Below are 121,896 nucleotides of genomic sequence, written 5' to 3'. Positions count from 1 at the left end.
TTAGAAGGCTGCCACGGATGAGGGTGCTGGACCACAGCTGCTGGATGTGCAGAGCCGGCGATACTGCAAAACCTCATCCCTTATCACTCCTTTTGTGTTGCCTCTTCGATCTGTCCACATGCTTTCTCCTGCCACCCCTTTTTTTGCAACGTACTCCCCCAGAAACCCCATTTCTCCTGCCCAGCTCCCTTGGAAATCCTGCCCTTGGACCGTTCCCTTGGAAATGGAAATGCCGTAACCCTCCTTTGACCCAGAAGCAGATGGGACAGGTGAGTGTTCCTGCATCTCCTGGCATCACTGGTGGGCAAGAGCCTGAGCTGTGCCTTTCCTTCAGCTGCCTCTGAGAACAAACCTCATGGGACAAGGACCATCCCCATGGGAGGTGTCCAGGTGCAGCCTCTGCCACTTCATCAAAGACCCAACCATGCCTGGACCCCCAGGATTCAGATGGGAGCTGTGGTTTGGGGATGCTACAGCAAAGCACAAGGACAGCCAGGCCAATTTACTGCCCTGGCACCGGCAGGATGCCCAGACAAAAAATGTTAGAAGGAATAGACTATCAAAGGGTCTGGGGCACAGTCCCCCTCAGATAGGGGTTCTGGGGTTGGTAGCTGGGGCTAAAAGCTGGGCTAGACCCACCATGGTTCTTGGGGGCCTCTGGGACATCCCACAGCCTGGACAGCCATGGCAGAGCTGCTCGAACTCTTCCAGGGTGAGTTGTTTAGGGAGACTTATAATTCAGACTGCTTTTCTCTGTGGAAGTAACTTTTAAAGAAAAAATATCCTGGAACTAAGCTAGAAGGGAAGGGAATCAAAATTATGATTATTCTGGCTTCAAACCTGGGGAAGTCACACTGGAAAAAGCAGCACCCGCTACTGATGGCTGAATCAGCCCTGATTTATACAAAGCATTCAAAAAATCCCAGGAGAAGGGTTGTACGGGTGCATGAGGAGGACCAAGAGATGCAGCAGGTATCAGAGGATGCTGACATTGAGCACAGGATCTACATTCTAGATGACGAGACGCATCCTCAGCTCCTTCTTGAAGAGGGGCCGAGATTTTAAAATTGTGATTTTTAAGCCACCTGATACGCCTGACTCTGCTGCCTTCCATGTGTTTTCAGTAATGACTTCTCATACTTTGAGCTAAGGTCACGGAAAGTCTTCTCCCTGTTCGTGAGCAGGCAGAAAGATGCCCTCAGCACTATACTGAGCTGGGCACCCACTTGTGCCCAGGTTTCTGGCTAAAGCAGAGTTGTGTCCCCAGCTTGATCTCTGTGTAATTAGAAAGCTGTAGACTTTCTGCCTGACATTTTAATGGGAGTGTTTGCTGGTGCATGCTTGTAAAGCGGGAATCGTGTCTTATCTCAGCTGGTTAGCGGAGTTAATAAAAGCCTAGGACATTTTGCGTTCTTTGCTGGCCTGGATGTACTTTATGGCTCAACCTTGCTCCCACCTCCACCTCCTGCCCTGGTCAGCCCCTGCTCTTCCAGCTGAAATCCTGCTTTTGCAGATAGCCAGGTGCCTGCAGGTGCTGAGCAAGCCCCAGCCCAGCAGCAGCATGCCATCCCGCTCTGCTCCCAGCACACCGGGCTCTCACTTCTGCCTTCCCCACTCTTCTCCAGGCCACACCTAAATCCAGCTGATGCTTCATGCCCCCCTGCTTCCTAATTTTCCAGGGACTTCCTGTCTCTGGGCACTGGCAGTCCATCCTGTGCCACCCATCAGCCCATTTTGGGTGGTAGTAGGGGCACTCTGCCAAACGCAGTGCCAGGACAAGTCATGGCATATTTGATATGACGGCAGCCATGTGGTGCCACGGGAGAGGCTGGGCTGAGCCGCTCAGAGAGCCAGCCCGGCTCCAGCACGTGCCTCGGGAAGGGCGTGTGACCAACGAAATCCTGCAGCCATGCTTCCCAAAAATAGCCTGCCGGCCCCCACCAATCAGGAGCCGGAGGGACCTCATTGCATGAGCTGCTGTCTGGGGCATCATCCCCTCTCAGATGATTCAGGTTCCTGTGACGCTGCAGGCTCCAGGTGCCAATTAACACTTACTAATATGGCATCTTTTAAACGGCACCGTGACCTCTCTTCTCTCCTTACCTCCAGCCTGTGCTGGCCCCTGCGAGGCCGGGGAGACTGGTGAGGCCTGTGGAGCCCCACAGCAGCCAGGCATTAGCAGGTCCCCGTACCCCAGCACATCTCTGGGGCAATGCTTCACCCCAGCTGCTCCCGCAGGGCTCCTCTGCTGAGCCAGACCAACCTGACCGGCCAGGCAGGAGCAGGGTTTCGCGCTCCGGGCGTTTCACCATGGCTCGGGTGTTGCCACCGCAGAGGGAAGCGGCACCGGGAGGGTGTCGAAAGGCACCTGCTGCCCCCTCAAACCTCACGGACCCGAGATCACAGATGGCTTGTGGAAGTGCAAAGATTCGCCTTCCTCCACCTCCTCTGACTCAGTCCAGGTCAGGTCCTGCACGCTCTCCCCGGGGCGCAGAAGCTCGTTCTCCACCTGCCTGGCTGCAAAACAAGGGGAAAATAAGGATACGCCCGAGTCACGGGGTGCCCAGCCCTGACCATGGGTCTGCAGGGACAGACACAGGGTGAAGGGGAGGCTGGTGCATGCCCTGCCTGCTCCCCAGCTTTGATTTGCTTCCGAAAAAGATCATCTATTAGTTGCTTTTGGAGTATGAACCCAGAGAGAAATTTCTGGGGGACACTGCTGAAAAAAGGCAGAGTAATTTGATATTAAACCGCTGGTGCTTCATGCCGAGGGGCTGTGGGCCCCCCTCGCTCCCGGGGCTGGGCATAGCAGAGGCCCCCCCGGCCCACCTGTCACCCTGGGTCCCTGAGCACGGAGAGACCCTCGGGCAGTGACGGGAGGTGACACGAGGTGACAAGGGGCACAGCGGGCCTGGCTGTGCCTCTGTGTCCTGCGGGCAGGTGCAGCGGGGGCCCCCACCGCCACACGGGCACTGTCAGCGCCGGGCCACCGTCCCGGGCCCGCGGTGCCACCATCCCCGGGGGCGCGGTGCCACCACCGGGGGCGACCAGCCCCTCCGTTTCCAGGGAGTCGTTTGACGCTAGGGAGGTACAAGACATCCCGGGGCTGCGGGGGGGCGACCCGTCGGCCCCCCCACCCCGGGACAAGCCCGCCCTGGCCCCGCCGGGCTACCCATCCGCTGCCCCGGCGCGCCGAGAGCCGTGCAGCCGCCGGCCCTCGCACTCCGCAGGCGCGGCCGGGCCGGGCCGCCCCGCCGGGGCGCGGGGGGGGCGGGACGGCGGCGGCGGCCCGTGGGGCGACACAGCGCCGGGGCGGGCGGCGGAGGCGGCAGCGCTAGGACCGCGGCGGCCGCCGGGCTCGCCGGCAGACGGACAGACGGACGGGCGCGCACGCAGCGCCGCGCAGGGAGGCGGCGGGGCATGGGGAAGCGCGGCCGGCCGCGGAGGGAGCCGCGGGGCGCGGGGGCGGCCGGCGGGGCCCGGTGCCCCCTCGGGGACATCTGCAACACGAGCCCCGCGGCGGGCATGGACACCTTCCTCTACAACGTGCAGGTGCTGCTGGAGGCCGCCAGCTACCTGGAGCGGATCGAGAAGGAGAATAAAAGTAAGTGCGGGCTTGTGGCCGTGGCCGTGCATGTGCGTGACCGGCGGGGGTGTGAAGAGGCAAAAAAAAATAATAACCCAAACTTTTGGCTGGCTGCAGGGGCCGGGGGCACAGTGACAAAGGGCGCCGGGGCCGGCCTCCTCACCCTCGGCGGAGGCACGCGTGGGACCCCCCCTCCCTCCCCGCCGCGTCCGGGGATGTCGGGCCCGCAGGGAAAGTTTGGGATGGAGCGCGGAGCGGGACGGCGCGGGGAGGTGTGCATCGCCGTTTCTCGGGGAGGGCGGGCTCGGCGGGGCAGGGGGCACGGAGAGGGGCTGGAGCCGGTGGCGGAGCCGGAGCGGCGGGGGAGGAGGCGGTGACACGTCCCCGCTCCCCCCGCCGGGGCATGGGTAGAGTCACGTAGGCAAGCGGCAGCGCTCGCCAGGTAGTCGGCGGAGAGGGCAGGGCAAGGCACGCCAGGGCAGGGCAGGGGGAGCGCCCGGTGCGGGGTGGCGGCCAGCCGTGCCGCCGGCCTCCTGCTCCGCGGGCGCGGAGGGTGCGCGTAGCCCGCGCCTTTCCCCTGCGGAGCGGTCTCCCTACCGGGGCGCGGACCGCGAGAGACTGCGGCACCGTAGGGAACAAACACGTTGGGAACAAAGGGGCCGCCTTGTCCCCCGCGGCGCTGCGCGCCTGCGGAGCCCCACGCGCGGAGCGGACACCCGCGGCGCTGCGCCCGCCGGCGCCCCGCCCCCGCAGCCGCATGGTTCGCACATGGAGGCAGCCCGCCGCGCTCATTGGCGGAGGCCCCCCGCGGGGCGGGGCCGCGCCTGCCGCTCCGCCAATGCGCGGCGGCGGGGTCCCCCGTGTGACGTCACGCGTTGCCGAGCGGGGCGCGGAGCGCAGCGGCGGCGGGGGGGGGGCGCCGGGCCGGGCCGGCGGAGGGGGGGCGAGCCCGGGGGCTCCGGGTGCTGCCGTTCCCTCGGGGGGTGTCACATGCGAACGTCGCCGGGATCCCCGGGCTCCGCTCCCCCACCGGCGCTTTGCCCTTGTTTTCCTCGGCCTTCTCTGTTACAGTCTTTATTTTGATTTATTTTTAATTTCTTTTTTATTTCATTTTCTTCTCTTTTATTTTTCCTCTTTCCTCCCCAGTTTTCTTTTTTTCCCCTTTTTCCCTGCTCTTCATGGAGCGCGTGCTGCGTTTTCTTTTTCGTTTAACTTTACAAAGAGATGAGCGAGTCCCTCACCGCGCGTCTCCATCGCACCGTCGCCCTCTCCTCGCCGCTCAGCCCCTATGGCAGCTATAGGTCCCATGCAGGTGACGGTATAGGGTGCCCTGTTCTGCGGGAACAGCTGCGTGCTCGCAGGCTTCCAGGGAAAGGGTTGCTGCTGCGGAGAAGCTGCTCTTCCGCTAAAGCCGTGGTGGTGCCGGGCTGGAAGTCCTCTGCTCGCCCGGAACAAATCCAAGCTGCTTCTCTGTTTTGGAAAGTTGAATTAGTATTGGGGTGTGTGGCTTTTTTTTTCTTTCTCACGCGCTAATTGTTGTTTCGTAATGAATCTGCAAAGCCGGGCGTCCGAGGAGCTCAGCAGCACCGCAGCCAGCGGCTGCAAGCGGGAAAATGACAGGAGTTGCCAGCAAAAATTGATTTTGCATGTGAAAGCAGCAGCATCGCTGCTTTGGAAATCAAGTGTAAGATCGCTGGTTTGTGGTTTGTTTTTTGTTTGGTTATTTTTTTTTTTCTCTTTGAGAATGCTCTTGTCTTAAAGCAGAACTGTGAAAATCATGTTTTTTTTCCGGGGGGGAGGGGGGGAGCGGGGGCGACTGAATTTTTGTTGCCGTTGAGGTGGATAGTATCTGATCTTTTATGCACTCCATTTAAAAACGCATCATTTCCCTGTTTGGAATGGGAAAATGAGCAGGACAGCAGGTTACAGGATTTTTTATTGCTAGATTTTGAAAAGAGGTGTTTGCATCTAAACAACTCCATTCCTGAACACTTGTTTTCACTGAAGCTTTCACTAACAATCATCATGGTCGTAGTACTGAAAATCCTCACTTTTATTAGGCAATTCTGCAAAACCTTTCAATATTTTAATTTGCAATCAGGACGTTTTAGGTTGAAAAGTCCCATTTAACCAAAGGCTTAAGTATCGAACGTGCTGTTCAGAACGTGACCGTCATAAACCAGGCAGCTTTTGCGTGTTGCTCTCAAACAAAGAAAAATGCTGCTGGGATCGGGAAACAATCTCTGAGCATCATGGGCCCTATTTAAACTAAGGAATAGCTGCAGAAGCAGGAGGGTTGTATCCTAATGTGTATATAGGCTTACTGAGAAGAGATTTGCATGCGGAGCTCAGGTTATTGCACCAAGAGGACGCTGTGCCCTTTCGTCTGCCAGTGCAGGAGGGATGGCTCAGGGCACCCTGTGCTGGCGGCCTGGCAGAGACGTTGGTAATGGCTGGTCACTCCTCGTTACAGCCTCTGACCTGGCAATTAGCAGTAACAGAAGAGACCAGCTCAAAAAAGTTTGGTGGTGGAGGCTGCGGCCAGACTCGGTGGCAGGCAGACTCGGTGTTCACCTGCTTCCTGCAGGATGCCCAGGTCATTTGACCGCGGTGTTACTCAGGGCTCTAACGTGTTATTTTGGTGTTACCCCCACCAGGAAGGTGGCTGAGTCACAGCCCTGTTGTGCTCGGTGCTGTGCACGTAGGGGAATGACAGTGCCCTGCCCCACGGAAACACAGTCTTAAAAAAACAGTAGATGTTTGTCTCCTCCTGGCCAGGATGGGTGAGAGGGATGGGGCTGGTTGAAGCCCGGGGATGCTGGCTGGGATTAGCATCACAGCTGTGTGGAAGCTGAAGGGCTTCAGGAGCCAAAGGTGGGAATTTAAGGAAGGGCTATTATGGCTAGATGAGCTCAAGGGGTTTTCTTAGTAGTTTTATGCAATTTCTGATAAACCACACTCAGTGTCTGCATTTGTTCTTCCAAGCCTTTGGTGGCTGTACCACGTTATTCATGTTTTTAAAACACTGTCCCAAGCAAGAGTGGATGCTATTTGGTGGAGGAGCCCCCTGAGAGGCAGAGACAGCCCTGTCTCTTATGGATCCAAACTCTTGGATATCCCACAGTGTGCGTGTCACACCTTCTGGTGGTAGAGGAGCAGCTACGAGGCCCTTTTCAGACCCCAAAACACACCAGTTTCCCAGAGCTGCCTGCAGGTCAGTGGCGTGAGGTGGACGGTGGAGCCTTTCATGTCTAGGGTAGCACTTTCAGTTAAGGCAGTAGTTTTTTAGCTGCTAGTGCCTGGTGAGAAGTAAGGAGATTATTTTTTTACATTTATAGGTCCCACAGCCATTATTGTGGTCATGGGTAATAGCAGAGGGTCCACAGGTTGGCTGGATAGTGTGGAAATAGAACCACAGGGCTGAGAGCCACTGAGCAGGGTAGGCTGTACCGTCAGGGCTATGGCAGTGGGACGCTCCACTTCAGCAGTGCCCTGATTTCAGCACCTCTGCCCAGCAGTGAAACCACCCTTTTAGAATTCACTCACCTTTAAAAAAAATTGAAAGAAAAACGATCAGTATTACAGTACGGTGACTGGAGAGGCTAGAATCCTGTTATCAGGCTGCTTGGGTAAACTGGAGTATTATAACTACTGAAATATAACTGAATTATTTTTCCAGTTGAGTCTCTGGAAATGAGTAGCAGTGCTGCCTGCCTGCTTGCTGCAGTTCTCATGGTGAGACCATAAAACCCAAACCAAACACACCTTGCTAACTGACATGTACAGGTTTCCAAATGACCTGTTTCTAGAAATTTGAGCGTGGTATCTAAGGAATAGAAACGTCACATGAAAAAATTACAGTGGCTGTTTTCGGAAATGGAAGTTGTGCTGAGGGCAGCTCTGTTGGTGTATCTGTAACCTCTGCAAATGCCACTTCATGAATAGGCATGGCTGGAAATCTGTAACAGCTGAAATGCTGGAGTTTGGAAGATGTTGTTAGAGGGACCTGGAGTAAACTCAGCTGAGGTTTAGTATGTGCCAAGCATCCCCTTTGTGTGTGTGTGGACTCACCTTTTTGCCAGTAGGAGTTGCGTAAACACGTGATGAATTATTTGGATATGACTTGTCTGTAATAGACATGGTATGCAATATATACTGATCTCACTGCAGATACAGACCTACGTGCCCTGTCCTCTTCTAAAAGCATGAAGGCAAGCAAGCCACTGTAACAGTGGTGTCCTTATTCACAAGTCTAGTACAGGTGTGGACGCATGGGACACTAGACTTTGACTCCTCAGAGAAGACAGCTAGATCTTCTTCAAGTGCTGGCTATGTTTATTTGCCTTCTGACCAGGAGTAACAAATGGATGACCTTAGATTTGCCCTTTGCTCCTGAATAAGCCTCTCTGAAGGAGAGGAAAACTAAGCCTTGAGAGTCAGTCAACGGTATCTTCATCATGTGGCTCCTTCCATTGTTTATGCGCTGTTCTGGTCTTTTTTTTGACAAGCCAAAGTAGAGAAGTATCACAAATCTGTAATTAGCAGAGGGCGGGAGACAAGAAGACTGCCTTCAGTCTGTGTGCAGAGCTCCCATTGAATCCATGAGAGCTGAACACGTGGCTCAAGGTCAGTATAGATGGTCTAGGATCTTATGTGATATATGGAGCAGCACAGGGCTCCTTTATTTGTGTATTTTTCATCCAGCTCACAATAAATCCCTTTCATTCCTCCTGGTTCGTGACCTGGCCACAGTGATTCATATGTTAGCCACTTCCAGGTTGGGTTATTTTGACTCATGGTGTTGGGACCTCAGTATAAAATTCGGAAGGAAGCCACAGCAGGAGAAATGATAGGATAGAGGTAAAACCATGGGATGGCCAGAAGCGCTGCTGGGAACTGATTGCATCCCTTGTCAGCAGAGCATCCTGAGAGCTGGTGGAGAAGCACCTTCTGCTGTGGTCTGGAGAATCCTACCTTCTTCTTGTTTAGCTGAAGGACTCTGTCCTGTATATGGTGTATTTTTTTCTCATGGGAGGTCCTCTTACTTAATTTTGCAGCTGGGTCAGGCAAGTGACTTGACCAAAGTCACGGAATAAGTCGCTGACTCAGAATCAACTGAGGCGCAGCACGGGTCGGAAAACAGAGCAACGCATCTCCCAGAGGAAAGGAGCGAGTAGCCCAAAGAGCCGGTGCACCTGTGGCTTTCGTCTTACAATCGATTGCCAGAGCTTGGGCTTTGAATCAGAGCGAGATATACCGCACACGCTTTATTCCTGTTCAAACTCTTGAGTATCCAGGTGGTTTGGCTCTGAGAAATGTCTGTCCTCACCAGTGGGTGGGTTCTAGGCACGAGTGGGAGTGCTGAAAGGGATTATCTGATGCCTCGCGAAAGAACGAGGCTTCTGAATGAGAAATGAGGCCACGTCCTATAGGCGTTATAGGTCACTTACTGAAGGTATTGCAAGCATTGGAAGGGTGTTGAGTAGGTGGGACTTGAGATGTTCTCCAGCCCACTGCTACAGGTCCTCCAGTGCTGAGTTGTTACAGTCATAAGTACAAGAATGGAGACCTGGTTGTTACAGTGTGTGCTGGTACGTGGGATATTGTCTGTATGTGTGCCAGAGATGTTGTTCCCCTGGCTAGAAAAACAGCAATTTTTCTGTCCCCAGCAATTTTGGGAATCAGTGAATCTCTTTACTGCTTCGAGAGCAGCAGAAAATGGTTCCTACTGGGGATCTCTGTTCGTGCCTTGGTTGCGAGGGTGTTAGGTTTCAAGGCTTTGAAAGCAATATAAAGAATTTGCAGGGTTTGTGTGAAGGTGAGCAGAGGAAGCTCTTGCAACTATTGCTGTCTTTGTGTTCCTCCCAGAGACTGCAAAGAGTTGGGGATAGGAGGATTTAAGAAAAATCCAAAGAAGGGATGGAAAACTAGGCAGTTTAGCCAAAGGGGTTGCCCTTACCGAAAATAACTTCCACGTTGCAGAGCATTGTGTTATTTCTGAGCCTTGCGTTCAAAGCAGAGGGTTGGGTATCTTGATTCGTGAGCTGTGTTCCTGTTCCACCTCTGTCTTAGGGTGTGTCTCCATGTGAGCAATTATGCTGCTTGCACCTCAGTTTCCCTTCCTGCAGAGTGGAAAGAAAAGAGCTAAAGTCATTGCAGGTTTGAAAAGCTTAAAACGTTACTTTCTGGAAAGCTCCTAGAAGATTTCCCTGATGGAAGATGCTAGTCTAATGCAAGTGATGGCGGTGTTGGTAAAAAACAGACCACATCTGTTCTACTTGATTAAAATAGTACAGCAGCAGTGTTTCAGATGTAAATATTAATTGATTTCTGCACTGCAGATTTCTTCTTGGATATTTAAATTGTTGCTAAGGAGGAGGGAAAGGCTATCAGGGAGATTAACAAATCCATTATTAAGGCTGGAAATGGAGGGCTGCCGAACTGCCATTTAATAAAATGTAAAAAGCCCCTTTCTAAAGGGCGAAGCAACAGAACACACAATGAAAGTGAATCACAGCTGCCAGAAGGGATGCCAAGCAGCAAGCACTTATAATCAGAAAACTGTACTTACAGATCATTTGGAGCCACTAAATTAAATGATCTCGTTCTCCCCTAAAATTCTCTTCCCTTAACCCCTCCCCAGCGTTGCTCGACCACATTTAAAATGTGACTTTGGAGGGGTTTTTGGTCAGCGGTTGAGTAGCATCGGACCTCTTAGTGCCATTCGCTTCGCACCCACTTTTGTTTTGTCACATACAACTCTGGCGTTTTGCAGGCTGACTCGCCCACGTGAGCACTTGGGATGGCAACTGAAAGATTTTGCTGTGGCTCTGAGGTTGGCTTGCCTGCATCTTCGGGCCTCCTTCTTTGGGAAGATGTCCCTTAGTTTATTCTCAAATTTGTCTTTGTTTCACACAAAATTTTTTTTTTTTCTAATTGTATATTGTTTACCTCAGAAACAAAGACTTGGAAGCTGAGCTGATGTGTAAATGGAAGAGCTGATCTTACATCATTTCACACGGAACTGATCCTGGCATCACTTCATTCCGGTGCTGATTTAATTCACCATGTCTATCAGTGTCCCCCTCCTTCATACTCTCTTATTTCATGTCTTGAACTTCACCTTCAGGAGGATGACACTCTGATATGCTTCTAAACTACCCCTTCGTTTACAGCTGTAGCTTTCCCTATTTAATCCCTAGAGTGGCACCAGATATCTCCGAATATGCCATCGGAAAAGCGAGTGGCAGTGGATGCTGACAAGAAGCTGTCTTGCAGTGATTTGGGGGCTTCATCGTAGGTTTTGTGTTTAGTACTGCTAATCCTGAGAGGCAAATGGCTCCCTGGTTTTGGAAGCAGCTTAGAGGAAGCAGAGTTAGAGCCCAGAAATGCTCTTGTGTTAACCCTGCTGCTATGGAGCTGTATGTGCACCTGTGTCCTTTTCCCTTTGTGAGTAATCCAAGATCGTACAAGTACTCTGAGACTGCTCAAATCCGAAACTTTCCATGTGCTTTTAACAATCTGCTCTATTGGCAGTTCCCACTGTATAAAGAAGAGGTGGAGAGAAAGAGAAAACTTCCTCCCGAGTTCTCCCTCAGACAAAAGCCGATCTTTACAAGTGCTGTGGTCTGGCTCAGTGTAGGTACATAAATGGAGGCTGTCCTGCCCGAGCGAGGGCTGGGGCTTGCCTTGCTGCAGTGCAGAACGAGGGAGGTACGTCCCTGAAGGTGTCCCAGCTTCCTTTACTCAACTGTCCCATCTTAAGAGAAACAAAACAAATCAACCCTTTGAGATTCAGAGATGAAAAGGGCTAAGAACTGAATAGTGGTATTATTTTTACCTCCATCAGCTGCAAGCCTGCAGTTTTCTGAGGAAACCTCAGAAATGGTGAATCAGCGATATGTGTTTAAAGAAAAGTTAACTACCCTGAATCTGCTTTTTTTCAGGCCTTCTCAAGTTGACTGCTGCTAACTCTTGCAACTTGGTCATGAGTCTCCTGATACTTTGTTCTCTGCTTAAAGCTCTTACTACTAGACACAAGCCATTAATTGAGAATCTCAGCTTTTCTGTTTTGTTTTTTTTTTTTTTAAAGGACTTTTCCAGCTCCTATTCTGATGGATAAACGCTTGCAAATATAACCAGTCACAGCCTGAAGGTTCAGACCCATGAAACATAACCCCGATTAGAACTACAAAGCAATCCTTGGAGGGTTGCTAAGTCAGTATCAGTTTGAGATTCAGATTTTTACTTTGGATGTTCTTATTCTGATTTTGAATGTTCTCCGATTGTTCCCTTTATGAGCGTAGAACAAATATTTTAGAGACTGGTATCATACGATTAAATGCTAACCGTTTTTTAAGCTCCATTCCAGCAAATGTTAAAGTACTTGGCAAAATTCAGTCACAGAAATCATTGTGAGCGTTTGTGCCTGTATGAAAATCAGGATGTAGATACATTATCAAGATGCTGAGAAGAGTGGAGATCGGACTGCAAGGTGTAGGTGTGACAGTATTTATTAAAATGTTGAGATGGTCACTGTCGTTGCCTGTTTATGTGCTGCTTCAAATGTACAAAATGGTACATAGTGAGATTGGTCTCTGACATCTGTTGTCTATGATCTCAAAGGGCTGTGTTCTCGTTTAAAAAATGAGTCTTGCATGTCTGGCTCCCAGAAACACTGTATCAATCACTCCAGGTGTGACTTCCCAGAGCCTGGCACCTTGTCTTTAGTTGCATCTCCACAGGTGAGATGTGAAAAGCTCCCACCCTGCAGCTGCAAGCTTTTTCTTTTGTAGCCTCTCTGCTTTATTCTTGCCACAGTCCTGGCACTTGCACATGCGGGAAGCCTTGGTGTTTGCAAGGAGAGGGATGAAGTGGCTGCAGGTCCCTCCCGTCCCTGGTGTGCTGGTGGAGTGCGGAGCTCTGGCCTGCAGGCCACTGTGGTGTGGCAGTGGCTGCCCCACCGGCGGAGCAAAGCCGTGCCTGCTCGTCGCCCCACCGTGTGCAGCCGGGTGTGTGGACTGCGAGCTCTGCCGGGTGCGGGCCGCTGGTGCACCGGGGCTGTGAGCTGCCAGGGAAGACGGGGCAAACCGCCGCCTCGGGGCCTGGGTGGGCGCGCAGCCGTCACCTCAGGGCCTGGTTCGGCACACAGCGATCTACTCAGAGCCTGAGCGAGCACGGAGCCATCACCTCAGGCGTGAGGGCGCGCAGCCGTTGCCCTCCCTCCGCGGGGGCCGGAGGGCGCTGCCAGCCCCGGCCGAGGAGAGGGGAGCTGCGTGGGGCCTGGGCATGACCCCAGACCGCCACCGTCCCACAGTGCTCGGCGGCGGGCAGGGAACTACATTTCCCAGGTAGCACCGCGGCGGCGCCCCGCCCGCTCCCGTGAGCGCTGGGCAGAGGTAAACAAAGTGGAGCGAGGCGGCGGGGGAGGGCGGTGCGCGGGGCGGGGCGGCTGAGGGGCCGGGGCGGTCCGGTCCGGTCCGGGCGGGGGGTGAGCCCGGGCGGGGGTCGGATCCTGACAGGGCCCCAAGTGGGGGTAAATCCGGGCCGGGGCCGGCGGGGAGGGGGCTGCGAGCCGGGCCGGAGCGGGGCTCGCGGGTGGCGGCAGCGCTCGGCCGGGCGGTAGGGACGGCTCTGGGTCGGGAATAGTTCTCGCCTCGTTGCCTCCCCCGGAGGGAGGATCCCGGTCCCGGTCCTTCTTCCGGCATTTCCTCGCGTGTTCCCTTGCCACCTCCGCGCGCCCACCCCTCGCCCTGCCAGGAGAGGCCCCCCCCCCCCCCGGCCCGGGACGAGAGGGCTGTCGGTGTGAGGAGGGGAGGCCCGGGGACTGGGGAGAGACGGCGATCCCTCGCTCCTCCCCCCCGCAGCCGCCCCCGTTTCCAGCGGGGGAGCTGGGAGCGTGGGGGCGGAGGGGGGCCCGGGACTGCGGAGTCCCCCGGCTGCCGGCCTGGGGGCCATGGAGCAGGTCCAGATGATCAACATCCAGCGGCTGCTGGAGGCGGCCGAGTATCTGGAGCGAAGGGAGAGAGGTAATGGGGGGAGGAGGGGTGCTGGGATAACAGCTCTCTGTGGGGGGGACGGGTTTGGGGACAGAAATCCCCGCGGAGGGGCGAGAGCAGCCCTGGCAAAGGGGATCAGAGCGGGTGTTTGCTGGTGGCAAGTCATGGAGCAGTGAGGGGCTGGATGAGGGACAGGGCTCACAGGTCCTTCTGGAGGCGGCAGAGGTGGAAGGTTTGTGCAGAGAGGGGGAGATTGAAGTGAATGCGATTTCTGGAAGGAAAAGGGAATGGGTGTGAAAGTTTCCCACCGGGCAGGAAGGATGGTGGTGGGTGGCTCTGGCTTTGCAGAAACCTCGATGGCACAGTGAAATACGCCTGGTTTGCCTGGTTTGGATAGCTTGGACAGGAGGAGAGAGACCAAGTGCTCTCTGGGCTGTCACGTTTTCTTTTGATGTTTTCAGGTGTTTGAGTGGTGTTGTCCTTCCTCCAAGGTTGGCAGAGCCTTTACACTTCCTTTCCTCTCTTTTCTCCACCTCCCAGTCCACTTCCCCCTGAATGCATCATCAGTAATTTCCCTGAGCTGTTGTGGTTAAGGGCCTCCCCAGCTAGGCTGACGGGTTAGTGGCGAGGCCTGCCTGCTGACTATTTTTTTTATCCCTTTTTTTTTTAATGACCCTTTTTTTTTAATGCCCTGGCTGTTGATTCTCATGCAGAGTGCGAACATGGCTATGCCTCAACCTTCCCCTCAGTTCCAAGTCCTGGACTGCAAGACCCAAAGCCCACACGGAGGCTGAGCCGGGCAAGGAAACACAGCGGCAGTGGCAGCAATGCAAGTATTGCCAACAGGTACGATGCGGGCAGGAGAGCGTGGGGTGCAGGGCTGGCTGGGAGGATGAAGCTGGAGAGGAAAGCTGGAGGCAGAGGAGAGAAATTTACCCTGTGGGGAAAAGGGGAAGAGTCTGAGCACAGGGGGTTTTTTAGCTGGGACGCACAAGTACAGCATCCCCTCTGGATCCGTAGTGCTGAGAGCAGAGGGGACACAGGGGAGCTGTATCTGAAGTGGCACTGCCAGCTGACTCTGTGCCAAGGCTCAGATGCTGCAGAGGGAAGGGGAATAGGGAGATCTGTTCATAGGGTTCAGGGAGGAGGTAAGCAATAGCTGTTCCCATTATATACAGCTGATGTCTTTCCAACCCAGAAGTCACTGCTTTTAAGGGATAGCGTGTGTGCAGCCTGAGTGCTTTGGGATTGTAATGACAGGCATGATTTGAAGCAAGGAAATGATGTTTTGAAATGGATCCCCTACAACAAATGGGAGAGAGGGAGATGACTGGCTGCTACGTACAACGTGTTAAAAATTCAGTTCAGGAAAACAAAGCTGTCTTTCACTCTGCCTTTCAGGGCAGTGGGATTTCCCAGATTTCTGATTGCTTGGTAATCGTAGAACTCCATGTTTTTGACACTTCTCTTATCAATGCCATATTTCTTATTTTCTTAAATCTAGAAGAGACTACAGGATTAAGCCTATTGTGTGATGCTGTGGTAGGATCTGCCTCTCTCCTCTCGTTCCTGTTCTTTTTGTTTTCTTTTGCTCCTTTCTGTAGAATTGTTCAGACCTTGTTGAGACCTTTTGGGATAGAGAAGCTTTAGAAGCATAAAGTATAATTTCGAAAAGGCAATTGCAAGCTTGCTTTTACTGCAGTAAGGCCTGTGCAATCCATAAAATGGTGGCAGGTGGCTCAGGTGATTAAAGCTTTCTTAAGGCCATTGGGAAGGACCTGTAAAGGCCTAGAGGAAAGGTGCCTTTGCTTGCAGTGATTCTGCTTCGGCAGCATTTGATAATAAAGGTTGTTTGAAGTGATGTTAGGACACCTTGCTGTGGGGAAGTTTTCTTCATCAGGATCAGCATATCCTGAGCTCTTTGTATGCTGCACGTTGATATTTGCTTCCCTCCTTCATTCAGCCTCTCCCAATTTCAGGGTACTTGTAGCCCTTTACTGTTTCCCATGAACCAAATCCCAGTGACATCGTGTTGGGAAATGATGGCAAACGCTGAATTGAGGTCTCTGTTTTTCCCCTCTAGGTTTCTCATGTACTATTTTTCCATCCCACACCTCTTTCTCTCAAAGGCCTTTGTCATGGCAACCTGCCCTTCTCCAGAGGAGGGCTGGAAGCACATCCCCCTCAGGAGCTTCTTAGCACCGAATCCAGCAGCCTGTAGGCTAGAGAGGGATGCAGAGTGCTCCCCGTCCCTGGGGCCTGGGTGCTCAGCGTGCCCTGCCAGCACAGAGCCCCCGGGCACAGCTCTCCTGAGCACCTTTCTGTGCTGAGACCAGCCTGCTGGGCTGTTTAGCATGACAGGCTGAATATATTGGTGTGAGGGAAAAGGCAACAAAGAAGCAGAAAAGGTACTTTCTAGTCTTATTTAAAACCTTCGTTATACCAGGAATACTGGGGCCAAATGGAATCTTTAGACCCAGAGTGTTACCCAGTGTCTTGCCTCCCATGCTTGTTTCAGCCTCAGGGAGTGACCAGCATTCAGATCTGCTCCAGGCCGGACCAGAGCAGGTCTTTTGGGGAGCTCAGACCTCACACACACAGTTGGAAATGGAAGTTTCTTTTAGCACAAGTCGTAGCAGCTTGCACTTGCTGTGGGAGATGGCAGGCCTTCCAGATGGCTGCAGCGCCGGGAAGTGACAACTGTGAAGTTCAGGGTGCCTCCAAATTCGCTGCAGTGTGTTTGTGTGACGCTGAGTGTATCATCAGCCTTGTTGAAGAAACGGTCTGTATTATCCCTTCCTGTCAAAATCAAAGGGGTAATTTTCAGTAAGTTCTGTCAAGTGCAGTTTAAATGGACTTTGAATTAAACATCAAGCCCTTGATGAGGGGCAAAACTCACATTTCATGTGTGAACAAGAGATTTTCTTAGATTGCCTTTGTCTCAAAACGTTTAATTAGTGTAGAGAAATTATGCATTTAGATCTCATGCAGATCTTGTCATTTAAAAATCTCCTGTAAAAATGTCTCCCAAGCAACCTTGGCAAAGCACAGTTGTTTTCTTTTTTTCCCTTTATTTATCCACTTCTAGAAACTGACATGTGTGCATTGTTGGTGGTCTTTATCAAACCAAATAATCCATGATTGTGTGGCGCAGGGTATTTACAGAGCCTAGGTGCTCTTTAATTCATAGTTTAAGTACAAGTATTTTCCTTCAGTGTTTACAGCCCAGGCATGATGGCTATTTCTTCCCAACATGCTCTGTGCTGTCATGGCACAAACACCCAGAAAGTTCTGAGGAACAGGCAGCCCAGCTCGGGATGACAAAGGTGGAGCAAGTCTTATTCTTGCAGAACTACGATGGTCTCCCAGTCCCAACAAAATAATTATTTTCTACTCCAAACAGAGGTGTGCAGATAAGAGGGGAAACATTGCTTCATTACTTCTAATTTACATGATGCATTTTTAAAGCAGGATGTTTTGGCTCAGATTCTTTCTTCCTTTGTTTTTGTCAGTTGTGCAGATTGATGCAGAGGAGTTCCCCTCTGCAGTCCTTGGGACATTATCTATATGCATCTGTAGCATTTTGCATGGGTGTTTTAAAAGACCTAGTGTTGCATGCAGTGAGTTAAAACCTAACTATGTTTAAAAATATGCAGTCTTTCTTTATTTGGGATATTCAAGTACTGAAAATTACCCACCTGCAAAAATATGTGGAGAATCATAGTCTTTGTGACCTGGAGATCATAATAAACAAGGGAAATTTTTTTAAAAAAAAAAATCCCACTTAACACATAGCTAAAAGTAAAACACTAAGCGAATCAATTAGCCAGCTTGTATTAAATTATAATTTAATTTTACCTCTTTTTTTAGATTTGCTGTTGATAAAAGTATCTTCTGGTTTTTGGACTGGGATGAAAAATTAGCAGAGAATTATTGTAACACACAGTATCATTACTTAATGTTTGTTCCTTCTGGAGAGGGTTCTGGGACAGAAGCTGTGTTCTAAACTAGGGAAGTGAAGTAGTCCATGCTGGAAGTAGAGTTCTGTAGGTACGTTAACTTGCATTCGATGTTACTGGAAACTGCTCTTACGGACCCTCCGCGTGCAGTTCTAAGTAGACCCAGTTATTTGAAAGGTTCATTATAGCTAGTTAGGATTAAACTGGTTTGATATTTATACATTTTGGAAAATAATTGAGAAGACTTTTTAATCAATTTAAATTGTTGTGTCAGCAGGAAATAAAATAAACAGCAGGGATGCTAAATGATTTTTTCCCCCATAATACAATCAGTTTAATGAAGTTAAGATTTATAACAGAATCTGAAATTACGTTACAATATTAGATTGTCATTTGTGTTTTGCTTGGTGGTTTTTTTTAGACTCTCAGGCATGTAGAAAAGCCTGGGTTTTTTTTGTCTGGCCCTGGGGAAATGCCAAGCACCCTCCCAGCGGTGCTAGGAACGCTCAGCTCTCCAGGGAGGCCTGTGTTGTTAAGGGCACTCAAAGAATCTATTACTCAGTTCCATGGGGGAGGGTTTGATCTCTGTCCCGTTTCTTTTTCCTTTTATTTTCCTCTCTTCCCATTATCCTCCCTTGTGTCTGAGCCTGCTTCCCAAGGGCCCTTCAGGCATCTACAGTCCAGTTGCAGGTTGCCTGCAGAGCTTGGAATCAGCAGCTGTAATGGGTATGGTAAGGCATTTTGGACATGGTGTCTTGAAAATCTGGGCGTCTGTGTTTCTTTGCCCTTCTGGCTATTCTAGTGATGCAGCTCCTCGTTTTCTCTGTTGTTCTGCTCTCCTCTGCCCCATTTGAAACATTTTTTTCCACACTTCTAAATCCCATCGCTTGGTTTTGCGCTGAATCTTCTCTGTAGCCCTCCACTCTCATAACCGTTAAGCTGTTTTTTGAGGGCAGAGGTGGAGGCTTGCACTGTTGAAACCCTCCGGTACTCTTGGCTTTAAGCCTAATTTGCTTGCAGTGTCCCTGAGCAAGGACTGGGGGGAGAGGTAGGTGAGCATTAGATGCCTGGTGTGCCTCAGGTGGTGGCTTCGTGTGCCACAGGTTCACAAACACAGGCACAGAAGCTGAAAGGATGTGGTGTGCGTAGCTGCTAGTCAGCCTTGGCTGTCGGGTGTGCGAGAAAGCCTGACTTACCAGCACAGCAGTGCTGTGCAGCTGTACCTCGCTGTGCAGGGGAGGAGTAGGGGGGTTGGTGAACACTTGCTTAAGCACAGTTTTAAATATATTATATCTTTTCTGTCAGAGGAGGTTCACTGCCCCTCCCAGCCCCCCATCCCCATTGTGTGGATGACTTGAGTACCTGGCAATTTTCAGTTCGTCCTACAGCCTCTGCAGCTGGGACAGTGCTGTACTTCTGACTTTAGTGGGGAAGAGGAGGTGCAGGGGGCAGAGTGATTTGTCTATCTTGTGTAAGAAATTCCTGAAAGAGCAGATCACTGTCAGCATGTGTTGGTCTACTTTTCTACACAAAGCCCCTACCTCTTTCTTCACTTCCTGGAGAGCTGGTCTCTGAGGCTTTTTGTTGACAGCTTTGCTGCTTCCTAGCCTCTATCTGTTGTTATTTGTTTCTGGATGATGCTTTGTTTATTTGCTTGAGGGCTTTTTATTTTTTTAGCCACTTGCAGTTGCACTGGATCACACCTTACTCCACAGCTAGTGGGACTTGAGTTTTGACTCGCTGTGTGTAGGTGGGTTAGAATCTGGCCCTTGTGTAATATGCTGGAGATAGAGACTGCTTTCTGTCTCAAGCCTTGTAGTGCCAGGGAGCTCTATTCATGGCTCAGGACTTGGCTTTGCTTCATAGAGTACAAATCCACATGCGTAAAACAGAATGCATGAGATTTGCTGTGCCGTGTTTTGATTTATGCCACACTTTAATAATGTACAAACAGTGTGATTACTATCTGGAATCTTCATGCTGCTGTTGAAATTCTGTCTAGAAATAGTTGGAGATGGGATCTTGCCTTCTAGTAGAGAGAATACATGAATATGCTAGTTAATTTTTCAAGAAAGGAAAGCTGGACAAGGCTGAGCTGTTAAGAATTGCGTCTTTGTTAGAGATGTTGAGAGAGACTGGCCAGCAGTATTGACTATATAGTTAGGTGTGAGCATGACTTCTTTTTGAGAAAGCATAACAACAGTTTAAGTGTTCAACTGGGAAAATGGATTGCTGGTCCATGCGTGAGAGGTGGAATCATCCCTTGTTGAAATCCCATGATCTTCAGTTCTGTAGGCTTGTCCCGGAGTACAGTTGATCAGAGCAGGTTGGCCAGTAGGGCTGTACTCAAATAGCTCCGTTCAGCCTCAGCACATCCCATCTGTCCATGTGGTGTAATTGCCCCAATGCAATCGGCAAGAGTAGGCAAGCAAGTCACAGTGATGCTGGAGATCCTGAACCTGCTGGCACTGAGTTGTGCCTTTCCTTGTCTCTGCTGACCTATATCAGAAGCTGAGATCCTGCCAACGATTTGGGCAAAAAAATTTAAAAATACCCCGCGTAGGTGAGATTTTGTACGCTGTGTCTTTTCAGTGGTGTTTGGCTTTGCAGTACAACTGACAGGTGACCAGGCAGAATACAGAACGTGAGGGTAAACCCAGAAAATGGCATGAGAAGCATAAAGCCCACTCCGTAGCGAGGTATGAGGCCTCCAGAAGTGCTAGGGCTGATGTAGCTGTTTCCATGGGGGAACCCATTGTGGTTCCCTTTATCGCCCTGTTTATTTTATAGCCCTCCAAGTGGGAAGATCCTGCAAAGCTGCAGTTCGTGCTTTTCTTTTTGTATTAGTAATACAGCCACACGTAGGATATGAATGTGGCAGGGAGTCTATGCAGAAACCCATGATTCTGGGCTGAATTTATGCTTTCATACCTTCAGTAGGTGTAAAATTTAATTTGTAGTTTCTGTCTGAGTTGTGCAAAGAGGCCCTTGTGCAAACTAGAAGCAGGCCCAGTTGTTGATGTTATCTGCAGCTTAGCTATAATTCACTGCTGCAGCATCTGCCTGCGGCGAGTTGTTGCTCTCTGTGGCTGAAGGCTCGTGATCCCTTTGTCCTCCCAGATTTGGGGGCAGCCTCTGCGGGAGCGTGGTGTTTTGCAGCAGTGGGACTGTTGGTCAGGGCTCATGCTGCTCATGTTGCAGCAGCGCTCTGCCCAGGTAGAGCTGTGCTGCAACTGACGTGGGCTGATGTGCATCACTGATGGCAGTGGTGGCGCAGTGACAAGGAACTTCAGGTTTTAGTGCTTAGAGTCTTTTGACTCAGGGTGGTTAGCCCCAGCTCCTAGAGAGATTTGGTGCCCTGGGATGGCAGGGAAGATGTTTGCGCTAAAAATTGGTCATCTGCTCCTGGAATTCCCTTGTTTTCCCTTCCCGTTGTATTCAGTGTACAGTTAATTCCCTGGTTTAGGTAGTGTTCCTTGTTTGTCAGGTGTTTTGTTTTTTTTCCTCTCTCACCACATTTGTACCCTTTTTCTGTCTTCACTGTGTAACGCCTCATCCACAACACATGCAGGGATTTGTCCTTCATGCTTTTTTTTTAACCTGACCTGATCCTTTGCTTGACAGTGAGCTGGTTGTCACCTGTAGCATTGTTTCCATCTGCTCCCCTGTTTGTAGGTAAGACTGGCTTTTTCCTTTCTCACTCCTGGTTGAGCTTTCAAATCCATTTCTCTTTCTGACGCAAACAGACCAGTCCCTGTCATGCTGCTGAGGTAATTGTCTTGCTTGTTGGAGTTCCTGCTGTTGATCATCTCCTGATCCCTCCTGACAAACTTCTGCCCAAATTCAAAGACTGGCTTCTGTTTGCTCTCCTCTTGAGAGTGTTGGCTCCAACTCCCTACCCCTTTTGAACCAACAAAGATGGGATTTGTTTTTGTTGACTATTTTGGGCTCTCTTGATCAAAGGCTGTGGGTCTCTGGGGCTGTGCACTTGGCTGGCCTTTGCCTGGATCTCTTCTCTATGAGACACTGCCTTGTTGATCAGCTCAGAGGGAATAGACCTGCTTTTTCCATCCTGCTGGATATGTTCCCATGTCTCATTTCTGTGCTCCCTGCTCTACTTCCGTTCTCTAATATGAAGGTGATTTCACTTCAGTTCTGCTACTTCATGAATCCAGTTTGAAGTAGCCTAGATGATTTCCAACATTATTTTAATTACTTGTTTATACTTTGCTGCTTGCTTTATGACCAGCGGGCATGTGGACTGAGAGCAATTCTTTTGCCTCAGTTTTGATTAAAGTTCCTCTGCACGAATAAGTTGGTTATTTTCTGAACACTTCTCGTTTATCTCCCTCCATCTTTTACACCATCAAGAAGGGAGAAGTTATGGGAAGGGACAGATGACATTGGGATTGCTGTTGAGACTGTTACTGCAGTTGTCATTGCCCGGGTGCCTGGGCAGCCATAAAGCAATGTATAGATATGGTAAGGTAACATGGCGCCAGTTCTGATTTGCCTTTAACAGGCTACAAACTGCAGCAGTTCATGAACTGCTTCACAAGTAGCTTGGCCATCTGGGAGCAGTGGGAGGTAGCCACCTCACTGCCTTCGTGTTAGTTGCTGCTGCTTGTGAGCCAGAACTGTAAGAACAGAAGAAATCAGAGCTCTCTGTTTTTCTGAACCTTCCTTTTTCATGGATCTCCCAGATGCTAGATGAGTATGTCCCTGTTGACAGAATATAACTCCAGACATCAGGACACCTGGGTTCTCTTCTTGATACTGTTACAGCCTGTGTAAATCTTTGTGCCTCAGTTTCCCTAATACAGTGTGTAGCTAACAGTGCTTTTAATGTATTTTCAAGTATATTTGCCTCCCTCCATCTCTAGGCACAGTATTGCAGCAATATAGTTGTAACACGAGAGAGAACTAAAAAGTCTAAATAGAAGTGAAGAAAGTCTGGCCTGGCCCGCAGCCATACAAATGCCATCAGTTTCTTTTCAAACAAAGTGTGTTTCAGTCAGGTGGTGTTCCTTCAGAAAGCCTCATTTTCCCCAGTGCATCTGAAGGCAGTTTCTTTAGGTCAGAAGATGCGTGTTGCAGAGAAGTACATGTTTGCCAAACAGGCTGCTGCTCTGCAGATGACATTGCTAAGGCTATTTCTGGATATGGCCATCTTCTTCGAAAGGGTAATGTTATGTGTGGGAAGAAGCATGGTATAGGGCAAAGGGCTGGCATGCTGGGCCCTTGGATCATTTCCTGAGTCTGCTGCTGAAAGGCTGCAAGATCTGAGCACGTCAGATGACCTACATGGGTCCTACCATCTGTACATTACATGGTTCTCACCATCTGTACGTTGGGGTAATGCATACACTTTTCTAATCCTGTTTTCAGGAAGCAGCATCGGTGTTTTGGAGCTTGTGGCTGTTTGAAAGAAAATGAGACTTAGGATCTAAGTTTTCTAGGTAGATTTGAAAATTGCCTCCTGTGCCTTTATTCTCTTTCTGTGAATCACTGCAGTCTCTCTGCTGTGCAAGTAGCAGCAACTATGATATTGTTTCTGGTGTCGCCTTAGAAGAGACTGAGTCCCTGACCATGCAATGAGACTCAGGGAGCCTACTGGAAGGCAGCAGGGCAGGGACCGCCTGGAGCCTTCTGCAGTGTCAGCCTTACGCTGCTCTGTAATGCACACGAATATTCAACAGAGAAAATTTTGCTAGTGGAGATATTAAGGTGTTAGCAAGGGATGGATGAAGTTGTGCCTTGTTTTACTGAAATAATTAATGAATGATCTGTTTATGATGACTGTGTAGGGACATTGTCCTTCCCAAGTAGCACTTGGGTGAGACCTGGGGGACAGCACCCACCTGACATTAGCGTGAGGAAGCGTCTGCATTTTGCTGTTCTCATTCTGTGCCATGCTCTTCTGTGTTCATGGGGGAGCTTGGAGGTGCCGTGGTGAACCAGGTCCTGACAAACATGGTTTTGTCAATGTATTAAAAAAAAAAAAAAAGGGCAAGAATCTGTCTACAAGAAGCTCAAACTCCCTTGCATCATGGATCATAGACAGGAATCTTGCCTTGCTAAAGGCAAAGAATATACCTTTCCCTGACCTGTGAGGATCTGCCTGAATTTGGCCAAGTTCTAAATCATTACAGAAGACGTTGACTGCTGCATGTCCAAAAGAGGTGGGCTAGAGTTTCTCTACAGAAATGGCTAAGATACCTTCCAAAATGAACATACATAAGCCTCTGTGTCTGATCTGTGTGCATTAGCACTTTCTGATGTGGGTAACTGTGGGCTGGGAAGGGCAGGAGGTGGTTTCTGTAGGACTTTTGCTCACTTGTCACGGGAGTTAGAAGGCAGACGAATGGAGCAGTGAATTGGAGAACTCGCTTCACTCCTGGCCTCTGTCAGCAGCCCTGTGTACATTCAGCAAGTCCCTTTCAGCCTGGCTTGTCACAGGAGACTCCCAAATAGTGTATTCCTCATGTGATTTTTTTTTTCCAAGGTATGAGCCTGGAATCTGAGCTGTGGAAGTGCCGACGATGCACAGCTGCAAGGGGCACCAGCAGGAGTTGTGCTTTGAACATGTAAAGTGGCCCAGAACACCAGGCCCTTGAGAGTCTTCATAGAGGCACCCAGAGGGACAAGAAGCTGCAACTCCAATTTCCCTGTTTCTTAGCTTCCGATTTGGAAAGCGAAGATGCTGGACAGTAAACGTGCTTGTGAACTGCCTAGCCGCTGCTCTTGGTGCGCCTGTAAGGAAACCACTGCCTCTGTATTCAGAGCGGGGCTTGGCTTGAGGCCATGCGTTGAACAATGAGGAGAAAACAAAATATTGAATAGCTGCTTGTTCAGCAAACCCAGTTCCTCTTGGCCATGCAGGGCCCTGTGTGAGGGAGTATATGAGATGGGGCAGTTTGCCCCTAGCAGCTGGGGCTAGGACCAGCCTCTGCACGTAAGGTCTCAGGTGGTACAGGAGAAGGCCCATACCAGCACTGACTCCCAGCCTGTACAGTGGGGAGGGAAGCCAGCTGAGGGCTTCTTTGCTGGCCCCAGATTGCAGCAGTGAATGCAAAACAACATTCTTGCTGTTGTGTGGTCTGGCTTGGAAAACCCTTCCTCTGCAGAGTGCCACCTTGTGCTGCTTTACGAGATTTTGCTCTGGTTTGGGGGAGCCCAGTTCTGGGACTGGGAGAGACCCATGGTGCTCAGCAAGGAGGAGCTCTCTTCCTGCCCTTTCCTCCCTTGTGCTGGAAAAGCAGAACACGTGCCAACAGAACAGCGTGCTTTGTTTGGGGCTGCGGCTGCAGTTCCTTCCCCACCTGAGGGTTGTGCCTGATGTGTCTGTCAGGCGACTTTTATTGGTTAAACTAATATTATTTTACTCTTGGCTTCCATTTTACATTTGTCTCTGGCACCTCATACAGTGGTGTCTGAGAGTAGGGTTGGCTCACTTGGCAGCCAGTGGGCAAGACATGAGGACTGGTTTAGGTTTGGCTTGTTGGTGGGTGTTGTTTTTTTCCACTCTGCCACCTACAGCTTACAATAATTATGTCATTTTTTGCCTTTGACCCAAGAATTGGGTGATACAAATGTCCTTGTTAGATATCTCTCTGGGATGCCAGAGAACAGCAACCCACTGATGCAGGCCTTATCCTGGAATTTGGGGAACCCAAGTTAAGTACGCTTCTCTGCCACAGGCTTCTTGTGTGACGTTGGGAAAACCATTTGGAGTTTCTGTGTGTTGATGTTGTCCCTCCAGCATAAAAAGTATTAGGGAAGAGTTAATTTCCAGAGTGTTGCAAACAAAAATAATGATTATGAGGAGCAGATACCAAACTGAGAGGGGCTGTATAAATACTGTAGGTGGCTTTGAAGACGTTTACTTCTTCAAGGGATGTGTGCAGTGTGACTGAGTGTTGCAGGAGGCTTTCAGGGTACTCTGTAGAAACGCAAGGGTAGGTGATGTTCTGCCGTTGTGAACCACACAAAGGAGCTCTCTTCCCCTCACTGAGCTGAAAACAGACTGTGGGGCCATTTCTCCTTTTCCAAAGATGAATAAACACGAACAGATGCCAGCACGGCTGCATCGTCTTCTCTGTTGGAGACAGAGAATGTGAACTTTGGAAAGGGTCTGGCTTGATCCTGGGAAAACAGCTTTGATCATTGCCTTGGGAGGAATCTGATACCATGTCCATCTAAGAGCGACAGAAAAACTAGCCAGAGTTTGGGGCCAGGTTAATCTGGTGCATCTCCACTGACGTCAGTGAGAAGGTGAAGCAGTCTGTTCTGCCACTTCAGCTCCTCATGGAGAAGCATTCGTTCTGGACCTCGAGGCCAGACAGTGCAGGGGAATCATGGGATAGTAATGACTAAGATAACTTCTGTCTCTAGTGTTACTTGGAAGGAAATGTTGTGTTAGATTTGCTGATGCAAGGCTGATGTGAGGCTTTTGTTGGACTTGAGGTTGGTACTTGCAAAGGGTATAAGGATGGCAGCAGGACTTCTGCTCCAGCTATACCGTCTCCTGTTCAGCTGCATCCCGCTCCTCACTGTAGGACCTCTTGGCAGTGTTGAATACCATAAGCTTCTGTGTTTCCGAGGCTCCTGTGCAGCCTTTCAAGAGCCAGGCTCCTGGTCCTTCCAGAACTGAGGTGGTTTCACAGCTGCCTTGAAAACTCAACTCTTGAGCATCTCCATCTGGGCACAAAGATTTGACTCTTGCCCAGCCGTTGTTTGTCTTACCATTGGGTGGAAAGCGTCACACGCTGCTACTGCTGGAGCTTCTCCCTTGGCTTCCCAGACTATGGCTTGTGCAATTGGTTTCATAGACTACTTGAAACCCTGGCAAAACACTGAGGTTCTTCAGCCAGTAAGTTTCTGTTTTGTGGACACAGGTGGATTTAAAATTGAAAAAAGCTATTGATCACCCTTCCTTTTCGTTTGTTTTGTTTTGTCGTTTGGCTGTTTCCAATAGGAGTCATTTCCGAGGAAGAACTTGCATAAAAAAGACAGCAGTGATGTAGTTCACTGGTTCCAGAAGGGTGGTTGATCTTGGCTTGGGGAATGGAACAAGGCATTTCCTGCAGGGGAATTTGGTGGGCAAGTGAATGTGTGTCAACAGAGCCAGAAGGTGGGGGAGGTTCGTAAAATGAAGAAGAATGAGATTGTGTGTGGTGCGATGATGCGTAAGCAGCAGAGGTGGCTGAACCTGAGTGAAGTAAGAGAGAAAGTGGTTGGCCTGGTCTGTGGATGGATGTTCTTGCTGTTTTTCTAAACATGATTCAGGTAGCTGTGCCTTAGTTTGCACAACCTGATGGAATATTTCTTTCCTGATTAATCTCTTGCTAAAGCAGAGTGGAATGAGTCAATTTGGAAGAGAAGCACTGGCTCCATGTTGACACTAAGGACATTTATTGGAAGAGGTGATTTCTAGTTCCCCTGCTTACTTTATCTGGCAGTACTTAGAGCCAGCAACATCTCCTGAGCCACCAGTATCTGTCATGATGGACATGGAGCTCTTGAAGTCCTGGGCTCCTCTGGAGCCAGGAGCTGGTGCCAGATACAGACAGGAGGGTGACCAGGAACAAGGAGATGACAGGGCCGTTGGGTCTAAATGCCATCGGTGTACTGCATAGGACAAGGACTCTCGATGGCTGTGTTTTCCTAATAGAAAATAGTTACTTCACTAAGAAGTCACACCAAAACTCAGATATGCTGCAAATACATTCATTGGGCTATTTATCAATATTAAATGCGTAAACCAGAAAGGTCAGCTGTGTTTAATGTCATGTGGGTAGCTTTGTGATTTTAATTACAGTAAAAAACCCAATGACAAATGAATTCAGTGCTCTTTAGAGCTCATTCCTCCCTGACACAGTTTGTTTTGTTGGCTTACCTGAGCTGAGGGGAAGTTTGGCTGCCTCTACCATGGTAGGAGAGATTTTATTAAAATTAAAAAAAAAAAAAAAGGAAAGTGATAAATTATTTACAAAGTCTCATTCACTGAGGGAATTCAGTGTAGCTTAATGTTTGAGCAACACCTTGTTAGAGTGTTGGACAGCAAAGTTGCAGGCAGAATCACAGTAACTGGTGCAAAAAAAGGTTGTTGCATGTGACCTTAAATTAGAGTAAGTGACAATTGCTGCTTCTCTGTTTCTTCCTATTTTGTATGTGCCTTCAGATATCTGGGGTAAAGAGGGATAAACTTCAGTTGCTCCTCTTTCAGCTTTTTGTTGTGTAAAATCATGATGAGGGCTGCTCTGCGGTTTTTGTTGTTGTTTTTGTTAAGCTTCTAAAACTCTTGATCTTTTCGCAAGCTATTTTCAAAATGTAGTCAGCAGGATCCTCCTCCTTATATAATATTCCTTCAGTTTTTAGGGGTAGTTATCCATTTGGCTGTTTTAAATTTATTGTTAAAGAACTGACTGCTATAGGAACCTCATTTTTAAATGAGAGCCCTGCAGACAGTTTGTGCTCCAAATTGCTACTTTTAAATTGCAGCTGAGGTTCTGAGCGGTGCTGATCAACATGCTTGGGCTTTTGTTTTCCTCTCTGAACATGTCCGTACCCTCATGGCTGTGGTTTCAGCTTTGCAGGTGGGGGAAAGGTCCTGCTTGCCCTGTCTGCTTGACAGTGGAGATCGGAGTTCCTCTGGTTTGTGGTCCATGCTCAACACAGCGTCCCTATTTCACTAAGTGACAGAGGCTGTCACTGACTATCAAAAGCAGCAAAGCAACCTCGCACTGAACGCACCAATTCCTTGCTGCTGTAAACACGGAGTGTTACAAGTAACCCTGAAACGTTCCTTGAGTGCTGCCAGTTTACAGCTGTGGTGTTCACCCTGCACCCCTCAAAATGCTGGTGACAGCCTACAGGGATGGAGCTTTGATTTCAGTCTGGTGATGCTCTCCAGCTTCTCAGTTGATGATAAGACCAGCTCAGTTAAAGAGGTCCAGTTACATTTGTTTCTGTACCTATTGAAAAGTTTTGGTTTGTTTTTTTTTCTGAATGTAGTATCAATGGAGGTTCCTGTACTTTTTTCCACTTCACTGGCAGGGCTGTCCTTGTTTAAATCTAAATCAATCTTAGTAACATGTGCAGCCCAAAGATGAAGGGAGAAAAGTAATCTCTTGATCAGGAGCTACAGAAAATGAAATGCATTATGAACAGAAGAGAGAAAGGAGTTTTTTTCTGTATCCATTGTCCAGGCAAAGGGAAACTGGCACAGAAAATAAGAGTTAGTGAATGGTGGTAGTGGAGAGTGGTGCTGTTTTTTTTTTTTTCTAAATTTAGATGAAAGGAAAAATTAAAACTTTTCTAAATGTCCCCAGTAAGACTAAGCAAAGCATAGGCAGGTAAGAGAAGTAACGTTCCCATAGGATTCATTCAGCATTGCTGAGATTCTTTCCTTTGCATTCAGCTCCACTGGGAAAGTGTTGGGAGGGCTGGGGTTTGTTTGTTGTTTTTTTTTTCCTTTGCCACTGGTATGGTTAAAAGTCACAGCATAAATTTCCTGACTTGGTGAAAAGCCTGTGACCCCTCTCAGTTGTCTTGTTCATCAGAAGGCAGATAGGTAATAAAGAGTCTCCTGTGTGAGAGGAGTAGGGAGAACCTGCTGTTTTAATTTTGTTCACAGCAGTGGGCCAAACTTTGTTCTCTCAGTGCTGGCCTTGATAATTGGCTCGATATAATATAGAAATTCAAGCCATTGCATATCTCTGGCTTTATAACTGCTAATGTCATAGCCAAGAAGAGTGCTAAGTCTCCTGCAGGAGCATACAGTAAATAAGAACAATAAGCATGTTCCAAAGAACATACGGACAGTGGTTTTAAAGGGCCTCAGATCAGCCTTGGTGAGTTAATTTGCATCGAAGTTGCCTGGACAAATGCATTTTGCTGGTTTAGACTCCATGGGGGACGTGGGTTTGACTCGGGAGATTTTCTGGACTAAGTATTATTTTCATGTCTCTGATTCCTGGCAACCAGACTTAAGGGATCCTCTCTTTTTGGGAGGGAAGGATTTGCTTTGGGAGTTTCCTCCATTTCAGGCGTTTGGCTATAGTGTGCCTTGCCTTTAGGATACCCCATATCCTGCTGCACAGGTACCTTGCACAGACATACGGTAAAGTTTTGTTTTCCCTCCAGACACCCGCAGCTCTCGGCCATGGCTAGCTAAGACTCATTTACCTTGTTTTTCACAGACATCTGCCGTTTATTCGTCATCTTCAATGAGGTTCTAACACCTGTTAGGCGCTCCTCCTCCCTCTTTTGGAGAAGCATTTAATTATGACAGGGTTTCCCTTGGAGCACATCCTCCATTCAGTTCCCTAATTGTAGAATTCTCTGTGGGATTCTCCAGATGGGGGATAGAGGATAATCTTCTCAGAGCTCCGGAAGAAATGTGATGCCAAATTACAGAAAATAGATCCTTTTTATTAAGCTCTTGGGCTCTTTTTTCTCTTATTTTAAGGTGACCTTCTGTTAAAGCGAAATGTTGGATAAACGACTATGTTTTTTAAATAATCCTTAACAGCCTTACCTGGGTTACTAATAACATCGTTAGAGTAGAAATCCTGAAAGGATTTAAGCTTTTTTGGCCACTCGTGCTGTCATCAACAGAGACGAGGAGAACGAACTTGCCTGTTTCCCTTTTGTTTCTAGCTGGTCTCATTTTCATGCTGCAAGCTCTAAATTGGGGAGTGTTGGCAGCGTGCTTGGCGTGGCAGGCAGGTATAAAGACAAAGCCCCCTCCTTTGTCAAGTGGTCACAGTGCCACTTCGTGGGTCACTTGCTTCGCTGCAAGCTAGTGTTGTGGTGGTGCTGTTTCAACCCCTGAGGGGTTTCCAGGCATCCTAAAAGTGCTACTCGGTGCTGCTGATGTTTGCAAGTGTGGCAGTACTGGCCATCCCATTTTCTGCGCAGATGCTGCCCATATCTGAAGTTCTACTGAATTTGCTAAACCTAGCATGTGACTGCTGAAGGGCTCCAAGGGTTGTCCTTACAGAGCCAATTCTGCTGGAAGGTTCCTGTGTATTTGATGTGCACAAAGTTGTACTCCATGAGCTCTTGTGTTAGCAGATGATACTGATGTTTTTACAGGGTGGATGGAGAAACTGAAGCACAAAGAAGCATAACTGCATCCCCGTACTGAGTTGGTGGCAGAGCCAGAAGTAGTCTGGAAACGGCTGACTCTGGTCCTCTGTTCTAATCGTTGCCTCTTTTTGGGATTTTGTGTGTAAATAAATCCCTAGGGAACGTTTTTTGTAGCACCAGTGAGAGTACCAGCTTTGCACGTAGTGGGTAAATACGGACTTAGGAGGGGAGGAATCTCTTGTCGGCAGGGAGGCTGAAGTTATAGCTGTAGATTTTAATGTATGTAGTTAGTTGGCTTTAAACTGCAGTATGCTGCTGGGGATGTGTACAGCTTGCAGTGATTGAACTTCAGTGCTGAGAGGTTAAAGGTGGCTAATCCAAATTTTTGTTTATCTTCCAGGTCTACGCACAACGAACTAGAAAAGAACCGGTAAGTAGCTAATGAGCTGAATTCTAAGAAATGCAGCCCTGGTGAGTGTAATGTGCTTTAACCTTACACGTGCAGGTGCCGTTTGATCAGCTTAGACAGCTGTGAATGACCACACTGCATCGTGTAGTTTTAAAAGTCAGGGGGGAAGGCACGAAAAGATCTGAAAAAGAAGCCTTGGTTTTGGCTGGGTTGTTTTTTTTTTTCCCCTCTCTCTGAAAAGGCAAGAAGTGACCCAGTTTTGTGACTAATCTGTATGCAGAGTAAATACTGTTCTTCTCCTGACACAGTGAAATCTGATTGGGGCACTTTCCATACATGAGGTTGCTACGGGATCAGGTTTCTGGGGTCCTGGCTGATATGTGTTACCATGAACCGAAGGGTAGACCCTGTGCTCTCCCTCCCGCCCCTCCACTGGGCTGCGATAATCTCTGCGGCGCAGAAGAAAATATCATTGTCCAGAGGCTCAGAGGTCTGCCTACCAGCGCTCCTGTGGAGGTTCTCTCTTCTAACCTGTTTTAGGATTGTGGCTGTTTATCCTCGAATCTGAAGTTTTAGCAAGCCTTGCAGTTTTGTTACTTGGCCAGCTCTCCTATATGACTCAACCCTTTTGTAACAGGAGTTAAAGTAAGATAAATACCATTGAGACAAGGGGAGTCAGTTCACACACAGATCAGATTATTGCCTTCCATTCAGGATGCTATAGTTAAGATTGTGTCAGGGTTTCCATTATAAACTTATCTTGGCTCTTCTGTGGGATTTTAGGAGGGCTGAGGGGGGCTGTCTGTGTTTTTTGTGGTTGCTGGAACAAAGGCAGAGCTCTGGCCAGCTGCTCCTATGAGGAAACCTCCAGGGTGGGAAGGCTGAGTCTAAATAGGTTGATTGCCTCCTCTTCCCTCTTAGCTGTCATCGTTTAACAAGGGATTGGAGCACTATGAGGATGACCAAAGATACACAGAGGCTTTGAGCCAAGTGTGTATTTCCATTCAGACAAGATCTTCCCATGCAGCTTCAAGGAAATAGGAGCAGAGTACTTTGTGCATCATGTTGCCCTTGGTTTCCCCACATCTGTCTCCCCCAGCAGCAGCAGTGCTGGGAAGCAGCTTGGCCTTTGCATGGTGTGGGTGTGTTCTTCCAGGCTATGCTTCTGTTTCCTGATAGCTTTGAGGGTTCACAGAGTTGTCCTGGTGCTGCCTTTCTGGGGTGATGCAGATAGGGTTTTTATTTGCATATTTCTCTTCTGTCCTTCCCGAGTCTCAGCCTTTCCAGTCCCAGGTTGAGCTGTGTTGAGAACTGTTGGCTCTTGGGTTTTCCAGTGCTCTCTGCAGTTTATTTGCCAGTGAGGGAAAGAAAATGCAGTGCTTGAGTCTGACCCGGAACACAGGGTGCTTTTTTCTCCATGACAACAGTAAACCGTCACTAATTTTCAATGTGCTTATTTGCATACCTAATTGTTACTGCAAACACTGCTTGCCCTCAGTACAGCATTAGAGCAGAGCTATCTCCATCTTTCCCTGTACCAACCTGGTCCTGTCACATTGGCCAAGTCTGTGTGGATCTGTGGCCATCTTTTTATGCCCTCAGGCTTGTGGGGCAGGCAGTGAAGCTTCCAACTCTCTATAGGTGAAATCTTAGCAGCTAGCATTACATACCTATTGTCCAGCTAAGGACTGGCAAGTATTGATGGATTTAGGATATGCCTGATACCAACTAGCTGTGTGAGTTGAGGAAGTTTCTGCCTTGATTCCCTGTCTTTAACTGAGGACAGTAGTAGTACTACATGGAGGGGGGATATCATGGGGATTGACTACTGCTCAGCACCTTATGTATGTTACTAGTGAGAGGAGTACTACTACCTGTGCTTCCCCTTATGCCGCCTTTTTCTGAATGTTGACAAGCTGTTTGCTTGATACAGAATTCATCTTTTCATTCCCAGTTGGTGTAATATCATCTTTTCCTCTTCTTCTGTCTCTGTTACGTTCCCTAGTCTTCAGCCTGGAACAGGTGGGGACTCTGTCAGCCTTCTCAGCAAGGTCTTTGCTCCAGGACTTCCCATTCCCAAGGCATTGTATTCTAGATCAGTATTTCAGACATGGTTTTAAAACCCCTTGGTTTTCATCTTTCTGGGAAGGCCACACATGATCACATTGGATGGTCAGTACAGGCAAACTCCTGTATCTGAGATCTTTGGTCAGGAGTCTGCTGCTTCTGGTTTGGGATTGTCTGTCTCTGAATGCAGATACTATGGCCTGGTCAGCTGTGCGCATCTGCGAACCGAGATGGACCCTGTAGTGGTTACGCTGGGTTTGCAGTGTTTGTTACCAATGATTTGGACAGCGAGTTTCATCCTGGAAGCATTTATTTTCTAAGTCCACAGCAGTGTTTTCTGAGTGAAGGGGATTGCTTCCCTGTTAGATTTTCATCATGTTTAATTTGCTGTGTCGTTAAGTTTGTCAGTGTCTCCAGACTTAAATGTTGCAAAGATAAAAGCCCTGATAGTAATGGCTTTGTGGCTGGCAGGTGCTCATTTTCCCTATTATTTGAGATTATTTCTTTTGAATCTCACTGTTATCTCCATTATTGACACACACTATAATTTTCAAAATTGTCCACTATTAGGTCTCTGACTCTGTTTTTTCCCTTCTTATCTGTGAACAGCAGTCTTCTTACGTTCAGTTAAATTTTGTTTAAACCCATTCAACAATTAAACAGTTTCTTTCGAGCAGAGAATAGCAGAAAACCAAAATGCTCTCCTTCTTATTTTTGAATATGCGATTTGACTTGGACTTAATATTGCAGAGCTGATGATGCTTCAATGTATCAGGATTAAGAATCTTGTACCCCTTTGATGTTGAAAAGTAACTGAAAATATATTCAAAAAATTAAAGCGATGTTTTAAACTTCACTTCTTTTCTTAGTCTTGAAATATTTCATGAACGCTCCAGTGGTTCTGCTAAGGAGCTGTTTGATTTGGTAACAGATATTGACTGTAATATTTAAGTGACTTCTTTCTGCTTTGATTTGTTGGGTGTCTCTTTTTTATCTGAAAAGATTACAGTGACATTTATATAAGGGGCTTTGTTTGATTTATAAAAGATTAAAGTTAATTTATAGTTATTATCTGTCATTAATCCTCATGTTGGAAAATTGTTTGTGTTTTTTGTTTAATGGGTATGTGTTTCAGTTTCTCTGCCCAGGATGAGTCATAGTTTGCATTTAAACAAGAAACAAGTATTCTGCCTTTCATCTGCTGCTAGGCATAGCTAAAACATGCCTACCAAAATATGGATTCGTAAGCAACACCCCATCATTTTCTAAGAGAAAACATGATAAAGCAAGTGACTTAAAGAGGAACTTAGGTAGTGTAATATTTTGTCAAAAAAGGATAATAAATAAAATTCAGGCGTAAGTTAAACGGTGTGTATTATACAGATAGCAGAGTTAACCGCGCTTTGTGAACATTTCAGACGCACACCAGTTTTGGAAGGATGTGGTCAGTGTGGTATTAAGAGAACGTACACGGCACCGAGATGGCTTTCCTGCTGCTCTGTGAAGTGGCAGTTCTGGTAGACCAACATGGTGGTGGTGTCTGTCAGAAAAGTTATGTCTCTTGCTAGAATTAAGAAAGATGTTTATAAAGGTTTTGATCAGATTTTTTTTTTTTAAATATGCGTTTTTCTGCATATCCTAGACTGATCTATTTGGTTTTGGTGATAGTCACATTGTGATACAGCAGAAGAAAGGAAAACAAAGCTGAATAATTGGGTAAAGAATGAGTTATTAGAGCAGATTTTTTTTTTATGGTAATAATAATTTAGTTTAAACAAAAGATAGATCCAAGGAGGCAAAGAGACCTTGGGAGAATCACTGAAATTAGAATTTTCTGAAGATCTCACAGAATTTGTGGCCCTGCAAAAATTCCTCATTTAAAAGGAAAAAGGACAAAATCTAAAGGAGACAAAACTCCTTCTAAACCAAGTTACTAAAGAGTTGTGTTTAGTGTAAAGGCACAGAGCGAAGCGGTGTAAGATCCTTTCTCTCTGGTATCTTTTGAGATGAAACAAAGTGAAGAAGATAAACACATAGCAATGGCAGAGTATTATGGTTTTTAGCCTTTCTGACTGTTACCAAGATCCCCCTTCTGTCTTCTGTGATTCCCCACCCATCCTCTCTTGAATGTGAGAGACGGTTTATTGCAGAGTGTTTCTCCAAAACGATTTCTCACACAGAGCTGATTGTTGTGCTGAGTTGCATATTTGAGGTAGCAGATGAGATAAAGGAAAAACCCTACTGAACGTTTAGGAGAAAACCGTGACCTGGGTCAGCTTGCACTGAAACGTGGGCCCTTCTGAGGCTCCCCAGCAATTGCGCAGTTCGATTCTGTGTCGCTAGAACATGGGCTTGACTGTGTCTGTTAGCAAAATGCAAGAGAAGGAGGGGAAGGCATTTAACATAGGGCATTTAAATAGTTCTGGTATTAAATAGTGCAGACATGCTGTCTAGGCTGGGAAAGATAGAGGGAAGGGAGATGAAAGTATAGTGAATCTTTGCTGCTCTGAATAGACATGGATGATTGCGCTTTTGTAGTGCGATATATACTTGCCAAGGCAATCTGATCAGTGTTTGTCTTGATCCAACTAATCAATGTGGTGTTGAGTTCAGTGCTATTTGTCAGGAGAGCTGGAACAAGAAACTAATCTGGTAAATTTCATTTGTTTTCTAGAGTGGGCTTTGTTTTCGTGTTAACTTCATGTAGCAAACATTGAAAGTTCATATTGTTTTCCTCATTAATAAAACTTGGAACCTGTGATGTTCCCTGCAGCAGTCAAATCATGGCTAATACAGCTGAACACGCATCTTTCTTTGACACATCCAAAGGTCAGAGCACGCACTGATCCAACTTGCTCCTTGTGGGAACTGTAGCTAAACCCTCCTGTCTCTGTGGCCGGTATGGAACAAGAGCTGGAGGTAGCTAGCTGTCTTCGGCTCTGTTGCTTGGATGACAGACGCCTCTGTTTTCTGCTGGGACTAACAATTTTCAGCAGAGCTGAAGCATATTCCTCTAGTTTAGGAGATCTGGATAACTATTACACTGCTGTGCCTGTTGTTGCTTAGCCTGGAGAAAGTGAAATTTGTGGAGTAAGGCTGTTGGAGGGGTGTTCTTTCTGGATACACTTTGGCTCAGTCGTTTAGTGTCAGTCTGCCTTTTGCTATTTTATGGTTATTTCTTTGCATTGCTCTGGGAACTCACTAGTCAGATGCTGTAAAACTGGGATCCTGTCTCTTTGGCTGACCACCACACTTGATCATGCGAAGTGCTTCCTTGTGCAGAAGCAGCGTTTCCATTTGCTTACAGTTGAAAGTCTGCGGAGGCTTTGTTTCACGTTGGCTGGGCAGCAGAACATTTTGAACTCTGAGTAAAGCTGCTGAAAAGGGACAGTTAGTCTCCATGCCAAAATTTGAAGGAAACAAAATGATCCTCATTTTGTTGGAAGTCTTTCACTACTGCTCATATTGGAATTTCTAGTTTTATATTTTATTCAGTGATGCAGTGAAGAACGAATGCAGGCCTGCCTTCTTTTCTGCTCCCAGATCTCTGCACCTTCCCTACAAATCCAATAGCAGTTGGAGAAGGAAGAGGAAAGGAAAAGAACAATACTATTTTGGACAAACTGTTACAAAGAAAAATGTTTTTGTTTCAACAGCGTTGCACAATAAAATAACTGTTGTAGGCCAGTTTTCAGAAACAAGTATTTATCACAAACCCCTTCTCAACTAAGATGTTTTTTAGGGATACTTTATGATGTATTTTCCTCCCATAGTGTAGAAAGAAGTGTGGGTGCAATCTGCTTGGCCTTGCCGTAACGGACTGATGCTGAGAATCCTTTCATCGTCTTGCCTCCCAGAAGGGAGACTTTAGAGGAAACTCCCATCTTGGAAAGAAACATGCTCTGCAGTCAGGTCTTGCCACTTACTGACTGAGTTCTTGCATTCAGTGTCCTGTACTTAAGGTTTCCAGAGCAGTGAATAGAAGAGGTATCAAATGGCGCAGTTACTGGTTATCTGCTGCTTTCAGGGAGCCAGAAGGGGGTCTGGTAGCTGCCGTGGATGTGCAATGAAAGCAGTCCTATGTATTTAGATGGTATCTGATTTGGAGTGCCTTGTTGCCAGCTTTGCTTCTTGAACGTTTTCCCAAATTCGCATCTTTGAATTCGTGCTTGAGTGTGTTGCTGCAGTTTTCTTTCAGGCTGACCCCTCTACAGGTACGTATGTTTATACCTGTCCTGAAAAAAATAAAGACCGAGCAAATCCCCTCTGTAATCAGTGAGCTTGGACCCGAGAAGAATCTAGCCCCAGCTAAGAAATCAAGCATTCAGCTTTCCTGGCTCAGTTTTCAACTGTGTCAGGGCCCAGAACTTGCCGTATCTCTCCCAAATGCATCTCTGGAGACTTTGCAGGCTATTTTTTGGTCTTTTTTTTTTTTTTTTTTTAATTCCTGAGGTGCTATTTGTTGAAGTGCTGAAAGCCAGAAATCCTGATGCAACAACTTTTCTTGTTCAAGTCACTAACATGGCTCGTGGGCCAGAAAGCATTACTAGCTAAAAGCCACTTGGGGAGTTGCTGCCTTAGAGATGAGGTAATAGGGATATATTTTTTGAGACAGATTACCTGTTAACTACAAGTTTCAGGACTTTGTACTCTTGGGGCAGAAGCTGGAGTTGCGTGTGCTGATCTGTATCTGGTACATGTGTTGAGAGTGCTATAGCAAGGGTAACAGGCGTTAGTAGCCTCGTCTGGGAAATGAAAACAAAGGGCTTCATCTCTCAGTTGCTGTGGTTGTTGCCTGGCTGCAAATGGTGCTGGTCACCCCCAGCAGTTTGCATAACTGTGGGCAAATAGACCAGGCAGGTTTCCTCCCCAACAGTGCTCGTGACAACCATAAAACAATTAAATGGGCAATGTGCTACCAAGGGTCAGGAATTCTCGTCCCACGATACCATAGGATAATGTGGACAGGGCAAAGTCAGGACCACAGCAGAACAGAGCAGTGGATGGTGTTGTCTACTTGCCTCCTTTTTTATGAGCCTTGGGAGTTTGAATTTGTGTAGAAATACAGATCTTCTCTGCCTAGTGCTCTTTGTATTTGGTCTTTGGTAAAACCTTACAGTGCCTTTGCAGAATTGAAGTATCTCCTTTTTCAGAGGTGGCACTTGAGTCTGTCAGATGCAGGCTGAATCTCATATAAAGGTTTTGGATTTGTCTGAGTCTGGAGGAATGCAGAGAAATTCCTGGATCTCAGAGCAATAGGATGAGTCTGGTCTTCTGCTGAACGTTCCATTAAAATATTAAGGTCTGTCTTTTGAAGGTATCCTTTATGTGTACACTGCTTCCTGAGCATCACTTCCCATTAACTATGTAATAAGATTTTCTGTCCCTCTTGCCTGTTAATTATTTACCTTTGAGAGTATGTTCATAAAGCAACATGATTTATTTAGGAAAAAATATAAAGCTTCTGCAAAGAATGGATGCTTTTTGCTCTGATTTTTTTACCCAGGGGTTTAACTAGAGTACCTTAAGACTCAAGGTCATAGAAAGGTTTGGATTGGAAGGGACCTTTAAAGATCATCTAGTTCAACACCCGATGAAGAAGACATTGCCATGAATGAGAGATTTTGCAAATGAGCACGTTCAGCTCGCAAGAAGATGAGGCAGGAAGGGGGATGTAGCTGTTGCATAGGGTTCTTGTAACTGCCTGTACAAGGGTTTCTGCCCAGGAGGGGCTGAGGGAAAGAAGGAGACGTAACAGAATTTGATACAGAAAAGTTTACACACTGGAACCTCCGGTGGAAACAGGATGTGAGTTTGAAATGCAGTGTTACTTTCATAGAAATAGACTCGGTGAATGGTATCAGTGGGTTCACGCATGGTCCAGGCTGATAACGGTTCATGTGATAAGGGTGTGGTTTTTATCATGGTAGGTCGTAAACAGCTGCACAAAACTCAGTCATGGTTGTGAAGTCAAGTGCAGCCTGCTGTCTCCGAGTTGACTGGTTGGTGAGCTGGGGTGGAATGTCTAAAAACATCTGAATCATTTAGAAGCACAGCTCTTACTGACTCTCAAATGAATACGTGCTCCTTCACTTGAGCACTCATTGCTCCTCCTACTTGTCTCTACAGCGCCATACTTGTGCGTAGTTGTTTGGAGAGCTGTGCCAAGGGTTCCTGCACCAAGCGGCTCACTGTCCAGGACAGTGAATAATGCAACAATGAAAGGAGGGCATTTGATAAACGCCTTTGTCTTCATGTGAATAAACGAGTATATTTGTTTGTAGAGAAAGGGCAAGGACTCTTCTACGAGTGTGAAAGCTGGGAAAGCCACATGTCCATCAGAGGGGATGCGTGGAAAGGAAAAGGAAGTTGATGCAAAACTTGATTTTGATGCTTATTTGTTTATGGGTATATCTCCCTGTGAGCAGCCCAGGAGAGAAAAGGCATAGAACAGGAAGGTTCAGAGGTGAGATCAGCCCTGAGGAACTTACTGTGCCTGTCCCAGGCCTTGAAGAAGAGACTGGTCAGCCAAGAGTGTCTCAGGACCCAAGAACAGTTGGCTGCTAGCATTTCCATCTGCTACCACAGTGCGTTCATCTGCTCCTTCCAGTCAGAGCTAAACTGTGCAGCAGTGATTGTTCTGACTCTCCCAGACCTTGAGGAAGTTCTAGGTGATGTGTCTGCCACCTTTTCCTCCCAGGAGGAACCTTCCAATGTTACTTAAAGACACAACATGTTGAACACTTGGGGTAATTCACTATAATTTCACATGACCAAAGTCCAGCCCTTAGATAGGAAGTGTTCTGCTCCTTCTGGAAATTCAGTGAAATTCTTCACGAGTTATTCTGAAAGGGGGAGCAGTGTAACAGGTTTATTCTACACATCAGAGGTTAAAAAGAGGTTGCTTTGTGTCTCGCATGTCTTTCATTCCCACTTATTTGGACTTGTTCCCTGGAGTGGGTTGAGTTGTGGGTTGCCCAGTCAGAGTTTGCCCAGCTGTATGGGAATCTTCCACACAGCTCGGAAAATACCATTCATTAGCTGCACTTTGGTAGAGTCAAGAGGCTGAACGTGGGGCGAGTACTCACATTTCCACAGATGCGCACAGTTACGTGCAAGCACACACAAAGAGCTTGCAGTTACAATCTACGTGCCCCTCTCTTTTTAACAGGGGAAGACAGCCCCAGCTGTGTACACAGCCTCGTGTATCTCTTTGATCTGTGTTTGTTTCCAGTGTTTCTCATAGACTGGATCCTGGCGTTCCTCAGAGCTGACTGCTCTTTTCCATGTTTGCAGCTGCATAACTGCATACAGAGAAGCTTGCTGGGATGACTGGGGTGTAACTGGTTTCAGCAGCTTGGGGTGGGTGTTCCTCTTCCCTGCAGCCCCTCCTGTTGTTTGCTTTGCTCCTGTTCTTTCCTTGCCAACCCTCAGGGCAGGGGATTATCTCATTGTTACTGGAAACTGTGCCTTGCAGATGCGTGAGGATCCTCCCTTTTACTTTGCCTACCTGCTCCCCTGCACGTGGCATTACTGCTACACGGGAGCAAATCCAAATCACCGGGGATATAGCTCAGAGGCAAAATTCCCCTTTGCTTTCCAGCACACTGCCCCTGCAGCTGGCTTGGATCCTGTGCCTAAAATAAGGCAAGAAAGGGCACTCTTCAGACTTACGTGGCATTTTATGAAGCTGTCAGAGATGGGCCGAGAGAGGCCCGTAGCGCTCATTTGGTCTGTCCCCTCGCCCCAAGGCAGGATAAGCTCCATCTAAACCTTCCCTGACAGTTGCCAATCTAGCATGGCCTTAAAAGCCTTTGACTGCAGGATTGCCCAGGGAGGCAGTGCGCCCTATTACCCTGATTAACTGTTGTTACCTCTAGAAAGTTTTCCCTAATGTCTAACTAGGATAAAATTATTTCAGTGTTGTTCTAGGGGAGAAAAAAAGCCGTCCAAAGTTGAGCGTCTCCGTGCGTGCGCAGGGGAGAGTTCCAAACGCTGAATATAGTCACCAGCTTTCCTAGCAAGAATCGCTCTGTTAGACCCTAGAAGTATGCCGAGGGACTCCAGCTGAGATAAGGAAATAGAGGGGGGAAAAAATATTCATCTTCCTTTTTCCCGATGCACACGCTTGCCTCTTCACCTACCCAGAAAAGCAACTTTGATGCCAAAAGAAGTGGGAAACCGGATGGGAATACTTTGTCTCCGGCGGATATTCTACGTAATATGACCCTCTTAGGAAATGCTCAGAGCCTGTTCTCTCTGGTGTGACCTCTTTTAAACTTTTCTTGGCTTGGAAAAGCAGCTTACAGGCATGATGTTCACTGGAAAAAGCGCATACGGAGATGCATTTCAGTGAAGGGATTGCAAAGGGGGAGGAGAAGAGAAATCTTATATATGGGGTCATATCATCTGGGAAAATATGCAAAGGCCCTCTGGAGTCATGAGTGTCTCTTGGAGTTTCTTTGAGTTGTGGTGTTTGCTTTTTTCCTTAGTGATCTCTGAGAAAAATACATGTGGTAAGGAAAGAGCGTAGTGGGAAAGGGGTTATGCTATGGATTGGGCACGCTGTAAATGGTTAGCAGTAGTCAGAGTGGAAAGCTGTTGTACAGAAGTAGTTGACTCCTGTAAGCCATCTGAGCTGGCTCTCAGGTCTGCACAGACAGTGCTGCCTCGCACTTCCCCTCAGCCATTCAGGGAAAGCAAACTGCATGAGTTTCTTAAAGTTGGGGTTTTTTTCTTCTTTTTAAATGATCATTTGTTAAAACTGTACTGTTATTCAAAGTAAAAAAAAAAACTACGATCTTGCCAGCTCTTGTAATCTCCACTGCAATTCTGTTGATATTCTGTGATTTTCAAATCCTAGTACCTGGAGTTAAGTGTTTCTGTCGCCCACATAAAACCAACGTATGAGCCAGTATAACCTATGTATTTGAAAAACAGAAAGGAGAGGCAACATCCTACGTAGGTGTTTGTTTGCTTTTTTAAATTATGTGTCTGAGCTACTCTGGTGTGTTGGGTTTTTTTTTAATGAGGCCTAAGTCATAATCTTTTGGACCCATGAGATTAACAGTAGGACATCAGAAACAAAATGTTTTAAAGAAATAAAATGTTTTATGACTGCTTGATTGCAAAGTCAACAATACAACCTTCATGTTGTCCTGATTCCGACTAAACTCCTTTGAACTTCGCTGAAATTCCATCTTGGGAATTTCTCAGGACAGAGGTTAAGAGGAGAACTCAGATAGTTTTTGTTGCATATGTGGGGGGAAGCAGTGAGGGGTGATTGATCCATTTTGAGAAATGTGGCCATCTTGTACTCTGGTCATTATTAACTAGCAGAGAAAGCTGAATGAATTCGCATCCCTAAGCATCCTGCTCTCCAGGCGCTTCACATACCAGTGTCATTGCTGAGCTACGTGAGCACCTGAAAACCAGGAGTGGATTTAGCTGTGCAGTACTCCATGAAGGAATTGGGGTTAGCTCCATTTTGTGGATGAGCAGTGGATGCTTCCGTTCCTCCAGGGATTTACCTGAGGTCATGCAAGCTGTCGTCAGGACAGGTCTCCTGACTCTCACTTAAAGGTCTCATGTGCTGCAGAACCCTTTCCTGCTTGCGGTGAGAGCTGAAATGTCGGCTCCATTTGGTAGCCGCTTCGTCCTTCCTGAAAGCACATGCAAGCTCTGCAAGCTCCTGGCCAGCACGGCACTAGGAAAGTCAAGAAATCTGTACTTCTCCTTTGCCATTTGGCTCTCATGATGAAGAAACCCACCGCAGCCTCTCCCCAGGTGAATGGTTTGTGGTGAAAGTGATCTTTCTTTGTTGTTTTTCTTGGTTTTTTTTTAATTATTATTATTTTTAACACCAGTGGCTTTTGAAACCAACAAGGAGTGATCCCAGGATGAGACACTGCATAGAAAATAGCTGACCATGAAGCAGTAATTTATCTGGCCTAAAGTCATGAGGCCTTGTGAGGGACATAAGCACTACAAAATAACAGGGAAGGAGGAGAGTGATTGTGATTATAATGCAATGCCACTGCAGGTGTTTCTGTAGGCTTGTGTGGTTATTGGGTTATTTTCTTAATATTTTCCTGATAGTTGAGCAAATGGACACCAATTTCCACCAAACCAGAGGACTAGGTGTTCCAGCTCCTCTCTCTTTTTTTTTTATATTTTTTTTTTTCCAAAATAAACCATGAACCTTTCAGTGTCTGGTTTGTTTCCAGGTGGTATCCTAACCCTTTCCCTGCTGGGAGAATACAGAGCAAGCAAGCATAAGGCAACTAATCTTCCCAACTACAGCTGTTCTTGGTTTGGGAGAATTAGAATTGTAGCCCTTTGTGGCATTGCTGACCCAGGCAGAAGTCATAATGATCTTCTCCAGCTGGTCAAGAGTTCACTAGGTAGAATGTCCTGGGCTTATTATAGTGACTTTTTGAGCCCTGTTGGAAGCACTAGGAGTTTTGTAGTCAAGCAATTTTCATGTCTTATGGATGCATTTTGTCTTGCTTACTGCCCAAGAAAATGGTTTCCAAGTGGCTAGCTTCATGCTTTTTCCCTGTTTGAGGTTTGAGCAGTTTTACATTTCTTGGCCTTCACACATGCCCAGAGGAGAGAAAGAAAATGCAAGGAAGGTATCAAGGGTGGTTAAAGGGAAAAGGCAACACAGGAGGTTTGTTTTGTTGTTGTTCTTTTCCCCTGAAGTTTACATTGTTTTAATTTTATAGATGATAAACCCTGCTCCTCTTTGGAAGAACTGTAGTGACAATGAGGTTGTATTAGCACATCACATCAGTTAAGCAGAAGCAAGATGTGTTTTCATACTCTGTGATACCTCCTTTCAAAAACTGTTTTCTTTCCTGGTACCTCTGTATGTATGTATGAGATCAGGACGTGACTCATCTGTTGTTGTAGTGCTAGGAGCTGTGCTTCCCTGTTCACATTGCCCAGCTGAGTAACATATATAGTTAACTTGAGTTAAAACTGTTTGTCACGTAACGTTAGCTAACTCCCAGACTTTTGAAATACAGTATTACTGTTCTTTGTGTGAAAAAATCCATATCCAATAAGAAAAATAGTGCTAGGATCTCAAGTTCTCCTTCCTAGTGGTTTTTTCCAAGCATACATCTGATAGTGACCTTGGCTGGTAATTCCTCTTTCCTGGGAAGTCTGAGGTTAAATTTAAAATAATTTTACAAGGTGAAATTACATGCACTGCTTCCTCTGTTCCAGATGCATGCCCTCTATACCTGAAAGGTACAGTAGATACTTGATGACTCCTTAAATATTTCTGACAGTGTGAAGAGGTATTAAATGAAGAGCACATGCTTTCCTTCTGGCATAAAAGATTTTGTGTAAACAGGTATTCCAAATGGTCACATTCTTAGAATATTTTTTCATTAGGAATTATTATTTTCTTCCATGAAGTGAGGAAACTGGAATATAGCTTCAGAAAAGAAATGTATGGAGTGGAAAAACTCTGTCCTATCTTAATGAACAGTATAAATACCTTTTAGTAGCACTAGCTTATCTGTGTAATTTAAAAAATTATGTTAATAACAAAAATAACTTCTAGTACCAGATCAGAATGTATTCTTGATATCAGCATATTCATTATTTTGAAAACAAGAAATTTTTTTTTCCCAAATAACAAGTTGGTGGCATCCTTTACTCTTTCACTGATGGACAAATGTCCGTCTTATAAAGCAAGTGCTTTGTTCTTTCTAGTTAGTGGTATTACTAGTTTTTAGCCTGACTATCTTTAGTAGGCACTGAAGTCCAGTGTCTCTTTCAGTCACATTATGAAGAAAAGAGGTTCTGATTTGAGGTACTGTCTATGCCTTTACTGCTATGACACCCTGTGGGCCCTGGGTAGCTTTTCTGCTGTAGCCAAGAGAGCAGTCCAGGGCCGCTCTCTGGCTGCCTGGTGGGAAGCTGCCTAGTATCTCAGGTTATTCCAGTCTCAGTGCTGGCAGGTGGCCTTCAAGGGTCTCTGCAAATCCATGCTAATTAATCTGTTTTCTAGTGTGCACCATCTTTGATTTCTCCTTGAGAGGCTGCAAGGGCTCAATGGCAGTAGATCTGAACTGGAGAGCTCTTCCCGTTGCCTGGCAGTTTTAGAGGCAGTTCAGGATTATGGGGTGAGAGCATCCCCGCTTCTCAGAGTCTGACTGCAGAAACCTTGCATGAGCCTGAAACACCTCCTCATTTCTTTTTAAAGGCATGATGCTTAGCCAGGAAACCTCTGAACAGAATAATCAAGAATAGCTGGCGAGTTTGGAAAATCTTGGCTATCTTTGCCGGTGACCTAATTCTAGCAGTAAAGCTGAAAATCCGTAGGTCGCAGCAAAGCAGGTTACTGCCTCCTCTTCAGCGAGCAGGTTTCTGATGAATGGTGCAGCTGCTTTGCAGGCATGTTGGTGGTGTGGAGGAGGACACCGCGCTGGTTGGAGCAGCATCGCCAGGCTTTGCGGCTGTGAGCACACTGTGTGTCCCTAGAAGGATGATTATAATGGTATTAGTGAGAACGAGAGCACAGGACACCATTGGCTATTAAAAGAGCAGGTCTATTTCTAACCACCTTTTAACAAAGATGGAGTTTTTATTAGACTAGGCTAGTCAGGGCTTTATAATTAACCGTCCTGGGTTGCACGTTGATGTTTATGGCTGGCTTTGCATGTTCCCTGGTAGCCAAATGCAGGATTGTAGCTGTTTCTTACTGCTGTATCTACTGCAAGACTGCAATACCTGCCTGGTCGGCAGCCAGCATGATTGAAAAGTGGGTGCTGAATGATATTGTGCAAGAGGCACCTAGATGTGACTGCACCGGCGGCAAGCAGGCTATGTTTTTAGGTCAAAAGGTGAATGCGATGTAGAGCGTTTATGGCCTGCTGTGGTTATAGGGTTTAGCATACTGTTGTAAGCACAGCTTATCCTGAAAGGGGTTTAGCTGGTAGCATCATGTATTGTGCTACAGTAAAGTTCAGTTAATTATATTCACCAGGGATTAGAATACTGTATGGCTAATGGTCAAGATCAATAATAGTAGATCCTCAATATGTAACTTTAGGGAGAGATTAACTTTGATAAATAATAATAATAATAGACACTGCTCCAGAGCGTCTGTTCCTATCTGACATCTCTTAACAGTCCAAATTGCTTTCAAAGAAAGGCAGAAAGCCATAGAGGACCTGGGAGGTGGGAAGAGAAACTGATGAACAGGCACTGAGAGCTTGGTGCTGGATCTGGATGAAAATGAAGGGGCGAGAGAAAATGCCAGGCATTGATTGACTCCATTCCTCTGCTGGGCTGCTGGCCACCTATCCTGCTCTCATCACCTTTTCATTGTGAAGCACAGGCTGTTATATTTGATCTTTCTCTACTGAGTTGAAGTAGTCTGTCTCATTGGTGCCTCTGAAGATCAAAGGGGTTAGGAAAGGATGAGCAGTCATGTTACTGAACAGCTGTGAGTTCAGTCTGGAGGAGGCATCTTCCAAAATGGGATCATTTTTATTACTGTGAGCATCAGTATTGAAGGTTTTTTGCCATTCCTTTAAGCATCCTAGTTTTGGAAGTCATAGGATTACAGTTGGTCTCTCTTTTTTTTTATTATTTTAGTCATTTAGATGAAGCTTCTATATTCTAGCCCTCTAGTTCAAAGAGAAAAACTTCAAGATATGCAACAAATAGGATCCAAAGGCCCAGAAGTTATTGTGTGAATAAAAGTAGCCCCAAATATATCTCTTCAGCTTCAGAATCAGAATCATCATGTTGCTTTAGTCTAATTGTTTGGGATCTGCTTGATTTAGGATTACTGAGTGCAGTCACAGGATCCTGTTCAGAGATCAGTGCATTTGGCAAGTGTTCTTGCACCAAAGAGTTTCCAATCCAGTAGACTATTGGAGAAGAGGACAGAAACAAAAACCTAGGCAGGCTGAGGGATGATGGTTAGTGATAGCAGAGCAGAACAAACAGTCCAGCGTTTGCAGTGCTGGTCAGAGAACGGAGTGAAAAGGAAGGTAATAGGGACTCCGTGTGAGACGAGAGCAATCATACTCCCTCGGAGGTGAGAGTAGGACCCTGAGTCTTCCGGAAGTCTCCTTTTCACAGCCTTGTCTGCAATGCTGTGGCCTTGAATTCTGGAAGTGGGAGCTCTCTCACATGTCCACATAGCTCAAGGTGTTTGTAGGCCAACCCCTGCACCCACTGAAAAATGTGATTTACACTTAATGTCTGCACAGTGTGGACAGACTGATCAGCCTTTGGGAGAAACAGCTAAGAGTCTCTTATCCCTCCATATTGCAGCCCAGGAGATACTTGTCCTGCAGGAAAGCTACATGTTTCAGCCAGATCTTCCATATCCAAGGGATTGGAGACTGCCTGATTTCCCCTCCATCTGTCCCTCTTCCCCTTTTTTTGATTTTGGAAAGCCTTGAAGTAATTCATTTGCCTTCAGAATTGTGACAAAATTAGGAAAGCCCTCTCAATAATATTTGGTTTTATACCTTGAAGGATCTCAGGAAAGGGAGAGACCTTGACAGTTGTGACACATGGAGAGAGGTGAGGAGAGCAAGTCTCCCTCCAGACTGCAGTAGTAGGCTAGAAAGACCCATGCTGGAACTGATCGGTGGTGGCAACAGACCACTTTGCACGAGGTTTGTTGGTCTTGCAGCCTCTGTGAGCCAAGAGCCTGAAGCTATTCCAAAGTCGAAATCAGTGATGAGTCTTCCCATCTAGAAGAGTTGGGAGTAGAGGTTATTTCTGTGAGCCTCTGGGCTGCACTTGGCCGTATGCTGGTTCTGTGGTGGAAGACTGTGCCGGGCTCAGGTGGGATAGTCCAGGCAGGGTTTGTAGGACACCCTCTTTCAAGGTTTACAATGTGTATTTTAAGTTAAAATCCTTGCTTTATGCCTACTTTAAGGCTTGTAGCTTCTATTCTAGATGTGGGGAAGAGTTTGTGTGCTACAAAACTGGCCATTTTTTCCAAATATCTCAGTTGTTAGATAAGATGCTTCCTTTCCCAGTGGACCTTGTCTTGGTTTTGTGGCTGAGGTGGCCTTTGAACAAAATGCTGCTGTTACGGAGCGCATCAATCCATTGCTGTTTGTATTTCATTGCCACTTATGGGCTTGAGTCAGGATGCTGCTTTCCTGAGCACTGGACCACCAGTTATCTCCCTGGTATGCAGCTTGTCAGCAGGCAGAGGTGTGTTGATTTGTGTGACTTTGAAAAGCTTAATTGCCTGTATTTTTGGGGTTTTTTTATTTGTTTGATTTTTTTGTTTATTACTATTATTGTTATTGCTATTGTTTAACCATGGGTCTCTTCATTTGTGGCTTGTTTTTTGTCCGCCTTTGATTTGAGAATGCAGTTGAGTGTATGTTGATCTTTAACTTTTGCACACAGACCTGATATGGTTAACATCAGGCTGGAAATGTTGTCCATAGAACTTTTTTGTTCCTTTAAATTCTTATTTATAATACTTTGTCAAATCTCTTTATTGTCGGTCCTAAACCTTCATTTCTTTGTTCCTTTTAAATGATAGAAAGGCTTTAAAAAAATGTAAAGGTCGAAAAGCTTTTTTTCCCCAATTACTTTTTCATGGTAGATTTTATTAGCGTTTGCAATACAAATACTCCTGCATGCCAGGGAGCCATCCGTAGAAATTGACTGGAAACAAAAGAGACGAATGAACAAGTATCTCCTTCAACTGGGAGCAAATACAGGAAAATAAATAATCGTGAGAAGAGACCTGATTTAAAATCAGAAAGCGAGGCTTGTTTTGAATGATTTTACAGCTCAGGGGGAGAATATTAACTTTGAACCGCGCGTTTCTGAGCCCGATTTCCTTCTAAAGCACGTGTCCCGCCTCTGGTGTCCTGTGGAATCGGGGTGAGCGGGTGCGAGTGTGTTTATCGCGGCTGGCCGGACGCCACCGCGGCATTCTCGCGCGTGGCCGGGGGTTCGCAGCGATTGCATAACGCTCTGCAGCAGAGCGAGTGCCGGCTGCCTCCCGTGCCGCGTCCGGGCGCTGGGAAAAACCTTCTCTTCCTTGGCTGGAGACAAACGCACAGTAAAGAAGGGGGGAGATCCATCGCAGAGTATGGGCTGGGGGTTAGAGACAAGAGCAAGGAGAGAAACTTGGAGTCATACGATGGCGGTTAGAGATAAGCACGCCTCTGACCTGTGCATTGCTTTTAGAAGGAAACCATATTTTTCCCCGTTTTTCCTGCCCTGTGGTTTTTGCATGTGTTTCTCATTACTTTTTATCTCAAAATCGTTCTCGTCCAATGAATTATTGATGTGGGGTCACTTGCATTTCTCCAGGAATTGTTTTCTTTAACCGGTGATCCCTCCTGAATTTTTTAAGCAATCTATTAGCTCTGAAATCCAAACAAAGTTGGTGGTTTCTAATTTCAGGGTTAAATTAGACTTGGCTTTGAAAAGCTGTAGAGGGAAGAGGAAGAAGGCAGAGGAGAAGGATGGTAATGTCCTTTTCCAAGTTAGGATCTTCCTTCTGCTGGTTCTTTTGGTGGTTCTTGTTTGGTTTGGTTCTGGGTTTTTAATATCTCTGGGAGATCAAGTGTCTGATTTAGCCTCAGTGGGACTTGGGCATATTCCGAATGTTAAGCACATGCTTAAATCTACTGTTGAATTCAAGCCCTGTAGACCTGCAGGCACAGTACAAAAATATCTGGGAAATGTTTTTCTTTTCCCTCAGATGCTCCCTACTTTCAACATACAAAAATCATAATTCAGCATTTTGAAACGCTGCTGAAGGCGAGTTGGTCATTTCCTGCTGGGAGGGAGGCTTGATCTTTTGAAGATGGGAAAAGTGTGTGTGTATGTGTGTGTGTGTGTTGCAGATGTTCAGGCCTTGATTCGGCAAAGTCGGTCAGCAGTGTCTGACCAGGGGACAGTGTTGAATCTGGTAAACCTGCTGCTTCGGAGCTGAATGTGCACGTGTGTTCAACTGACTCCTCAGCAGAGAAAGTTTCTTCTCTCAGTTTCCATTGTTTCTGCCCATGGTGGAAGCTGAAAAAAAAACAACCAAAAACAACCCACAAACCCAAAACCTGTCCTAGCAAAGAAGCTACAACCTCTCCAGGGATGTTTACGTTCAGGGATGGCTCCTCCACAGCCATGCCTGCAGCCATTGCTGCAAGGTTTGCAGGAAGATGATGGACCCGAGCAGGGTGGGGGTCACCCGCTCAGCAGGGCTGCACAGAGCTTTGGCTGAGCCCACCAGGGCCTGGAGGGGGAGGCTGCTGGTGCCCTTCCAGGCCTGGGCTGGCCCTTGCAGGAGGCTCCTCAGACATTGAAGATAGGTAGGTTTCTAGCCCCTGAGTAGCCCCTTGGTGACCAGCAGATACAAGGTTTGGAGCTGCTACCACAGGTCCCTCAGCTCTGTGGGGATGTCTCAGTCAGGGAAGAGGCTGGTGGCTTTATGCCCAGCTTGCTGTGGTGCAGAGTGGTGGGGTAGGTCGATTCCTACCCAGCCACCTCAAAAACATCCTCAGAGGAGTGGAGAAAAGAAATGGGGATTTTTTTTTTTTTTTTCACCCACACCTTTTTCTACACTGCAGTTCTGATCCAGGCAGATGGGAACCCAGCTTCTGCAGTGGGATTTGGGTGCGTGCGGTACAGTGAGACAGCTGAAGCTATGAGCAAAAAGCACGCATAAATAAAGGCATCCTCCCCGTGCTTTATATAATCAGAGCGGATGATGTCATTGGGAGCCTGAGAGGAGAGCAGGCTGTGAAATTACAGCCCTCTGCAGCCAGGCAGAGCCAAGTGCAAGGAGGGGCTGCGTGGAGCAAGGGCCAGCCGCCTCTCTGAGAGAGGCTCAGGACAGAGGGCCTGGGGGCTCAGGCTTGGAGGGGAACTGGAGGGGTTGAAGTAGATAATCCAAATACATCAGAAGCTTGGAGGGGAACTGGAGGGGTTGAAGTAGATAATCCAAATGCATCAGAAGCTGTCGCGCAGGCACAAAGTGAAAAGAGGGGGAACAGCACAGTGCCGAGCAGGCAGCAATGGGGCTGCTGTTTTAGGGGCAAGGACCTCCTTCTTGCACATGCAGCCACCTACAGCTTGTTGTGGATCAGCTGGCAGGGCTATGGGACTGCTGGGCTTGCTTGTTCCTCTTCTGCTTCAGCCTCCTGACCCATCTGTTTAAGGGCTAACATACTTTTTCCCACAGCAGCTCCTGGCAGAGAAGAGAGGGCATCCTTGCTCTGCTTGCTCTCCACATCCCAGAGGAACTTGCTTCTGAGCTCTTCCTGGCACTACACAGGGGAGGAAGCAGAAGCAGCAGAGGGGCTCTGTCCTAGCTGGAGTTGCCAGGTGGAACAGGATAAAAGGTTGTCCTCAGCTCTTTGGGACAGAGAAGTGCATATTACGCTCTGGTTTACCAAAGCCTCTCGGGTGCTTTGCTCCTTTTCTGGCCACCGTGATGCCCTACATGGGAATCTCGAAGAGGGGTTTTACCCCTCAGGCTGAGCAGGAGGGGAACAGTAGGCTGGTCTCTTGGGAAAGAGACCCCCTGCCTTCCAAATCCTCCATGGGTTCTGTCTTCAGAACATCCAGCACCTACCGTGTGCTCAGGATGCTGCTGTGAGAGCCTGATTTTTTTTCTAAGGCCACTTAGGCAGAAGAAAGGGCTCCAGCTTCTCCCATCTGCCCTGCAGCTAGTGTGCAAAGGCTTCCTCCTCAGCTGAAACTGGAATTCTCCTTCTGTCATCCTCTGTCTTCCCCAAGATCAAGGCAGCGAGAGGCAGCAGCCCTTCGCGCCAAGCCCGAGTTGTTTCTCTGTTATATAACAATATGGGCATTTAGACTTGTTTTTCCAGATATTGGCAGATGCGTCAAATATTGGCATAATTCAGTGGTTTACATGGAAAGCCGTCTGGCTCTGTCTGGAGCCTGCACAATGCTGGTATTTTCATTGAATACAAGAGCCTGCAGCGTTGTCAAAGCCACGTTGCAACAGAGTCCAGGTAAACAAGGGGAAAAGACAGTTGTATCATGGCCTGGCTTGTGGGATTTTAGCTGCCCAGGTACAGCTCCAGGACTTGGTAAGAAAGATTAATAGGTTTGTCATTGCTTTCACTCTGAAATGGTCTTTTAGCAAAGTTTGCTGTGATGCTTTTGCACTCTAGAGTCTTATTTCTGGGTTTTACTGAAGCCACTCATCAGTGTGTCAGACCTGCCCATGTGCTCTGTGGTTTAAGAACCATGGTCCGCTCCAGGGCTGTTGTAAGTTGAGGGAGGTCAGGGGCTGTGACCGGGTTAGACTTTAAAAGTAAAAAGGCAAGATATTAAATGCCGTGGAGGAGAAAGAGCAGGGGAGGCTGTTGGATCTGATCTCTCCGAAGGAAAGCAGTGCGCTCACGTGCCAGGACAGTTTGCAGGTTTGGTTGCTTTTCTCTGTCCTGGCTGCACTGGGACGGGGAGCTCCCGAGTGGCTCCGCCAGCATCATCCCCAGCAGCAGGAGGTGACTGCTGGGGCTGAAGGGCCTGGCTATCCCTGGACTGCACCAGCCTGCGCAGTGAGGCTGGCCCGCTGCTGTATGCCAGTGTAAAGCCCTCTGCATTTCCCTTGGTTAGGCTGTGGTTGGAGATACCAATGCACTTACGTTTGCAGTGGCGTCAAAACTCGGTGTGGCTCAGCCCCGAGTGCAAAACAAGGGGAAGATCCAACAGCAGCACAAAAGTGGTGGCTTTGGTCAAACCTCTTCCAAACCTGCCTCATCTCAGCCAACGCCACCTGCCCCTGCAGCGTGCTCATCGCCCGAGCTGTGCTGTGTGCTGTCAGCTCCTGCTCACACCCTCTGTTGCAGGCAGGTGTCCCCTCCCGATGCCTGGTGTGCTAGCAAAGGCTGTCACCCTTGCTGCAGGCCACAACCTTTGGTGGCCAGGAAGAAGAGTCACTGGCAGGAGTGGCCTCTCTGAAAACCATCTGATGCAGCACCTTCCTCGGTTCCTGGTAAAACCTCCAGTGCCAAGACTCAGCCCAAAGCTCAGGCTGTAGATGCATTGTCTGTTTCTCTCTGCGTTCAGGAGTGGGCTGTGATACATTTGACACGGGTTAAATGTTGATTCCTCAAACGTTTTTTTTTTTCTGTTGCACAAATAATTCAGTTTTCATCATAGGCTGGGAGCTACTCTTGCCCAACAGGGCAGAGGGGAAGTCTGTGGTCCCTACCTGTAGCTGGTGCTCTGTAGCAAGTCCCCTGTTAGGTGGAACTGGTCCTGCTCCTCAGTCCCCACATCTATGCACGCATCTTTAGCTCTGCTCAAGCTGCCTTTTCACTTGGGCTGATCCTGTAAGTGAAGTGTATGACTGGCACTTGTACTTGTGCTGTGAAGAGACACGTGCTGCAACTTGATGACTGTGTTCTGGCAGCTCTGACTCGGTGACTTGCCTTTGTGACCGTTAAGGAAATCTGTGGCGTAGCCAAAAGTGGATTCAGAACCTAGAATGTCTTTAACCACAAGATCCTCCTCCTTTCTCTAGCTGCAAGAAGTCAGTATCCAGTTTCCTGTGGGATGACATGAACTACAGTGCCAGTGTGAACCAGCAATGCTTTTTCATTGCTGGCCCTACAGGTCATCAGGAGACATTGGGCAAATACCTGTAGTGGGAGCATACAGCTTCTGTTGATCAAGCTCTGTGTTGAAAATGGGCTTCCAGGTAGAAAAAGAATCCCCCTGTGTCAGCCATATGGGTTTAATGTCGGTGGGGCTTGCCCCAGAGCAAGCTGAGAAGTAAAAGATGAGATTGATGTGATTGCTATTTTTTTCAGTTTGATTTTTAGATTATGATTTCCCATTCCTCACCCCTTCAGTTGTTAATATTTAATGAAAAAGACGTGTTCTTCAAGGCCCTTGTTGGTCATACGCAGCCCAGTGGCTGTTCTTGAGACAGGATGATGGACCCTTTGTAAAGAGATTTATAATAGAAACAGTGAGGAGCTCACAGCTACAGCACCGCTAGTGAACACTCCCCTGCGCTGACAGTTCATCAGCAAAACCCCTGACCCTTCCACCCTTAATCATCCTTGCTTGTCACTGACATAATTGCCTGATTACAGACTTCTCTCCCCCACTGCTTTCAACTGGGTGCAATAGTGAATTTGAAAAACAAATGGAAATGAACTGTCCATGCTCTTTTTTTTTTTTCTTCTTCTTCCCCTACATTGAGATGGATCAGGCTAAGATTCAGTTTCTTTGTGCGTGAGCAGGGACTGGGACAGGCTTTCAGGACTTTTTTGCACCAGTCTTTCTTGCATGTGAATGATGGAGCTGATGTCATTGTTTTATTGATTGGGATGACAAGTTTGGACATAAATCATTAATGTCTGGGAAAGAGAGAGGGAGAGGAAAAAGGCAACCCACACTTGATAGTTTTCCATAAATCTGCTGTTCGTTCCTGCATATGTGGTACAGAAGGGGAGACAGCGGGAACAGTTTTCCCATGTAGCCTGCGCATGGCATGCTTTGCCACTGCTGCCTGAACCATTTTCCCCAAAACATGTTTCCATATTCTGCAGAAAATGGCTCGTATCATCAGCGACACTGTCGTGCTTGAGCCTGTCTTTGTAGACATGAGACAAGGTCAGAAGACTGCCCAGGGGAAGGTCTTGGGTTCTCTTGTTCCCACAGACCTTGCACTCCCGGCAGCTTTTCAGACCTGGGTCCAGGAAGAGTAAGAGTGCAGTTCTTGGGAACTACCATCCTCTTTAGCTGCCAGCAGGGATTGTTTGGATGGTTTGGGCTGACCATTTTTCTCATTGATCTTCTTAATTTTGTGCAAAAAGGTGGTGTTTAGATCAGTTCATAGCAAACGTCTCCGAGCCAGCAAAGCACAAGTGTGCAGGGGGTAGCAGTCATTCAAAACTGCTTTTGCAAAAGTTCCTCTCAGCAAACAGACAGCAAATAGCTGAGAAAGAGAGAGGGAGGAAACCCATTCGCCTGTGTGCCTTGCCCCTACACAAAGTTCATCCAGATGAGTCAGATTATCAGTTCAGACAGCAAGAAAATAAACAGTGTTTGTCAGAGGTTAGCAATAATGCAGGTATTGGTGAGCAGCTGATGTTTGCAGTGTAAATAATGTCGTGGCAGTCTGTCCTGGTACCTGTGGGGAACTTTGTGATGTGTGGAAAGAGGGAAACATGAAAACTGCCTCACAGGAGAGAAGTAGAGAAGGAAATTCTGTTTCTTTTCTGAAAGCATAGCTCTGATCCTTCTCTTCTCCCTTTGCAGCCGAGCTCACCTCCGCCTGTGTCTAGAGCGCTTAAAAGTTCTGATACCGCTAGGACCAGACTGCACCAGGCACACAACGCTTGGGCTGCTCAACAAAGCCAAAGCACATATCAAGGTAAGAGCTGCTTTTCCCAGCTGCCTTCAGGCTGGGAAGCACAATTCAATTGCTCTGTCTTGCTGCCTAGAGGTAACTCTGTTGAAGGAGACTAACACCTTTGAAAGAAAAAAAAAAAAATGTCGAGCAAGCCTTGCCCCCTTGGTTAATCATTTATCATTGCTACAAGCCACATTGTTAGAAGAGTCCATAATGAACTCCGTTAACTACGGAAATGATTGATTTGGAGAGCTGGGGCCTTGTTCTGTATTGTGATCATTTGTTGACAGCTGCATCTCTTTAAAGAAAAACATACCTACTGTTGAGTGACTGCATTTTGATGGGAAGTGCAGCTTTTTTTGATGTGCTCGTGCATTAGCACAAAGCACAAGAGTGTGAGACAGGGTTGGCTCGCTGGGGTTCCGTGTGCGAACCTGCCAGCTAGCCCAGTGCTCTTCTAGATTCGCTTTTGGTAAAGCGAAGCATGGAAAGAAAATGCAGCATTGTCAGTATCTGGAAGAGGCTGAAATGCGATGTTGCAGGTCAGGAGGGAGGATGGGTGGTGAAGGAGAAAAAGCGCTGCCGAAGGGACAGTTAGCCTGACATGACTCCTCCTTATGCAATGCGCTTGTCGTAGGAAACAAAGAACAGTGCCCTGGTAGACTTCCCAGCTGTGATCAAAGAAATCTGTAGTAGGTTATGTAAATCACTTGCTGAATAGAAAACTGTTTCTGAGAAATCCTACTAAACCATGTGGCAAGGAACACAGAACTCCCAGGGCACGTTTTCATGTTACAGTCGATCATAACAAACCCTGAATTGGTTTGGTTAAGGGAATTGAGGCCCCTTCGTGGACAGATTTGGTAACGCAAGTGGCTGGATCGATGTGGAATGACCCACAAACTGCCACAGTTCAGATTGTTTCCCCGGAGAGGCTGTGTCCTCAGAGACTTATTATACTAATGTGTATGATTTATCAGGACTTGAGAGGTGGAAAAGATGCGAGGATATGGTATTTTTCTTGGAGACTGCAAAGCGGCTTGGTTCAGGGCTCTTTTGCAGCTTAAATCCTTCTGGGATGTGGGAAGGTCTAAGCAAAGCAGGTGGCTGGGCAGTGGAGGTGGGAGGGAAGGAGAAAAGTATGAAACTAATTATTGAGTTGTATTTGATCATGTCAGAAACTTGAAGAGGCTGAGAGAAGGAGCCAACACCAGCTTGAGAACCTGGAACGAGAACAAAGATTCCTAAAGAGAAGACTGGAACAACTACAGGGTCCTCAGGAGATAGAGCGAATACGAATGGACAGCATTGGATCTACCATTTCCTCGGATCGCTCGGACTCGGAGCGAGGTGGGTGTCACTGAACTAGCACTGAATCCTCAGGATTCTGCGAAGCAAGGGCATGAGATTGATCCATTTCTTGTCTCCCAGCTAACCTCATCTCATGGCCTTTGGTATTTAGGCTACTGATCTTGCTCACACACATGCACAGGCACACATATATATACATGAAGAGTTTAGTTAGAACTCATGCAAAATACTAAGTCTGGAAGAAGTGTTATTGTTGACTTGAGCTGATTTCTGTGGCATTTAGTGTGACCTGTTTCTCTAAAAAGCTCTCTAAACTGCCGAAGCATTAGTTGGGAAAAATAATGTGATCACAAGATGGCAGCTAAATACCTGACGGTAAAGTTGAGATATCCGTTGTGCTCTTTGGTCTACTGAATCTCTTGGCAAGACAAAGAGGAAAATCTAAGAAGATATTAGTGCGACTGGAACGAATGTTTCAAAGCAGCATCCAGCTTCTCGTTCTATATTTGAGCCACAGTATAACAAAGGTGCCATGGTATAACCAAGCAAACTGCCTCTTAAAATTCCTGGAGTCATTCTACACTCCTCCCTCTTTTTTTTTTTTTTTTTTTTTTTTTTTTTTAACTGAGCTTCCCACAGAGTTCATCTCCTCAGTTAAAACTGGATAGAGATTATGTGAATAGCTGACTGAATTCAGATAATTTTCATAAACTTTTAAGTATCTCTGCTGTGGAGAGATATGTAGGCACAGTTCATAGATTCATAGATTTCTAGGTTGGAAAAGACCTTAGAGATCATCGAGTCCAACCATCCCTAATCCCCATTAAACCATATCCTCAAGTAGATCATCCACCCTATTCTTAAACACATCCAGGGATGGGGACTCAACCACCTCCCTGGGCAGCCTATTCCAGTGGCTGACAACCCTTTCAGAGAAGAAATACTTCCTAACATCCAACCTGAATCTCCCCTGACTAAGCTTATGCCCGTTTCCCCTTGTTCTATCACCCATCACTAATGTAAAGAGCCCTTCCCCCACCTCCCCACCATCTTTTCTCAACTATTTATAGGCCGTAATCAGGTCTCCCCTCAGCCTCCTCTTCTCCAGGCTAAACAGCCCCAACTCCCTCAGCTGCTCCTCATAAGTTTTATTTTCCAGCCCCTTGACCAGTTTAGTCGCCCTTCTTTGGACTCGCTCCAGGAGCTCAATATCTCTCTTAAAGCGAGGGGCCCAAAACTGGACACAATATTCCAGGTGCGGCCTCACCAGTGCCGAGTACAGGGGCAGGATCACTTCCCTATTCCTGCTGGTCACACTATTCTTGATACACGCCAGTATCCCATTGGCCTTTTTGGCCACCTGGGCACACTGCTGGCTCATATCAAGCCGGTAGTCAACCAAGACCCCCAGGTCCTTCTCCGCCAGGCAGCTCTCCAGCCACTCTTCCCCGAGCCTATAGCGATGCTTGGGGTTTTTATACCCCAAGTGAAGGACTCTGCACTTGGCCTTGTTAAAGCTCATGCCATTGGCCTCAGCCCAACGATCCAGTCTGTTCAAATCCCTCTGAAGGGCCTCCCTACCCTCGAGCAGATCGACACAGCCTCCCATCTTGGTGTCGTCTGCAAATTTACTGAGGGTACATTCAATCCCCTCATCCAGGTCATTGATAAAGATGTTAAACAGAACTGGACCCAGCACTGAGCCTTGGGGAACCCCACTGGTGACCGGCCTCCAGCCGGATTTAGCCCCATTTACCACCACTCTTTGGGCCCGGTTGATGGTTTGAAACTTACTGACAGACCCAAAGATGCTGTACAGTTTGGGTGTGAGTCTAGTTTAACAAAAAATCCTTCTGGAAAAATTACTAAATAGTGTGGGAACCAAGATGTCTGGTCAGCTAGGTCTCTGCTTTCTAAGTTTTTCTTAAAAATAAGACTTATGTTCTAAAATCCACCAAGCACCTCTGAGAGTAACCCAGATCCCCATGGTGTAATGCATTGTAGTGCCCTTTGAGTGGTACCAGCTTTGATGATGTGGTATCAAGCAAGTAGCACGTTTCAGGGTAACTTCATGCTCCGTTTTCTATGTTGCCCTCTGTTTTATCTGTTTCTTTTTGTTTCCAACACCAGAGTAGTAAAGCTCCAAAGAAAGAGGTAGTGGAACAAGCTCAGTGCATGAGGTGGTCCACATATGCTGATAGTGTGGCCTGCATGCTGGAGGAATCAAGTCCCTAGGAAAAGCTCCAAGCTGATATCCAGTCTTTTTGTAAATTGTTTCCACAGCCCATCCCACTGCAAGGGAGAACACTGAACATCTTCCCGCTAGGCTGCTGCTTCATCTCTGACTGGGAGAGTCCCAGCAGCTCACTGGCTTGAAGGGAGCAGTTGAGTCTGTGGTGCTAACCTGTGTGCATTTCTCTCGTTTTCCTTTTTAGAAGAGATTGAAGTGGACGTTGAAAGCACAGAGTTCTCCCATGGAGAAGTGGACAATATCAGCACAACCAGCATCAGTGACATTGATGATCACAGCAGCTTGCAGAGTATTGGGAGTGACGAGGGTTACTCCAGCGCCAGTGTCAAGCTCTCGTTTGCTTCCTAGAACCAAGTGAGAAAACAGTGCAGGGCGAATGATTTCACTGGGGTGATCAAACTGGGTCCTAGATGCCAGTATCCTCTTTCAGAAATGACCTATTGACAGCTAGTCCTGGAGAGATCTGTATATAAAGCTTTTTGGGTGATGGAAGCCTCCACAGAAACCCACATGTGTTCATTTGGTCATGTTACCAATCCCAATTCCTGCTGGCAAAAAGTTAGACCAAACTCTAGTCCCTTTGAAGTCAGTGAAATCTGTTTGTTTCTGTGGGACCTGGATCTAGACCTTAGTGATGAAACACTTTGTTTTGAATTTATTTGTTTGAAAGAGGATACTAGAGACTCATTCCTCTCTTTCTGTCATGAGATCTGAAAAATGTCCGAATTTCTTAAATTGCATTCAGGTTGAACAACCTAGTTTAGGCCCTTCTGAAGAGCTTTTGTGGTCCTAAAAGGACCGTGTCCTACAGTTTATCACAATCCGATGCTGTCATAATGTACTAGGAAATCTAAGGAGGCTTACATAGCCTAGGAATAACAACGACAATAACGATTATGGTCTCGTTCTGTGCCCAGAGAGAGAGGGGCAGCAAAGAGATGTTCAGGAGAGAACACCATTCAGCTCAGCTTTCTGTTGAACATTATTTCAAAAGCAAGTACCTCTGATGCGTGGCTGAAGCAAGGGGTACGCGCTTGTGATCTACCAGCACATTGTGGGCTGTGTCATGCCTCGGGCTGTGGCACCGGCAGCAGGTCGTGCTCATGCGCAGGCACACAGCCAGCTGAGGACAGAAAGAAACCAGCACATACGAGAGGTGACATGCCAGAGAGTCATGCCCAGATACTGAGCCACTATGACCTTTTTATTTGAAGAGATTTTTTGATAAACATTTGTAAATGTGTTGGGAGGGAAAACACCCCAAGTCTGATGTGTCTTTTTAGAGCTTGTCCATATGAAACCTTAGATATCTTTTATATGAATTTATGCCATGAAAAGATCTCTGTTTTGATGAAGCACTTGACCCAATGAAATGCAAAGATGCTTTTTTGCCATGCACACAATGAATGAAGGCTGTGCTAGCTGGAAGAGGCCGGTTCGGTGGGGGTTTCTTCGATTTTCTTTTTAGAATCATTCCCTTTGCTGACTTTTGAAGTTCCAGTACAGTAGTTAACCTAGTTAAGCTCAGCACGTCTCTCATGTTAATGTAACGTTTTGACTGCACGTCCCGTCGTCCCGTTCCCAAGGGCCTTGCCATCTTACCTGTGCAGGTGCTGTTAAGAGCTATTATAGCGAATGTTTTCTAATTTTCTCAGAGATGAGCATTCTAACCTGCACTTTGAGGGCTTTGCTTTTTTTTTTTTTATCTTTTTAATGGCCAGGATTATTTTGTTTTCCAAGTTTTAAGAACCTTAATAGAGTCCTCACTTATGGCATTGTTTGAAACTTTGTATATCCTTAAGTAATTTAACTACCCCTCATTACTAAGAAAAAAAAAAGGAAAAAATGCTTTATAAAATTCATAACTTATTGCTGATTTGAATGGGTTGTTAATTTCAGTTCTTTAGATTTTATTTTATTGTTTTAGGTAGGGTTGGGAAAAAAAGAGATAAAATACAATAAAAAAATAAAGCCAACTATATTTAGCAGTGCAGTGGAATTGTGTTTAAATGTTAGCATATGGTCCCCATTAAAGTAGCACTTTAACGCCATTAAACATTTCTGTATCTGAAATGAGTCGTGTTCTTCCATCTTGGTCATTCGTATCACTTTAGCTGACTCTGTTCTTCGTGTGCCCTTCGGTCCTGCGGTGAGAAGATCCCGAGTGAGTCTGCTGTAGAGTTTTGCATTATCACGAGTTGCCTGTGTTGCAGCGTTCTGATGGTTCCTCCGCTCTCTTCCAAAATGTGTCGTCCCTGTAAGAGCACAGCACAACAATCTTTCCGTGGCTGTAATGAACGATTTCTGTTTGGTATGGGTTTTTTTAAATTAATTGCTTACTAAGTCTGAATTGGGTTGCTGTTGTTAAATCTGTTTTCACTTGTGTGTATGTAATCCAGTGGCTCAGTACATCTGTTCTTCTTCCTTCTGGGAGGTGACCTGGCAGGAGCAGGAGTCTGCCACAAACTGAATTGAGCTCTAGGTTAACAGATGGGGCCTGGGGGCTTTCAAAGAAGAAATGCTGCTTGGATTTATGTTTGGGGTCCATATAATCTCTGGATGACACAAGGTTTGGAACAGTCTTCTGAGTGGTGAAAAGTGGGAGACTGGTGCTGAGCAGTTGAATACCAGTGGGATTTATTTATTTATGACCTTCTTTCTGTAGCTGTCCCAACATCTCCTTCCTGTGATTCCTGTTTGTTTTAAATGGCCACTTGGAAAAGAAATACCACAGCTGAGAAATGGCTTTGCTCTCCTAGTTGATATAAAACAGTGGCGTGTCTATGGTTGGAATAAACATTTCTGAAATGTTTGCTTGTACGCTCCAGAGCCAGTTTGGTATCTCCTGTCTTTTCTAGTGTTGTGGACTTGAAGGGGTCTGGATATCAAGTGTAAATACAGTGGGGAAAATAAATGTAACAGGAGATGAGCTTCCATCACCAGCCGCCTGCCTCACCGCTCAGCTGGCAGCTGTGGTCCAGCCAGCAAGAGGACCAGGGATAAAACAAACTTAAGAGCCTTTGTAGTAACTGGTAAAGACGAGGGGTCAGTTGCTCTGCTGCTGTGGGGTTTGTTGTTGCAGGTCTTAGCGGTTTTCAGCTAGGGTTTGGATAGTTTCTTATGTGATGGGAACATTTCTCTGGCTTTGTGAGTTGTTCTGCACCACTTTATTACAGTGTTGTGAACTCCAGCCTTTTCTGTATGCTTGCACCTCACACGCTCTGTCACGTTCCTTGCTTTGCTCTTTCTTGGTCTGGTCTGTTGTGCTGAAACAGTCCAGGTGACTAATTGCCTCAGAGAAGTTGCTGTATTTTACTTTTAAATGATTGTACAGACCAATTCATGTAGTTACGCAGGACATCAGTGAGATGATCATAAGAGTTCCTTCTGCTTAAAAACATATGAATCTCCTGAACTGTCCCTGCTGTGGCAAGGCTGAATACTCTGTGTGCCAGATCTGCTTTAAGATGATGTCTCTTTTCTAAGTGTCATCAAAGTTTCTGCTAGCCACCCTCCAGCCTTGTCAATCAGAGTGAGTATCCAAAGGTGCAAATCCAGACCCTTGAGGGCCAAGTCTCTCTTACCCTTTGGAAGCAGAGATGGTCCCTCATACTATTGAACTCTAAGACATCCAGTAGAGCAAGTCAAATTTACTGAAAATCCCAGAAAAGTGCTCACAGAAGCTTTCTGTTTTGTCCAAGCTGTCCTTAAAAAAAAAAAAATAAAAAATTCTTTTCATTCACTCGAAAAGATAAAGACACTGAAAGCATGTCCCTGTGTGGGTTTCCAACTCCAACATTTTTATTTTTTAATGCACAGCTATGTGGGGTTTGTGCTGCTTCTGAGGCCTCATTCTGCTCCTTTGCAAGTAGACAGTAAAGTGAAACACTTCACTCCTGTCTTCTCCTCTGTGGCCCTCTGGGCCTGCCCACCACATTAACTCTGCTTTCATCCAGAGTAACCAAATTATATATATATATATATATATACACATACACCACATGGTAATTTGGGCATGGAATCACGTCTTCCTTTCATTTTTGCAAAATGGAGTGAGGTTTGGGGTTTTTTTTTTTCATTGTTTGCTTTATGGGTGCTGTTGTTATTCTGCTTTATTTTTGTGCTTATAGGGTAACAGAAGCCCTATATCTATTCTCTGCTTATTTTTACAAGAATAAGGTGACTTTACTGTGAAAACAGAGTTGGATGTGATTTCCTTAGCCAAAGTGCCCGTGCAGCACACCACATGCGTGTGTGCACGCAGCTCCCTCGTAAGCTTTTTCTGTCAAGTCCTCCCTCTGTACGTTAGATCCCCGGTGGGTCCTTTTCCTACAGACAAACCCATTAAAAGAACCATCCAGCATTTTCCTCCTTTGGACACAAGCATATTACGGTATGTCATCTTGTGTCTGCAGACAAGGTGGAGATGACTATCTGGCCACATTTGTCATGGTTATCCTGTGGCGAGTTGTCACTTCAAGGTCATTCTATTGTCCGTTCCATTAAAGCCATGTCAGTGATGAAGGTGGTCTCAAATCCGCCTGTCTCAAGAAATCTGGAGGTCAATAGAAATGGGGTTAACTGTACAGACCTGTCATTTTCCAGGTTTTGTGGCTATGTTTTCCTTTTGTTTGTTTGTTTGCTACCATCTGGTTCTGGCCGGTGAGTTCCAGCCTCCTGCTTTTCTGCTCTTTGTTCTCTTTTACTTGCTGCTCCTTGTTTGTAGTCTGTGTTGCCCTGTTGAAATGGATGAGGCATTTGGCTTCAGTGGAAGTGGGATCAGTCATGTGTGCTAAATAGAGATAGTATTTTTTTATTCCCCCCCTCCCCCAGGATTGTAAGCTTTTGTTGTTGTGTATTTTCTGGCACCAGCCATACGTCACTTAAAAACTGAAGCTGAGGTCACTGCCTGGAAGGGAACGGTAAAAACACAGGACTTTGTTCTGAGGTTAAGGAGGTGACAATATTAATAATGAAAAAGAAGTCCATAAATAACAGAATAAAGTCTGATGTTTTTTCCTGGGGCTTTGTCCTGTGGACAGGTTCTCTGGTGAGTGATAAATTCTGTGACCTGATAGTGACTGAAACTCCTCTGCATCTGTGATCGTCTCTGAATTGTCCTGTGGGACCCTCGGGGAAGAGGAGTGCATCCTTCTTCCTCTCTGTTCACCAGCCTGCACAAAATATCTGGAAAATACTGATGTGTTGTCAAATTTGCTTGAAATTGGCCAACAGATCCGAGTGATTTTTTGAGAGGACAAACACAGGAGAGGAGAGCGGTTGTGTGCATACACAATGTTTTCCTTGGAGCGACCTGTTACAGAAAGGCAAGTTATTTAATTGGGGGTAATACAATAGCACTGACCCTTGCCTCTGCTCATCTCCTCCTGAAAAGAGGACAGATCCTGTAATTATTAGGCTGAAGCAGAAATCAGGAGCCTGTGGGTGTTGGTACTATGGCTGTGGTACTAAATATGTAATATTTAGGGTTTCTGTTCGGAGTGTTGCTGTGTTTGACTAAAACTGAAGAGTTGCCTCACAAGGAGGGACAATCATGTTGAGGTCACTTCAAAAATATCAAAATCAGGAATCGCTGAGCAGTTTCCGGGAAGGGTGGACGAGTCCTGTGAGGTCTGCGCTCGCCCAGGGCCAACGATTGATTGTGCTGTGCTGCTGGCCTGACTGGTGCAGGTCGAAGGTGTGAAATGTCGTTTTCTTTCAGAAAGATCTCCAATGTGTGCTGTAAGGGCTATGGGTAATATTTGAATTTATTTTTAGCCCGCTGGAAAAAATCAGCTACCCCCATGAGGCCTAGAAGAAGCTGGTGGGTGAGCTGGTTAATTTGGCTTTTAACAAGTCATTCAACATCTTGACTTGTCATGTACTCTGCTGCAGTCATGGCTGAAGCTTCATTGTAATACAGCGTTTACACGGGCATTCCTTGTGGCTTTCCAGCAATAGCTCGCGTGCCTCCTCCATGAGGGGATTGTTACAGGGGCGGTTTGAGAGAAGACAGATTGAGCGTTGGGCTGTTCCCCGGACCTGTGATTCCCACTGGAAGAAAGGTGAGTGAGCCAGCTGCTCTGTTTATGTGCTTTGGGCCAAATTCACCCCTTCCGTAAGGTCTCATCGCGGTCATGAACATTGCAGCAGGGCTGCGTTTCAGCAAGGATTAACCTGGATCTTGAGGGATGTTGCAGGAAAGCGGGATAAACTGTCAAAGGAATTCAAAGCATTTTATGGTGGTTGTAATGTTGTGGTGGCTAGTCAGAATGTACACAGACCTGGTTCCTGACTTGGGCTACCAGTGCTCTAGCCAGTGCCCAGTTTAGCTAAGGCTGTGAAGTTCTTTCCGTTTAACCCCTTTTCAAAAATACTTGTCTCAAAACAGTGAATTGTTTTGGATCTCCTCCTGGAAGGCTTGATGGGAAAATGTAAAAGCTCTTTCCTGTCTAGACTGGTAGACAACTGTACAAAATGGTGCTCATTGCCCTAGGGAATAACTTTAGCAGCTGTGCAAAAAATGTAAGGTGTATAACTTGGCATCACTTGTATTCCTCACAGAGAACTTCTCTTTGGGAAGTAACATCACCTTTCAGTCTAGGTGAAAGCAAGACATTCTCTGTCACCATCCATCAGGGGAAAGCTTTGCACTTCCATGCAGACCGAGGAATGCTGCAAGGCGAGCTCAGCATAGAAAGGTAATGGCTTTACAAAAGGAAGTAACGTGAGTGCTTTTGCGTAGCAGAGCCTTCACCTCAAGGCCGAAGTTCTCATGTCAGTGAAGTTGCTTAATCAGGTTGTGTGTTAACAGGTCACCAGCTCGGGTGTATGGCATGGATGTTTACCATAGTCCTGATGCAAACGTCCCTCCTTACTCTGCAATCCAAGTGAAGCTTTTCCAAGCTCAGATCAAGATTGGACAAATTGCAATGCAACGAGCAGCACCAGCTGCAAGGTAGAGATACTTCTCCTGGGCCTGGCCCAAGAACATTTTGCATAATCCCAGGCTTAGTGTACCTGTTGTGAGACATGCAAGTGGTGGCTGTTAAACAAAATGCTGCCACAGTGCTGGCTGAGGCATGTGGAACATCAATGAGTAGTGAAGTTTGCTATTGGTTTTGCCTTCTAAACATCTCCAGCAGTGAACTATCATCTTCTAAGTTGGTCCTTTTTTGTATTTACAAACCTCTGAGACCAAGCAGCTGCAGAAATAAGGGACACAACGCTCTCAGGCTTGTGTAAGGGAAAGCAAAAGAGAAATGGATTGCCATCACAGTGAAATTTTAAAGCTGCTACTCCCAAGACTGTTCTAAATACTCAAACTGAGTGGAGCAGCCCCAGATTTGCGCTGGTTTAATTTCCCCACTAGATTACAATTTGTACAAGAGTGAGGGGGTACTAGGTAAACCTGTAGGACCCTACTTTTAAGAGGAAACATGCATCCCGTGCTGGTCATCTTGCACAGTATCCTTACCTGAAAGGAACAAACCTGCGTTCTCCAGCAAGTATCTTTTCCATAATGTCTCTTGCTTAGTGGGTTTGCACTCTTTACTTTCACACTTAACTCACTTTCCCTCTGCCATTTCAGTATTTCTAAGCAGTGGCTGTACTGCAGTAGGATTGGCTTGCACTGGGGTAGGGACTTTGCTGAGAGGCCCCAAAGTCCATGGAGAGCACAGGTTCTGAAGAATCAGGTTTGTTGTTGTTTAGACCAGCTACTAAATTTGGGAAATAAATTACCAAAAAAAAAACAGCAAGCCAATACCAAAACACTTTCAGCCACACGTTTCAGGACACTTTAGAATTTGCAAAATAAGGAACTTGTTTGTTTGGTTTGGCAATTACCAGCATTGCTTAACTCCATGATTTATTTTTCCTATGTGAATTTCTCAAGACACTTTACTAAAGCAGTGTTCCAAAGCCAGACTACACATGAACTGGCCCCATGGGGCAGCTGAGGTAACAGCATCAAAAAAAAAAAAAAATCCAAGTGTGACAAGGAATGGCTGAGTGGCCAAGATGGCAGTTTTGGTGTGGTTTTTTTATTTATACAAGTTGTCTTCAGAATGTTCTCTATTCCATAGATCAGAGTACCCCAGCCACAGTGGTATTACTGTGTCACTATTCAGGTAAGGCATTTAAGAAAAAAGTGTACCGAAATATTCTTCCAGCATTTCTTTGCTGTACCCAACAGAAGAGCTGTAAGCTCATTAGGCAACCCACGTTGTAAGAGAGCTGACAGTAAGGGAAATGTACTACTTTTGCTAATTTTTTTCTTAAAAGCTTAGCAAAAATTAAGCAGCTTGAGACCAACTAGTTGGGCTGGACTGTCTGTTGTCACAGGGAGGCTCTCACACCTGTTGTCTTCCAGTGACTCATTGTACCTTAAGTTCTCTTCAGGACTAGTGATCAAATAGCCCTGTGATAGACCATTCATAAGCGCAGGTAGTGCATGTCAGGTGTGGATTAAGTCTCTTTCTCCAAAGACTTTATTTCCTTCTAAGGAAAAAAAAAAAAGAGGTGGAGTCAAGAAAAGGCTCACATTTTCCTGAAAACTGCAGTTCCACCTGTTTTAGTGTGTTTCAGTTCTAACTTGAATAAGATGCTCCTTTTGGGTAGTGAAAGGGACAAAGTATCACTGTATCACAGCCATCTGTGAAGGAGAACAGGTGACCTTCCTCAGCAGTTAGCTGTCAGTGTTGCAGGACTAGCACCTATTTAATGTCACTGCTGTAGGGTGCAGGCTGTAGTACAAATTCCCTTTCCAAAAAGCAGTGGAGTCAGATTATTTTACTCTTAAGAGCTTCTCTATGCAAAAGAAAATTTAACACCCCTGCTACCAGTGAAGACGAGGAATTAAGTGACACCTACTTCATCCTGCAGTGACTTTACTGCATTCTGTCCAGCAGATTCTATACTTACCGCTCTCCTGATCATTCACTGTCCCCCCTCCCTCACCATGTACACTTTCACTTTGTCACATGTATCCAGCAAATTTTGAACACTTTTTATTTAATAAAAGTTAAACATACAAAACTGAAATTAACACACTTTATATTCATAAAAATCACTTTCTCCCATTATAGGGAGAACCTTTTTCTATGTATGGATTCTAAACTACCAGTTGTAGAGTTTAGCTTGAGTTGTGACTCAGGTAACTGATGGACATTTCCACCAATCAGTGCATCAACAATTGCTGACATGACCTGATCTAGTTAACAAATTACAAAATGAGCTACATTAACATAATATACAGGGAAATAATAGTCAGGGTTAATGGACAAGAAACACCCTTTAATTATTTAATGGGGGAAACAGCTGATGTACTCTTGTCCATTAACTCAGCCCTAGATTTTACAAAAATAATATCTACATTGTATACAGGGCTACCCATTAAATTCTTTAAACACATTACGGGTTCAGAGATGGCACCGCTACCGTGAGTGAAACGAGTAACAGAGGAAAGCAAATCACAGACAAAATACAAGAAAGCAAGAGCTTTTACACGTGGTTTCCTGAACAAAATTGAAGGGGCTCAGCAGCACTGTAATACAGCTGAAGTTACAAGGAACACTAGGGCCAGTCAATTATTTAAGGACAGAAACTTCAGACTAACCTTTACTCAACTCACAACTAAGTGGGATCTAGGCATTCGAAGCCACGGTGCTGCAGTTCTACTTGAGAGGATGGAGGCAGCCCCGAGACAAGCTGTTCCTGTGCATTCCAGGCCTGCGACCCTACTATCAAACCTACAAGATCTACAGGAGGGGAGATGATGGCTCCTTCCCAAAGCACAACCATATATGTTCTCCAGCTCTCTGATCCAAGAGGGGTATTTTTAAGTACAGTTCTCTCCTTTGAAATTAGAGTCCTTTGAAATACCTTGTCCTACAGTTTTCCGGTTACATTTCAATAACCTTCTATTAAAGTTTGATGAGTATTAAAAAAAAAAAAAAAGACAACCAACCCAATAGTATCTCCTCTCCTTAACTTCTAGTGCAGGAAATTCAGACTGGAATTAAAGTCAGATTTATTGTTTCTAGCACACGAATCATCATTAGTAATAAAGATCCTATCACTCAGCCCTGTTCTGGCTTTGTTTTCAGCTGTACAAATCAATCTCAGTGGACATGTAAGGGAGTAATTTAGAACTTCCTATGACTATGCCAGAGCCCAGTGCTCTCTCCCAGAGCTGCAGCAGCTCCGTAATGCTGAGCTTGTCGCTGGGACAGCAGAAATGAGGGAGGCTGTTAAGGTGCCATTTTTATACCACCACTTTTCTTAAGGGAAAAAAAAGAACCAAACTTCACTACTAGTGTGAATGGAAGATTCCAGAGATCAAAGTTGCAGATAACTACTGCTTTCAGAGTAACAGGTAACAGCAGTTCGTGAAAGCGTTTACCTGCAGAATGTATTTTAATGCAACTACAAAAAGTCTAATGAGTAGGGGAGAGTGTCAAATCAATAGCTGGAGATTTAAGGCTCGTATCAGCTGAAGCCAAAGTGATGGTGACAAAATGGACTACTCGCTATGTGCCAACAAATAATTTACTTTTAGAAAAATATAATGATAAAAAGATAAGTGTAAAGCCCTGCAGAGATGAAGTTCCACCTTTTTCCCCTGTTACTGAGGCATCAAATGCCTGACGTTATATTTAGAGGTATCTTGATACTGTGTCATAGGTTTGTCTGCAATTCCACATGTTCCAACTCCAACCTTGCCAGTTACGCTCTCGGGGGAAGCAAAAATACTCCTCTTTACCTGCAAATGAAACAGAAAACACCATTTCTGAATAATTACTAACTGGCTCTTAAACAAGCAATCATTACCATTTGAAGTGTTCCAATATTCTCATCTTCTTACTCTATAGACAGGCACACTTTCCAAAGCCCAGCTCATCCATCTTATCAGCAAGTGAGACAACAGAGCTGCAAAACTCCTGGCACCTAAGTATTGGATGACCGTGGTACTCAGGACCTTGGGTCAGGCCAATAATGAATAAAATCCACCTTCCTCACAGGATGATCTCTAATAACTTCATAAGGAAGACTGAAGTTCTACCACTATGTCTGGCAGCTCTTGGTCAAGCCATGGCAAAAATGACACAAGGCTTTAAATTGTCCTTGCTGCCTTTTTTGCACTCTGCTTGCTATTCCAGGGCAGCTACTTAGTGCCCTGCCTGCCAGGTTATAAACACAGCAACAAGTCAGGCCTGCAGGTGCAGACAGGTTCTCAGCTCCAACAAACACGACCTGGCCAGACAGTGTGCCCAGCTCTCCAAGCTAAGAGGAAGCTCAGCCCCTTCAGAGCAGCACTCCTCCAAAATCATCCAGTGCAAAACCAGGCCTTTTAAGCGTACAAAATACCAAACACTTCAGAATCCCAAAGACGAACCCTCTTTAAAACCACTTCCTCCTTTCTCCCAAAGTACCGCACAGAATTCTGTGCCCTGTTGTTATTCACACAGTGACAAAGCCAAACCAACCTGGCCTTTTTTGTTTTTAGAATAGGCTCTGTTGTTAAACTGTTGCCACTTGACTTTCTGGTCCTCTCGTTCCTGTTCAAGTTCTTTAATTCTCTGAGCTTTTTTCAGAGCTTTCTTCTTTTTATACTCTCGTTGCTGGGCTATCATCTCTTTTCTGGAGAGAAGAAAAAAAGACATTTTATGTTTGTGCCTTTTCCTGTAAGACACTAAAACCTCTGTAAGACAGACAGGCACAGTAATTGTCCATAAGTAAATGACAGAAAACAAAGCTTGTAAATATTTTCCACTTCTAGGGGGGAAAAAAAATAATAATCAAGTCTTTCCATGTTGTTCTCATGCCCAAATATACAGATAAGCAATCACCACCACCACCTGATTAAGACCATGCCAAATGCAGCAACCCACAGGATTGCATGTAATTAATTTCTGAAACTGAAAACGTACCTATCAGCATTTCTGTATTTCAGAAGCATGTAGGGTTTGGAAATTTTTTATTATTAAAAAGTTTTTGCATGAAAGCCCAAACTTTTCTGAAGGTCTGCAGGACTCTCATGCCACCAAATACTGGACAGAGATGGAAGGAAAAGAACAAAACTAAGTTACTTCAATAAAGATACAGAAGTTCACAGAGTCCATCTATGCCACAACGCAACACCTCTCAGAACGATCCCTTAGGAAGGGATCATTGCCTATAACAGACTCTGAAATTGTACTGCCTTTTTTTTTCCTCCTCTCCCTCCACAAAAAAACAAACAAAAAAATGTTTTGAGCCCTTAAAAATACATATGTCAGACACAATAGGATATTGAGTAAAGTGATGGGGTCCACACAACTATCCTACCACAGGGATGGGGCAGAAGCAGAAGTCCTTCGTACCGGTAAGTATCAGATCAGAGCTCTGAGAACAGCCTGCACTAGATCTGGGCTCAAACTTGCAGGCTCTCTCCTGTCAAAAGCACTAACGTTTTTAATCTACTGCGTACATACTTGACATCCTGAGGTGGCACAAGCCGAGTTAAAACAAATTCTATCATGTTATCTTGCCAGGACACGTAACATACGTGATACCAGCCACAATGATCTACCAAACATTGTATGCTAGATTAAGATCCTTTTTCAGGCAAATGTGATGATATTAGAGAGATGTAAAGCTTCAAAAAAAGAGATATTCTATTTCATTAACCAATTTTTATAGCTGGGAAGGGAGGGAGGAGGGGAGAAACCAAAGCAAAGCAGCTTTCAGACTTATGCCTGTGTATTACTTACTTGGACATCGGTTTGTTGCCACTGTCCTCTTTTGCTTTTCTTCCCTCTTCCACAGGCTTGAGGTTGAACAGCGGTGTAACTTCAGCATTGCCATATCCAGCAAACGTGACCGCAGCTGTTCCGTTCTCCTCATCAATTTCTTCAATCTCAGCTTCATAACACCTGTAAAGATATCATGGCTGTAAGCATGTGAGTAAAGCTTTAATACTCAGCCCTTCAACACCTACATTGTCAGCCAGCTAATGGCATTAAGTAAAAAATTTCCAAACATCAGCCTTCATTTTCAGAGACAACACACAGATCACACCAAGATACCACTATCTTAAGGTCAAAGGGACACAACTACAAAGCCTGGAATCTGCTGTATTTGACCTTTAGCATCAAGAAGCAATGGCATCACAGTTATCAGGACTAATGATTAATGCTGGGGCCAATCTAATCAGATATCCTGATATGGTTCTAGTTTTGGCAGGTCATGGGATTGGAAAAAAAAAAAGACCCAACAAAACACTGCTTTCACAGAACACAGCTTTCAGGGAATTCACTGAGGTGTTTTGGAAAATGTCAGCTCACAAGAGCAAAGCTGTGGTTCCATTTTTCTCCATATGAAAGAGAAATAAGAAAAATTGAAACTTTCAAAGCATTCTCCCTTCAACGCTTACAAAGCTTAAAGTTTTCTCACTGATTTAAAAATAGCAATTTTGAAATTTTAGCAGAAATTAGTCCGTTTTGTATACATGTATATGAAACATTTTGGTCAACCAAACTGACCTCATAATGAGAAGAGGAAAAAATACATGTGACATTTCCAAAAATATTTAAAATAACTGAGTCTAAATTCAAAGCAAAGGATATATCTAAAGCAAAGAGAGGAATAAAATTAGATGTTTCATAGACAATATTCCAGCTAACATTTACTAAATTAATTTCCTGTGCAATTTTAGTGGGCCAACATCATCTTGAGTTGAGCTAGATGAAACATGGAAACTCAAATTGCATGAGGTAAAAACTATTAATCTCTGGCTAGCTCTTCATGAAACACTGGCCACTTAAGAACTGTTGTAACAGAAGCAGGGACTTAAAAAAAAAAAGCAATACAATTAAAGTCCAGTAAGATCCACTTCAGTGGACCCTCTGGCACATTCTTCCCCAAGCTCTGGACCTCTAACTCAGTGATCAGAGAAAGAAGAATGACCCGATGGTGACCTAAGACAGTAAGATTCAATTTCTAAGTTCTTACACAAAAGGATTTTAATAATCTGTGACAGAAAAACTGCACATGTTTAGGTTTGTTTTCTACCCAAGACAACAATAGCTATGCCAAAATCTCTATGTGGTTACTGCATCGTTAGTAGAACCGCATTTATTCTCTCTAAGTGGCAGTGATTGGGATATTAGTCCTGCATAAGGACCAATTTTTAAAAAGCTGCAAGTTATACGTTTTGCAACATGGAAAGCAATTTTAGAATGTTTATTTCAAAGATTATGAAGTCAGAATGAACTGCTTGGGTTCCCAGAACTTCACAGGCTGACGTAACGGAGACTAAACCCAAAAGGTTGATTAATTCTATAGTAACATTACACGCCTAGTTATTTCATAGCCCAAAACCAGCATTTCCAATCAAAAATTAATTTCCAATGAGTGGTACAAACTGAGATACAGCAAGGATTTTTACTGATAGCAATCAATTACTTATGTGTGAGTTTAATGACAAATTATGAATTACACATCCTGAAACCTTTAGGAAAGACTGCTCTGACAGATCAAATCAGGAAAGTCTGCCGTTTATTACATTAGCAAATGGTAATTTTCCAAAGCTACCCTACTTTTATAAAGTTAGTGACAAACAGGGCATTTCCAGAAAATGACCCCACATATCTCTGCTTTTTATCTAAAATACTGACCTTTAATAAAGAAATAGCTAATATCATAGTTCTTTCCTAATTTCTTTTTGCTTTTAGTCACCCTAGGGGCAGTTCAAACTGAATGAAAGTCTCTTACCATTGAACTATTTCATGTAACTGTTAGAGAAGTTTTCTACACTTACTGTCCATCCTCACTCCATATCGCCATACACCTGTCCCCAACCTTCCAGGAGTGACTGGGCAGAGCAGAAGCAGAACTGTCAGAACTTGCAAGAGTTTCCGAAGGTTGTGTTGAAAGGAGATCTTTGGTTAATTCTATAACTTCCTATAAAAGACAAAAAACCCACAAAGAATAATTTTTCCAAACTCTTGTTACCATGCACATTTTTACCCCAAGCTTGTTTGTTAGGGTTTTTTTTAAAGTTACTGTGTTAAATTTATAGCTGATGTAAAGTGGACTAAATTTGGTTTGGTTTTTTTTTTAATCATTTAACCAAACTCACACATTGCCAACATAGATAAAAAGATATATGGTCCTCAATGTATTGCAGTAACGTTGCTCATGCCCTCCTCAAAATTTCAAGATGTAGCCCATTATTTTTACAGCATTTCTTTATAGATGAATTGTTTATCCATAGGCACACAGACACAGCTCTAGACAATTTCAAGGAAAAAAAAAACCACACAAAAAAATCAACGGTGTGACTCTGTACACATGATGTTGGTTATTGACCAAAAAAATAATTAAAAAAAAAACACACAACACGTGGCAGAGCAAGTATTCAGCAGGACAGTGCTCTGGAGACAAAACGTGAAAGGACATAATGCTCTCTCTAGCTGGCAGTCTCCTCCATCCCTTCCCATTTGGGACTGGTTGGCTATATCATACATAGTAGTCTCTAAACCACACAACTACAAGAATAATTGCAGCATTTCTAAGCGAAGAAACATTCTTCAGTTTACTCAAAAATATGTGGATTGGCTGATCTGAAGCACCCAGAGCCAAGGTGGAAGAGTGCCCTCCAAGACCTGCTCTGTAAAGCCCTCTCATTTATAGAAAGCATTTAGATGCACAATGAAGAAATTGATCTCTTTAAGTCATTTTGATTTACGTGTTTATTTTTCTCTAAATTCCCTGACCTTAGGATTTCAGGTCAGACCTTCCCTTGCTAATCCAGCAAGACAAATAACAAAATAACAATTTTTTCCTGTTCCTTTAAATATTATTCATTCACAGACTGAGGCTTGCAAAAGCCCCTCCCCAACTTTCTACCAAAGTTACATTCTTACTTTGCGCAATCAAGAGTGCTGATTTTCACTAGCATTAAAAGTCAAAGATGACAGCACCTAAAAGGCCACTTACACTTCCTGTAGAACTCTACAGTCCTTAAAGAAGAAAAATTCTTTAGTTCTTGAGTATCTCACTATGAGCCATCATCATTCTCCCAACTAACAGTAAATATTTAAATTAGGGGAAGGTCACAGATAAACAAGGTTCAGCTGAGGCTCAGTGGAACCTGAACTTTCCTCCCAGTTTCACATCCTCCTTCAACTATGGGCATACAAAGACTAGCTCAGGAAAAAGCAGTAAAGAAGCCGTTCTTCATTCCTCAAGAACCTGAAGGATCATAAGCAGTTCCCAACTAAGAAGTTAATACAACATAAACTTACATGCATTTTTATCTGATAAACTACACAACCGGCATGAATGGCCTCGCAGTTTGTTTCTGTGGCAGCTGTTAATGTCTGCATTCCCAACAAAAGTTCTGCTCTTTGTTTTAGAGGAGCTGCTAGTTAATAAGTGCAGCAGTAAGCACAATCAGTTGCAACTGTAAGCAGAGAAACATGCTTACAATTACTTCTGTCTACTTTGGTCTCCAACTCCTACTACAGCTGAACCAGAACAGATTCCGATTATCGAGTTACCTGATTTGAAAGCGCTCCTCCGAATACACAGCATTAGCCTAATTTTCCCTCCCAGATGCAAAAATCCTAAACTATTCTTCAACATATAGACGGCTGTATTCTGCAAATCCAAGATGCATCATTGAAGCAGGAATCTAATCTCAGCAGGTCAAAAACATCAGGCACAAGCTACCTGAAAGCGAGCATTTCAGCCCTGCAGACTGCCTGAACATCAAACTGTTGACTTGTTCTTGCCGCATTCAGAGGTGGCTTGTCGCAGAACTCAAACGCCAATAGCTTCAGACAAGTCTACCAAGGATTCTTTGAATTTGATAAAGTCACTGAAACACCAGGCTACAAACAGCAAACTTTTGGTAAAAATCTTCATCTGATATCCATGTATCACAGCGCTAAGCACACAAGATGGAAACATTAGTTTTACTGCAACCCATGGGACAGTTCTAAAGAAGTCCTTAAGGGAATAGCTCGTTCAAAGACAATTCCCGAGCACAGGCTGGACTACCACAGCAGCTCAGTAGAGCCAGACGGGCTGAACAACATGGCTTGCTGCCACATCCCCGTGACATGAAGGTGTGACCCACAGAGAACACTAGTTAGAGTTTGCCAAGATTTTTTCCTGACCAACTGGTCTTTACAAAGCTAGACAGAGATCCATGCTCCAGAACACAACACCCACAGATATCATCTCCAATTACAGATGATGACAGCTACCATCAGTTTACACTTGGTACAAAGGTAAGTTTGGTCCTTGGGTGCACGGACACTGTCCTAGAAGTGCTTCAGTGAAACAAAAGGTGAAAAGCTAGATATTTATAAAAAATTCTTGTAATATTTATTTTAACCTTGTTACTCAGGAATAAGACGAGTATACGAAATGCTGCAGTGCATCACTATTTGTGTCGGAAAAAATGTTTCAATTACATTGCAACAATCTTTTTGAACTAATTTGAAAGCCATTGTACATTGTAACAATCTTACTGAATGAATTTGAAAGCCGTTTAGTTGGGACACTGAAGCATCAAACCCATTTTTACAATTGTTAGGCTGGCATATGTTAAGTCTGCAAAACATTATGTCATTTTCAAGGTGGAACATATGGATAGCAAACCTTTTGGGGACGAAAGTGTAAAGATCTTCCCCATTCTGTGCAGAAAGCTTTTATAAAAAAGTTTGCAAGTTGTCCTTTCACATCAATGATCTCTGCATATCAAAGCCGAGGTCGTGTTGGTATCGGAAATATCATCCCATATGGGTTTTGCTGTGCATTTTGAAAATATAAAAATATACACATGCTTTTAACAGTGTACAGCGAAGGACATTACGATGATCTATAAAGCGCCTTGCGGGCACAAAGTCTTTGTAATTTAAAAGGAATTCTAAGGATCACTGATTTGAGGCACTACTCATACTTGGGTCGAAGCATCATTTTTATTGCTCTTGTTTCCATACAGAATAGCGGTTACTGAATCTTGTGCTGGGTAGTTTAACATATTTTTGGACCTGATGGCTAAAGCAATCCACAACAGAAATGAAGCAGCATCTTGCACTCTCATAACAAATTTCAACAGTAATGCTGTTTGTTTTTTTTTAATATGCCAATGTGTCTTTATACGCACAAGGATCTAAAAAACCTCTTATCAACTTAAAATCAGGCTGGTGCTCCTCCTGTCACCCAACAGTACCCAAAAGATCAGAAATGGGTTTTTAGCTTTTAAGAAACACAGCTCCTTCCCCTTCTTGTAGAAAAGCCTTATCACAATCAAGGCTTAGAGAGAGGTGCGAGGAACACTGAACTACACTCTGAAGCATTTATCATTGCAAATGCATGCAATAATAAACAGACAGTGGATCGAATGATTTGACAACTCAAAAATAAGTAGAAAGGCATAATGTTAAGCCCAACCAACAGGCTCCAGCATAGTAAAAGCAATAAAAAATAACGACTTTCTGAAAAATGCTTTAAAAAAAAAATAAAGAAAAAGAGCTAGTAGACAGCACTGGCATATCTTTCGTCATTCTTTTGCTAAAGTTTTTAGCAGAACAGTTTGCTATATAAATTCAAACATGTTTTTTTACTAATCTACAAGACAAGTTTAAAACAGGCCACACTTTGGGTTTTTTCAAACCAACTCTACCACAGTTGTACCAAATTATGCAAAATTAAAGTAATAAACCCACCAAGCACATATTTTTGTTGCAATGCAAAGATTTAGGAAAGATGAAACACTTGCTAAAGACCCTAAAGTTTCAGCTACTCATTCCTTCAAGTTCTCACCTGTAAGTCTTTCTTCAGTTTTAGTAAATCTTCATTTTCTGCATTCCCAGATAAGGCAGCCTCAACTTGCTGAAGTTGAGCTTTGTAGCTAGCTAACTGCTTAGCCAGGTCTTCTGACATCTGCAAGAAACATACACACACACAGAGAGAGAAAACATCAAAACAACAGGCTTGCTGCTTTTTAATCACGTATTGTGGCGCAAATAAAGTGAAACTGGTAAATAACTAACACAGAAAGCTATTACTGAAATATTAAAAATACAACTCACTAGGTTTCGGTAACACACTATTTGACTATAGACAGCCGCTCGCCTTAATTTCGTACTGTCAGCTACTCCCAAGGCATTTCTAAACAAGAACGCTCGGACACGTGCCTGTGTGCGTGCACAGGGAACACGCGTAACTTACAGCGAGCGGGTCTTCAGGCACCCGCGCAATCACCCACGTTTTCAGAGAAGCACAGCGCGCCGCAGCTTCCCCGCTCCGGCTGCCCAAGCCGCAGCCTGTGCGAAACCCTCGGCGGCCTCCGGCAACCAACCGCCCGGCATCAAGGCCGGCGGCGGCGAGCGCGGCCCGGGGCCGCCCGCTGCGCGTCGGACCGAGCCGGGCGACGCGGGGCGCGGCGGAACGGCGCGGAACGGCGGGCTGGGCCCGCGAGGAAGGGCCCGGGCCCGGGCCCAGGCCCAGGCCCAAGGCGAGGCCCAGGCCCAGGGCCAGGGCCAGGCTGCCGGCGGGACGGGCGAGGCCGCCGGGCGGCAGGCGCGGGGACAGGGAGCCGCCGCCGCCGGTTCTCACCTCAATGGGTGTGCGGGGCCCGGGCCGGGCCGGGGGGTCACGCGAGGAAGGGGCGGGAACCGCTCTGGGTCCCGTCGGGCCGCAGCCGCTTCCGTCTCCTTCGCCACAGGCCGGGGGAGGCGGGGGCGGGGGGGAGGGGCGGGGCGAAGGCCCAGCGCGCGCCGGCGCTCGCGAGAGCGCCCAGCCGGTCACGTGCCGCCGGCGCGCGGCGCGAGTCAGCCGAGCGCCCTCGGGTCACGTGCAGGGGGAGGTGGCCTGGCCGCCTCGCGAGATCGCCGGAGAGGCGCGCGGGGCTGGAGCGCGCGGGGCTGGAGCGCGCGGGGCTGGAGCGCGCGGGGCTGGAGCGCGCGGGGCTGGAGCGCGCGGGGCTGGAGCGCGCGGGGCTGGAGCGCGCGGTCTATCGCGCGCGCACGTGCGGGAGCGGGAGAAGCGGGAGCGGCCGCGCGGGGCGGCGGGGAGCCGTCCTGCGCCGCTGCGGCGGCTGTCGCGACAGGGTGGACGCCAACCGGAGGTGCTGCCGGCATCGCAGGCTGGGCACGGCGCAGCTGGGGCGCGGAGTGACGCCACGTTTCGGGTCTGGCTGCGGCAGGAGGCTGCAGGGTGCTCGGGACGGCGGGGGTCCCACGGGTGCCCTGGATCTCAGCAGTAGCAAACACGATAGTTTCTGGCTGCTTAAGTGATAGTTAGAGCCGTGCAACACTTGGTCCTGAACAATCCCGCACAGAGTGAGTTTCGATGTTTAGTCCTGCAGCAGGAGAGGAAGAGCTCAGTGGCCCCTTCGAGCCTGTCAAAGGAAGAGAAAGAATTATTTCCTGGTGGAAGTTCCTGGTATTCAATTTGACCTTGAGCCGGTGAGCCAGGCAAAGTAAGCAGGCGGCCAAAAAGTTCTATAGTGTTACCAGCAGGATCGGTGTCTCTTGCAAACGTCCTGTCCCTCGTGGTCGTCAGCACGCAGGGCTTCACAGGAAGATGGCGTCACTTGGACTCTTCGGATTTGTTTACATATTAAGGGGAAATAGATCCACTGTGTTCTGCAACGCTCGTTTTCTGTCCTCAGAGGATATCGTGACTGAGGATAAAAAGCGTTTCTGAATGTTGGTGTATCACTTGATAATTAAAATACAGAAATCGTTGGATGCTGTTCACAGCCTGATTGGTGAGACCAAGTGTAACAGTGAAGATAACAGTAGCATCTTTTTAGTATTTGTATTAATAATCTAGAAATGGGTACAGACAACGTCTGCTGATCAGCCTTTGTGGACAGATCAGCAGCTGTTGCAAAGATGTATAAATTTACTGATACAGAGCGATGCCAATGACATTGTGAGCATACCTGTGAGCTAAAATGCGCATCGGTACGATCAGTTTCAACTACACATCTCAGAACAAGAAATCTAGGCCCTATCTGCAGGATTGAAGTGCTGGAGAGGGACTGAGGAGGCATGGAGTGTCCAGGTATCTCCACAGGCAACAACAGCAAGAAGAACATTTCTGTGGTTGCATCAGCAGGAGCAAGCATAAGGAGGTATTTTACTTCTATAAAAGTTTTGGTGAGAGTTCATACTGAAACAGTACAGATGATTCTAGAATCTGGAGTTTTATGGACTCTGCAGACCTCTAAAAAGAGGCACCAGCATTATTTGATGGCTGGAGAAAATGCTGTTCTCGCGGTGAAAGACTGAAATCCCTAATCCATTAAACTCGTAGAGGAAGACCAGGAGATGACTTGGGTGCAACATGTAACTCGTTTGAAAGGAAAATAGTGTGAAGCACTCAAAACATAAAAACATTGCAATGCCCAGTTGACTAAAAGCTAAAGGTACAACTACCTTTAAGAGTTTTTTTGGGTCTTTTTCTCTTGATTTCTTCAGATCAGGATAGTGCCTTTTTAGATGCTGTTTCAACACATGCTATCATTCCAGCACATGCTTCTATCTATAGGAAGACAAGCCAGATCTTGAAACCACTGATCTTTAACTCTTATAAATTGGAGATTCTCATTAATTGCATCCTTAAAACTGTATCTGTCTTCACCCAAAAATAGAGATTTTTTTTTTCTATGTTTGACTAAAGCTATTTTATACCATATTGAGGAAAAACACAGTATAAGTAGGACTTCTTCCTGCTGTCTTACAGAGTAGAGTTTTTAACCAGTATGTTTTACAGTTCATGAAATGGTTGGTGTTTGGAGGGCTATTTGCATAGTAGCACATTAGCACTGTTTAAAACAATAATATATATATATATATAAAATATATATCCAGTTGTTGTCAGGGTTTTGTTCTTTCTGTATTTGTTAGGAGATCAAAGCAAGTTCAGGTACATTTGTACCATATCTGAATGTTTCTAACTGCATCCAGTATTTTTGTCTTATCCGTGGGCAGCGGAGTCACTACCAGAACTGTATCTCTTGGTAAATCCTTCCTTTTTATGAGATGTTTATACATCGTAGTGCGGTACTGTAGTGTATGCATAGAATTGGGCCATGTGATTTACAGGCTGTAATATCATTATTGCAAAGTAATTGATACCATGTTACTGGAGTTTATCACATTTTGTCCTACGTGATACATAGAATTTTAGTGTAGTGTATTGCCAAATAAAGGCATGTAAATTTAAGACAATACTTCATCACAACTACCATAGAATTTGTTTCCCTGGCTTAGTAACAGAAAGAAAAGGCAACTTGATCAGCTTTTATCTAAGCCAAACTCTGGTGCCGTCAGCATTGAGGCTTTCTGCTGTGATTCCTAGTGGGAAGCTGTCTGATGGATGTGGCTGTACTTGAGGAACGGCTAGGGAAAACTGGTGTAACCGGAGACTTTCTCGCCGTACTGGTGCTGTGGGGCAGCAGTTAGCCGTGATAACTCTGTAGTGAATGGCACGGCTTGCTGGGAAGGCGAGATTTCTAGTAACCGGTATAGCTGGGCATGCCTTGGCGCTCGGAAAGGAGCTGCCTGTCTTCAAGGCAAAATAATTTACAGCTGGAAGAGACACTGGTGCGTCCTGCAGCCATGCGTGGCTTGTCCAGGAGGTGGTAGTGGTGCTGCACAACACGTCTGTATGACCAGCCGTGGAAACTTACTCTGTTGTAGGTCCACAACTATGTCTCTTTTTTACAGTCTGCTGCGTTATTTTGATAGTGCTAACGCTGACATAAATCTGAAGTTATTTTTGAAGATAGGTGGGACTATACATACACTATAAAGTGTATGAGTTATGGTGAATAAGCGCACTTAAATCAGCAGTACTGTGCGTTCCTGAAGCGGCTAAGGGTCAGAGATCGGAGTCCTCAGCAGCAACTAATGCCGTAAAGACAATTCTGTCCAAATGGCTTAATATCCCTGGTTTTGAACTTTGAACAGAAAGATTGTTGTGCTCTGCACAGGGACTTAGTCACTAGCAAAAAACTGGCTTCTGCAAACAAAATAGTTTTTCTTCATGATAGAAATTGCAATCCAAATCTGGGCCAAAATGAAGACACTGGATTTCTGTCAGGCTGCTGGTCTGACAGGCATTGCCCTGTTGGTGGGGCAGTATGTCAGTCTTGGAAGTCATTAGTATATTCATTTGGAATAAACCATCAAGTAAATATCGTATTAATACTTCCATGTTGGTTGTTTTCTTGAGGATGGGATTTTTTTTTTTCTTTCAGTTGACCTGTACCTCTAAGCAAAATTGGCTTTTTTTCTTTTTTTTACCATTTGTCCTCATGGGCGGGGCTGTCAACTTCATCCATAGATGCAATTGTGTGATGTTTCCCATTATGAAGCATTTTGTTGTTGCTCCTGCAAAATTTGTTTCTATAGGCTTTTTTTTCTGCACTGGCTGTTTGGCTCTGGCTGAACTTTGGAAAGCTTCAGCAGTTTGACATTCATAAAATCAAGTTAGAGAAAGAGATGCCTACTGGCCAGGCACATCATTGAAATATACAGCTGTTCAGTTGAAAGGTTCAAGTGCCTCTTTGTTTTAAAGCACAAGCTTGAAACTTTGTAGAGAAGATCTGGTTGTTTAAGGCTTCACTTTTTGCTGATCCACTCACTTGAAATTTGGTCTGATCGTAGAGTTTCGAAATACCTGTTTACACAGAAGTTTGTGTGGAAGACCAGTCGGTTAGGTGAGCGTGTACACGTTTCTGAACATAATTTAACCCTCTACAGCCCTGGCAGCCAACTCAGGTTGTGGGGCTAAGCAAAGAAACTGAGAGCTCAAACATGTTGTGTACTCTGAGTGATTGCAGTAATTATGCCCCATCAGTGAAAAAGGCACGGTGACTAAAACTGAGGAGGAAAAGTGCATCAGAACTGGATGAGGAATAAGGGCCAGGGTGGGTCAGCATGGAGATAAGAAGAAAACATCAGAACTGGGAAGAACAGACCACAAGCTTGCGTCTGTTAGGACGTCATCTGCTTCAGAAGGATCTGAGGCTCTTGGATTTACATTCCCCTGCAAATGATGGCTTGTAAGAGCTGACAAAATGCTGCCTTACGTGGGAAACGACAACCTGCCAGTCATTTACTTCACTGGCACAAGCAGCAGGTCCGTTTGATGGGTCTTTATCGGGCCTACACAACATGCAGATTGTCAGATGGTATTTTCAGCTTAACGTGAGTCTTCGGTTGGGAGCAATATGCCAAGTCAAGGTGCGACTTTCTCTGAGGCATTCTGCCATCTGCGTCAGGGAGTATGTCAGTGCTGGAGGCCTAGGGACTTCAGAAGGCAGCTGAAGATGCTGGTTCTTCTTCTCAGGGTGCCAGGTAGTTGCTGAGACTCTGTAGGTCCAGAAGTGGTTTGAATGGCAAGAAAGTTGAGAAGATGAGGGAAGTTTGGAATGTAGGGAGCAAGGGCCGTTGCAGTGGGCAGAGGAGCCTGGGAGGATTAGGAGAGGAGCTTGAAGCAGCGAGCCAGCAGCGTGGGAGGTTTGGGAAGCAGGAACTCGAGGTTAATATGGGAACAGCGTGGGGGTATTTTGTGTTTGTGTGTGGGGAGGGACCTGCGAAGTAAGGAACAAGGCGGACTGCTGTGATGGATTGTGGTGTTGCAATGGGGGAGAAGAGACCTACGTCCTGCAGCAGTGAGAGTAGACAGAAGGAAGGGTATTGTATGAGTAGGGAGAGGGAAACTCGTAATGAGCACATGAAAGGGGAGGGGAGGGGATATTAAGCGCAGCTGCCAGCAGTGATGACTGTGTGTGTTTTCCCCGGTAAGGGGTTTCTGCCAGCCATGTGACACGCACTGGCTGGGCTTTGTGGCAGCCAGTTAGCTCTCACCCACAAAGAGCTGGGTGGCCACTCCGCACTGGTGAGACGCTCTGCTGTGTCCCGCAGCTGCAGCTCAGTGCTGGACTTAGTCTGCGGTGGTCCACCCACATGGGAGCTGCGCGCTCCTGGTCCAAGCGCTCTGTTCAGAACACGGGATTTACAGTACAGTAATGCGTAGTTAAAAATAGGCTGTTGTTTGTAGGTCCTGTATCTCTGCTGAATTGTATAGTAAAGTGAGCTGAAAGAAGAGGAGGAGAGCTTTGCAAGAGGGCTACTGAATACCCCATAAAGATCTGGATTTACTGTCCTACGTAGGAGTATTTACGTAATGGAGTGAGGTAGACCTGCTTATGGAAAAAAAAAGAAAACTCCGAGTGTAAACTTAGAGCTAATTGCCCCACGGGACTTGTCATTGAAAGCTGACCAAAGAAGCTCTGATTCAGCTGGAGGTAATTTTGCTGCCGCTGGGGCATGGTTAGGTTGCTTTTAGGAACTGTCATACATTCCTAGGTTTTGAAAAATTATAGCATCTTGGCTTGGGACAGCTACCACTCCCAATCAGTGTTACTTAGGCCATATGAGTAGTTTTTTGGAGGTGGGCAAAAATACAAAGAAGCAATTCGAGAGAGTGAAATTTATTTATAAAGAGGATTCTGATTATTTGCTGCCTCTCCTGAAGTTAGTGAGATGGGAACTTTAATTAGTCATTCAGACGCCTTTGGACCTCAGTATCTCTATTTCGCTGCCCTCCTGTAGAACAAAGCGTAATAAAGCTACCTTATGTTGTAGACATGAATACTTAAAAAGTGCCACAACACAATACTGATGAATATCAAATGCAAGCTGGGAAGAAAATTGAGAGTTCTCTCTTTAAAATAGAATTGCAGGAGTCCATGGCAAAGAATGAGTTCTGCTGACATGGAACCAGATCATGAATGCCTGGCATCAGAACAATGTCAAGGACCATTGAAGTCTGACTTTGTCATGCCGTGTTTTACTTCCATGTTGTGAACCTAGAAGTTGCCTACAGTTGACGTTTTTAATGCTGAACTATGATAAGGTTATTTTTGCTGGCTGCACTGTACACGAACCTTTAAAAACATTAACTGTGCTGTAGTAGCTGCAGAATTCACATGCATCAATGTGCTTTCTTTACCAATATGAACAACGTGTACAATTTGCATAAAATACAAAATGTACACATCGCTGTTCCGAACTTTTCCATCCTGCATTTTACTGACAGACTTTCAGACACATTTTCCTGAAGTGAGAGAATTTCTGGAGTATGCACGTAGCGGTGAGATATGGCAGCCACTCATCCTGTTGCGTGAATGAACTTGTTAAATGTTCCCTTCTACATCATGTTAGTCACTACTTGAGCAGGGAGACTGCTTTCATGTGGTTTAACATCCTGTTCCTGGTAATCAGTCTTGTTTCATGTCCTACAGCTGATCCAGTGCTTACAGAAACTGAAAGTCCTTCTACTGATGTTTCCTCTGAAAATGAAACTGAAATGTCTCTTACAGTAATTGTCTTGTATGTCATTTCAGCTGTCTTCAAATGAAGGCAGTCTGGATCCTTGGCAAGCAAATGGCGCTTTGCAGAGGCTACTAATAAAAGAAGAGTATATCAGATGGGCACTTGGAACTCTCTTTACCATTGCTTCTATTTGTATGTCATATTAAAAATATTATAGTATCCATCTTAATGCAATAGGGAAACCAAGATGACAAGTTACCAAGAGTATACTAAGATATAGGAGATTTGGAAACCTAACTACATGATTCTTCTTCACACAGAGGTATCAACACCATTTTTGGGCTCTGGGATAGTTTTTGCTCGTCATGTATCGACTAAAAATCTATGGGACATTTTCATTTAGTTGGGGTTTTTATTTATCTTTCAAGGTTTTTAGCAATTTCATCTTACTCATCTGAAGCGCGGTGCTATCTACATCCTTTACTTACAAAGGAAAAAGGTATAGTTGATACATTGTGCTGTTTTGTACGTTGGATTTTCTTCTATTAGGCTTTTAGTTCCCCATGCTGTGCTTCCTTTGTGAGAAGGTTTCAGTTCTTCAGTGTAGTTATAGATCCAAAGTCTTTCCAAAGCTTTAGAGCTGCAGCAGGATTCAAAACTTGGCTTGGTACTGTGTTGACTCGGGGATAGGTGATGGATTCTGATTAGGTCCTCTGAAATTATGGGGATGTTTGTCTTCATCTTGGTCAAGCCTATTCATGTAGTCTGGTGAGAGGGTAAAAGATGCTGTTCAGAGCTTAAAACGAAAAGCAACCAATGTCAGTGGGAGCAAGATGATGATTATTGTCAGTGACCATTATAGTGGGAATTATTTGATTCTATTATGGTATCTTTTGAATTAAAAAAACGAGCTTATAATCACACTCATTATTGAGATGCAGCCTTTTTTTTCTCTGAGTTTTTAGTTTTGTGCCAGGTCAGTAATGTAGTGAACTTTCCCAGGAGAGGTGCAGGCAAAAGCATGTGTAGACAAACACCTGTTCTTCCTGTGTTTGGCGGGAGGATTTGATGTGTAGTTTTTAGTTGAGTATGGGAATGCACAGTGTTTTACAGCATGAGTAAGGATAGACAGCTAATCAGCTAAAGTGCAGCTGAGAGCTGAGCCTTCTGAGTTCACAGGCTTGGTGGGTTTTTATGTTTGCTTATTTTTAAGCATCAGTCTCAGAATCTCCTTGGGATTTGCCAGTCAAGTAAATACACATGAAAAGCTAAATATGGATCCAGACTGCTGCAAGCAGCGCTGATCCATAGATTTTATCCAGAGCCACAAAGCAGATGTCTTACGTGTCTAACATTTTTCCCTTTTTCTGTCCTCCCTCCCACACCTGATGAAGCTATTTAGCTTTGAAATGTTGGAAGGCCGCATACGTGAAGCGGCAGTGGGCTTGTTTAAACATAATTTTCTGGTATTAGTTTTATAGATCCAGATATGACTAATAAGGAAGTTTCTTCATTCAGTGTTCATGGATGACCAATTTGTACTAGTATGAGGAACAAAGCTGGTATGAGGAGGTCATGTCGCCCAGGGAGCAATTCAATCCCCAGAGTGAGTCATGACACTGATATCTTAAGCCACAGGGAGAAAACATGGTAGCAAAACTCAAACATAGGGTTTTTTTCTTCTGCCTTTTTTTTGGAGATATTTCCAAGCAGGCTTATTTCGCCAACGCTCATGGTGTTAATATTTCCACCTCCCTTTTATTGTAATAGAATGAAGACAGTAACTGCCTGGTAAATCAGAATAGTGAGCGTAGGAAACACCATTTGCGTATTTCTACATGACTTTCCATAGTACATTTCTCCTTTTTTTTAGCCACTTTGGGGATTTGAATATACATTGCAGCAGTGGAGAAGGTAGTGGGTTTTATGGTGTTGAATTATGGGTTTTTTTTCAGAGATGGTGTTTCCTCTGGAGCTAGAGAGCAGGCACAACATAGCACAATTATCACAGAAAATTATTGCACATCCAAAAATCGTATTGATATTGTTAGTGGGTCTGAAGGCAGTAAACGCAACCCCTGCTCTGATGTACGTAGGCAGGCCCCTTCCATATCACAGGCTTCTCTACAGTAGAGTTGCTGTGTACATGGAGAGTAGTTTGCTCCACACTCTCCTCCCAGGATCACTGCTGAAATTGGAAGGGCAGGATATTTGCAGTTGACAAATGCTTTTACTGGCGTCTTCAATTAAGTCAGTAGATCTTTCCTAATTTAATTTCCCGCTGCACTAATAACTCCCTACCAGTAGATGATGATGCTTTTCAAACCATGAAACCATCTTAAAAATTTAATCTGGGTATTATGTAAAACCAGGAACAGAATCAGAGTTCAGTAGATACAGACATGGTTTCAGACTAATGTAAAACCAGGCCACACTAGGCTGTGATATAATTTTAAGGCTAACCTTGAGCGAGCTGTTGTGAGAACTGTGGTGCAGAGTGGTTGAAATACTAGATCAGCTATGCTAATCTGTTGTTGGTTTTTTTTAGTGAAACCTCTTGGGAAATAATCTTCCTAGATTTCTTTGGAGCATCTGTATAGATCTGGGCAGGGAGACACTAATTTTTTTGAAGCTTTAAATCACTGGATAAGTCTCTGTGGACTAGTCCTGTAATCGGTTATATTAATAATATAAGTGAGTTTAGTGCAGAGTGTTCAGTAGATATTGATTGACTTCTCTTTTGGAGCTAGTCAAGCTTTCAGATAGTATATTTGCATTTACATGGTATCAAAGGACTCCGTGTGTCTAAAAAGACCAGTTAAGAACCTTGCACAGCAATTTGTTGATCGGAGAAATTGTTGAAAGTGAGGAGGAAAATTTTGTCCTAAGTAGATGTCAGTATCCTTAGCACAGAAACAGGAAGAGAGGAAGGAGAATATAGAATAATAGAAGGAAGGAAATTAAGGGTGGTTTGACCTACAGATGAGAGTTAACAGTCTGAGTTCTGCTGCAGGAAGAAACGCAATATTGAGTCAATGTATAGCGCATACCACATGGACATGCTAAACTTAATAAAAACGTATATTCACCTCGCAAGAAGCAGAGTAATCTTGTGGAGCTGTTTATTTTCATTAGGCAGTGGGCCTCTGTATTTGCCTTTGAAGCTGTGAAGAATATGTGCCAGCATAAAGCCGCTAAGTGCCATCATTTAGACTTCACTGTCTGCTTCACCATGATTTGCTCTTGTGTAAAAATTTATTTAACAGAGCTTGTAAGTTTATTTAGGGGCTGTTCCTGTAATAACATGCTCTTTGAGTGCAGTTTAAATAATTTTTACTTTACAATTTTCTCTTTTTGAATGTTTTTCCAATAAGGTAGGCTTCCATTAGAGGTAACTTCAAGTGTGTCTGTAGTTCACTTGATTGGGGACAAGTCTCTGAGATGTCCCTTGGGCAGAAAGTGAACTGCCTGTTGAGAAAGCAGCACCATTCACACAGGTAGCGTACAGATGTGGGCACCAGTGGAAGGGCTCTCCATGTCTAAATAGTACCATGTTTAAGGTATATGTAAAAGCTGAGTGCCTTAAGGTTTCAAAGGCTGTCTACACAGTTAAGCCATTTAAGAATCCTACGTTTCTGGTTTCATGCTGTTGCTCGCGTGGTCAGATTTGGTCTTCCTTTTGCTTCATGCAAACCTCTCAAAACTAAAGGCACGCAGCTGACTCGTGCATGCACCCATGTTCAGACTTTGCTCAAGCTTGTGAGGAAAGGTAGCTGAGATAAGGTGCCTGGTGTTCGTTTAGTGGTCTGATATAGGCAGTTATTAACACCTCTCATGGAGGAGCCGGACTTTGCTAGATCCTAGGCAGAGGATTTTTAGGGGTTACATGGAGAAGGTAACTTAAAACCTGGAGGCCTGAGGTATTGATAGGGCTTTTATTCTGCCAGGAATTTGCAGTTTAACCCTGGGCAAAGTTACCTGCCTCTTGTCCTTGCTCCCCATCTGCAGAGTGGGAGTACCACAGGATAGAAGCTGACATGCACAGAAGTACTGCCGGACACTCAGGCTTCTCCCCTGGAGCATGTAATGAAAGGAGGGTGCTTGGTCGCTCATCCAAGTCATTTAGTTTACCCGTTGTCACTTAAAATAGCATCAAGGCAGCGTGACGCATGCTGTGCCATGTTGTGGCCCACATAACATATGTTGATGTACAAGCTGTGAGCCCTCTGTTCCTCTTCCCTAATGCAGCCGGCAGACATCGCCTCCCTTCTTGCATCCTGTCGCAGTCTGACCTCGTGTTCGAGCGGTGCAGGTGGAGCGTGTGGTGACGTGGAGGAGATGACAAAGCCAGGAGCTTCTGAAGCACACGACTTCAGAGAGTTTCAGCTTACAGAAGAAATGAATATACATCAGGTAAATCTGCGGGTGTAAATGAAACCTTAGGACACTTCTGCAGCCATGACTAATCCTGCACATGCTGTGACTCAGCTAGTGAAGCGTTTATCAGGAGAGGTCCCAGAGCACTCAGTTTTAAACCAATACATAAAACCATCTTGTTTTCTGTAACAAACAGAAAAATTTAATCTAATTTTGTCATCTCTTCCTTACCACTTCAAAAATAAGCCACCCAAATGTTTTATAGCTGTGCAAGAGAGGGAACATCATTTATAGTAAACACATCCTTTGCCTTAAATTCACGTGTTTGCCTCCTGATTCTTACTCTGTTTCCAAGTCAAAAATCTTAAAACTCTTAAATCTGAATGACTCCAAATTACTTTGTAAAAACGTGCTTGTGGTCTGCTTTGTGGTTTATGAGCTGCAAGGTGATGAAAATGGATGTAATTCATCAGGTTTATATCATTGGTAAGCTGTGTTTGTTAACTGAGAGCAGTTGGAAGAGACTGTAAGATGCACAGGGTTTTTTGATGGACTTGGTAACAGAATTTGAAATAAGTACATTATTCATAGTTTGGTTACCCCATAATAAAAAAACTCACAAAATACTAGGCTGAATCAAAACTTAACATCTGATTTATTCGAAAACGTGAACCAAGGCATGCAGATCCTATCACAAATTTCTGCAAGGCTCTTAAGTTTAGTATGCTTTTCCGTATTTTGTTATTTCAGGTTTTTAATTGGTCTTTGAAAATAACATTAACAAGGCAAAAATTAGTTTTTAAAAAAATTTTAACAAAAATCACTCTTTCAAGGTGGTTTTGTTGGCTTTTTGGCTGAGTCAACCCCTAAAGTAACAAGTGCAAATTTTCTTTCTCCCTCCTTTCAGCTCAAATTGTGGCATTTACTGCGAATTAGTATCTTGTACTTTGGCGTTATTTTGTCAGTTATAAACTGCACCTGTCCCAAGATTTTCATGCACAAAACGTAGCAACCTTCACTCCAGATGAGTGTACAGGGAGTATTGCTATCGATGCAGGGGCTCTGATCTAAATGAGGATGCTTTTTTACAACTCTTAAACCACTGAAGTGCGGGATTGTCATCTCTCATGTCAATTGATACTGCCAAACTGATATTACTTTGTATCCTGCTTGAGTCCAGCACCTTTTCTTCATATTCATTCTTTCATGACAAGCTTTTCTTCTTTAAATAGAATCAGTGTCTTCAGAAATCGAGCATGTCCAACATTTTAGTCTGTATGTTTTATTCTCTACCCTGTGACTGGGTTCGAGGAGTCTGTTTAAGAGAACTTTTAAACCAAATATGGCCCAAATATCCCATTTTCTCACTGTTTCAAATCAGGAATAGGTAAACATCAGCTGAGTCTAAAGGTCATGTTTGGCCTTCGATGGCTGCTTTAAAAACAATATTTCACAAGTTCTGTGTTTTCCTGGTGCCTTAGTTATAGGTAGTGCGAATAGATAAGAAATAACTTCATTTTATACAGCGATAAAATTGGTTGCTGTGAAAATGTAATTACTTTAAGATGTCTCAGTTGTGCTTCTCACTTTCGTTGGAGACACTGAATTAAGCTATCAGGCGGAGTGTGATTAGTTAATCCTGGAAAACGAAATGCCTCAGGGTGTCGGTTCATTATTTAGAATACTTATCCTTAGGTCATCTGGATGATTCCAGCTGGAATACATAGTAGGTAAAATTTTATAGCGGAAGCCTTTTGCTAAACCTGAAACAGGCAGGCAAATCCCAGCCTGCATCTTAGTGGACAGCAATGCGTATATAAAAACTGCATCGGTTTTGATGGACCACCGTATGGGCAACAATATTTCAGGGGCCAAAGCATTGGCAGATTAAGTTACACCAAGGCTGCTCCTGTGTAATGCCTGGGTATAATACCTCTCTCTGTGTTTCCTTATAACGTCCAGCTTGAAATCAGCCTAGTTCTGTCTAACAAAACTAGTCAAGTTCTTAGCTGAGATGATGCAGACTTGTTCCTGGTGTAGATTTGTGTTGTCAGTTAAGTGCCCGCATGCTTGGCATGAGAATGCCCTGGCAAATTAGAAATACGCCTGCAAATAGATTTTAAAGATGCTGAAACATCTCACTGCATAAAGTTGACACATATTCAGTCAATTTAGTATGTTTCAAAGCCAACAAAATGTAATTGCAGGTTCTTTCTTCTTTTTGAGGGGCTCCTGCCAAGGAAGCCAGCTGGGTGGGTTTTGGAAGACGATGCTTTGACACCTCAGGGTCCTATCTATAGCGTGCCAGCCATGCAGACACTTTGCTTTTTGGTTCTTCTCCCTACCCTACAACAGCAGTTGCTGTATTCACAGCTATACACTTTTCAGCTCCGGTTTGTTACAAGGCAGGTGAGCTGGTAGATTTGTCTCAAAGTAAAATTCCTTCGGATAGTGAAGGCATTAGCGGATACTTGAAAATTAACTGGTTTACTAGCATGAGAGAAAGAAAATGCCCTTTTTTTTCCTTTAGAACATCATGTCATTCTTGCTGTTTGCTTTTTGAATAGTGTGTCATATGCGAACGGCATCTGCCAAATACCAGGCAGGCATTTGAGTTATTTGTGTCGTCATTCTCTGTGGAATAAATGGAAGGGGCTTGAGTGAGAGCATACAAGGCAGTCTTCGTACAGCAGCCTGTCACTTTGCAAAGCAGCTGTGAATTTAATGGGAATATAAATGAAAAGCGGCTGATAATTAGGCTGCTGGGTGTTTTAGCATTATTATTGTTAATTTCTAAAAATCAATTAGGTAATCAAGAGAGTGCTATTGAGAAGCATATATTTTTGTTTTTTAATATCCTAAGCAGGGTTCCAGCTGGGTGACATGATAAATTACAGCTCCTGGTGGGAATTTGATATCAGAAGGGACTCGAGGGTCCCACTGAGCTGAAAGGAAGGGAACTGTAGTGGAGAAGATGGTATAGTGAAGTATGATGTTTATTTGTAGTAAAGGGACTGTGAAGCTTAGTTAAGACTTTTTTCTTTTAACTGTACGTAGTGTTAGAGCAGCTTCTCTAATAGCAGGCAGGTACAAATGTCTAGATGCAGATTTCTGCCATCTACAGATCATGTAGTGATCTAAGCTATCTTAGATTTTGGAAGAAAACTCTAGCAAAATAGAATATTAGAGTTTCAGAAACGAGTGGGGCTTCAGACAAGTTCAAAAGAGAACCAGCAGAAGAACTTAATGCTTAGAAGAAATTCTTGCACAGGGAGGAGCTGGGGCTTTTGAAATTTCTGTCTCTGATCTGTCTTTCTGATGGTTGTATTATTATTTTAGAACTCTTACCAATGCATACAAGCATATGAAAGGGAACAGGTAAGGAATACAGATGTTCCTGCATTTCTGCAGTTACAGGTATGCTAGATACAGGATTTATCGGTGATTTAGACTTAAGAGTTGTAATATACCATGACAGAAGGCGTGATGAAGTCTGTTCTTTCAATGTGTGAGTAATTATTCAACTATCAAAACTCCTCTGTGCAATCTAGAGGAGATGAGACCTCTTGGTATAAATCAAGCTGTAAAGCATATCTGTATGTGAGTTGAAAACCTTACATCAAAAAAAGGATCTGAACATGACGTAATTGACAACAAATTAGCGGCTTGTTACACTCTGCTTATTTTACATTGGTATGTGAATTTCCTGACATTCAGTTTTGAATTTGATTCACGTTTGATTTATATGCTCATATTGAATCACGTGACTTGTACATCTATATGTTAGTAATTAAAGCGAGGGCTTATGAAAACACGGGCTCCCTCAGCTCCACTTTGTAGTCAGGAACTTTGATGTTCTCCAGCAAACATCATACTGAATTTTCCCTTTGCTCCCCCCAAGTCCAACCATGCAATACTTGTGTGATTCACTACTCTTTTATTACTGATGTGATTTATATACTTTTCATAGTGATCATGAGAGCAGCTGTGAAACTTGATTTCTGTGGTGATCCAGTCTTACTTGTGCTCGGAGACAGGCTGTTGCACAGTGCTCGTTTCTCTCAACCTTCCCCATTTATCCAGGCGGCCTCTGCTGTCTTTCCCTGCCCGCTCTTCGGACTGCAGAACAGCATTCCAGATCATGCTCTGCTTCCCATAACCTCCCTCCAAATCCCTTAGCCTTTTCTACGGTGTTCGCAATTAAATGCTAACAATGAGTTACATGGGAAAATAGTTCTGCATTACAGCTGAATGTTGTGCCAGGTCAGCAGGTTTGTGCGCGGCTGCCCGCATATCCTTCCTGTGCCAACACAACAGGCATTGTCTCTTTTTCTAGACTGTGAAAGACAGAGGTGGCTGAGTGCACTTACCCCTGTGGGGTGTTGATTAGGGGAGGGAGATAGCATTTTGCTGCAACGAAATTGAAATTGTTGAAGGGGAACAGGAGCCTTATCGGTAAGAAAAAATCTCCTGCCTCTCGCAGTGTGCTTGGGAGGAGCAATCCCTCATTACCTTTGGTGCTTGTTTTGCTCTTTGGGATGCAGCAATAGCATCTTGAAGTGCCAGATCAAGGACACTGCCACAGCTTTGCCTGAGATGAAAGAGAGTGTGTAAAACTGGAGATTAACTCTTTGAAAGTTTCCCTGCTTCAGCCATGAATATAGCCTATGTGTATAGGCATCTCTCTAATGATAGAGCTGACTTGGCATGTGAATGTGGCACTGAGTGACAGCTCTATACCCAGCACTGTCCAGATGGTGAGCTCTTATAAAGCTTTGCTCTTGTTCTTCTCAAACCTAGTTATTAGAATCTTTTGTGTCCTCACATGATCGGGCATGAGAGCAAATGCTGACTGACAGCAAGGTGAGGGGCAGAAGAAGGGGGGAGGCTCCACAAGTGGAGGAGAAAGAGGGTGATTCTTACCGTCTTTCTCAGGTATCTGCCAGAAGTCACTGTCAAAAGCAGGATTCTGGTGTAATTGATCTTGGTCTGTTGTGGCTGAAGCAGAGACACTGGCATAAAGAGAGACATCACGAGTGGGAGAAAAAGAGAGAGTGGTGCGGTGGCAGAGTGCTATGGATGGGCAAAATGCAGATCGTGGTGAGAAGTGGGAAGAAAGAGAAGCTGGGAGAGGCATTAATGGAGTAATACAGAGGTTGGGAGAAGAATTAAGAGACATTGAGACCAAGGAAGTGACAAATCTACCTAAAGCTAGTTCTGTCAGCAGCCTGTTATGGCTGGATAGTAGCAGCACATCATTTGGACCTGAATATTGCCTCAGTCATTGTTTTCATAATCCTCTTTCTACTCTAATACTGCGAATTATGCAAATGTGCCAGGTGCATGCTGGGTGCAGGACGCTATGCAGAATTTCTTATGAGCGTGCAAGGCCAACAGGCAGCTTTTGTCCAAAGCACAGCTCTTCTGTGTGACTCAGACTACTGGTTGCTGTTGTAAAACCCAGTAAAGTCTGGGACCTGCCAGACTGTTTGGTATCTCCAATACTTACCTAATAGCTAAAGTCATCTAGTAGGTTCTTCGCACTCCAGAACTGATGTGGAAATGTGCCCAGCTGAAGAGCCAGGACCTTATTTTCATAGATTCATAGATTTCTAGGTTGGAAAAGACCTTAGAGATCATCGAGTCCAACCATCCCTAATCCCCATTAAACCATATCCTCAAGTAGCTCATCCACCCTATTCTTAAACACATCCAGGGATGGGGACTCAACCACTTCCCTGGGCAGCCTATTCCAGTGGCTGACAACCCTTTCAGAGAAGAAATACTTCCTAACATCCAACCTGAATCTCCCCTGACTAAGCTTATGCCCATTTCCTCTTGTTCTATCTCCCATCACTAATGTAAAGAGCCCTTCCCCTAACTCCCCACCATCTTTTCTCAAGTATTTATAGGCCGTAATCAGGTCTCCCCTCAGCCTCCTCTTCTCCAGGCTAAACAGCCCCAACTCCCTCAGCCGCTCCTCATAAGTTTTATTTTCCAGCCCCTTGACCAGTTTAGTTGCCCTTCTTTGGACTCGCTCCAGGAGCTCAATATCTCTCTTAAAGCGAGGGGCCCAAAACTGGACACAATATTCCAGGTGCGGCCTCACCAGTGCCGAGTACAGGGGCAGGATCACCTCCCTGCTCCTGCTGGTCACACTATTCTTGATACATGCCAGTATCCCATTGGCCTTTTTGGCCACCTGGGCACACTGCTGGCTCATATCAAGCCGTTAGTCAACCAACACCCCCAGGTCCTTTTCCGCCAGGCAGCTCTCCAGCCACTCCTCCCCAAGCCTATAGCGATGCTTGGGGTTTTTATACCCCAAGTGAAGGACTCTGCACTTGGCCTTATTAAAGCTCATGCCATTGGCCTCAGCCCAACGATCCAGTCTGTTCAAATCCCTCTGAAGGGCCTCCCTACCCTCAAGCAGATCGACACAGCCTCCCAGCTTGGTGTCGTCCGCAAATTTACTGAGGGTACATTCAATCCCCTCATCCAGGTCATTGATAAAGATGTTAAACAGAACTGGACCCAGCACTGAGCCCTGGGGAACCCCACTGGTGACCGGCCTCCAGCCGGATTTAGACCCATTTACCACCACTCTTTGGGCCCGGCCATCCAGCCAGTTTTTAACCCAAAGGAGGGTGTACCTATCCAGGCCAGCAGTTACCAGTTTCTCCACCAGAACACTATGAGAAACTGTATCAAAGGCTTTACTGAGGTCCAGGAAAACTACATCCACAGCCCTTCCCTTGTCAACCAGGCGGGTCACCCTGTCATAGAAGGTGATCAGGTTTGATTGGCAAGACCTGCCTTTCATAAACCCATGTTGACTGGGCCTGATCACCCGGTTAACCTGTATGTGCTCATTAATAGCACTCAAGATAACCTGTTCCATGACTTTGCCCGTCACCGAGGTCAGACTGACAGGCCTGTAGTTCCCCGGATCCTCCTTCCGCCCTTTTTTGTAAATGGGGGTAACATCCGCCAGCCTCCAGTCCAGCGGAACTTCCCCAGTGAGCCAAGACTGCCCAAAGATAATGGACAGGGGTTTGGCAATGACATCCGCCAGCTCTCTCAGGACTCTCGGGTGGATACCATCAGGCCCCATAGACTTGTGGGCATCCAGCCGAAGGAGCAGATCCTTGACCCGTTCCTCTTGGATCACAGGAGCTTCAATCTGCTCTCCCTCCCTGCACTCAGACACCGAAGGCCAGCTCACCTGGGAACTGCTGACCTTATTATTAAAGACTGAGGCAAAGAAGGCATTAAGGACCTCAGCCTTGTCTTCATCCCTAGTGACTAACGTACCCCCTGAGTCCAGTAGGGGCTGGAGGTGATCTTTAGCCCTCCTTTTGTTATTAATATATTTATAGAAAGACTTTTTGTTGTCCCTTACGGAGCAGGCTAGTCTAAGTTCCAATTGGGCTTTTGCCTCCCTGATTATCTCCCTACATGCCCTAACTTCCTCCCTGTATTGATTCCTGGATGCCTGACCATTCTTCCAAGACTTGTAGACATCCCTTTTTCTTTTGAGATGTTCCCAAATCTCCTTTGTTATCCAAGCTGGTTTTCTACCCCGGCGGCTCGACTTCCGGCACACAGGGACAGCTCGCTCCTGTGCCTCCAGAATTTCCTTTTTGAATAGTAACCATAATAATTCCTTTTTGAATTTCCTTTAATCATCTTCCAGATCTCATGCTGCATGGCTTGATGTGGCGGGGAAGAGTGCTAGTGCTGGTGCAAGGATGGCGATCCAGGAGGATAACACCTTGGCTCTACCATGGATTCTCTTTGGCAAGTCATGACAACTTGTTCAACTAGTTGTACAGAGGGATCATCCTTTACTGTAGTGGTTTCTTTTTCACCAATGGTTAATTATTGTCCCTAAGAGCATAACAAAACCATAACACCTCAGATGTTACTTGCTGGGAGCATGACAGATGCTGTTACTGTTGTGGTAATTGGCATGACATGTAGGGGTGGTGCTAGCTCACTAAAATTAGAAAGAACTGAAGGCTCAGCCCAAAGTACAAACATTGCTATTAAGTGACTTGCTTGTTTTCAGCTTTTAGCTAACAATTGTCCCATCAGAGTAAGGATAATGCACAGCAGATGAAGAGCAGTGATTTTAGTGAACTCTCCACGCAGGTGACTCATGTGTTGTTCTGTTTGCTTTTTTCTCCGTTTAATTTCTTGTAAAAGACCAGCTGCTATCCCAAAACATATGCCAGGGAAAGAAACATGAAAGAGCAATGGTACAAAAATCTTCCTTTTGGATTGTTTCAAAATGTTCGCTCACAGATAGATATTCTTGCTGCTTTGCTTTAAAGAGTTGACTTTTCCTCTAACTCCGAACTGATTCACTCTCACCTATGATTAGAGGCATTCAGCTTCTCCATTTTTTTGCTTCTCTGTTCTCAGTGAGTAACTCCAGTGTTTCTTTGGTTAATTAAAGTTTACTGCAGGAGGAGCAGGAGTGGGTTGAGAGCATTGATGAAGAGATGACTAACAAAGTAATCGGCATGTGATTAAAGTGTGGGCTGCCAGGCACAGATTAGCCCTCCCTGGACTCTGCTTTTATCTTAGCTGTATGTTTTGATATAATTCTCTGTAATAATATATAGAATTTCTATCCCATCTAGCTTATCACATTAGAGCAAACTAGACAAAATGACTCAATTTCAAAAAGCTCTGATTCAGCTCAGGCTGCAGCCACTCATCGCAAATGTGAAGTTAGGTGACTGATTCCTCTTTTGTTTCTTTCAAATCCTTGCCCTGTGGGAAGTTTAAGAGAGTTGGTCAGAGTGGAAAATCAAGGTGGCATTATAAAGCCTTGTGAGATGCATTGGTGACAATCACGTCGCAAAACAACTCTGTGTGAACTGGCAGCCACTGAAGGGTGGGCAGGATGTGGAGGTTTGAACTGTGGATTAATCACAAAGAGAAAAATAAAACTTTTCCTAGAGGGAGAGCTGCCACCTGGGCTCACGCTGGAAGTTGTTTGCTCCCTTCAGTGGTTTTTACAGGTTTTTGTACAAAAAATGTTTTTTTGCAGGTTTTTTTTCTTTTTAAATAAGAAACCTTTTTGGATTACCAACACTTACTTGATGCAGAATGACAGAAAGACCTGCTTTAAACATGCTATATTAACACTTCCTCTTGTTATTCATGTCCGTTTCTCCCTATGTAATTCCAATATCCTGAGTCTAATACTGAGGCACTGGCTTAGCTGCCGTGTAGTTAACAGAGTAGTGATTTGGGGAAAGCACTGATGTGCAGGGAGAATAAATAGTGAGATGTCCGCTGCCCTCCCAAGTTCCTTAATCTGCTGTTACAGCCACAGTGAGGACAGTGTTTGGAAACTAGAAGAGCGAGCATACAAGCTGAAGGTAATTGAGGACATGGCAGGGAAGAGAAGGAGAAATCCAATAAAGAGATGATGTCCATGGCACACTAATGACATGGAGGCTTCTGCAGCAATGACTGCTATTAAGTGCAGTGCTGAGGTACTCATCCCATTGAAGAGCACAAGCTGCAGCATCTAAGTTGCCTGACCAGCTGCTGCTGAAGCCTTACACTTGGAATGTGGACGTAGATAGCTAGGAATAAAAGAGAACAAAACTCTTCACCATGAAACATAGAAATGGTGATCAAGAAAGAGAATTTAAATCATAGAATCATAGAATGGTTTGGGCTGGAAGGGACCTTAAAGATCATCTAGTTCCAACCCCCCCGCCACGGGCATGGACACCTTCCACTAGCTCAGGTTGCCCAAAGCCTCATCCAACCTGGACTTGAACACTTCCAGGGATGAGGCATCCACAACTTCTCTGGGCAACCTGCTTCAGTGTTTCACCACCCTCAGAGTGAAGAATTTCTTCCTTAGATCTAATCTAAATTAGATCATTACCCCTTGTCCTATCACTACATAACTTGTAAAGTTATTCATGGATTATTTGTGGAGTGTTAGAATAAGGAAATGGGCGGGGGGGGGAAGAGGAAACCCCAGGTTCCTGGAGAGTCCACTAAAGTTTGTCATTCTTCTCTGCATGTAACTCACAGTGGCCCAGTACTGCCCATTTGCAGCTTTCTGTCAGAAGGTGCAAAGTTGCAACTTCCAACTACTGGGGATGATGAGGAACCTTCAGGAGACTGTCAGTGCACTGCCATCTAGAATAATTTGAATAACTTTTATCAAGGAATGGTTAGTACTTCTGAATAACTCATTTGTAATTGCTGCTTAAGGCAGCTGTGATAATCTGCATTTCTTTGTTGAGTGAATGTATACCAAACTAGTCTTAATCAATCGGTAATTTTTTCCTCTTCTTGCAGGGCAGAATTGGTTTACCTCTTTGATTTTAAAATATTCTTTTAAAGGAGTTCATTTGTCATCTACTTAAAGCTGTCAATTGAATGTTTGTTTTAGAAGAACTTACAAGTTAAAATAGCTCTTAATCAGGTTTCTTGGCACAGCCCTTGATGATGCTCCCTTTAAAGTCAGAACAAAAAACCCCAGGGATGCACTCTTTGTGATGTAAAGTGAAAGAGAGATTAGATGCTTCATGCCATAATGAACCATGGGTAAGCTTGCACATTAGCTAAACAATATCTACAATTTGCCAAGTTAGTTGTTGTCTCTATACAGAAAAAAAACAAAGTAAGTCTCAAAAACACAAGGTCTGCAAAAATCATTCTTGAGGTAGAAATGATCCTTCAGGTGCACCAGGCAGCTAACAAGTTTACATGTGTCATGTTCAATTCAGTGTGAAGTCCTTGAAATTGGTGCGACTGCAACCCAAGCCTCCCCCTTCTGCTGTTTCAATTCTTGTTTATTTAAATATGGGTCTTAAGGGAAATTACTAAAAAAACTAGGTGTTAAGCACTGTGAAACTCTTCTCTTAGAATCATAGAATCATAGAATAGTTTTGAGTTGGAAGAGATCTTTAAAGGTCATCTAGTCCGACCCCCATATCTTCTTTATCTTGGTAGAAATTGGAGCCTGAATGTGAATAACGGACTAGGGTAGGAGGATGTTTGGACTGGCTCCATCTCCCCTCGTTCTTGACTAGGCATGGGGTGGGAGCAGCCCTAGGTTTTAGAGATTTGGAGGTAACTCGGGCAGCGGCATGTTGTGGGCTGTTGTCTGTGAGTCTGAACTCAGCAGTGAAAAAGCCTCTCTAAATGCCTGTGAAATCGGTTAGACTGTCTGAATTGGTTTGTTGGTGGATTGTTTTTTCTCTCTAAGCTTAATACAAGACCATTAGTGGCACTCTCATTTTGATCTGGAAGTCAGATTAGTGTTAAAAAAAAGAAAAAAAAAAAGATGGTGAGGGAGGAGATACTACCTAACACAGTTTGAATTGCAGCTTTAACTATTTTGAAAATGAGCTTTAAAAAAAAAAAAAAAAAACAAAACCCAAACCCAAACAACTTCCTTGTTAAAACAGATGATTTGGCTGTGGTTTTACTTTTTACACCAATGTTGCTGAAGTCATGTTAACCAGCTTTCAGGCCAGGTTCTCCATGATGCTGGCACAGCAAAAAAATACCTTTCGTTTTTTTGCATCTGGATCAGTTATCCGGTCTGGTTGCCAGTCCAAACAGCTGTGCCAGCTCTGGTGGGAACAATGTGGGATGTGAACTGCTACTAATTAAATTCTTGGGGAACCACATTCACAGTAACTTTTGAGCCAGTAAATCGCTACTGTAACAGTCCTGGGTCTGGCCATCCTGATGAGTGACTAATTGGCCTCCTTGGAACAAGAAAGAGAGGCAGTTCCTGGCATGTGGTTATCAGCTGGCAGCTTGAGATAGACAGGTGACGTGAGTTCCCTTTTTGTCTAGATTTTTGGATGGCATCAGAGCACCAAGCCACCAAGTAAAACTTGTGTGGCAGGCACTGACCTGCAAATGAAACTGCCCTCCTTTGTGTCTGACCTGCCAGAAGATTCCTGTGGTCTCTGGAAATTGCAAGATGGCTGGGGGCTTAGCAGGTAGCTGGATTCAGTTTTATTTGTTACTCTCCCAACTTAATGCTCTGTTGTAACGTTTTTTATTTCGTCAGTCCTGGCTTTAAAATGAATGCTGCTTCGCTTAATGGCAACGAACATGAAACCATGTATTTGTCTATGCAGCTGTTTTCAAAGGTGTCAATTTTGGTTGTCATTTTGAATGTTGGTGTATATGCAGCTTGGAAGCCTGTTGGTCTCTGCATGTTATATTACACTGTAGTAAAATTCCATTAAGAGAGAACTGGAGATACCACCAATGATACCACCAAGGGAGATAATGAAACTGCTCGTAAGGACAAATTGAAAGAGCTGAAAGTTGTTTTCAAGCTTCCCCTTTACTTGTCCTGAGTGAGGGGAAGAGGGAGGAAGGACCTGCTTTTTGCAGATGGTAGAATGATTCACCAGTTAATGGGATCTTAATGCCTGGCAAAAAAAGATGTCATTAGCTGTGCTGAATCTCTGTGTGATACGCACATTTGGTCCAGCATATAGCACGCTTCTGTGTGCTCCTTCAGCCTGCTGCTTGCTCGCCGAGTTCCTCTCTTACTCCCCTGCAAGCACGTCAAATGTTGGGTTTGATAAGCTCTAATTTATGGGCAAGTGACTTTTTAATGGAAGAGTGCTCTCATCTGCTAGAATGACGAAGAGCTACACTTTGCTTATTAATAGTGGCTTAAGAGACAGACTGCTGGTTAATCAGTGGTGAGATAAGCAATTGGGTTGCATTTTTTCATTTAAATTCTCTTCATTTGAAATATTTGGTAACATGAGACATCATTATGTCAGCTACTGTGGTCAGAACTTGTTGAAGTGAGTTACAAAATACCAGTTTTGTTAGTACCTTCAATATTTGTTAGCCTTTCACAGCTAACTAACTTTTAGGCTTCAAGAGTTTCAGGAATACTTGTGCAATGGGGATTATTTCTTAATCTTTCACACTAAAACTGATATGCAGTGGTTGGATATTGTAGTAGTTTAGCAGCGGCTTTTCTCATGACCATGGTTCATGGGATGGGCTTCTACTTGTGGGAAGTTGCACAAAGGAGTAAAAAAGGTTTTAAACTTTAAATGAACCAGGCTGTCTCAGAAAATAACATTTGTTTCCAGGTTGCAGATTGGTTATTGTCCAAGAAGAGAATTTAGTTTCTGTGTTACAACACTTGGACTACACGATTTTAAAGCTGTTGATATTCCTAAAAGGAGCAATATGGTTTGTTGTTTTTGTTGGTTTTTTTTTTTTTTAAAAAAGGAAGATAAGTGTTTCTGTTTTTAATGGAGAAAGGCTTAAATTCTTCAGCTGAAGAACTCAGTATGTCTGCGTCAGTCAGCTGAGTGACTCAGTGTTGTGATGCTAGTGTAGGTCTGACTCTGGATTGGAAGCCTAAATTTAGATAACAGAGGAAAACTCAGCATAGTTTAGGTTGAGAAAAGTGAGTAATTTTTGTTTTCTTATGCGTAGCCAAATTTAAAAGCTTTTCTCTTTCTCCATGTTATTTCCCTCCTCTTCCCCTGCTCTTGCATATTTGTTCTGGCATACTACCTCAGAAATAAAAGTTCCTCTGTCTCTTTTTCATAGTAAAGAATTGTGTTTTTACTGAAAATCTGAGGATTTATCTACATGATATTCCATTATAATTTATTTTTTAATATTGAATAATAATATAATATTTTAGAGACATGGTACCTCCTTCATTTTAATTTCTTCTACTTGGAAAGCAAATCTTTGAAAAAAATAAATCACAGCAGTCCTGCCTTTATTCTGGATTAAGTTTGAACACCAAATTGTTCAATTGCTACTGTCTTTGAGTCTTATCTATCTTAATCTAAATAAACTTTCAGTGGTAGGTAGGTCCTTCCTTTCTTCTGCATTGTTTTAAATGATAAGAGCAAGGATGTGACTAATTACCTTCATTGTGGAATTATGCTGAGTGAAGATTTGCTTTCTTTGGCCTTACCTGCTTGGCATGTGCATTCTGTCAAGGAAACCAGTGTGATTCATAATGGGGGAGAAAATAAAGTGGTAAAAATGTTAACAGGTGTTGAACAATACCTATTTGTAAGGTTCCACTGTCATATCTCAAAGGGTTTTATAGCTGCTGTTTGACTTCCAGCTGTCTACTACTAGTGGTTATGTATCCAGCAGGGGAAATTTGCTGACAAGGTTTCCCCGTAATGAACTCTGAGATTTGGATGTGTCACTGTAATTTATTTACTCTTATGCAGTTGGTGTACAGCAGGCAACATTATGCTGGCAAAAGACATGCTTTTTTGCAAGAGACTAAAAAAAAAGTACTAGAAAAACCATCCCTGTTACATTGCAGCCTCTCATGCTGTAGCGTATTGCCAGTAGCAGCCCCTGAAAATGTCTCTACCCGGATGCCACAGACATCCACAGGTGCCAGCTGTCTAGCACAGATAAGACTAGAAAGAGATTTCGCTAATACCATCATTCAACAATCTGGGGTAAATACTTTAATTCTGTTCTGGAGAATGCGTGCTCAAAAGTGGAAGGAAGGGAAACCTTTGGGTTAAACTCGAAAAGGTCTAGTAAATTATCTTCGAGGAAAGCATCTCTATGCCATCTAGACAATGAGGCTGACAGTGATAATGTGGCGTAACTGATAACATGGCATAACTGACCTACTGTGCTTGTTAGGGGAGTATCTTGTCAGAGAATAATGTTACAATATTTCCCTTGTATTTCTTTTCCCGGTTTGTATGGACAAGATTACAAAAAAAAAAAAAAAGAATTTATCAGTAAATAAGTTACTTTGTACAACACTACTCTTTAGTACTTTGTAACAAAAAAGCTTTTTACAAACACCATTAAGTTCTTGCAAGACTGTAAAGGTACAGCATCACTTTACACACAGTCTAATGGGCTCAAGCAGGGAATAATGGGTTTCAGGTAGCTATAAGCGGAAAGGAAGGCTCTAGGTTTTGGCTGTCTTTTGGAACAAGCTGCCTGTAACAGCAGTATGCCTAGAATGTGCCTGGAACGGTCTCGGCTTGCTGGCACAGGTTTTTTCTTGACTCACTTTATCCTCTGACAACAAGTGAAAGGGACCAGAAACACAAATGCTGGCTTAGCAAAAGGGAGAGAAGTTAGTACGTGCCCAGACGAGCTGTCAGCCCAGGATATCGGCTTGGAGGCCCTGGCCAGAGGTATCAGAAATGTCAGTCTGAAGTCAGACATCAGTTCTTTTCCTGTCCTGGTTTTGGCTGAGGTAACTGGTCACCAGTCTGATGCCTTTTGAGACCAGCTGTGAAAAGCTGAGCGCAAGCTGCGGCCAGATCTTTCTGCAACAGGGCATCATCTGATTTCTTTGTTCCTGGCATTCTCAGTTACCTTTCTAAATTGTGTGATGTGAGGGGAGGTGGGGGCAAAATGTCGGTTTGCTGCAGTGCAGTGTAGTAGACATGTTGTTATATGCAATACAAAAAAAGAAAATAAAAGAAAATCAACTCACTCAACATTGGAATGTGAGCAATTGTCTCCTGTTACCCAGGAGTAGTCACCTCAGGAGCTGGTTATGTGTAATGCACCAGTCATAAAGCAGTGGGAGTATGTTAAAAATCAAGGAATGAAGTGGAATGGGGGGCTGGGAGGTAGTCTTGGAAATGAGTAGTCCTCTCCCACTGGGCAAGCTAGCTCCATTATCTGAATTAGTATAAAAATACCCACCCACCCCAAGGAATGCACTAAGTCACTCCCTCCACGCCAGATATCTCTGATTGAGAGTAATTGCTTGCTTTTGACAGCGCCCAGAGCGGATCTCTATGGAGTGCTTGAGTAGGAGGTGAAAAATCAGTAGCTAATGTGATGGCTTCTGTTTTTGTTTTATTTATTCTGAAACTGTTTTTCAAGCTCAGATGGCAGCCTGCCAGGGAAGGTGTCTCTGCTTGGGATTCATTATAGTTATTATCAGTAGCAACATGCCTCTGGCTAATTGCGCTTGGTTTGTGAGTGGCAGCCTTTGATTGGACAGTATTACCCTCCTGGGGAAGGGGGTACTTTTCAGGTCACAGATTAAGTCATCTGTAGATGGTCATGTCATGGTATGTTATGGCAGCACATGCTCGAACTAAAGACTGCCACTGCTGAACTCTCTCAAGCTAGCTTTTTCATACATCTGCTGGAAATAGGAGACAGGGCTGGGATCTTGCATCTGAATATCTGCTAGTTTATAGCAGCATGAAGATCTGAACGTGCCACTTCAAGCTCGTCTCTTAAAAAGAGCTGGGTATAGAGTTCAGTGACTTGATGTAATGATGTCCATGTTGTCCAAGTGGACGCAGGGACAGTGATGGCAGAGGTATGGTTGGGAGCTTCACAATGAGACATTTCAAAGAGTGACTTCTCTGAACAGTCTAAGGGCTTTGGGTACAATTTCAGGAAACTTAGAGGCTCTTACAAAAAGCGGCTGCTGTCAGTAATAGTTAAAGCATCCCCCTTTGTCATTCAGTCTGCTGGACGACATTTCTGACAATTATTGCTCATACCACCTTTGATACAGAGTGTGGAGCATCGTTCAAAGACCCATCTGCTCATTTATTAGTAGCTTTTGGTCCTCTGGTCTTATCTGAAGCCAGTGCTTTTGAAATTACTTGAGGAATGTGCGATTCCTGTAGTGTTTTACGTTTGCTATTTGAACTGTGCTGCTTAAGGAATGTATGCAACGTTTTGCTGCGGGTTTTAACTACCATCTGCATCCCTTGATGGACACAATGTCCTTCTGCTTGCCCTGGCATTTTTCGTAGCTCTCATTTTGCACTACTGCTAATGTAGAACAATGACACGGGTAGCCTGCCATCAGTATTACTCTCTCTGTTAACTCCGAAAGTCTTTCTTGGCTGTGCAGAATGGCAGGGCTCTCCTGACTCATTGCAACACTTGAAATGAAAGCCATTTTATGAATCTGATCGGAAATGCATCAGCTCTTGTTCTGATCTGAAATTCTTGCTTCCCTTTTCTTAGAGGAACCTAATGCCACTTAAATAACTAAGCAAATGACAAATCTCTAAAGTAAGAAAATACTGCTTCTTAGAAACAACTCTAAAATTTCTGCCTAAAATCATAGCCCCTTGTGTGTAAGGCTCACAGCAGTCGTCAGTGGTGTAATGGTCAAAACAGTGGTGGCTAGGTTGTTCCTGCATTCCTCAAATGAAATGGAGAGCGAGATCTGAGCAATGATGAGAAGTATTAGCAAGATATATCCCGCAAAACAGAGATTTCCCTGAACTGCTATAGGGAAATGCCTCAACTTTGGCATTTAGGAAGGGTTGGGTTTCTCCAGTAGAGGCGAGGTGATACCCCGAGCTCAGCTGGTTCTCTTCAGCAGCTCAATCACTCCTAAACTTTCTCTTCTGGGTATCTCATTTGTTAGAGACAAGCCAGCTGTTCTGAAAAGTCAAAGGAGAGTCAAATCTTTCTTCCTGGAGGGTATATGAGTTAGGAGGAGGCGAGAGAGGAAGGAAGGCAGGGGAAACAACTGGTCTCTTCATTGCTTTTCTTTATTTCTGTTTTCAATAGGGCTATAAATGTCACTTCCCTCCTACTGTATCTGGAGGTTGAAGCATGCCTGCTACTGGAAAGGTTCCTATGGCTCTAGCAGCCATGTAAGTTTTCTTTCTGCTGTTCTCCATCTCCCTTCTTGAAGGAAGCATCTAAGAGCAGGATAGGTAGGTGTACATATCCTTTCCCTGTTAGAAAGCTTGCTTTTGAATGCCTCCTGGTTTGTTTTTTTGTTGTTGTTGTTTTAATTCTTACAAAGATCATCTAAAAAAAATTAGTGGCCTTCATTAAGTCTGTAATAGGCAGGAGTCTGCCTCAAGCGGAGTTTTTATTTTCCTTCCCCCATCCCCAGCTATGTCTCCTTAGTTGGTAGACTTAGAATGGAAAGTAAATGAATGAATGGGTGCATTCTTTCCTGCCTTTCCTAGAAGGTTCTTCAGGTTGACGTATATTGTGTAGGAGGAAAATTGGCTTTGTATTTGCCCTTGGACTGCTTTGTAAGTAAACCAGGGAATTTGGCTCATAGAGATATCAGTCAGTTTGGTTCCTTTTGCTTGCACAGAATTCACTTAGCTTTCTTTACAGAAATATTTATGAAGCTTTAATTAAATTTTTCTTTAGCTTGAAATACTCTGGTGAGTAGAGCTCTGAATGCAAGGGTTTAAACAGCTGAGGCAAATGATACTGCACATGCTTAGAAAAGCATTTGCAAAATGCTTTGTGAAACTATGAACTTTGCTTCCCACGCACACCTACATCTGATGCATCATGCAGCATCTTCCTAATGAACTCTGTGGTGGACTGGAGCAGAGCTGTCTCTTTAGAGGTGTGCTACAAAAATAGAGGCAGAGAAAGGAGGGTTTTCTGACTCTGTCAGGTGCTGGCTCATTTTAAGGACTCATCTACCTCAATTTACTGGTTATAGGAGAATCTCTGATTTCCTTTCAACTTCGGCATGACAAATAGCAGAGCGTGCCACCAGCTCACGTACTCTTGTAGGCACTGAAATGCCTGTAGGCAATACAGGTAAAAGCACAGCTGAAGCAATATGTGCTTCATACATATATATATATATATATATATGCCGTAAACAGCCTCTTGTTTCCTGTGTTTGTAATGCATATTGTTAGTTATAGACAGTGATGCTTTGTTTGACAGGCTGGTGTCTTCATTTGACACTCTTTTCACTTGAGTAATATGTTTTTAAAAAGTAAAATTCTGTATGAGGGCCAAATGAAAACTTTAGGACTCTGGCAGAATAGAACAATCCACACTGTATCCCATTGTGCGCATCGACTGTATCTTTGCCACAGCATATCCGAGTGTGAGGCATGTCTGAGATCTGGCATAAATTTTATGTCTTCATCTCAAATGCAGGGTTGTTGAACTTCCACAACACTCAGATGTTTTGCACGTAGAGACTTTGTCATATGCTAATGCTCCACTATCTGAGCATGCTTGCACACGCTGATGAATGAAATTCCTCTACAGCCTCTCTTTTATCAGAGGAGCGATTTATAATTTTTAGGCACTCACAGTCACAGAGGAAGCCGGGAACAGAATCTGACTCTCAGTTGGCTTAACTATGGAACCATCCCTCTTCCCACGTGCTGAGTGGGTTCACATAAGTGCGGGGAGATTGACCTGGCTGTTTCTCCTGCAGATCAGTATTTCCTTTCTGGCTAGAAGGTCAGAGGTGGGGAAAAGAATTTCAAAAATATAACTGAAATCTACCAATTGAAAAATTATAAAGTTAGTTTTGCAAATACTTTACTCTCTTGCTGACCTGAATTTCTCCTGGGTCAATTAATCCGCCTTATAAATGGGACTATTCAAGGCTTTTGATAGAAATTTTCTGTTTACATCTCATCTGCTTACAAACTGTTGTTACTTGAAGAGTGAAAGGTGTGAAGTCCTATTTTTTCTGATACAGTGTCAGAATTTAGTGGTTTTCCTCCAGGACTGCATTCTGCCGGTAAGATGCTGCTTTTCTGTCCTGTTGGGCTACTTTTATACGGAAAATTTTCGCAGTTCATTATAGCCACATGTCTACAAAAATACTGTTTTATATATACATTTAGTATCTTAATTGATAGTTACACGCATGCGTTCAAGGTCAGCTGTGTTTTCCAGTTGTCTCTGCTTGATCAACAGCTTTGTAAGAATAACTGAGCTACTTCGATGGGGTTAGAGTAGTTGAGTAATATTTGCTATATCCCTATTAATCTACATGATTTCATCAATGTTTTATATTCTTCCTCATGATTAAAAGAATTTTACTAACAGCAGTAGTCTGTTAATAGGACTTGGACTATGGCCTGTTTTAAGATCTTGAAACTGTTTTAGCCAGTTTTTTCCCAGTCATAGTTGCTCACTGAAGACAGCAGAGAGGGTCTTACATTCTCATATCCATGCAGAGAGGAAGGTGCCAGTGCAAGAAATGTGAAATTCATCATTACTGCACATAAGAAATTGTCTTGGCCCCTTTGAAGCTGATTTCTTTTGACTCCAGCAGGTGAGGGTTTTGCAAAGAGATGGACTTCAGAGAGCGTAACCATATTGATGGAACCAAACTACCATTTCTAGTTTCCCTTCACATATAAGGTTGTCATTGCAGATAACGATTCCTTAGTAGAACCTAAACACGTCTCGTACTTGGGTTATCTCTGGCCAGAAAATTAGAGCAAATTTACAGGAGAATTGAATTGAGGATGAAGAGGTGCAACTAAGCATTTAGTGAAATTTAAGGAGAATTTGGGTTCCAGAATTACTTTTAATATTTTCAAGATTTAATGTACTTGACTGTTAAAACTGATTAAAAACTGTTCTTTGTACAAATATTGTTTATTTTAATTTATTTTAAAACTGAGAATAAATTGGTGGATATTCCGAAAGCATAGGAGAAAATAGAAAGGAACAGAGTTCAGCTGAACCAGTAGGAAGGCAGCATAGCACCTCACCTTGGCTTGGCAGACCTGAGTTCTCTTAGGAGTCTTTGGTCAAATTATCTAATCTCTCAGAGGTTCAGTTTGCTCTGTGCTGAGGATGATATGACTGCTTCCTACCTCAACAGTGCTTGTGGTAATGAATAATATTGTGAGATGACAGAGCTGGATTGGTGTTTCACAAATGCTCTTACAAGTAGAAATGAGGGCACAGTGATAGTGTTGAGTTTTCAGCAGCAGGTTTTTTTCTTTCTTTCCCACTGCTCCAACTCCAGCACAAGCAGAGGTGGAAAAAATTTCCAGGAGTGCCAGTAGAGTATTAGGAACTGAGCAGCAAGTAGGCAGGTTAGTAGGATATCAGTCATGTCAACCAAAGTCTAAGTAAGTGATATCATCAAGGGCAGTGTTTCTTTTATTTTTCTCCTTTTTTTTTTTTCTCCAAGGTATAGTTTCAGTTTTTAATTGTGACTTTCAGTGTAGATTAAAAATGAGTCTGTGCCTTTTCCCTTTCCTTTTTCCCACTTGTACAGGAAAAGCTTGAAAATACTGAATCCAATGGAGCTTTTTCCTCCAGTGAGTATCTACATGGAGACTAGAGACCTGGCTCTGCATAGGTCATTGGTCTCTAAGTTTCTCTGCCAGTGCCCAGTGTAACGAGCAAACTGTTTCCCTAGGGAGCCTCTGATTCCACCCATACTGGAATAACTGCCTTTGCGGTCCACACTTCTTTCTAAATCTTTGCCAACACTGTTTTCTGCAAGTCGTGGTGACGGATGACCAGTGAAAAAGATTCTCTTGATCTGGCTCTGTGTCAGAGCCCTGGGCACCCCGTGTCACCAGGCTCTGGTAAATGAAGACCAGAGGCCATAACCAGTAGTAGAAAATCTCATGAAATGAATCAAGCAGCAATTTGAACTCATGTTGCATAGCTCCTGCTGCTGCCTGGAAGATGATTATACTCTGTAGCCTGTAGAACAGCTAAGGAATAGGCGGAGATACCAAGGAAAGGGAGTACAGGAATTGCTGCTAGAGAGGTGCTTAAGAGAGGTTTTGGAGCTGGAGCATGGTTAGAGGGTTCTCCCTTGCACGGAATGACTCGCAGCAGCTACAAAGGTGTAGTATCACACAGTACAGTGCTGCAATCACGTACTTGTAGTTTCCTCATCTGGAGTTCCAGGAAGGGAAAAGAGACTCTCTTTTCAGTATGGCTTTTCTTATATCTATAGCAAAGATTACTACAGTATTCCTTCTTCATCTAATGTCTTTGCAAGCTTTCTGATCGTGTCACCAGCATCTTTCTTGTGTTTTAACTGCGTATCAAAAATAGCCACGTTAGGAGTGAAATTGTCATGAAAACCTCACTGAAATTACTGTAATTTGTTACTGTAAACAGATGATCTGTATGTCTTCAATTATATTTCAGGCAAGTAGTCTCTGAAAATGCAAATATGTGGTTTGGTATGGCATAGGCTTACCAGGAGGAGGAAGAGATGTGTAGGAGGGCTTTTTACTACTGCTGGATTTTATGCTGCTGATGGTAATTAGCAGAGGAAAGTATGGTTTATTAAAATGCAGGTTGTAAAAAAAAGTATCAACTAGGGACAGTGACTGGCTGAAGAGAGGTTTACAGAATGCAAAGTCTCTCACTGCACAGCTCTCAGGTTCAAATCCAGCCCAGGGTGTTTGCTGGATACTGTTGGATGTTGGATTTCATTTTACAGTAGCAATGAGAAACCTTATCCAGGACGAGGACACAATATGGTAAGCACAACAAGAATGTAGTCAACAGTATTCAAGTTCTAAAAAGCTTGCAATCTTAATACATTATAAAAAAATCACAAACAAAAAAATAAACCCAAACAAAACACAAAAAAAAAAAAAAAACAATAGAAAAAAAGCACAAACCAGGTTCAAATACCCAAATGCCGGTTTTGGCCTCATGAAGCTGGCTTCCCTGTATTCTTGCAGCTCAGAGGATGCTTCTTGGGATTCTCATATTCCCCATGGACTATCCATGTAATTAGCCGATGTCCTTACAGCATGACAGGTCTCTGCAAAGTAAGCTGCCCTTCTCTCTCAGCAGTGGTTCTCATGGTTGGAGACTTGCACCCACCCTCTGACTTTTTCTGCTCTTCCTCAGCAGCTCCATTCAGGCGTTAGCTGAGTTAACCTGAAAGGCCATGGTTGTTCTCCTCAGCTTAGATCAGGTCCCCAGGCTCCAACACCATGCGCTGTGATCAGGTTGGCTGCATGGCATTTAATTACCTGACAGTCTTGCCTTTGGCAGTTGTGATCAGTGGCCTGGAGTGACAAAAGCCCTTAGCTTTTCAAAGTAAATATGGCACAATTTCAACGGAAGAACAGAACATTACAAGAGGAAAACTTTACAAGTAGAGAAACTAGAAAGCGGTTTCAGCTCCTGTGTTTGTGGGACCACCAGTTCTTCTGTTCCCCATACATTTCACTCCCTTCAGCCTCTATGCCTTCATCCATTCCAAGTTTTTGTTCCAGATTATTTTCTGCTAGGGATCTTCTGAGAACCTAGAAGGTGGGAACTGTTGCCCTTCATTTCTTATTATACCGTTAAATGTAAGGACTATCTTTAGACTGTTTTCCCCCCCCCCTTTACCTCACTACTTCATCAAATCCCTTAAACAGGGAAGCAGTCCAATAATAATGGGACAAACAGATGGAGAAACAGCATCCATGATATCTACAGTAGTATAGTATTTCTTGCTTCTTCCTCTTGTATGGAATCTGCCTTATCTGGTGGATGCTGTTAAAGACAGGATGCTAGTCAATGAATTTCAGGTCTAATTCAAAATACAGGAATTTCCCTGTGCATTTCTTTTGTTGTTTTTAGGTTTTGCTTCTTTGTTTTATGGGTTTATTTCATCTATCATATATCAAAAGAAAAGAACATACAATTCAAGGCGAGTTCAGTAATGAAAATACGTCAATATGAAATCCAAACAATATTGTAAAGCTCAAACTGAGGCTTCTCCATATGGTATGTTGATATTGCCAGCCAAAAACACAACATGCAACTTCCAGAGCTGGGTTCGGTGAACTTTAAAATCTGTACAAAAATAACTGGCGACAGCTTTCCTCAACGCAAAATCCTTTCTACTCTCTCTGAGAAAGAGCTGTTCCCCTGCCGGTTTTCAGCACCTCCTCCTCCCCGTCTGCTTGTTCCTTCCTCCCTCTGTTCTGCTTTTTCCCACATTTGTATGAATATCCTTTATCCCCAGTTCTTGTTCTTGTGACAGAGAGAGGACGCATCAGAGCTCTCTGCCCATCTTGCTTTCCAGAGACGTTACATCACCTGCTGCTGAGCAAAGCTGGTTCCCTGCAGCTTTCCCTTTCCCAAACATGGTCCGTCTTGGATCAGTCCACTTGTCTGGGTGTATGAATCAGTTTTGCTGACCGATCTCCAAAGACTGCTGGTTCCCTTGCCTTCAAATTTCCAAAACAGCAAGCAGCTACCCAGACTTGGAGCAGAACACAAATGTGTGGCTGAAACCTCAATTCAGCTCAAGCTTAGGAGGGAGCGGGCTGTGTGGAGGTGCTCACTGACCATGGGCTGTGCAAGATGGGAGGTCAGAAACTCCCCTCATTATAGACCTGCTCTCATGGAGAGAGGAGGCCTCCCATGTGAGAATGGACTGGATGTTGCTGGTCTTCCTTTCCACTGTTGTCCCTAGCTTTAGGAGGCTTCCACTGCCGTAATTCACAGGAAGAGCCAAACGTGACATTAGTGTGCAATGATTTACCTTCCCAGTGTTCTAGGCCACTGAGGAGTGGGGGTGATGCCTTCAGGCTTACTTTGTAGGCCATCATGATTTTACTTAATTTTTATCAGGAATTCTTCCAATATTATACCCACAGGTCTGATATCCAGGATATCTTTCACAGATATGATATCCAGGAGAACTGTGAAAGATCTATCCAATGAGAAGTGTTGGTGGGAGCAACACAGGTTCTTGATGAGTTATGATCAGAGCATGAAGTACTTGTCATACTGAAGTGGGAAAGTGGGGAGCCGCGTGTTGAGCTAGCAACAGCACTGATGGCTGCACAGGTTGCTGCTGATGGCAGTGAGATGGGGCCATAAGGCAATTGCAGGACAACAGTAGGTAACAACATAAAATGTTGCTTTCCTGTTGTTATTTCCTGGGCAGGCTATCTGTCCTCAGATGATTGTTGTCAATTATTTGATTCATCTCTTTTCTGTGTCCCTAAATAATGGCTTTTTGTCACATCCTACTCTCTCACTACTCGTGTCAGGTCTGTTAAGTACCACCTGTTATCCACTCACGTTAAAGAAACTCCTTGTGTTAGCGCATTGCTGTTCCTTAAGGCAGAACCTATGGGTTAGTCTGGTAACAGCCATGCAAGTATGGGTATCCACATGATTTCTGCCAAAACCCGTGAAACTGCCGAGGACAACGACTGGCACAGGTAGGTTCAGTCAAACATCTCGGTGTAGACAGCTATTTGTGGTGTTCCTTGATTAGGTCGGTTACCCCTAAAGCCTCCAGCTCTGAGAGGTGAAAGCCACCCTCGGCGACCCTGTCGCAGGAGAGCTCGAGGGCCAAAAGTGGAGTGTGCTGTATGTTTGTGCCCGGTCTATGCAGCATCTGTGCCAGCAGGGCCAGACCCATGTACACATGGGCTTATCTGCATGGTGTGAGCCTTCTGGTAACAGCTGCAGGTAAATGGGAACAGAGATCCTTGCGTCCGTAAGGCTTATTCCTGACATATAAGCACCTTTTTAAAGCTTTCCTTTTTAAAGCTTTCCTTAACAGCACTGGGTGGGAATGTAGCAAATTAACAAACAGTGATTAAGGACGTCCAGCTAAAGAAAGGCTGATATTTTAGGGGAACAGCAGTCTCCTCTGGTTTTGGTGCGTGTTCTAATGAAAAATGTGTCATCGTGGAGTTACCCAACTGACATGAGATCAGTAGGAAAGCCCTTTATTTTCTATCACTTGTCTATTTCAAACTGTAACCATCCATCAGTGTGGAAGGGAAAAAACATCATAATGCTGTAAGGCATGAATTAGAAATGACAGGACAGATAATAGCGGACGTCACAAAGATGAGTCAACACTGAAAGAGGTGGATGAACAATATGAACACCAGAAGATGTTCTGAATGGCTAGCGTCAAAAAAGATGTATTTTTACGCTGTGGAAAGAGCCTGAAGTATCAGGAGTGGGAAAGTAAAGTCCAGAGTAAATCAGGAAGTTAAAGGCACACGTGAGAACTTTAATCAAACTAAAAAGCAAGAAGTAGAAAGACATCGTTAAGTTAGCTTGAGTTAGAAAATCACTTCATAAAGAGCGAAAAATGAGAAAGTCTGCTTGTTGCAAAATCTAGTATTTTCTATGTCCCAACAGACATTGTAGACCACATTGCTATGAAAGCAAAAACGTATCAGTATCACACTTGTGTTAATTATTTCTAATTTTATGGGCATTTCATAAGAGTATTTCTGTGGAAAAATTAGTTGATTTTAAATAGATGTCTAAGGTTTCTTTACTAAGATATCAATGTAATGGAGCTGCAGTACTGTGAAATCATTGGAAATTGATTGTAATTTTACCCTTTATTGTCATTAATAATGCTACAGAGTAGCTTCGTTTTGATCAATCGTAGCTAGGTTTTGGTGCAAGAGTTTGTGAACGTTTCTGTAGAAGTACAACTTGGTGGTAATGCTAAACAAGTTGTTAGTGTTCTTTTTCTTTATTTTTGTCCTTTCTGTCTGTCTTTCCTTTATTTCTTTCTTTCAGGAAGACAGTATCATCATGAGACGAAGGTTGAAGAAATTAGTAGTTGCTCAGCAAAAGGCCTGCTAAGCAAACTTGAGTAACTTAAACCAGAAACCCATCATAACCAGTGCTCCTTGGTTGCATCCCAGGGTATAAAGCACTCAGGGATGCCAAGGAAAGAAATGGAGAATCATGGCACTGGGTAACCTGAGTCAAAGTCAGGGGAAAGTGTTAAAGCTGTAGATAGCAGCATCATTTTCCTTCTGATGCCCCAAAATGTGGATGACCCTATAGGTGCAAATGAAGAGAAATCTTTAGGCCATCATACAGTGGTATTCAAAATAGGGTTCGGGAGGAAAAGGCCCAGCTCTGACCTTGTTGCGGGGAGAAAGCAGATTCAGGTTTAGAGTACAGGGAAGAAAATGAAGGTTGTAACTCATACGTGTTGTCTAGCTCATGGAGTCATCTGTGGGGATTCTCTACTGAGCAGCGGCGGTGCCCACACCGTCAGCATGGGAAAGGCTCTGGTGAGGACCGAGGTCATCTCTTTCCCTCTCTCTCAGCTTACTGGCACTGCTGGAAACTTTCCAAAATAAAGGCCAGCTTTCAAGTTACTGGACTGAGGGATTCTCGTTATTTGCTTTTAAGGCCCTTTCTGGTTTTGACTACATTTCTCCCCACCTGTGCTCTTCTCAAGAAAAAAGAGGAGGGAGAGAAAGCAGTTAGGGTAGTATGAATTTCATTGCAATGTATTTTGTTTAGTATCTCTCAAGCTCTTCAATCATGTTACCTTGCTTCATGCTATGTTAGTCTCTGTCAGTTTAGTCAGTGGTGTGACAAAAAAGAAACTGTGAAAGGATGCTAAGCGGAGCTGACATGATGGAAACGTGGATCTGTTGCTACGTACCTACTACTCACTAGTGTTATGGCAGAGACTGTAAATACATCCGATCTACAGAGTTGTATGTGGCCATTTTTTAGAGTTGAGACTCAAATTATCTTCTTGAGACACAAAAGGTGCTAACAGAAGGACAGCTAACAGAAGATCACAGTCTGAATTAATTGAATCCACTTGTCACCGTCATGATTTTAAGAAATGAGTGTTTTCAAATTCATATAATCATGAAGAAGACTTCCCCTGACTGACTGCTGTCCATTCAGAAAGCCTTAGATTTTATCTAAGGTGTCTGTGTTATAGCTGCACAGTTTAAACCAATCTTGTGTATACTGGCTGTTCAGAGAATGGGGCTATCTCTGCAAGCAGATATAGAAATAAGACAAAGTACTCCATTAATTTCTCCACTTACAGTCTACAGTGTTGAGTTTTTATTGCCCCATTGTGTCTGGAGCAACAAGTCTTTATTAATGTATTTTATTTTTTTTATAGGATGCTCTGGGTCTTTTTCTTGTTCCCATGGACAAGTACAGAAAATACCCTCTTTGTTGGCACTCGCAGTGATCTCCTCATAAAAGAATAAGTCATAAGTCAATGGTAAAATGAGCCATGAAAACTGAAACTCTGCTTTTAGTCTGGAAGCAGTGTCTCTAAGTCAGATATATAAGGACAACAGCAGAAGAAGCTGCTGCTTGAACCTTTTTCTGATAAGTGTATCTGGGAAGCCTTTCTCAGTGGTATGGTTTGTTAAGGATTTAGGCATGTAATTATTGTTATGTTGGGTGTCTGTTGTAGATGCAAATCCTTTATGAATCACTAAGAAAACAGAGTTTGGTCTGTCACATGCCACTTCCACTCTATCATCTAGGAATGTCTACAGGGAATGTATTTCCTGTGCAACGCATTGGCCCCTGAGCAGTGTGCCAGGTTCTTCTGGTGCTGAGCTGGAAATCTAAAAAGTTCCTCTTCTGTCTCGAGCAAAAAAGATTAACAAAATACTTAAAAGCTGATCATGGCAAGGTAGGAGAGGTTTTTGTGACAACCAATGTTGACAAAAGGCAATACAAATTGATTTAGGAGGATTAAAAACCTGGGCACAAATCAGCATTGAGGTTTGGCTTGGGTAGACTTCTAAATCTGGGAAGGAAATAATACAAAACTCATATTGTGAAAAAGAGAAATCTAGGAAATGGTAATTGCTAAAAAGAGCCAGAAGGGACAGGGAGATTACGCTGGCAATGGTAAGCAAAACCAGAAAGATAATGTCAAATTGGAAAGTGATTGTGAGGGTGGTAGGTCTGCATCTGGACGAGGAAAAACGGTTGAGTTTAGGTCTGGCTAACACATGGTTGCTACATTCCTTAGCCAGCACCTGAGGCAATACAGAGGGATTTACGTGGGCCAAGATTAAGGACAGGTCAAAGCAAAACATTACACTGCTTTAATTATCAGCAGTGAACCAGCTAGTACAGAGTTTCCTGGTGTGTAGGGAGATTATTACCTGTGCCCAGACCAGTTCCTTTGTAGCTAGCTAAAGAAAACAAAAGAAATAAGCACAAAGAGTTTGTTCTTATTTCTTTGAAGCTTACTTATTTAAGCAAGGATGATGGCAACCTATCCTAACACCATCTGTAGTTATTTTTTAATTGAATAGTCATTTTTGATTTTGCCAAAGGCTAGGTAGTTAGTTCTCTTTGCTTTTCTTTGGGTTCTTTAGGTTTGGGGTTTTTGAGGGGAGGAACACAGGGCTTCATATTCCTTCCCCTTTCCAATCCGTCAGTGATGGTATGGGCCTGTGTGTGGGAAGCAGTTTCCTATTTTATCCTGCAATCAGCTGTGGTTGCAGTGAATGCCCTCTGGAGATCTGGCTACCTGATGTTCTCTGCACATTAGGCAGATAATTAACAATTATTATTTGTGACTTCAGTTACTTACATATGCAGACGAACATAGCTGCAGTGAGGATTTCTGAGCCCCTTGGAAAAATGTGACCCTAAAATTGTTAGCATTTATATTTCTTGTTCCTAAAGTGTATTTGAAGTGAATTTGAATTCAGGAGTAAAGATCTAAAATTAGCTCATTGGGCCAATTAAACTTGTTGGTCGTTGCAGAATGATTAAATGTACTCTCCAGGAGGAGAGAGGAAATTGCACCTTGCTGAGGACAAGAAAGAAGTGGCCCTGAAGTTTTTTTGAGAGGCACAATCAAGATCACAGCTTCAGTGAAGGGTAATGAATAAAGAGCACTTTGCACAATTAGAGCTGTCCCCGCCTCATGCTGGGGACGTTGGATCGCTGCAGTGGCATCCTTTCACTCAGGAGAGGCTCTTTGCGCTGCCGTGCACAGCCCCAGTCGCCTTCTGATGCCTTGATTTCCGCCGGGTGGATTTCCTGCGCTGCAGTGCCCGTTCAGATGAGTAGCACGTGGAGTCATTTCACCCCCAGCTGTGTGGTGGAAAAAGCCTCCTCTTGTGTGTGTGCATCTCTCCTGTGGTTGATGCTGCATTGTAGGTTTGTCCTGGAAACTTTCCTTAGCTCCCAATCCTGTAGCCACTTAGACAAGGAGCCCTTACGCCGGTGTGCGCACACTTTTAGCATGTGCTTTCTTGTCTATCTGGTGAGGCAGATTAGAGCCCAACTGCTTTTGAAGCTGAGCTCTAACCTGCCCACTTTGCAGTGAGGATATGACATCAGGAGAAGGGAGCTCAGCTGTGGTAATGTTCCAGCACAATCCTACCTGTTATTGGGCGTGAGTTTTCCTCAGGCAGCTCTCTTCCTCCTAAGCAAGCATTTTATGCAGAAGGATTTTCAGGACTTTGGATATTTGTTTGGGATTTGGGGATATCTCACAGCCCAACTGCAAGTGTGGAGTATCAGAAGGTCTGGGGCTGTGGGTGAACCATGACTATAGTATGTGTAAAATAGAGTTGACACCATCATGGACATATCAGACTATCCCCTTCAGTTTGTGTTATCCTTCGCGTACACATCTGTTTCTCTCTGAGATGCTCTGAGCAGAGGTGGAAGTTCTTGAGCCTAAAAGGAGCTCTTTCAGTGTGCCTCTGAGGGCTGAACCCTTCAGTGGGTCCTGGCTTAACTTCTTCAGGAAAGAGTGCGGGTGCCTCAAGTCTGCATTCATGTGGTTGTGAAATTGGAAACACCAAGATTGCCTGGACAACCTCTGTCCAGACAAACACTGTCCCAAGTGAAAAGCTTCCATGGCAAAGCCTCCCTTATTTCTGTAGCTGCTTCATCGCCATTCAGGACACCAGGAGAAGCTTTCACAGAAGCATCAGACTTCACACAACTGATATCACATCCAGAATCACCCAGGCATGTCATGTCCAGGTCTCCCGCCTTAGTGTAAAGCAACTGTCCAAGCTCCTTAGTCCTCAAACAATTTTGTGACAGCACTGTGCCCAGTCTCACAGGACAGATGTTCTGGGAAACAAAGAATGAGGCTCTTGGAATCTTCTCCAGAGAACATGAAGAAAATCTTTATCTTCAGCAATTCACATTCCTGCTTTTTCCTCATTCTTTGTTTGACAAATTGTTTTCTATTTACAACCAGCACTTTTTAATGCCTTCTCCCTCCCCCAGCCTACTGGGTTCCTATTTTTTCCTTCTGACAATGTTACCATATGGTTCAATTATTCAGAGATTCCTAAACATGTATTGCAACAGTCCTGAAAAATAATTAGGTGCTGCTGTGGTGTAAAAGCACATCTGTGATCAATGGCTCCCTCAGGAAATTATGGGCTAAAATGTCCCAAGACACTTTTCTATTTTTCTACTTTCTCCCCACCCTTTTCTGTCCCTCCTCACTCCCCAGAAAGTATTATAGTAAAGGGAAGAAAGTCTGTGTGGTCAGTTATTTTCATTTTCTTTCTTAATAGCAGTGCACAATGTGATTGGTGTCTTTTTTCTGAGCTGTGACTAGGGGAAGCGACCTCTGGGGAGAAAAAGGTATATATTTAGACTCTGTACATTTAGAATAGAACGTAATTCTATGGTGATAACCAATGGTTTACACCCTTTAATCCAAAAGTCCTCCTGTGCCCTGTAGGGAATACAACATATGTCCAGCAAATTGGTAACCATATGCTTCAGTGAACACACGGTCCCTCAGCTCTTCCCCTGCTCCATTCCATTGATGCTTCCCTGCTAAAGCAGTCTGGTCTCGCAATTTACTCTGCCTTCCTTGAAGGCTTTGTCAAGGGAGGGGTTGTTTTCTAATTCCTTTCAGTATGGCACGTTCTGAAAGGTTTCAGGCAGTTGTTTTTGCTGGAGAATTTCACAAGTGAATCAATGAGTAAAAGTTTTCTCAGCTCCTGATGGAAGAGGTGGGCATATCTCCCACACAGCTTTTTCTCCCAAGTGTTTATTGGGAAAATAAAAGAAAATCAGGGTTATCAAAAACAAGTTTCGCAGAGGCTTTTCAAAACTGGTTTGCTCCCAAACCCTGTATTTCACTCTATCATGATATCAGCCCTCTGGTACTGCTGGTGCAACTGCGCAGATACAGTATTCGTAATGAAATAAGCCTTCCTTGTCTCTTTGGCACATCATGAAATAGAAACAAAAGGACACTGTTTTTCCCTCGTTGTGGCCACCTTTAAACAGAAATGCTGTAATAGAGCAGGGGCACTGGCCAGAAGATAAAACTAGTTCATGCAAAGGGGCACCAAGAGCGTTAGCATGCTGCTGCCCTCCTCCAGCAGGAAAGATTATCCCAGATAAGCAGCAGCAGGGTAATGTTCAACAAATTAGCTTGACTGATGAACCCTGAACTCTTGTCAGTATTAATGCCTGCTAAGTTAAGCATGCCCAGGATTTATTATGAGGTCTTATCCTCAAAGGCCAATGCAATATAACCTGTTTTTTTTTACAGATGCCATGTAGGAAGGGTCTGGGTCTTGTCTAAAGATCCCAACAGGCTTTTACAGATGTGTTTTTTTTTCCTAACCTGAACAAGCCAGTGTACT

The 121,896-nt window shown here is 44.7% G+C and overlaps 2 protein-coding genes across 15 annotated transcripts; one reads left to right on the top strand and one right to left on the bottom strand.

The window, feature by feature from the left end:
* Window positions 1-3,420: 3,420 nt before the first annotated feature.
* On the top strand, window positions 3,421-61,109 carry MXI1 (MAX interactor 1, dimerization protein). Of its 3 annotated transcripts, XM_086616622.1 has the most exons (8): window positions 3,421-3,604; window positions 14,298-14,430; window positions 14,823-14,834; window positions 27,071-27,108; window positions 31,032-31,068; window positions 55,378-55,492; window positions 56,650-56,821; window positions 59,218-61,109. In XM_086616622.1, the coding sequence occupies exons 1-8, from the start codon at window positions 3,421-3,423 to the stop codon at window positions 59,379-59,381; spliced, it is 855 nt and encodes a 284-aa protein (XP_086472748.1). In that variant the 3' UTR covers window positions 59,382-61,109. The 3 variants fall into 3 exon arrangements, with proteins under 3 accessions (XP_086472748.1, XP_086472747.1, XP_086472750.1); XM_086616621.1 differs by lacking the exons at window positions 14,823-14,834; window positions 27,071-27,108 and having other exon boundaries at window positions 31,039-31,068; XM_086616624.1 differs by lacking the exons at window positions 3,421-3,604; window positions 14,823-14,834; window positions 27,071-27,108 and adding an exon at window positions 13,465-13,614 and having other exon boundaries at window positions 31,039-31,068.
* SMNDC1 (survival motor neuron domain containing 1) lies at window positions 60,725-78,711 on the bottom strand. 12 transcript variants are annotated; one of them, XM_086616637.1, is made up of 9 exons: window positions 78,651-78,711; window positions 77,856-77,975; window positions 73,837-73,979; window positions 71,789-71,950; window positions 70,523-70,676; window positions 64,105-69,798; window positions 63,625-63,770; window positions 62,618-62,739; window positions 60,725-61,288 (listed from the first exon to the last, which is right to left on the bottom strand). In XM_086616637.1, exons 2-6 carry the CDS (start codon window positions 77,973-77,975, stop codon window positions 69,661-69,663), a joined length of 717 nt encoding a protein of 238 aa, XP_086472763.1. In that variant the 5' UTR covers window positions 78,651-78,711; the 3' UTR covers window positions 60,725-61,288; window positions 62,618-62,739; window positions 63,625-63,770; window positions 64,105-69,660. The 12 variants fall into 12 exon arrangements, with proteins under 12 accessions (XP_086472763.1, XP_086472757.1, XP_086472761.1 ...); XM_086616631.1 differs by having other exon boundaries at window positions 60,725-62,739; window positions 64,105-64,347; window positions 66,511-69,798; XM_086616635.1 differs by having other exon boundaries at window positions 60,725-62,739; window positions 64,105-64,347; window positions 66,526-69,798.
* Window positions 78,712-121,896: the final 43,185 nt, after the last annotated feature.

Source organism: Tauraco erythrolophus, chromosome 9, assembly GCF_009769465.1.
Source record: "Tauraco erythrolophus isolate bTauEry1 chromosome 9, bTauEry1.pri, whole genome shotgun sequence".
NCBI classification, from domain to species: Eukaryota; Metazoa; Chordata; class Aves; order Musophagiformes; family Musophagidae; genus Tauraco; species Tauraco erythrolophus.
The sequence above is the reverse complement of the archived record's forward strand: the minus strand, read 5'-3'. Positions and strand labels throughout refer to the sequence as shown.

Bases quoted from the DNA above. Each gene is read 5' to 3' on its own strand.
- MXI1 (XM_086616622.1), top strand. From the start codon at position 3,421: ATGGGGAAGCGCGGCCGGCCGCGGAGGGAGCCGCGGGGCGCGGGGGCG. The intron at 3,605-14,297 runs GTAAGTGCGGGC...ATTCTCATGCAG, and splicing joins GATCGAGAAGGAGAATAAAA to AGTGCGAACATGGCTATGCC. The intron at 55,493-56,649 runs GTAAGAGCTGCT...TGATCATGTCAG, and splicing joins AAGCCAAAGCACATATCAAG to AAACTTGAAGAGGCTGAGAG.
- SMNDC1 (XM_086616625.1), bottom strand. From the start codon at position 77,975: ATGTCAGAAGACCTGGCTAAGCAGTTAGCTAGCTACAAAGCTCAACTT. The intron at 73,980-77,855 runs GTGAGAACTTGA...TGTCTTTTATAG, and splicing joins AACTGAAGAAAGACTTACAG to GAAGTTATAGAATTAACCAA. The intron at 71,951-73,836 runs GTAAGTGTAGAA...ATATCTTTACAG, and splicing joins ATATGGAGTGAGGATGGACA to GTGTTATGAAGCTGAGATTG.